The sequence below is a fragment of the Poecile atricapillus genome, chromosome 3 (genome assembly GCF_030490865.1).
Source record: "Poecile atricapillus isolate bPoeAtr1 chromosome 3, bPoeAtr1.hap1, whole genome shotgun sequence".
Lineage (NCBI taxonomy): Eukaryota > Metazoa > Chordata > Aves > Passeriformes > Paridae > Poecile > Poecile atricapillus.
In genome coordinates, this window is record NC_081251.1 from 111,507,144 (window position 1) to 111,649,966 (window position 142,823).

Consider the following 142,823-nt stretch of genomic DNA (forward strand, 5'->3'; position numbering starts at 1 on the left):
CATGCGGAATTAATTCTAATTTGTCCATATAGGGGAAAAAACCTGGGAAAATATGATAACGTTTTTCATTGGCAGCAAACCCTAGTTGTTGTTAGTCATTTGAGAAAATTATTGTTAACAGACTATCCAAATTCTGTAGGTCAAAGCCTTCCTTATAAAGAGGTGTACTAGCACATGACTAAATCCACTACAGGAATGGATTTTATCTACTAAGGAACTGTATCCTTCTGTACCATAATATTTATTTCATTTTTTCTTTCCCTGGAACACGAGAAAAATATTTTGATTCAGTGTTTGGCAATACGAGCCAGGTTATTTAAAATAACAGTCACTTGGAATGTACCAAGTGTAATTTTTAGTGCAGTTACTTTTCTATGGTATTGCAAACCAAAATCTTTAGTTTCCCACGAAATACAATAGAAAAGCAGCTTGTAAAGAGTCTTTAGACTTTCTTCTCCCAGGTAAGTGGCAAATATGAAGTTGTCACTGACACGTAGGGCAACAAATGGATAAAGCAAGCATGGATTCTGAGATCTATAATTTTTAATAATCTTTAAACTAGCTACAAAATGTCAATCACTTCACAAACTGACAGGAGACATAAGGAATTTTCATATTACATGCTGTAAATGATATTTATCTCACAGTTTATCTAGAGTTCATTCATTTAGGTTTTTTAATTATTTTTTAATTGTCAGCTACTAAACATCTCAGCGATTTGGTGTGCATAGCTCTAGGTAAGCAACAGAGAACTGTACCGATAACAAACCACATGGGGATAGCGACTAGTAAGAGAGAGCCTTATAAAAATTACATTTCTTTGCACCATTTCATATGGTGGTTGTTTCCTCCAAAAGATAGTCTTCAAAAGCAGCAGACAAACCCAATATATTACACTTATTTCTTTTTGTCTTTGACATATTTTCAGCCAAGCTTTTATTTTGCTGGCAATGGCTAAATGGTGAGTGCCAAATCCCTCTTTTTCATAATTAAAAAAATGATCATGATTAATAACTATATATATATCAACAAGAAAAAAGTGGCACAACTGCAAACTTGCTGGTATAACATAGTCCCAAAAGAGTCCGAATACTGAGCATGCTTTTGTTGTCATTGTTGGTGTGCTACTGCCATGGGAAAATTCTTGTTTAAGTAGGAGTCTAAAAGTCTATTTATTCCTCATGCATAAATGCATAAATCACATCACTTTTTAGTGCAATGCTTGTTATAGTAATATAATTCCACATTGTCTAATCATGAAATCATAACAACAGATAATGGCAATGAAGAACTGAAGACAGCAGGTTTAAGTGCTTAAACATCATGATACCCAAAGACAGGAGCATGGCAGTAGCTCTGTGGAATGTCACAGTTTTACAAGAACAATACTGTATATTTAAAGGTTAACAGCACGTTTAGCATTCCAACAGTGTTGTCATTCAGCAAACATCATTAAAAAAAAAAAGAAAAATGAAGAGGGGGAAAAAAAAGGAAAGGAATCCAAAACGGAAACAAGGAAAGGAAAGGAAGAACCCCAAAAAACATCATAGTGAGCTATAGCCATCAAATCAGCACTATGTACAACCTTTGGAAAGAAAGATATCTAGAAAAAAATAATTACAAGTATAATTTTTGGAAAGCTGACAAACTACACAGGACAACATTTACAATGGGGCTGATATGTGCATGTGTGCAAACCTAGTAGATAAATACCATGATAAAAGCATGAAGGTGCTGCCCTGCTGGACAGCATTAAAAGGAAATGCACTTCTCTGCATTTAACCGCTGCCCAGCATCTTTGTTGCACGCTGGTTGGCTTCATCAATCCTGGTTTTGTTGGAATCAGCCTGCGGAAACACAAATGAAAGAAAGGAATGAGTACAGGGAGAAAGAGAGTATGAGAAAAAAGAGTAGGGAAAAATAGGGAAGAAAGACAATGTTTTGTCGGTTCTTCCATAATTTTGGCTAGATCACGGAAAAATGTAGCTTGAAAATACTGGCGAGCTGGTTTTTATAGTGGTATTAGTGACCCAAAAGGAGATCACAGATTTTCTGGTTTTACTTCATGAAGACTTTGAGCAGAGCTTTTCTGTTTGTGGTCAGCTCCACTGAACTCTGTAAATGTGGTGGCAGATCTGTAGCTGGTGCTGTAAATAGCATTGGTGGTACCGAAGGTAACAGATGACAGCATGAAAACTGGTGGTGTGTATCTGTATTTTGCTGAGGTAAAGTTTCAGAGCCCTTGAAGATTCAGTGTACCCAGACTGTGGTCTAATTTAGATCATCAGGTTCTGGTCAAAGCTAAAATTTTAGTCGATGTAGACACTGCTGGAGCAGAGAAGCTGGATCATCTGATATAGGGAATGCTGACAAAGAGAAATCTCTTTGAACAGACCAGCCTGGATATCTTTGCTCTGCGTGTGAAAGGAACAGAACAGCTGTGAGGGATGCCAGTACTCCAAAGTTCACCAATGTAGTTGCAAGATAGAGTAGCCTCTCACTGGGCAGCAGCATAAACAGGAGTTAAGAAAAGGCAGGGATTCTACTGTGATTTGAAGCAATCAAACTGCAATTTTGTCCAGCATAGACTGAGCCATTAACTGCACTGTTTTCCCTGGGGTAACACCTGCCATGATTAATAAAATGGCACCACTTGGGAGGTTTGGGAGTTCTCTCTGAGTGAGAAGATAGACCATGACTTTCTGTAGCTCTGCAGAAGTTAGTTTTGGAGACTAAAGACACTGTTTTAGCTGACAAAATCTGGCAAAACTCCACTCAACCCCACGTTGCCATGCCTACTTATTCTAGCAGAGGGACTAGATAGAAAATGGTTTCAATTTTTAAAATCAGACCTGTGGGAAAGGTGAGAATTGTATTGCTGCTTTAAAAGCATGGGCTCTAATAGTAAACTCTTTTTGTGGTTTGATGGCTGCATTTTGTTAGTTTTGATGATTGTTCCCACATCTCTAGGGTGTATCCAAATTGTACAGATTTATTTTAAATCTCCAATTTGCAAAGACAGAATGGTGAAGCAACTTTCCCACGTGCATTTAAAAATCCTTTAAGAATGTTTATACTGATGTGCAATAAATCTTTCTGAAGTATCTTGGGCTTTTCTCCATAATTGTTTTGGAAAATGCTATGTAGATGTGTATTTTTAGTGCAGTAGCATGTGCTAACTCCTCAACAAGTGTAAATCAGCAAAACTACTTATTACAAGCCACACTCCATATATTTTAGCCGTGAGTTTGACCTTGTCTACCACAGTACAATTTTGTGTGCTTTTGCCAAAAGTGCTTTGAGCTCCCTCTACTTTCCCCCCAGCTTCTATTTCTGATAGATTTTAGGGCCAAGCTCTTCTGGTGATGGTGCCATTTGACCTACCCATCACACTGTCATTTTGGTTTTTGTTCCTTTCTCTCTGATCTAAGGAAAGGATAAATAAAGCCTTTTATTAATTGCTGTCATGATTACTGTGGATAGATCAGATTACATCGCTGCATTGAGATTGCTCTGGTTTGGGTGCATGCATCCAGTGTAACATAAATCCTTTAGGAGCATTTATGCTGCATCCCAGGGTACTTTGTGATACACCCCAACTTTTGCAAACTGTGCCAGCCAAGGATCTTTCTAATGGCTGTAATCGACCCAAAGCACAGTGCTCCAGCTGGTCAGGAAAACAACCCTGGCAGTGCTGCGAGGAAGACAAGGGTCTGTTGGCATATTTCATTGTAGACTGGATGTGTGTGCAATTGTGGTTTCGCTGTTATCCAGCTAACCATCATTTCTGTCTTTTATAGAGGGTTTTACTAATACATTGTGTTCCTTTTTCTAGTACCTCATTACTATGTGTCCTTACTCTGAGAAATTTGGCTTATTTTTCACTAAGACTGACTTATTTTTGTGCTGCTCTCATGACGACTCCTCTGTGTACGATGCAAATCCATCTTTCACAAATGTGTCACTGTTCCTCAGCCAAGGGCCCTGGGTGATTTTATGAATGCACTAGCTGCCAATGTTATTTTGCCATTGCTGTACAAAATGCCAAAGTCTGTAAGAAGACCACATAGCTGTGGAAGGCCGGTCCCTCAGCTCACTGCTCTCAGCATGCACTGTTCGAGGTTTGGCCCATGTGCTTTATGTGCACAGAGGGCCTGGTCAATGTTTCCAAAATCCAGATGATTGCAAGCCTGTGCTTGTAGGAGAACAGTGACTTGTTGGGCTTGCTGTGTTTTGGGATAGGATCCTGCAGGCATGGGTAGGATGCCACTGATTTCCATCCACAGGCATGTCTCCTGCCACTGTAACATGAGCAGGGGAAGTGGGAACACAACAGTGCATGTCCTCATTGCTTTGAGAAAATAGTGTATGTCCTAGGCTTCTTATTTAAAGGCACTCATGGTGGAGGCTGTATAAACTCCCTGTCCCTTCTCAAAGTATGGAGAGATGTACTGCTTTCTATTTCTCTGCATATGAATAACAGCAGTAAATCCCCAATGCTCCTTGTTTTCCCAAAAATATGAAATGGTGCATAATGGCATCCCAGTAATACTGTGCATTTTCCAATCCAGTCAAACAAACACATGCAGCTTTATAAAGCAAGACTTTTGACCAGCACAAAGCCATGTGCTCTACGGTGCCAGATGGCTGCCTCTCTGTCAGGGATGATCATCCCACCCTTCAGACAGCGTATACTTCACCCAGTTCTGTCTAGAATCTACCTCTAATAAAGGAAAGCTCTTGGAGTGAATCCCCCAGTGCAGTATTTTCCTTAATTTTTTATTACTGGGCTCTGATATTGTTAACTGACACAAAAAACAGGCATGGACATCCTGCTTGTGTGTAAGAAGGCTCAAAAGCGTCAGCTCTACCACTTGAGGTCAGAATTAACTCTAAGCACCACATGTAAGTCCTTGGTTAGATCCTTAGGTTGTGTAAATCTCTGCAGAAGTGGAGCATGGTGTTGATTTTACACCAGATCTAGCCTCTTATGTCACTTCAGCCTGCCTGTGCCTGTGCCTGGAGCTCTGCCAGTACCAATGCAGATGGCTTGCAGATCTTGGGATCTGAGGATGGCACTGAGCTCCCAGCCAGGCTTGGAAGGGGCTGTGCTCTGCTTCAGAAATCTGCAGTGCAGGTCTGGCACTGGAACAGTGCTCTCTGCCTTTTTAGATGGTGATTTTGCAAACTTGTGCTGAGCTTTTGTATTCCACTGGGGCCGTGTGGGGCCCAATTATGTATAAATATATAAATATATATACATACACACACACCCTCCCCCAAGAGAGCAGGTAGATCTCTGTCCTAATGTTGTTATAAGCAGCGCGACAAAACTGGCTGCACTGTTATCGTATGGAAAAGCTTTGCTTAATAAATCTCCATCCTTCTCTGGATGTTCCTCCAAGCAGGTGATCTAATCCTGAGCTGCTCATGGAGTTTCTGAGGAAGGAAAAGCCCAGGAGGATTAAAATCTTTCCAGGAAGTGCCAGGGCAGTCAGATCCAAGCCCTGCAGTTCAGCATAGCTCAGGGGATTTGTCCTTTTTCAGAGTTATTGCAGAAGGAGCCTTGATGTCTGCTAAAGGGTCCCCTTGCAGTTGTGTGGTAAACTCAACAGCAAGGGTTTGGCCCAGCCTGCACTGGAGGTGCAGATTCACAGCAGTGAGCTCTGCTTTGGCCCAAGGATTTGGAGGAAGAAGAGAGGAGCTATTTCTGTCCCTTGTCCTTTTCAGGCCCATGTTTGGAGAAGGGAAAACAGCCCCTTTTGGGATCCTCATGGAAATGGCAGCTCTTACCTTCTCCATGATCCTGTCAATCTGGCGGTTCTGTGTGTCGATCTCGTTGCCCATGTCCAAGGCCATGTGACGTAAGTTGCCAATGATCCCGCTGACCTGCTCGAGGTTTTCATCCATTTCATTTTCCCGGGCATCGTTTGTTACCCTGGGAGCAAAAAAACAATTCTTTAGGACATTCCCCCTGAAACTGTGATTCAGCTGAAACCTCCACTGCATCCTCTGTTGCTTGTCACCTGAGGAGCAGGCTGCTGTGCTCAGCTTTGAACAAAAGGGATTAATGAGTAGATAACCTGAAAAATGTTACATGCTTATTTTTTGGATGCTGGGCTCAATTGTCTGAGTTATCAGTGCTCTGTTTATATGCTCATGTCTGCTGTTAGTAGGAGTGTTGCTGTCTGAGCTTGCCTGTACCACATGCTGCACCTCTGTGTAGTGATCATCCTTCCCAAAGAATGAAAGGGTGCTCCATTTGGATCTGTGTTTGGTTGGTGTTCACGGAAAGCGCTGGAAGGTGGTGGAATTACAGTGGTAGCAGCTCCCCTCCTTGACCTGCAGATAGCTAATGAATACTGTCCAGTCCTGGTACGCTTGGGGCTCACAGAGATACTGGGGAAGAGATGCTTTAGCTGTGAAAATCCTGGCCTAACATCTTATTTAATTAACTGTATTTCTGGTGAAAGACAGAAGCAGCTTCTCTCAGATTTAGTGGCTTTAGTAAAGATCATTCATCTCTCATTCTTAACAGCCTCTTTTGCAGTTGCTTGCTTTTTGGAAGGAAAAACCTGTGTTTGAGACAAGGCCCAGTTCTACTCTCCAGTTACTGAAGAAGCAGCTGGTGACTGATGTTGGGAAAAGCAAGGTCTATGGGTCCCACTCAGAAATTTCTACTTTGAACCTATTATGCAATTTATGTTCCTGTAGGTACCCAGAGGGTGCTCCAGGCTATTTGCAGAACAATTATGGTGCAGCAGCAAAACTTCCTGCACTGCTATTCTATTATCATGCCCCAGCCTTCATTTCCATGGGGCTGCCATCCAGAAATAAAAAAAAAGTGAATGGCAGACCCATCAAATTTAAATGGCAACTCCATCCCACACTCCAGATTGCTTGACAGCATTGTTTCTATCACACTGATTTCCCTTTATCACAGCAGCCAAAAAAATAAGTGGATAATAGTTTTTGGAAAGATAATTACTTATTAATCTAGTGTCCTTAATCTTCAGAGATCAAAGCTTTGCCTACTGGTATGCCATTATCCATGCTGATAGCATTGTCATCTAAATACAGGACCCATAAGCTCTGTAATCAGAAGGTACTTTGTGCTGGACCCCTCGTGGGAAGTTTGCAGTGAGGTTGCCTTTTATATAGCAAACTACATCAAACTGGCTTTGATTTGGGAGCCCAGGGATTTCCACTTTGTTCCTCCATAGTGGTGGCTTCCCAGCAGCTGAGGAATGGGGCATCATTCCCCATGCAGTGAGGTTTTGAGGATACTCACAAGCAGTGGAGGGGTGCACCTGTAATTTAAAGTGTTGTCCAGGTTCTGTGCTTGGCTCGGTGCTTTGGCAGGAAGCCTGAGGCTTTTTTGTTGTTGAAAAGAAAGGGAGGGCTGCTGGATGCTTTGGTACATCTTCTGGCAAGGATGGATAATGGGCACTACATGCCTTGAGACATAATGGCAATAAACTAGTGTTTATCTGACACTTCATTTCTAAGGCGTTTGACAAGTGTCATTAGTGAGACCCATAATAAGGCCCCCAGGAAAAGTGTTCACACAGGGAGCTGGAGTGCCGAGGACAGTGCTGGCTGGCCATGGCTGTCTGCACCCTCACAGTGCTGCTGTGAAATAAATAAATAGACTTTATTTCTAGTTTATTATTGCCCAAATCTGGGCAGTCTCAAAAAGAAAGGTTTGAGCTTGTGTTTTCAAGCATCTTCTGGTTCTCATGGCCACGACCCTTACTTCCAGGATTTCTGGCAAGGTCACCATCCTTTACACTAGAGCTCAGGTGACCCTCAGGGTCAGGAGAAGTCCCTGGATGCAGTAAACCTTTAGAACGTGTCTTAATCACCATCAACCTGAATCCGAGCACCACTTGGTGGAAAACCCTGCCTCCATCACATTACCCAGCACCTCTGAAGGAGTTAATGAGCACCACAGAACTCATGACCATATGGAAGAAATCTAAATATATCAGTGACAAGGAGAACAGAGAGAAAACAGTGGATAAAAAGGCTCACCTGCGGATAAAGCCACCACTGATGGCCATCTGCTCCCGTTCATCTACGACACGTGCAGGCTGGCTGGCTACAACACCATCCTGATTATTGCCCCAGGCCTTTTTGTAAGCATCACTTGATTTAAGCCTATGCAAAAAAGATGATGAGTAACAAAGCACCAGGTGCACGAGGACAAATGCAAAACTCTTTACCTCTCCAAGCTAAAAGCTGAATCAAGCAAATGAGTTTTCAGATAGAGGGTCATTGGTTGTATACCGATATATCATAACCCTAAATAAAAGGAGGGGGTGGATTTTTTGCTTATTTTTGACTTTACTGCCACAACTGTGATGGTCAGAGGTTTAGTTTCCAATAGGGTGAATTGCAATTGTCAGGTCTACAACATTTCACACAGGTTTTTGGATGTTGACTTAGTTTCCAGAAAGAAGGAATAAAAAAAGAAAAAAAAAAAAAAAGAAAAAAAAAAAAAAAAAAAAAAAAAAAAAGAAGAGAAGAAATACAGATAAGTAGAAAACATTGTTTCATTTCAGTGACACATATGTTTTGACATCAAACACAGAGGACATACTGGCAGACAGACATAAAAACAGAACTGCCAAGTATAGTGTGTACATCACATCACAGCAACACACCCTCTTAGAGAAAAACAGATTTGGCTACAATTTAACATTTTACCATGAATAATATTTGGTTTCTGATGATATTTTTTCAAGATGTACGTGGCATAACAGGCATTTAAAGCCACTGACCTTTCCCAAGGTGATTTGGGGATGATTTTATCATAGGGTTCATTAGATTTTTCAAATAATATATCGGTACTTGAAAATAGTAATCATACATCGACAGTTGATGTACAAACCTTTGTCCACAGAGACAAAAAGTAAAATAGGCAGAAGTGAAATGAGTGCAGGAAAAAATAAAAGATACAAGCAATCTAGCATCAGAAAGGGAAATTTTTCTACATTTTTCTTCATGCACCAGCTACAGGCATGAATAAGTAAAGCATTCTCACTAAGCACAGTTGCCCCAATAGTTCATCATACCCTCAATGCATCAGCAGTAACAGCCTTCACAATAAGCAAGACACAGGCAAAAATGGATCATCACTTCCTTCAGGAGTTTTAAACCACAGGACTTCAAAAATAGTTGTTAGCAACTTGTTATATTTGTATTTTGCGGCAGTTACATTAACCTTCAGAGAGCCATTTTTGACTGAGCTGCCATGGATAGAAAATTAAAATCCAGGCACCCCCTAAAGTGGCAGATTGACATGTGCAGCATATATAAGGCTGTTGTCATTTGGGTCACCAAACAAGATTGAACATTTTAACAGGGGAATGTAAGGGTTTGGAGTCAACAGTTATAAGTTCTTGATTTTATTCCAGAAATGGGGCTTTTTCCAACAAAACCACTGGGAACTGCAAGTCTCTGTGGTTTCCCTGTTCCTTGGTCAGCTCCAATCAGTTCTATTAACAGCTCTGTGGCTTGGATTTTGTGGGAGGAACTGAACATGCTTCTGGGAGATTTGGGAAAGGACAAACCCATCTCTGGTGTTATGTTCTCTCCATGCTCCCTGAAGCAGGTCAGTTTTAAATGAGCCTGAAGATGTGTTGTATGATCCAGTATAGAATTAAAATATAGATTAAAAAAGGATCTTTCCTACTCTTCTGTTCTGTTGCTTATTTCCTATTACAGTTTTTGAAGACTTAAAAATATGATGGTTGGCTTGTTTAATTTTAGTTCTCTGAAACTATACATCAGCTTTGGCATTTCTAGAAATGCCTGAAAGTAATTCTCTTGCTGCAGATATATTTACAGGGTTTTGCCTGTTCTTTAGACCTGTGCAACTTTGTCAGTGAGACAGTTTCAGTATTTGAGGTAAATGATTTTATACACCCAGAATCTGATCTCTTGTTTTCTTGTGGACTTCCAGTTAAAGACAACAGGTGGAGCTTGGATACGCTCATGGTCAATAGTAGTTCTCCTTTTGAATGTGACCTGATCAAAGTTCCATGCTGTGGACATTTTGGGTCTCCCAAGAATGTAGGATCAAGCTTTACATATTATTAAGGCTCAGAGGACTGTAGTTTCACTGTATATCAGGGTAGAGTTATATGTGAAGTGGTTCATCTTTTTATAAATATATGCCATTAATCTCCCACCAGCCAGAAGAGCATTAGGGGATCATGGTGATTCTGATGCCTAGAACTGTACGGATTTCTCTCTCTCCCCCACTCCACTCCTCAGAACATCATGTTATCTGTACCAGTGGAGTCCTGGCTTAGTGACCCAGGGAACAGTCTCCAAAACCATTCTTCATCCATCCTCTGAGCACTGGTTAGCAATACTGCTCTCTGAAATACAGCTGCAGACTGATAGGGTCAGAATGCCTTAGAGAAGGGAAGAGGCACCTTTAAAAATTCATGCCCCCTGCATCACCTGCAGAATCATTCTGTTCTTGCAGCATGATGCTGCAGCCATGGCGAAGTGGCAAATGTTTAGTGCCATGTGCCAGGTGCTAATCCCATCGCTGTCACATGTCTGGCTGTCAGTTCTGAGCTTCTACAGCTTGTGTAGTGTGGGAGATGTAAAGTTTCTGCTGCATTTGTATCTGCAGCTCTTGTGCACCAGCTCCTCTGGTGTAGGGCAGCAAGGCCTACAGTCTGTCAGAGCTCACACCCCTTGCAAAAGGGGTGTATGCAGGTCTTCCCGTTCCTCATACCCCCTCTCCTGTTGCATATCAAGGCAATAATAATTCTGGGAAAAATGTTTACCCCAAAAAATGTATTCAGGGCTTGGTATATAGAAGCAAAATAGATTTAAAAAAAAAAACTGAGGCAGTATCTGTATTGTGTCCTAAGAGAATTAACTTCAAAATAAATGTGACTGGTAAGGCAAAATCCCAGACCTGCTCTTCTGATTTTTGGCAAAACACCCCATGAACTCTATGACAGCTCTCTTTCCTTTTGGTCTTGATAATCAGGGTAGGATCAGGCCTTGGCTGTGAACAAAGTTCACGTAGAAAGGGAATTTAATACTTCAGCAACACTACTCAGCTTTGTTTCTTGCACAATCTCTGGCCAACCATTTAGGAATGTTTTCACTGCAACCTGGTTTCATGCCTACTCACTGCATGCTGGATTTGCCATTCCTCAAGGACTTCGAGTTGGTCCCCGATTTCCTACACCCACATAACCGCACATCACATTTTCATTTGGCATTTAAAACAAGCTTGGCATTACTTGGAGGACGGTTTCGTTCAAGTGTGATGGCATGCAAGCGAATTCGATGTATTTCAACATTTCTGCTTAGTGTACGTGCTACCCAAACGAAAGAAATTTGGCATGTTGAGGTTTTCTCAATTTTTTTGCCTGTGGCAGGATGAAAACCATTTCAAGTTGGGTTCCAATTATGAAACGTCACATCTCTTTCAAGATCTCATCAAGGACTATTTCTGCTGAACAATGAAAAATGTTGTGATTTTCATCCACAATTTTGAGCAATGTTTAGTATGACCTCTTCTGCATTTTTTCAGCTCTTTTGTTTATGAAACTTGTTTGTGAAAATATGTTTCAAAATTTAGAGTGTCCAGGAATAAGGTAGCCCCAGTGTTTTTGTTTGCTGGAAAATGAAACCACTCAGTACACTTTGTGTAAAATGTTGAAACTTTTACCATTAAAAGGTGTCGACAGTGAAGCTTTCACTGCAGTATGCCTGATTTTAATGCATCTACAGTAACTCCCAGTCAGTTGTCTATGCTATGAAATGAATGCATTTGAACCAGAATCGTTCTTTCTGCATGCCACATGCTCATCCTGTCCATGTGCCTAGCAAGGATGAGCTTCACAAGGCCTTTGGGATCAGCCTTAAGTGCTCAAAGAGATGAGGCAGGCAGCACCTACTTGTTACATGGACAGACACAAAGACCACAGAATTTTCCTAGGTCCGTCAAATTCTTTTCTGCTTCTTTCATGTCCTTATTGATTTGGTCCATTCCCTCTTCGATGCGTTCCAGTTGTTCTGATTAAACACAAGTATTTTATCCCCACAGAATGAAGCAGATGGAAAAGGACAAAGAAAAAAAAGACAAAAACTTCAGACATTCACTGTGACAAAAAACTGGACACCACATAGCAGAGCCGGTACCCAGTACCTACTTGTTACAAGGACATATGAAAAGGCCACAGCATTTCCCTAAATCTTTTAAATTTTTCTCGGCCTCCTTCATGTCTTGGTTGATATGGTTCATGCCTTCTTCAACACGATCGAGTTGTTCTGGTCAGGACAAAGGGATGACAGTGTGGAATGAATTGTATTTTTGTTTGTTTGATTTTGTCTTCAACAGAACATGAAAAATGACCATGTAGAACTGAGTTAATAATGACATTACAATGCATTAATCTGAGCTGATGCATTGCTGAAAGGATGTATGCTGCATTGGATGCTGAAGATTTTTTTTATTAGTATGGGAAGTGTAAAACAAAGGAGAAATTTATTTGAAATATATTAATATAAACAAGATGTAATGATGTAGAAAGGAAGGGTTATAAAGTTCAAGGTCCAGAAACATAATACAATACATCAACTTACTAAGACACAGTGACATCCAGGAGAAAGAAAGATAGTGTTATTATTTTGCATTTATGTATGTTAAAATTAGAGAAAAGATGTCCTTCCATGGAAAACACTTCAGTTACTTACGCTTACAAATGCCTTGGAATTAGGCAGCACAATTGCTTTGGTTAGTGAGTGAGAGAGCTGGTAGTTAGTGGTAGCGGTAGTGGAGTGAGCTGTTAAGGGCTTGTGTTGAGGTCCCCTTTCTTCCAGAGGCTGAGGAAACTGAGACCTGCCACTTGGACTGGCGTTGGATATTGATCTCTAGTCTGAGTGTGGCCCCAGGGCTGGTTTTCTTCCCCATGTCGGTGCTGCAAATCAGGAGTAACCTCAGTGAACACGGAACAATTGAAACCACTCTGGGAGCCCGATGCTCTCTGGGAGAGGGTCACTGGCTGTGGCGTTCTTGTCTCTGGCCCCAAGGGACCTTATGGAAACAGGCATTGGGTAAAGACTCAAGTTTTCAGTGGGGTCACTTCTGCTTTGCTCCAGGGCAAGTTAAGAAGCACCAGACCCAAAAACCAGCCACATATAGACCCTGTCTCCCTGCTGGCATTAAACAGAGTTTGGCATATTTCCACCTAAGGGTGACAGGTTTTCTTAGTGACTTGGTTTTCTAAGTGACTCGATGGCTCAGAATAACTTAATGTGTTAATTTTTTTCATTCTTAAAGCTGGGGAAAATGTCCTAGAGGAATAAAATGCCACAACGTAAAAGTGTAGGAGCAGATTCTCCAGTGAGATAAACAGATATGGATCCAATGGGATCAAGGGTCATGTGTGGAATCTGCAGTGCAAACAGCATTTTACATGGGATTTACATTTGACTCCATTTGTTCGCAAAGGATAAACTCAGATACTACCCAGGATCAGAAAGTTACTTGGAGTGGCGTTTCAATCCATTAAAAATTGTAACTGTACCTAATGAGGAAAAGTCAAGCAATCCCAGTAAAACACAAATACATCCCTATTCCCCATATGAAACAGAAAAACACTGAATTAGACTGTAGAGGAAGGAACTAAGAGCACTGGCTATAGAAGGAATTTAATGTCATCCCTGACATTAACGGAGTCCTATTCAGAAAAAAAAAATAAAAAATAAAAAAGAAGAAAATTTTAGAAGAAAAATCATACGCATATTGATGTCAGTGAAAAACTCCTCTTAACTTCTTTGGGAACATGAAGAAGCATGATTTCTTACTTGGGTTTCTAATAACAATTGAGGTTTAGCTTTTCAGAGCTTTCTGGGGGGTTTAGATACCCAGTTCCCATTAAAATTATTTTAAATTAAAATTATTCCCATTATAAATTATTTTAATGCAAAACAGGAACCTCACCCCTCGAAGGCCTAGAAAATCCTAAATTATTCAAGCTGGACTAATTCAAGTATTGAACTTGTATACTTTGTTTAATTCTTGCATTGGGCAAGAATTAAACACTGGGCTTTGACAATGAGAAGTGCTATGTTGGTATGGTGAGATTCATCTGCTTTTCTGCAGCCAGTTCTCATTCTCCTCAACTGGATGGGCCTTTCTCCTGATACACAAGAGTTATTGATCCCAAACCCAAGGATATATTTAGAGGATCAGAGTTACCTGGCACTGTCCTCTAAAAGGGGCACATATTGTGTAAGCAAAGGGTTGGGAAACCAAGAAGGAAACCTGAGAGAAGGACTGCACAAGTTCTGCCTGGTAAACTGCTGAGCCACGAACCAGAAATGCAAGGTTGGATTATTTTAATGCAGGATGTAATTTAGGCTTCAGCAGAAGTTTTGGGTTGTGTCTGTAGGCACAGATTGTCATTCTCATCAGAAATGTGAGTCTGTGGTAGAAGGGAACACCCCTCCCTGTGCTCCTGCTCCTTGCTAACCCCAGGTCCTGCCTGCTTCTGCACAGTTGGACAGCACTTACTCTCACTCTGGGAAACAGCTGTGGGAGTGTGAGCTGGCTTTGATGCTGCTTCATGCAGCATGATGCCATTTGCTGCATTTCTATCACAGGCTCCCAGCTCCTGCTTCCAAGTGCTGTGCTTGCAGAGCCCCTTTGCAGTTAAAAGACAGCTGTGCCCACGTGTGCATTTAGACACTGGGGAGAATGAGAGATACTGACCTTTCTTCCATTGATTTTCCTGCCAGTGCTTCTCTAACCTCATCTGTCCAGTAGCAAAAGCCAGGTTAGCACTGCATGGATCAGTCCTAGTTCTGCTACCACCGGTGGCTTTCAGTGGAAGCAATTCTCCTTGCCCAGATGCACATTCTCTAAAGCCATATCCTTTTGCACTTTATTTACCTGTTTCCTATTCTGCCTGAATAAATGAGTGTGTATTGAAGAGTATATTTGACACAAGTCAAAGACTTTCCTTTAAATTACAGCCCTCTCTAGAATCCTGACTTTATTTATCCTCCTTCAGGATTTGTGTGTGATCTCTGTGCTTTTTCTGAATAGGAAAGGGAGCCACAACTAATTCATCTTCCATTAAAGGAAACCTCATCAGTGTAAAAAGCCCATGTCATATTTGTAGCCCAGAAGTCTAGACAGCTGGCTGCTGGTCCCAAAACCACTTGCTAGTTGTTAATGTCGTGAGCTGGATTGCTAACTGGTTTGAATCAGCATAGTTATGCTGGCTTTGTGGAGCAACACCAATTTATACCTGTCAAAGAACTGGTCCCACAGGCAAGGAAATAGATTCATGAGTCCAGCCACAATTATTGAAGCATAAATATTATAGTGGAATTAACTTAATGGGGTTATGCTGGATTTGTTTTGGTATAACTGCTATTAAAATGTGGCCTGGAATGAATCACTGCCGGTAGGAAATCAGATGGCTATCGAGAGGTTAATTTAATGTCTGTTTCCATGGATCTTCCCTATTCCAATGTTCTGTGCTGTACTAAAGGTTTTAGGGAAGACAGTTGGTTGGCATATACTGCCATGAACCTACGCAAATTCACGCCTACTAGAGATAATGTCTTTTGTCTTCCATTTAGAGAAGCCCTTCAAGGTCAGAGTTTGAACATCTTTTGACAGTTTGTTCCAATATTATTTGAATAAATTGCATCTATATATTTATGTATGATATATGATATATACCTAAGAGAATTGGTGCTGTCTGGAAGCAGAATACACATCAGAGATACGTTTCATTGTGATTTCCTTCATTTTTTTCCCTCTGGAAATCTCTGCGATGCTTTTTGTATATATTGATGTCTGAGAACATCACTTTCATTTCAAGGTAGTGACCATAAATCTTCTTCCATATCTTACAGCAAACTAATGGCTTATCTTAAGGCACAAACAAGAATAGTTCTTTACGTGTATCATCATACTTGTGAATTACTTCTGTAAGGTAACTGAGGGAACATAAGCTAGTCCTGTTAGTTTTATCATAGCATTGTAGCCATTTGCCAGTGGATCTTTGCCAGGATCTTCCATAATATCCTGGAAATTCCCCATCCTGTACCTGATCTGGGTAAATGGCTGGGGCAGGGAAGCTGTAGCAAGGACATCCTTGCTCCTGTGTTGTCTTGAGCAAAAACAGCTGCAAAAGCATCAAACAAGGCATTGGTAGCAAGATCAGCACAGAGCAAGTGTGGTGTTGCTTCACCTTTGCATCCCCATCTGTGATTTATAGCAAATATTCCTTCACTGATGTCCGGGAGCCAGAACCTGTGCTTGAATGTCAGTTAAATGCCTGTGGAGATCGGAACTTGTTCCTTTGCCTGGAGTATTGTGCAGTGAAGCAATTTCCCCCAAGGACAATTTTAATTAGAGAAAAAAGGAAAAAAAGAGAAAGGACATCTTAAGAACACATTGTAATCTTAATTGCATACAAGAGGGTTTAATTTGAGACTCAGCAGATTTACTATTTCCAATTCTATGCCATCATCCCATTTTCCATAAAGGAGACTCATATTGGAGTGTAGTGTGTTTCTGGGACAGTCTTTTCAGAAATCCTGAGCTCTGACCTAGCTGTGCTCTGAAAGGCACTGCTGGGCACAGGTACCAATGGAAGAAAGCTGGAGGGGAGAGCTGTGAGCCCACGTGTAGCTGTGCTAAAAATAACAGTAGACAAAGGCACAACCTGCTTTGTGTGGGTTCATTTGTCTTCTGTGCTACGATTTCAGCATAATTAATACCACCTTCTTCATGAAAACTGGAGTAGTTGTTAGTCCCCTTTTATTTTGCTAATTAGCTATAACATATAAAACTGCCAAACTCACAACTCCTGCAAAAGCAGTGGAGGTCAGCTCGCATATGGGCCATCAACTGGTGCCAGTGCTTTGTTTGTGGGATTGCCCAATTATTTCCAAGTTTCATCTCCTTTATAAGCTTGATCTAGAGTAAGATATGCTGGGTCGATTTATCTGCTCCCCATGTTCCCTGGCATTGCTGGTCGTGCACTCGTGGTGCAAGGAGAAAATTCCAATTGCACTGACAATTTCTTTGTCTCTTATCAAAGTTGTGGCTATTCCTCTATGTTGTCTTGGATGAAAAATGACTGTGATGCTACTGTTGATATTGGAAAAGTTTCTCCCCTCCACCTCATTTGGAATACAGGAACAAAATTCTTCTGTAATAAACTGCATGAGGAGATCATCACACAAAAAGTGTCCTTGAAGGTCCAAATCTTTAACCCTGCTAATACATCCAGCTGATAGGAGTTTCCTTTGGTGAACAGTTACCAGTGTGGGACCTTTTCTGTGTTAACACTTCAGGTTTACCTTCGTATCTTCACATTGTACTGTTAGTTTCATGTCTGCTCTCTGCTTTTAACCAAAATGCATCCAAATATTAACAATTTTCTAAGCATGTTTTGAAGAAGCAGAAGAGTTGCCACTGATTAATTATCCTTGGTAGCATTTATTTTTTCATGTAAAATACAAGTAATTAGGTTTAAAGAGTTATATACGTATTTATATTTAAATCACTAATTAGGGGAGCTTGACTCAAGGCCAGATTAAAAAAATGTAAGCATTATGGATGCACATGTGGTCTGGGAAAGACTTCCTTAGTGATGGGAAAAAACCCAACAAGGGAAGTCTAAACTCCTAACTCCTTCCTGTGGGCTCCCCAGGGGAAGAGCTGTGTTGAACTGGTTTGAGTTATAATACCTGACCCAAAAAATGATAACTCTTCATATTGCAGAGGGGCTACTCAGATTCCCATTCTTCAAAGCAGACTGGAGGAGGTCTCTGGTTTTTATGGGAGTGCCATTCCCTGTGAAACAGAGAGCTCTTGTGAAGCTCCAGATCTCTGTGGGTCATGACAGGCTCTGTAACCTGCTGTGCAGCCAGCTGTGCTAAACCTTTGGGCAACAGCAGCTATCCAGGCTGGCTTTGTTGTACAAATACCTGGCATTGTGAAATTACCTTGACTTACTGCCTTTTAGGATCCCAGAGACTTCTGCTTACTGATACCAGAAAATCAGTTCTGCTCTGCAGTATTTGGGTTGAATTGGCTCAGAAAGGCTTTTCCATGTAAGGTCTGTTTAACTTCAAAACAAGCAATTTTGTAAGGAAACCTAGAAATAGAGCTTCAAGCAAGTGCGGAGATTAGATCTTCTGCCTGCCGCCCACTGGAAAGATCAATGTCATGTTTTCTGTATATTTAACACCTAATAATCTTAAGTGACTTGTGCAGTCAGCTGCAAAGAGATCACATGGCAGTGTTAGCAAATTATTTCCTTAATCTGATAATCTGCTGAGACATCCGTGAGCTGCACACATTGCACTAATTACAGAGGGTTCAAAGTCATCATTAGCGTATTTTGCCCAGTAGTGTAAGTTCTTTATCGCTAAAATGAAATCAAAAAATTAGCAGTTATTGCACCTACATATGGTTAAAATGCAGAAAACTTAATTAAACATTTAGCATAGTACAAGGTTACAGTATTTTCAGGGTTGGTAACATTATTTGGCTGTTTTTCTTGAGAAACCCACACTGTATAGTCATAAAGCTAAATTTACTGAACCACTTAAGGCATGACCATAACCAATTTAAAGAGGCTTCGAAACCTTCTGATTCTTTCCTGCAGGTATTGACTAACTGCATCTCTGACTGTACAACAAGCATTTCAGGTTTCACTCTCAATAAGGGTTTAATTCTGGGCTCCCTGGGCTCCAGAGAGGTGAGTGTGTCCAGTCTCAGCTCCTTGGCTTACCCAGATTGTCATTCCTGTCATGGCTACAGAGTGAATCAGTCAGAAAACTTTTGAATACGGGGGTTTAAAAATAGTAGAATTCCAAAATAATAATTAAAAAACCCAACAAAATTCAAGATTAAAATCAAAATAAACCTCCCTAGCAATCTGTGGAAATACAGCAGTTAAAGAACAGAGACATACTTTCTCAGGAACCACTGAAGTTTCTGCTGCTCTGCCTGTGAATTACATTGCTGGGTATTAACATACTTTGACAATATTTGTGATTTATTACAATCGCATAATCCACTGCTGAAACGAAACACATTATTTAGACAGGTGCCATATCTGTTTCAACATAAGTAATTTTTGGTTTTCTGTATTTGGTGGTAGTTCTTCTACTGCTATTATTTTTTGAAGACAACAAAATGTTTTCTGTAATATTTTTCTTGTCAAGAAAAATCGATGTGACAAAATTTGGTTGAGTGAAATTCTTTTCCCTGAAGGGGGGGGGTGTGAGGGGAAAGCAATGAGACATACATAAAAAAAGCAAATAGAAGAAAGTACTTTCCATTTAGGTCCTGTTATTACTTTTCATTCATTAAAGTGTCAGAGAGGCAGGGACATTAAAACTGGAAAGGGCCTGTCAGGTTCTGCAGTCCATTTCCCAAGAATTCTGTACCCTTGTTTATTATCAGTGTCCAGGTTTGAAGAGTAATACAGCATTACCTCTGCAGAAAACATTTACTAATAATAATTTTGTGTCATGCCACATAGTAAATGATAACAAGGACCTTTGTGGGGCTGGTCTGGTAGAGAGTAGCAGAAATTTCTACTCTGTTGATTTACTGGACACACCATTTTGCTGGGCTGTGGGTCTATGGGTAATGAAGACTTATTAGTTTTATTAAGAGGGAGAGAAAGCTACCTTTTCTTTGTAATATTATGAAGGGCAAAAATGTAATTTCCTGGAATGTATTGAATATATCGGGCTCTGTCTTTGTCATTGTCATCCACAGACAGGTAGTCTAAGCCTGAAACCTCCTATATGGACAATTGTAATGAGCTGTTTGTGTTATATCTTTTAATGTTAAAATTCTGTCATTTTCACTGCCTTACTATTGTACAAAAAGAATAACTGAATCTTAGACAAACTAAACCCATTTTACCTTCTCTTGGGATGTATTTACTGCATGTCTTTCACTTGTGATTTAAGTGGGAAAATTACATAGCACCTGCATAAATAATGCTGGATTTTACACTTATAGAGGCAAATATTCTCTCATATAGCTGGATCTTGACCCAAATCTTGCTGAAATCAAATGGTGATTTGGATGAGTTCAGCCTGCAGCTCTCTTTGACATTAATGGGAAGCAGATCAAAAGAAGTACAGACTCTTAGGCAGCTGTTGTACGTTTTTCTCTGTTGGACAACAAAGCTAAAGGCAAAGAGGTTTTGGAATTCTCATACACAGCCACACGTATTTTCTGTCCCTCATTTCCAGGGTTGCACACAGTCAGTACAGCACTTTGAGAAGGGTTATACTTCCTTACTGAAGCAATCTGAACTTACCTCCTTGCTCATCCAACATAACCAAAGTCCTGATACCAGCATCTTTACTCTACATCCCAATAGTGGTAGCAAGGTAAGGAGAGAGAGGGGGAGAAGAGAGAGAGAGAAAGAGAGATCAGTGAGGGAACACTCAGCCCTTGCTATGGGACATAGGAAGACACAAGAAAAACAGTGAAAGGAGTGGCAAGGGGCTGATGGCACAGTCCAAAGGCCTTATATGCCTGGACACTGTGTAAATAACTAGGTACTCTCCATTGCACCATCAATCTTTTTGGATTCACTGAGATACCAAACTTCTACAGAAAGCACAAAGCCACGGACCTTGAGATTAAAATAATCACTTTACACAGGAGTATTTTCTAAAAAGAGAAGGTTCATCTCCAAGTTACATGAAGCAGGAGAAGGGAGGATGGGGGTGTTGATATTGTAGGTGGATGTTAATTTCAAAGGAGAAATTCCCAGGGAAAACAGGTATGATACAAACATGTTTGGGAAGGCAGCACAGGGGTTTGTGCACAGCTCTTGCTGCTGACAGAAGTCAGAAAGCTTACCTACTTAGGAAATCCAGTTTAAAGCAGACTAATATTTAATAGGATTAAGCCATATTTTTTGGCTCAGTGATCTAATAGATATGGGTTTGAGCCAAGTTTTAATACAGTCAACAGACACCTTTAACATTAATGGACTTTGAATTGAGCTTGAAGGTAGGATTTTCAAAACACCCACACACTAAATCTGCCTCTGCTCCCACAGCTTAGTGGGAATCTTACCACTGCCTTTGCTGGCTACAGGGCTGGAGCAAAGCTGAGCCAGTCACAGCTCCCACCTGCCTAAGCCAGTGGTAGGGCACCTTTCACAGGTACAATTTTTATTATGTGTTATCATCACTCTGGGTTGTGATCAGGTGTCTCTGGTTCCTGGGTGCTGTGGCACCGAGCTATATCACACATCAAATTATCTCCTTTTTAATTACAAAGGGAAAACCAGCTCCACTCCAGCAGTGATAACATCTGTGAATAATTAATGGCCTGAATGATCTCCTGACTGTTGCATGTCAGTAACAGATGAAGTAAGTCCTCTGTGGCCTGACAGCTTGACAGCAGAGCTACCTGGACATGTGCAGCAGTAATTTACTTGCTGCCATGAACATAAAGCTATCCATGCTCCTGTGAAATAGATAAAGGTGGTGCTGGTGTCGATTTTGCAGAGAGCAGGGAGATGCCCACAGTTGCACGGCCACATCAGGAACAGAAAACTAAAGTCCTGACCATGCCTCTTGCTTTTCAAGCCACCCTCCCACTCCTGGAGGCAAATCAAGGACTTCATGTTATTCTTCCTGCCAGCTGCCCTGCTCACTGCTCATCAGCTTTTGTGGGAGCAGAGGAGTATATCTGGCCATCAGTGGCCCTGTCCACACTCGCTGGGCATTCCCAGACTCCCACAGCCCATGCTGCTTCAGCCACAAGCCCAACCCTGCCATGCCCAGGGTTTGCCTGGTGGAGCTGGTGCTTCTCTGCTGCACTTCCAGAGGATCCTGGTCAGCTCAAGGGGGATGTGAGGCACCTCCTGTTGTGCTCTTCTCTGCCTCTCCCCGCACTCCCATTCTTGTCTGTAATATCTACACTGATGCAGAAACGGGGCAAAACATCAGATGTGTGCAGGCTGGTTTGCTTTGTCTTTTTAAAAAGTCCCTGTGTGAGTTGCCAGATGGACAGAAAATGCCTCCTGCCTCTCCCCATGGTCTGCTGCACCCCGCTGCCCTCAGGTCAGCCATCTACCAGGCACCCACTGCTGCTCTCTCTCCCTTCAAGTTCACACTGTATTTACTTGAATCCCAGCCAGCTTTTATTTTTGCAGCCTTTAGAAAGTTAGGGTCCAAGGGTTATCTTAGGTTTGCCAGTTTAGAATAAAGAAACCACCTTTAATTATCTTTTCTGTGGGGCAGCTCTGCTAAGCACCACTTGTGCAACAGTTTTCTACTGTCTCTTTCTGTACTCTTGGTACCCAGGGAGGTTTTACCCCACACCCCAGATTTTAACAAACATACTCATGCAAACACAAGAAGGCTGCTTGGGTCCTGAGTCACCTTGTGTTTCAGTAAATATGTTGCAGTATGACCTGGGACACTTCCAAATCTTGAACTCAGAAACCTTTAGTTGGTGCTGTGATAGTTGTTGGCCTTTGGTGAATCAAACATAATCGGGGTGAGAAATATTTACTGCTCTTTAACCCTCTGACCTTATTTTCCTGCTGTGTTTGACATCTAAGCAAATCACCTTTATACAAGACATGTGCTGAGAGATGAACTCATCAATTAGACCCTATGGTTTGTGTTTCATATCAAATCCTTACACAAAGAGAAAGAGGTGAATTTTTCTGTTATTTACCTGATTGTCAGTGCCATTTAATCAGACAATAGTGTATCTCTTACTAACAGCCTGCCACAGCATTAACACAAATGTTAAAATATTAAAGGGTGCGCAATGAATAAACTTGTCTGCATCTGTGGTCTAATCCAAAGCATATTGAAGCTAATAAAGAGGTGGTGACTGAAAAGGATGAGAAGTGATTCAGACATCAAGTGACAATCTCCTTCTGTTCCAAATTTCTATTAAACATTAATTTTCAGGTCTTCCACATAAAGAATTAAATGTGTAAAGTCAGTCAAAAAATAAATCATATTCATGCATTTAAAATAGGTCCAGACATTTAGAAAAACTCAGTATTTCCATTATAACTGATATTTTAGATAACTCAAACCCAAACCTGTCTGTAAGACAGAACTATTCTGAAAGTGTGTTCATCATCCAGATATCTGAGCAGGAGAGAAATACTCAGTAACTGACCCCCAGTGACAATAGACTGAGGCATCCCTGGAAAGATGATTAACAGAATAAAGAGGAAGAAATGTGCCCAACAAGTGTATTTGGGGGGCAAACACAGACACATTGGCATTTCCTGCTCTAGAAGTATCACAGAAACTCCCCTTGGTCTCAGTGGAGCAGGTGTTACTCGAGCTGGTTGCTGGGACAATGTGTAAGAGGAGGTGTTGAAAGCTCTCCTGTGAAGTGCCAGTCCAGAAGGAGAGGTTTTACAGCCTCTGCCCCTGAATCCTTGATGACAGACTCTCATCACCATGGGCCCAGTGACTGTGCTTGGCTTTGTCTGGTCCTGAGGGCTCAGGAAGGATTCCCACACGTATCCACCAACATCAGTGATATCCTGTGTGGGGAGCCATGAATGGGTAGAACTCATGGGGTCCATCATGGTGTGAAATTCTGTGCTAAAGTTCCACCTTGACAAGGATTAGAGTGTTTCTTCCTTCCTGTGCAATGGAGGAATTTCTTCAGACCCTCCAGTTCTTGTACAAGCAATATTGTTCCGTTTGCAGCAACATAAGGATTCTCAAAAAGGTGAAATGCTTAGGCTAGGTCAGGCCAGAGAGATGGAAAATGCTTCTTTCACAGCACCCTGCAGAGTTCATAGAGCACACGCCATTTTCATCCAACTCTTTAATCTGTAAGAGCCATCTCTTTTGAGAACAGCTTCTGACTCTCCTTGCCTTCTCATTGAACTTGAGAGGAGAATTTGGACTGCTGGATTTTGCCACGGCACAGCCAACCTGTCACATTCTTGTCCTTTAGAAGAAAATGCCACAGCATGAATTGCTTATGTTGAGGCATTAAACTGGCAGCCCTGGAGTTCCTGTTTATCCATAATGCAGGTATTCTGCAGATGGTGAAATATATAATATATATAATAATTTTGCACGTGAGATGACCCTTTAGTGCAGGAGGCCAACACTTCCAACTTAAAAATGTATCACATGAGGTGAAACAGACCTCGTACATTTTAGGAAAGTTTATGTCCTTCAGTCTTTCATCCAGGCTCTAATGCTTGAATAAATGCAAATGAACAAGCAGTACTGGTTTGGGTTCTGCATCGTTTATATGAAGCATATACCCAGGTTTTCCATTTGGCCACTGGGAAAGGTATTAATCAAAGAACCAGAACATATGATTTTAAACCTCTGGGCTTAATTCAACCTATAGATACTTTAGTTTGTCAGTGTTTCAGTGAAGCCAACTTAACAGCATAACTGGCAGCCCTTTTGGAGGCTTTAATACATATTATCCTTAGTTTTCTGTAATAGCTTTTTAGAACTGGTTGGTTTTGGTTTGGGTTGGTTGGTTGGTTGTTTTTTTATCAGGGTTTCACTCAAAGCAAGTCAGCAAGAAAACATTCACTAAAATTTGCCTAGCACTTTGGAGGGGAATTGCATTGCTGTATCATTTCTTGTTATTGCTGTTACAGAACTTAATTTCCCAAGAAGGAAATAAAAGTGAGAAGACAATTGGAATGACTTCTCAAAGGGCTCATCAGTCCCTCCAGGAACACAGTGTGTTGGGTTCCATCCTACCAAAGGCAGCTACTCAAATTTTGGTTTAGCCTGAGGGAAGGTTTTCCTAACACTGTAAGGGGATGATGCATCAGATAGAGAATCGAAATTCTGGAAATCACTTTCCCTGCATTTCAGGAGATATCCTGAAAAACATATATACACTCTTAGTTATGTGAAGAACACATAAACTTCCACTTCAATGAAGAATTTTGCTTTAATCAAAAATTATAGAGTTTGCTTTGAATAAATTAATACAGACAATTACATACTAGGACAGGCTGACATTGCTAGCAGTTCCCATAGACACTAAAGAGAGCTGTCAACACGCTAAAGACAAAAATGTAGTCAAAGAAACATTTTTTAGTCATCCGTAGTAATAAATTTGCTCAGCTCCTGCTCCAGGTTCCCTGTCACCCTCTTAGCACTCTGATGTCTCCCTGATTAAAGAGCCACACACTGCTGCTCTGCCTGGTAAATCAGATCCTCAGCCCACATGAATCTGCTACCCCCCAGGTTAACACACACAAAGGGGTCTAATCCTGCATTGGAAGAAGTGAGATCAGAATTATGGATCACATTCCCTTGTGCCAGATGTGTGGAATTACACTGGTTAAGACACTTTCCTGAGGAGAACTGTTCCAATAGTTCAATAGTTCCAATAGGTCGAATGAAACCAAAAGGGTTTTTCAAATCAGCTTTGACAAGGTTTGGGCCAAATTCTAAATCAACAGAGCACTTTTTCTTCTGTTTTTCAGACTATGAAGCATTTGGCTGTGATAATAAATGTCAGGGTAAACTCACAGATGGTAAAATGGCATTCTGTGTGTTCAGAGTACATTCCCTGCATAGGGCAGCATCAGTTATCAAACATTTATAGCTCAACATTTCACCTTTGATACTTCACTCTCACCTCACATAAGAGAAGATAGTCTTGCCTGGATTTAAATGTACAAAACAGCCCTTTTGTCTGTACATTCCTAAGTGCTTTCTTCTCAGCTTTTACCACTACGATCTTGTTATTTTTATCTCGCTGCTTCATAGCTACAAAACATCTTTTTTTCCCCATACTACCACAATTGATTTTCCTTAAAGGCCATGGTGGTGGCATTGAGAGATGGGAGCAAACTCCCAGCTTTTCTCCCTGCATGTGATATTCTGCATTGCATAATGTTGCCTCAGAGGTAAAAAGCTTCAACATGAAAGGAAGGTCAGCTACAAACTGTATTTAGCCTCACTTGTTCTGCCTCACTTCATTTTTATTTTATGTTTTGGCCCAAACATTGCATAGCATCATCATAAAATACAGGTATTTATAGCACTGAGTGGCTCAAAAGAGCACTGGTCTGTGCAGATTAACCACACTGCCTGGGCATGATGGGCACCATGGAGCAAACTGGGTTTTGGAATCTGCCATTCCAGTACGGAGACGCCTTGGGGCAAAGCCGTGGCTGCTTTTGTAACACTTCTTGCTTCCCTTGTTCTGCCAGGGCTGGAAAAATCAGCTACTTGCAAAGCTGAGTTACAAAATCAAGAAGCAATAACATCCTTGGATTTCTTTGCCCATAGCATCAGGGCTTCATCTCCGAACCCTGAACAGTCTGGGGCAAGCAGGGTGGGTCCTTTGGGCACATGTCCGCAGGCTATGGCCTGCAATTAGGCCTTACATGGCTGCAGGGCTTCTTTGGATGGACTCTTCTCTTCTTCTTTGGAAGCACTCTTCTATCTCTAGGATGGAGTCCAGTCAGTCTGTTTATGTTGTATTTCCCCAGTATCATGACAGCAATCCTTACAAATGTACACAGTAATAATGCTTAAACACGGAGGCATCCTTTTTCTTAAGAAAGGAATAACAGATTTGCTGTATGAAGAAAATAGAGTAAAAAGCATTCTCTCCCTGAGTATTTCCCCTCTCTATCCGCTAGACAGGTTCTGCTAAGTGAGGAAGTCTAATTGGATTTTTGGGGTTTATTAAATCAGAGCAGTGCCAGTTCAATTTCAAATACTCTCACCATTTGTCTTTTCAGTATAAAATCTCTCACTCCCTGAATGCTGCATTTTTTTAGAAATACCTAGGAAAGGGGATGGGAATAATCAACCAGCTGGTTAGGCCACAAAAGAATTTTAAAGGTCTCCTGCAGTCACATTAGTGAAAATAATATTCACCTCATTTTAGAAGAACTCCCTTGACTACTCAGTGCTAGTTTTAGCAACTTCTCTGTTTGGATAGGAAGATATTGTGGCATCTGAATAAATGCCAGATCCAGAGATGCTGAGCTCTTCCAAGAAGCACTACAGACCTACATAAATTCATTGGTAAATTCAGCAGTCCCAGTTCTCCTCCCACTTTGCCATTTGCTGTGATTTAATACTGAAATTCCAGTGGCATTCACAATATGCTGGTTCAATATGTTAGGAAGACTCAAGCAGTGCATAGGCCGCACAAATACGGCTCAGGAGAGGCAGGGCTGATATTTACTGATGGCTTGGCCCCGAGCAAATCACTTCCCTTTCCTGCGCCTCTCCTTCTTCCCACTCATCATCTGCCTTGTCTATTTAGATCCCAGGCATTTTGGGGCAGCAGGCTCTCCTGTCTTCTCTTGTGAGGGTATTCATATGAGACTCTCTTCCATGTTGTTGAATTGATTTCAGCAGGAGCTGCATCCAGCACAGAGTTGACGTAAAGTGGTGGTTAGAAATGGCGTGTCCAGGGAACTGAGCAGCAAAAAGGGACAGATTGCTCGTGAGACAAGAGCATGTTTTGCCTGCAACAGGCCCCAATCTAAAGTGTTTGTGGAGGAGAAGTGATGCTGGCTATGCTCAGTGACCCATCTGTCTGTCTGTACATGGAAATTTAATTTTGTCTCCACTGGACTCCATTGATCTTCACAGTGGTGATTGATTTCAAGGCCATAAAGCCTACGGCTGAGGTTGTGCTTGTTCCTGAACATGGGACCTGATGTAATTTTCTTCCCGTTGTCTCTGCTGGAAACTCTTGTTGTCAGGAGTACTGGGACTGTCAGTGCTGATGACCCTGATTAAAAATGTCACCAGCTCCAGCACCAGGGCTTGCATGGTGTCTGAAAATAATACGGCCTGTCAGGCGGCAGGAAAGTTTCCCACCACCTGATGGTTGAATATTCAAAACTAAACTGAGTTGAGATTTTCCAACTTTTAAACCCTTAATTGTGGAGAGGGTGAAATACAGCCTGACTGAATTGGTTTTTTTCCCTCCAGGCAGGTATTAGCTGTGAGGACCAAGCCGGGGTCCCCTTCCTTAGCACCATGGAAAATCTGAGAACTCTCTGTTCCAGTGTGGTCAATCTAGGACATCTCGTGAGCCTTGAAATCCTGATAAATATTTCAGAGATACATGAAGAAATAGCATTTAAATGCTGTGCTGACCGATGTTCTATAAATAGCTGCAAGTGTTTATGGAGAGGGAAGTATTTAAAGCAGACTGGGAAAATGGATCAAGGGCCCTTCTCACCTTCCCCTCTTGCAGTGTTATGCCAAGGACATGAAAGTGGTGCTGGCACGAGGCTCCCGGAGCTCTGCAGCAAACTTAGCCACTTGTCCCTGACTGCAGGTCACCTTCAGAGGCTGTTTTCTTCATTTATCTCCAGAATCCTGTCTCAGTGGATCCTCAGGTATGACCAAACCAGTGCCTTGGCAACCAGGGAACAATGTCTTGCATGGCCTTAGTGATGGGTAGGGATGAGCAGGACAACAGCACATAAAGCCATAGCCAGGCCCTAGCAATGTGAGTTTTAAAAAAACCACTTCCACTGTCAGGCTCTCCATCACTTTTGCTCACAACAGAAGCGCAAAATAAAATGCAAGTCCTTACCTCTTCAACAAGCTGCAGCATTCGACGGGTGCTCTCAAGGGACTGAAAAAACACAGGGAAAAACTCTTAAGATTTGGCAAGTTACGCTTTCCAACGCTAATGTGCAGGCTCATGTTGACAGGATATTTTTCCTGCACTCTTTCCCTCCCCTCCAAATCAGGCTATCAGCAGGGCATTGGTGATCTCTCTATCTCCAGCTCTACGGATGGCTAATGCAGCAGTTCCCAGCACACCTCGAGGCAGCTGCAATCTCCAAGGCTTGTGCTCCCCTTGCTCACACACTGCGGCGGTGCTGCTCAGAACCACAGGTGTTCCACTTTAAAAATAAAGCCTGTGGTTTTCAGCCAAGACTCTTCAGAAACATAACTGGTGACTTCTGAGATTTAATAGGTTTGACAGATTGAAGGAATCCTCAGAAAATATTAAATTGCTGCCTTTTGCTCTGAGGCCAGTCAAATTGATGCACAATCTAATACCTAAACCAAACTCACGATCAATAAATGTCCTAATCTAGACTAAACACGACATTAAATTTTACCCCAGCTCATTTAATTTCCAATTCCGCTTTCAGTGTAAAGCTGATGGAAAAGAGCTCTAGAAATCCTTTGCCGGATCAGCTCCTATTTCTGGCTGTGTGTTTCACACCAAACCCAGCCCCAAGTTCCCAGTTTAGCTACTGGTCTCACTTCATCAGCGAGCTGGTCGGCACGCCGCTGCATTTCTTCCAACTCATTGCGCATATCCGCGTCTTCCGCCATTTTAGCTGTGGGGGTGCTTGGGGACGCTGCAGATCAGGATTTGCACTCAGCTGCTTTGTGAGCCTGGAAGACAGCAAAAAGGAAACAGTGCAGTTAGGAGCCGTGCTTAAATGTCAGCCCCACAAAAGGGTTTTTATTACATCAGTGTCCTCAACCAAACTCTCATTCTGGATAGTAATTCCTGCATAGTTGAGAGCAAATCCTTCCTTTTTTCTTAACTTTTCAAATGAAATTCATACAGAAGCTGGACACTCAGGAGATATTATTTGCTGCCAGAAACAGTCTTGAAACACATTCATTCTTCTCTAGAATTAAAAAGCTTAATGTGAAGGAGGTCAAGGTCAAGCCTATGCCCCTCGTGTCCTGTGTTTCAGCTGCATTGCTTGGAGGGCTGGATGCTCAGCTAACACATTTGCAATTAAATTATAGACTATGAAACTTTGCAGATTTTCATTGGTTAATGACTTGTCTACCATACTATAGTTCAGACTATGAAATGATATTTGCAGCTAGACTGGGAGAAGTCTACCTGGGAGAATCCTTCATTTTGGGGGAAGTGAGGGTAGGACATAACTGTTATTTTCAACTTCTCCACAAAGTGGGTCAGATTCTGATCTTCGTTATCCCTCGTGATGCAGAAGGACACCCCTGAGCTGGTCCTAACCAGAGGTCAGGATGCAGCCCATTAATCCTTGTTTTGGTAGGGTTTCTTTTTTGTTACAAATTCAAGCTATCTCTGATTACTGAGCATGACTTGATTAAGAAAGGCGGGCCCTCCTACCATCTGTCAGGTCTTTATAACAACAACACCGGCTTATTTCTTCGCTTGATTCAAGCATGGCACATTGCAAATTACTGCTCACTGACTGTTAGATTTGTTCATTGCAGGAAAACCTAATTGCAGGTGCAGAGGAGGTGGGGAAGTTGAGGGGGACTGCAAGTAAACAGCCATAAAGCAGATGCCATCGTGCTCAATTACAGAAAGAGGACAAAAGCATCCTCTTTCAGCAAAACTGCTCTAAAGAAGGCAGGATCCCGGGGGCTGTTTTCTGTCCTGTCTTTGCGATATGTGCAGCCTTTATGAAACAAGATAAGTCAGGGCAGAGCTTGGCTCTAAAATTTTAGCAATAACAACTCTGTTTAAATGGAAGTTACTGTATATCAGAGATGAAATCATTCCTCTCTTTGATGGTGCTCTCCATCAGGACATCAGGAGTATGAGCTGAGCACGTACAGCTGGGTGGCAGCAGTATTTCCTGCATCACACCCTGTTTGCTTAGAAAGGTGTAAGGAAAGCAGCTCCTTGCATTTCCTCTGCAGCTTCAACAACAGATTTGCTGCTTTTCTTATCTAAGAGGGAATATGTGACCTTCATGCCTTCACATTAGCCGTGCCCTTTCTCATGGTTGCTTTTCCTCTTTGAAGCTACAGCAGGAAGAAATCCATCTCGAGGAGTCAGCCCTGGAGCTACTGGCACGACATTCTACTTTCATCACTGAGCACATTGCCACATCCTTGTCAGAGGGAGGCTGACATTTTGTGATGGGTCACACCATGTACAGGAGCCCAAATGTCTGCTGGAGAAGGAGGCCACCTGCTCCTGCCAGCTGTGTGGTCACAGCAGTGTGAAGGACCAAGCTTAGGCAACTCATCTGCAGCCCTGGCTGATGCCAAGGCAGAGCTTAATTTCGTGGCTAATACTCAGGCTGATATCGGACACTTCAAGGATGCTCACAAACAGCAGGAAATGAGCTTTACAAGAAAATGGTGCGCTTGGATATTTAGGAGGAAAAGATAAACCGGGAACTGCTCTCTTCTGGAAAGGCATGTGAAAGTGTGGGGATAGTCTCAAGGCCACCCCAGCCTTCCCACCCTGCTGCTGTGCTGGTGGCACCCTTTGTGGCACACAGCTCCAGGAAGACACTGCTCCTGGCCAGCAAACGGAGCATGCTCAGGTGGGATAAAAAGAAGCTATTTCAGTAAAGAACCGTGCTCCAAACTCCTGTCCCACTTGGCAGAGGCAGGCTCTAGCAGTGGTCACTGCTTCACAAATTGTGGGGTTTTTTTTTCCCAGATTGAGGCATAACCCAGACCTGAAATATTTCTGGCATAGTCTTTGTACCAGAACACCAAGATTAAGTCTGTGGACCTAGTTTTCGAGCATCTAGTTACAATATTCTCCTCTGCCTGTACACCTCACTACACTTGTGCTGGCAGAATAGTAGCAGCAAGCTTTAGCAAAAATCAGGACAATTTGTTTAGGGTTTTGGGACTGATCTAATTGGTAAATAGATGTAGATGTTGAGGGGCAGGAAAGTGGTTCTGTGCTGTGTCTGTTGGTATCATCTCACTAGCTGTAAAGTGGGAGGTGATGCATCAGTGAGAAGGTGGGATGCTAACAGGGAATTTTGGTTCATTTTTCTAAGCATATCCAGTGTGAGCTGAATAATTACAGACCTGTAAGTGAGTGGGGGTAACATGAGGGCTTCTATTGACAACAGCAATTTATTTATTTATTGACTGTTGGTCAATCTCTGTAGATAAATAAAACTTCACAGAAAATTCCATTCTCAGATAGATTCCAGCCTGACTTTTGATGTTTTCCTTACAATCTTTTTGATCATGAGCCAGTGCTGGTGATGGGTGGTGCAAAAATAAAAAAGAAACAACATGGAGAGACTTTCACAGAAGCACAGAATGGTTTGGGTTGGAAGGTTCCTTAAAGATCATCTCATTCCAACCCCCTGCCATGGACAGGGACGCCTTTCACTAGACCAGATTGGTCAGAGTTCCATCCAACCAGACCTTGAACACTTCCAGGGATGGGGCATCCACAGCTTCTCTGGACAACCTGTTCCAGTGACTCACCATCCTCATAGTCAAGAATTTCTTCCTAACACTTAATCTAAACCTACTGCCTATCAGTTTGAAGCCATTGTCCCTCGTCCCATCACTCCATGCTCGTGAGTTTTTTTTTAGTTACCCTTCTTGGTTTGTTAGAACCACCAGTTGGCATCTTAGTGACAGACGCATCTTATTTTGCATCAAGCTAAAAAAAGTGTCAGAGCTTGTAACCAGAGAGATGTTGTGCAGGAAGTGATCGAACTTGACAGGTTTATTGAGATTGTTTGGTATTTGTAAAGCACTTAGAATGGATTGAGAAATAGCAAAAAGCATTCTTCCAGACAAGTCATTTTACATCAAGTTTTAGTCATAAACAGAAGTACCCTGCAGCGGTGCTGATTCAACTTTATTTAATAGAAAACGTTGCCCAAGAATCAACAAAGGTTACTGATTTGCACACAGTGTGATAAACTACATATATTTTGTAGATGGCAGGGAATGAGTTTAAATGTTTTTTCAGATTTTGCGATTTATAATGTAGAATAGAACAGATTAGAGATAGGATTTTCCTTGAAAAGTCCTGTTTAGGCTGAAATGCCATTCCAGTGTCATGAATTTCCAACAACAAACCCTATTATCAATAAAAATCCTGTAGAGAGAGAATTACATTTTAAAGAGAATTATTGCTTTTAAGGTACAAATTAAAAGTTACCCCTCTATGGTTCTTAGGAATGCCTATAAAAAGCTTTTATTTAAAACTCCTGATGTTTTAAAACATTGAAAAATAATGACTACAGGAATGGTCAAGTTAAACCACAATGAATTTGCTCTTATTGATACTAGACAGACTTTCAAAAATATAAGGTCTGGCTCAGGCCCACGGAAACCTGCTCTTGTTTAAGTAGAACAGAAAAAGGCCTAAGACAGTACTGAGGACTTGGGGTAATAAATTCCTTGCATAATTTACATTTTTGGTACTAGTTGATATTTTGCATTCTGTTCTCATTCAAGTTAATTTGAACCACGTATCAAAATCCTACAACTGCCTTAGGAACCTCTAATATAACTGGAACAAACTCTCCAAAGTGTACTCTGTACTTTTAATTTAAACTACATTTTATTTTATCTACGGTCCCTGCAGAGATGACAGACCAGAAAACCAATGTAGGGGATGTAATATGTTAAGCTCTTGTGATCTAAAACTTTGATTTATTTTTTTTTAAAAAAGGGGATTGCTACAGAAGTTACAGACCCTATATTCACTCAGTTTGTGTTTATACTTTCAGTAATTTCTTATACAAATCAGCTTCAAAATTTCACGAGGACCTTGGTTTTTTCCAAATCCTCTGGGTTCACACACAAACATCCACGGTGCTCTTTGAAAAGGAGAAAAAAGCCCAAACATTGCTACAAAATACTGTGTACAGCATGTTCCAGGCTGTGCTCTGTGTCTCCTCCACAATGCAAGTAACTCCAGGCACTTGGGTCATTTACATCAAATTCCCTGCAGACAGTCTCGTACCTTGTGCCAGTGCTCGTACAGAAGCACAACAGACTGAACGTGAGAGAGAAACACAAAGAGAGACTGGCTAATGGAAAGGCATTGCCTTTCCTATTAAACTTTGAAGTCTGCATCTGCTATTTCAGTAGTGCCAAGATGCAGTAAGGAATCCTTTAGCAAGAACATTATACAATCCATATGGAGTAATACTGAAGGCTCAGAGAGATCTATGTCTATCCCCAGAGGAAGAGAGATACAGTGAGTGACCTTTGAAAGCAAATATTTGCTTTGCAGTGATATAAACACTTCAATGCAATAAATACAGGAAAATGAAAATGCTGCAATTTACTGGGGTGAAGGCAACACAGCAATAAAATGTTCTTTTTTAAGCACTTTCCCTGTTATTAAAGCTACTCTTCCCATGAATATTTGTAGCCAGAAGATGACTGCATTGGCGTATTTTACTAAAAAAGTCAGAGCTGGTTCAATCCCACTCTTTGTGCTTCTTTCTTGTAGGATTGAAAGCATTACTGTGGTGGTGAGGTGTTTGTAGAGCCACAAAAAACCTGAGGAGAGACTTTGAATCAAGTGTTTCAGGATGGATGTTGGGCCATTTAAAGGTGGAATTTGGGTTGCTGCTATTGTCTGGCTGTTGGTAGAAGAAGAAACACTGTCAAAGGGGGAGATGAAGTCCAGCCACAGATGAAGGGGGTCATCCTTGCTCCCCAGTGTTGCCCCTCATTTGGCTTCCCATGTGCCATCCGAGGGGTGTTCAGCCTCTATGGGATCAGGCACAAGGCAGCTCTAGGGCTATGTAGGATCTTCCTGTCACAGGACACATCCTTTATCCTGCTGGACCTCCTCAACAGCTACCACTGCCCTGTGGGGAGCTCTCTACAGCTCACCTGGCCAGCACATTGGCCATGTCTTTTACCACCTTCACAAGCCTTCCCTACAGGGGCTTCTGGCAGCTGGATCATAGGAAATGCACTGGCATTAACCCCAAAGCCCAATCTAGACCAGGAACTGCCTGATAAAACCAGCAGGGAATGAAATGACATGAAAAGTGTGAACCTGCTGGAAAAGGATGCTTAGAAACCATTACCTGTATGTGTTACTGACACCAGCATGTTCCCCCTGAAGCTGTGTTGAGGGTGAAGTGTTGGAAGGCAGATCCCAATGGAAAGCCAGGAAAGTCATGTGTGCGCTGCCCACAGTCGGTGTGACAGGCAACAGCTGGTGAGAAATTGATGGGAGCTGGGAACACAGTTTTTTTATAGATTGTGGGCTCTCAGCAACAGCCCTCACAAGCTCCAACTTTTCCGACTTCTGTCATCTCCATCTTCTTTGACACAGAGCTTACCACAGTTAATACTGTCTAGAACTAAACATGCCCTGTTTTCACTCTTACTGTATTTAAACTGATCTGAAAGCACTTGGAGAAGAAATCAAATAATTTTGTAATGAAAAATCCTATTTGAACATATTACACTGTGGCATAAAATGTAACAAGGGAAAATTAGTTGGAATTGTAATTTAATTTCTAAATATATTTGAAATATATATTTGATGCTGTTCACATCAATTCTCCAGCACATCCTATTGCATGGATCTAATTTATCCACAAGATTTTCAGCAGAGTTCTCATTTCCAAAGAAACACCTTTTTTAACATTTGTGTTACAGATTAAGCCAAAAATCTGGAGCTGTGTTTCTGTAGGGTCTGTCAGCCTTAACCCAAGGCACAGACACCTCATCTCTCCCCTGCTGCTGTCCCAGTGCTTTGCTTTAAGTGTTTGGGCCCACTTCCACAGCCCAGGCTGACAGAGTATAGTGATAATAACCAATTTCAACCTGAATTCTTGCTTGATATTCAGTAAAGAGTAATGCCTACTGGTGAGGGCTTGTCAGGGAGTGACTTTGGACAAGACAGGCACTGAGATCTTGCAAATGAATTCAGGAGAGGCAGGCAATTCCTAGTTTGTTCCTGTCTTCTTGCATCACCTTAGGCAACTTATTTTACTCTCAGGGCTTGCTTGCCTTGCCTGAAGACAGATCCCTAGAGCTGTGTGAGATACTGCAGATGTTTGGTTTCCTGCTGCTGGCTCTATCCGTCAGCACCGTGCAGGTGTCTTGGATACCCTCTGATGGGACTGCTTGTCCATGTGTAACAACTGAATCTGTTTCCCATCTACACAACACAGATAAAATCCTCCTCTTCCTTCCTATCTTGCCCTTGTTTTGTCCTACTTAAATTGCAGGTGTTTCAGGGCATGGACCAGCACCTTGCCTGGCGTCCAGGACACCTGGGACTTTGGGATGAATGCTGGTGAGCATCCTGTCACATGGTCCCACTGCACCTCTGCCACTCCACCCCAATACAAGGCAGCTCAGCGTTATCCTGTCAGCTGTCAGACAACATGGCTTCTCCTCCAACACACTCCTGCCCTGCCGCTGCACCAGGCTCCCACACCAAAAAAACATAAAAGCACAGACCAGCCATTTTGTAACAATGTCACCTCAGAGTAATAAAATCTTGACTTTCTATCCCTTTTACTGGAAGAGGAAAACAAACCTCTCAAAGTGTTATCTCTTTGCAGTCATTTTTACACCTATGTACCCACACATTTTTACATTTTTCCTTTTTTTTTTTTTTTTCTTTCCCACAGAAACAGAAAAACATTCAAGGCAAAAATGTTTGTTCTGTTTATCTGGGAGAGCAACCAGGCAGAGAGGTGGAGGGTGAAGAAAGAAACCTTCTTAGAGGGAGTGGGCACCACGTCTGTTGGCAGCACAGAGCAGAGACCTGGACAGAACAGGTTGCTGTGAATCAAATTCCCTGTTATTGCAGCTCCCTGTCTCATGTAGCTTCATTTATAATTTAACAAGCTATGTCCTAAGAATCACTAAACTTGTTGTGTTCCTCCTAGCTCTGAATCCAGACCCTCACTTCTCCAATACCTGGAAAACCTTTTACTTCTAGCCTGAATTGATTCCCAGCTAGGAAGCAGCAGCTTGTTCCTGTGCTGGCGCTGTCCTGTGGCTTAAATAGTTTCTCTTCTTTCCTTCTCTCTCCTTCTCTCTCTCTGAGGTACAGAAACAGGACTTGTAACCTTTCCCAGCATTTCTTATGATGTGAAAGATGAGATCTGTTAGTCCTTTCCTTGTAGGCAGACTGTTTGTCATCCTACCAGCCCTCGGTTATGCCAGTTCCATTTGAATTAGTCTTCTTTGGAAAAGGGTGGCTGGCATTTCACAGAGTATCTTAAATGAGGGGATGGGCTTTGCTCAAAGGGCTTAGTGCTTCCGCATCCTTCCAGGAGATACCTGCTCCAAAATATCCTACAACCTCACTTGCCATTCACATAGCTGGGTCTTGATGGCTCAGAACAAGAAATCCAGGTATTAGAGAGAGGATTAAAGGAAACATCTTGACTTGTGACAAAACTGTTTGCTTTCTGAAGCCAGAATCTTGGAGAAAAACCAAAGGCATCTGCCTAGCTGGAGAATGAGATTTCTAACTGTGTCATGATTTCCATACATATTCACTGCCCATCACTGCAGCAATGACAAGCAGTCAGCTTCTCTTCAATTTGATTCCAACCTGGGTTTCTTTACACTGCTCCTAAGCCACTAAATCTGATTAATGGCCAATTTTAGAAGCTAGTGGTGAAAGTCACGCCCCATTTCAAGTTGGAGGAAGTGTCACCACTGCCATAGTGGGGTCAGAATTGCAGGTGGAGATACAAGCTGGTGATGATGGTGCTGGGAGAGGCCAGCAGTGTGTGTGGAGGGGCAGGTGTGAGTGTGGAAACACCAAATAGAAGTGCTTGGCATCTTAAATAATTTTCTGCCAGATTTTTCTGGGGCTCTACCTTGCTCCCTTCTGCTTCTCTGAGATGGAATAGACATATAAAATGGGAGTATTGCAAAACATTTATTGAGGGTTTCAAGACACAGCAAGGAATAAGAAAACAGCATGGCTAATTTTCCTGGGGCATTCCCAACAGGCTCCACAAGGCCTGCTGCAAGGCCTGTTCCTAGGTTTGTAGAAAGAAACTGTTCCCTCTGCACAGTCTTCTCAAGAGTGCCAGAGCTCCTGGTCCAGCCCCCACTCCATATACACATCCAGACCTCTTCCAGATCTCCTGATTTAAGTTAATCATCACCCCTCAGCATTCCAAACCATAATGATCCGTGGATGAAGAGTCTCCTTTTATGCCTTCACAAATCAAGAGAAGCAGCCCCAGTGGCAGCAGAGAAAGGGAGTTGAGTTTCTGCAACAGAGCATTAAATGAGTTCAAAAGACCTCCTCACTCCACATTGCCTTTCCTACGTCTTCTCTGCCCCTGCAAAGTCAGTGCAAAACGTCAGAAGAGTTCCACACTCTTGTATTACACACAGATCAAATCAATGGCAGCAAAATGCAAACCAGTAGAGATCATCCTCAAATTTCTTATAATGATCCAAGAAGGCAGCCTGACAACTGAAGAAAGACATTTTTAGACTACATGCATGATGAAAAGGAAACCCGCAAATTGAAGAAGGATTTTTTTTTAGGCTAAATGGATGATAGAAAGGAAACTCTCAAACTGGAAAAAAAAATTTTTTAGGCTAAATGGATGATGAAAAGGAAACCCACAAACTGCAAAAGGTATTTTTAGGCTAAATGGATGATAGAAAGGAAACCCACGAGTATTACAGTAAGAAAAGGGAGCACATTTGCATTGGCCTGTCACAAAGCAGAGCTAATTTCTGCCGCAGTTTATGGAACTCTGCAAGTCAGGAGGAAATTTTCTAACTTTATTTAATTTGAAAGTGATTTTTTAAAAAAGTTAATTGAACATAACAATGAATAACTTCACAGTTGGAACAGATGTGAGGTTCTTTATTTGTATGTTAAAAATGGGTGCTATCCCATCTTTACTAGTTCTGATACTTCTAGGACTGAATGAAACAAGCTGAGAGTTTAAGTAGCACATTTAGCTTAAGTAGCACAAGCTTAGTGTGGAATGGCTTCTGATTTTGATAGAAGCGAAAAAATATGGAAAAATATTTTGTGGTGAAAGAACAATAACTGCATATTTTAATGTAAAAGATTGGCAGTGACACAGTTAACCCCGTCAGCATCAATGTTGTCAAAACTTTGATTTCAAAGTGATAGACAGGAATAAGGTGTTCCCCTGATGGTTTGTTTGTTACAGGCTGTCAGCACACTCAGCTGACATTTCACTTCTTTCTGCATGGTTTGCATTTGCAAGATTTCTCTGCAGCCCAGGACTCACACCTACCCCTAACCCTGAGCTGTGTAACACCAGTAAGGACCTTCAACAGAAATGAAAAAAAATCAATTAATGCTAAATATAAACATTTTAATAGGCGAGTAAAACACACTGCGATCGTGAGGGCATCAGGAATGTAAATAGATAACATTTCCCCTCTTGACGTGTATTTGCGGTAAACAAAGCTATTCATTATGTTTATAATACTCATCCTTTCCTTTCATTTCTGCCTGGTGGTAAAAGCATTTCAAGCAGTGGGCTGATATATTTTTAGCAGAAATCTTCTTTAACTAAGTCGTCAGAGTCAAATCAGCAGCTGACAAAATATAAGCATTATGAAACTGGGCTGATGATGTTATTTGTAGAATTGGATTTTTAACTGAAGGACGATTTTTTTCAGCTATGAGGGACAGCAAAAAGAGATATTTAAGAAATTAATAATTAAGATCATTGTCTTTGGGATTCTTGGTTATCACTGATTATTCATGTTCTGTCTACCCAGCCTTCTGTTGGTTATATCATACAGCATCTGAAGCAGGTAGCAAGAGAGAAGGGAACTTCCCAGCTTGGGCTTTTTGTCCTTGTGCATGCAGCCATCTGTGCTGAGGGCGCTGTCATGTCAAGATGCAACACCATCACTAAAATAGCAAAGGCACAAGAGGTTGCAAGCCTGAGTCAAAGCCCATCACCTCGAGGAACTGCTATCCAAAATGAGTCTTCCTTCACCTCCTCACTATGGCCAGTGGGTTTTCTCTGGGGCAAAGGAGCTTTAAAAATGAACAAGCAAAACAAAAAGAAAAAGGTTGACCTTTCTGAGGGTGCTCTGAGTGTCCCCCAAGGATGTCTCGTGCCTTGCCATGGTTTTGGCTCAGGGCTCACTTTCTGCCACTTCCTACCCCTGGCTCCTCTTTCCTCTACTTTGTGTCATGGTCTCTGCTAGGAACTTAAACTGTGGAAGTAGGATTTAAAGCTGAAGAAGAGTTCATGAACTTTGAAAAGCTTACCTCCTTTCAAGAAAAAAAGAAATAGCTACAGCCATGTTATAAAAAGAAGAGACCTTACTTAGTTTTTAACTCCCCTCCTCTGTTTATACACAGGTGACACACAGATAGACGTGTGAGTACAAAAAATGCAGCAGGCACAGTTTAAGGACACAGCAGAGTATCTTTTTTAAAGGCAGTTTATGTAACAAAAAAGGGCTGGGAGCCCAATTTTAATCCACTAAACCTTTTACAAGTTTAAATGTTATTATTTCAAGGCTTTTTTACAGAGTCACAATAACAAAAAATCCTGCTGTTACACAGCTCATCTCCCTGAAGGGAAGCTGTACCCTTGACCAGTCCAGACCTATTCCCAAAACCCTGCAGTGCTGTTCAGAGAAGGGAGAAGGTCTGTGCTTCCTTCACTGGGCACAACTGGAGGATTAAATGGGAAGATCCTTGGGTCATATCCACCATTGTCTACTGGTGAATACTTGTATCAAAATCAATAAATTGGGAACTACCATGTGAGGTGGATACAGCGAATGCTTACAGCACCCTTAGAGTTGTACAAGTCAAATATTGAAAGCATCTGACATTTCTAGGCTAAGTAACAAACTGTATTAGCCACAGGAATGCATAATAGCAGCCCACGGATATGGAAAACTTATTCACTTATTTTCAAAGGCCCCTGCTGCTTTCTGATTCACACCTACAACTAATTCCTGGCTGCTACTCATTTTCCAGGAATCAGTAATACAAATTCGAAGAAGGCTGATTTAGAAACCTCTCTTTCTTCAGAAGTCCATTTCAGCCTTTACAGGCTGATGAGAAAAACCCCAGCACACTCTTCCAGTGAAGATTACCCAGACTTGCAGGCAAGGATTTAGCTGTACTAATATAAGAGCACAACTTCTAGTCTTTTTTTTTCCTCCTTTCTTTTTTTATTGACCAATCAATTCAACAACAGGCTTGATAGTGCCTCAAGGGCATCGCTTTCAGCCACGTGATCAGCAGATTAACAGAGAGGCTGCAAAATCCTTTCCGCTCAAACTGTTTTAACAGAGGATCAAAATCTTTCTCTCTGCATGGGGATTTTTATTTAGCTAGTTCTTTGCATTGAGTTTGCACATGTTTGTGAAGGAATTAAGGCCTGCAAGGGCATGCAAGATGGTCTGGTTTGGCTTCTAACCTTTCCCTTTCAATTTGTGCTTGGGAGTAGAAAGTTTTCCAGCTCCTTATGGGAATGTTGTCCCTTCCCCAGGTCCTACATTTGCATTATTATTGGTTGAATCTCATCAACCCACAGGTGCTGGGCTTGAAAGGACAGAATTTAAAACACTTCGAAAGAGCTGCCCCTTTTCCCCTCCTGCAGTTCTTGTTCTCACTAAGGAGGACGGATATGTTGAAACAGGTTGTGTGATACAATCTGCAGGGGAAAGGTTTGGGAAATTCAGGAGCTGGATAAGTCCCGTGGGGTCACATGAGATTTATAGAGCTCTGCTGAACAGTAAAACAAGAGATTAAATTTGATCATGTAAATAAAATAAACAACAATTAACTGTTTCTTGGCTATAGTACTCTGGCTCCTGGGAAGCAACTGTTTGAAATATAGAGGTGCATGGGGGCTTCTGCTGAAATCCTTAATATTCAATGCCCAGATCCCTGAGCTGTGAAGGTACAACTACTGCTGGTGGCAAGAGGGTGCATTCAGTGCTGTAGAAATGAAGAAAACAGCACACAAAATACCCTGAAACTGAGCAGAAAGCCAGGCTGCCTTATATCCATCTAAGACATAAAAGCACACCTGGAGCTGCAGAGATTGAGGATCAAATGTGAAGGTTCACACATAAGATGGCTGAGAGGATTCTTTGGCTCTAGCACGTGTTGAAACAAAACCAACCCCCTCACTCAGCTGCTGGATGGTGAACCACAGCAGTGAGCTGGGACAAGAGCAATTCACACACTAACAACAGAAACAGCAAGAATAAACTCAGCAAAAAAAATTAATAGCTGACATTTGACAGCAATCACAGTCTGGTCACAAACAAGTGATGGAATTCAGCAAATAGACGATTTTCCCAGAACTGTGCCTGGATATTCCCACAGTTCTGCTGTCGATATCCTAGAGCTCCAGATTTCAAGCAGAGTATGCGCACACAGCTGAGGATTTTCCTCACTGCCTGGCAATGAAAGCTCCAATTCTAGTTTCATTTAAATCCCTAAAGCTTTTTCTGCCTTTGCGGGACCCACATGAGGTGACTTTGGGTCTTTAAGACCGGAGGCTTTGTAAAAAGCCAAGCCAAAAGGAAGGAATAAATTACTCCTTGCAGTGGATGAATAGTGACAGTCAATCTGGTTCTTCTAAACATTCCAACAGTGCTTGGTTTGTATCAGAAAAACAGGGTTCACCTTCCAACCTCTCCACCCTCATAAGACTCCTATTTATTTAGGTGCATCTGCATTCATTCACCTGAGCATAAATCCAGAGAGTTTCTGGATGTCAGCTGCTTTTCCAGTCCTCTGTAGGAGACCTCAGCTTGTCCCAAGGACAAGCGACCTTCTGCAGTGCTGCTCCCAGAGCATCACAGGGATGCCTCACCCAGGCTGGGAGCAAGAGGCACCACAGCTCCCAGAGCTGCAGTGTGACAAGGACCACAGGGCACAGCCCAGGGTGGCACCGAGCTGGTGCTGCACACTGAGCACAGCCTGTGACGTGGGGGAAATGGTGAACAACTGACATCTTCCCAAAAGGCACGTTCAGCAGTGGTAGATGGCTTCCAGAGATGTCCCCAGTGGGGAGTTAGGGCTGGAATGTTGTGAAGCTTGTCAGATCAAGCACTGAAAATACTCTGCCCCACAAGGTGCTTTTACACTCCTAAGTGGCCAAGCACCCAGTGTGCAAGGTGAAGTGTCTCAAGCACATGGTGCACCCAAGGGCTTTGCTGCAGCTCTTCAGGGAACAGTAAATGTGTCTCTCCTCTAGAACCCACCAGTAGAGAGCCATCTTTTCAGGTTTGGGTAGAGGAGCTCTGGTCTTTCAGTATCAGCCAAAATCCCTTTATTTTTTTCAGCTGGTTTTAGTTTTGGAAAGCTTTCCCATCACTTCTACCCCTCCTGCAAATGTATGAGGATTTTTAGAAATTGAAACATTCTGAAGACAAGAACAATACTTGCTAATGAAGTAATTTGTTAGTAAAATAAGATCCAATCAAGAATATTGACATGCTTTACTATGTATTTATAAATACTACTCCTGTAAGTAAAGACAGCAGGATGGAGCATGAACTTCATTTGAATGTAATCCAATTTAAATCTAAAGCAATCATTGTTTGCTTGTGTACTTTATGTAATTTAAATTCCTGAAGAACCCATGGTTCTTCATTCTTGACCTAAGAATAATGTGGTAACAATTCTGTGTCTAAAACAGAATTTGTTTTCTGTAAGCAACATTGCCCATTTCAGATATTTCAACTGCTTTTACCATTCTGACAATATTCTTTCAGTAAGTGAATAAACAGAGGGAGATGATGCCTTCCTTCCTGAAGCCCCAGTGGCACATACAGCAGAAAATCCATGTGGTGTAAGAGATCTTGGAGTGCAGCTGCTGTCTTCACACTTCACCCAAGGGTAGATTGAAGGCCACAGATTTAAATGAAGTTACCCTTGTAAGCTTTGAAAATTCATCTAAGGAGCAGGTCTCGAGGACATATAGCCTGGACCCATCTGGTAGACTAAAAGCTCCTTGTTCGAGCAAATAAATAAAACACCCATTGTTGAGGGAAAAGGGGAACATTTATGTCACTTACATCAGTTAGTGGCTTAAGAAAGCTTTGTAACTACTTCAGCTCTTGTAAGCTCGGAGCCCTGTGACTGACAGCCAAACTGTTGTCCAAAAACTTCCCAGGCTTAGCCCAGATGCAAAGTGCAATGGGCAAAGTCAGGAAGCACATCTGTGGCCACAGCCCTGGGGCTCACTGCTCTCCGCACTCGTGCTGAAACACCAGTGCTGTAGTGAAAGGGCTGTGTTTCCAGGTGACCTTGAGCTGAAGAGAACAGGGGCAAGAGATTTATTTAAGGAGCCCGTGGGGGGGCATGATCTATTTTTAAGCAAAAAGAATCCATTTTGTGGGTTTATTACACTTTGGGCCTGGGTGGCTGCCAGAGAGAAAGAAGCACTCCCCTCTTCAGAGTGATGCTGTGAGCCCTCATGTTTTCTGCAGCACCTTCCTGGCCTCACTGTGTTCCTCTGCTCCAGCAGCAGTGGGATGCCTTTCCCCCTCTCCCACCACTCATAACCAGACCCATAAATCCTCCTTTCCCAGAGCATCGCCTCCTTGCAACATCCCCAGTTCCTGCAAAGCACAGGGCACTGCAGTCTCTGCAGTGAGCCACTGCTGCGAGTGCTCCCTGCAAGGCTGCAGTGAAGATGCTGAGGAGGTGTGCTGGGTGTTACATTTCGGCAGCAGTGGAGCAGGGAGGGGATGCTGCAGTGTCCATTCTGCTGTTTGATGCACTGAAGCCTCTGCCTCGGGGATTTGCCATCAGCTGCTGCAGCGTGTGCAGTCTGCTGCAGGATCCAGCGCTGAGCCCTGCTGAGCCAGACTCTGGCGCAGCGCCCTGGGGTGCTGGGTGAGGAGAGGGGTCAGCTTTGGCAGCCTCGGGAGGAGAGAGAAGTGCAGTTTTTGGTGAGGTTTTGTGCCCTGCCTCGCGTTTGTTCAAACCCAGTGAAGGGAGACACGACAATAAAATGACAGATTATCTATTTCTGTCCCTTTCCCCTGCATTCCCCATTCTGCCCCATGAGGCTGCCTTGAATCCAGGTTAAGTAATTCAGGATAGCAGAGTCATAAAAAAGACTAATTAATTCCTCAGGTTTCATTAGACATTAAGGGTAATCACTGTCTGAAACTTCAGACAGGCCCTGGATGAACACGAACCATCATCAGTGCCCAGTAGACAGCTGCCAGCAGTCTGGGAAGTAAATTTAGCTCCCATCTGAATTTCAGGAACCCCAAAATACAGATCCTGATTTAAAACTTTGTCCTGGCATATGGAAATAACTGTAGCTGTAGCTGAAATTAATTTTAGATTAATTTTGTATTTAAAGAAAAAAAAAATCCCCCAGCCTGTGAGGGAGGGCTCTGAATTCCTCTTTTTCCTCACTGCTGAAAAGCAGTGAAGTGCCTTGGGCTGGGTGAACTAAACTAGTGCTGAGTTCATTGAGGAAAGGATATAAAATCTGTCTTTTCTGAGGACTTGGCCTAAGAGCCTGGAAAAGGCCACCCTCTTTAATGAACTATAAAAATCCTTCTTCCCATCAGGCAAAGGTGAGAAAGAAAATTCCTGCACGGTTTTTTTCAGGGGCATTAATCTCTCTCATACTGAAGCAATAGAATCTTCCTCATGAACCCAGGGGTAGCAAAGTTTAGCTCAGAAGGCTAATTTCAAAGTAGCTTATATTGATTAACTTGTCTGATTGCAGATATTTATTCATAATTAAAAATCAATATTTATTCATATTTAATCATTCTTTGAAAGCAGAACTTTCCCCTACTGGTCAACATCAAGTAGAAGAAATTTCTCTGCTACTGAAATGTGGCACTCATCCCAAAATGAGTCCACTCAGTCCAGGCACCTGTTTCCATAATAACCTGTGCCTTCTTCTTCTGAGGAATGTGACAAATTTCAAATTTTTGGGAAACAATAGACCAACCCATGCATCCTCTTAGAAGTCAGGAGTGATCATCCACTGGGAAATTTCTCCCAGTAGTTTTATGTGTCTGAGCCAGGTTAGTGAAACTTTTTGTAACATAGGAATCCTAGTTCTTTGGCAAGTCTTGCTGCTTCAACCACCTCTGACTTGAAAAATGAACAAGAATTTTAAAATCTACCCCAAAGCTTAATGAGGCTATTTCATTTCCAGGACATTTCAATAGGCCTTAAGCTAAGCACTAATACAAGCTCACAAATAATACAGGCAGCACAAATGCAACATTTTATGGCAGAGATATGGAAAATGGAATAGAACTAACATATCTTCACCTCGTTGTGTCTCAGTGCAACAATAAAATTCATCTGAAAGCTCATTCCTAGAATTAATAAACACGTTGAACTGCAGCGCTGGGAGCGTTAGGTCAGGAACAAATTAATGTCATCGAGGCAGTGAAGCCTGACTAGGTAAGGCATGTGCCACGTTTGTGCTGCTGAGAAGGCTCCTTCCTTCCACTGCTGATTAACTCTTGCCCGTGGTTAGTGGAGGCAGAAATGGTGAGATGTGAAGATGGCCTGTCAGGACAGTCTGGCTTCTGAAATTGTTAATAGAGCCTTTACGGGTCCCTGCCCATAAAGTTACCAAATTCAAAAATCCAAAACAAGCGTTGTGTTGCTTATCCCCATTTAAGAAGAGAAATGATGAGTTGTTAGGTGCACTCTCCCCTTCCCTTGCCTTCTCACTTCATGTCCTGCTCCTCTGGACATGAAGGCCATGAATAACCACTGAGGACAAGAAGGAGTCACACACTGAAGGTCTGTGGGCAAAGCACCAGAGGTTCATGGCATCAACAACTGCTCACAGAGGAGTAAGAGTGGACACCTGTCCTCTGCCCCTCAGTGATCATCCACCCCAGGGTAAGGGCAGCCTCTGAATATGACCAAATCACAGAATATGAGCCTTCCATGTGTCCCCAGAGTCACCTCCCAGCAGGTGCCTTGGCAATCTTCCCAGGATAACAGGTAGCCCCAGGCCCTTGGTGGCCCCATCCAAGGCCACTAAGGAACAGCAGCTCCTATCAGCTTGTTTTCTTTTAAGCCTCTCTGAAGCCCACAAGCAGAGAGGCACAGAATGTAGGCAAAGCCAGGAAAAGGAGAATTGTGTTCATCTTTTCCAGCTGTCCTGGTGAGCAATTTTGTACAGCCTGAGACTTGAAAAGGTGCCCATAGGGTACCATGAGGGATCCATCACATGTGTATGCTGAGGTAAAAATACAGAATTCAGTACGATACCAGTGTTAAAATATTATTTCTCCAGTCATTTGTTGATTTAAAAGAGATCCTCCTTTCTGACCCATGGCACAGCACCTGCTATTCCAAACAATATAAATTTCAAGGCCATTCATTTTGTTTAATGCTATTTCCACGAGAGACAGGAACCTGCATCACAGCTTCCATATTATCCCAGACATCTGATGCAACATCTCCTGAAATGGCTGGGCCATGAGAAGCCCAAACTGCTCTTCATCTGCTCCATCTCATGCAAAAATGAGACATAAACATTTCCCACTTCCATTATATTTCTGTTGCCGAAGTTACAAGGCTGGGAAAGCTTTTTTAGCATCTTCAAAGCACAAACAAAAAAACTTTGTCCCCTTCTCTCCCCAGTTCTGATTGAATGTCAGTATTTCTTGGCTCTGAAGTCTATAATCAGTGTAAGTGTGTTAGGGGGTTTGGGACTAAACAATAGAACAAATGTCATCCATCAGCAGAGACTCTTTGGCAGGAGCTGAACGAGGCTCATGCCAGACAGAGAGACTGACACAAGTAAGCAAAGAAACAGTAAAAAGTTTCCTATTTCATTGGAAATGTGCAATATATTGATTTTATAGACTAATCAAATAACAATCAAAATGCTTACTAATATTAAAACTCTTCATTTCTTACGTAAAAGGAACCTTTACAGAAAATTAAAAAAAAAAATTCAAAGTATTTATTTCTAAAAATTACTGTCATCTTTTTCAAAGCTTTGACAGAAATGAGTCCATTTCTTTCCTCCAGCAAATCAAAGTTCTGTTTTCACTGCCTGGGGATCTGACTACCTTGTCACACATTCTGCACACATACTTAGTCAGCCAGCTACTAAAACACAGGCAAGAGGTTATGTTACTTCTGGAGGGAAGGACTGTTCTCTCAGGAATTGGAATAGCTGCAAAATGCATAAGATTTCTAACTTAAAGTACTAAATTTCCCGCAATATTTTGCATTTTCAGCTTTCAGATTTTACCATATAATTGAAATGTCCTTATGTGAGAAATACTAATTAATTTAAGCAGTAATGGAGACATTTATCCAGAGTGAGGTGGTTGAATTCTGAAAAAAAAATTCATTTCAACAGCATTGATTAAATAGTATTTCCGTGTTGTTTGCTGGTCTGATTTATTAAACAAACAATCTCTCAGTGACCCATATTTCACAATGATACCAGGACATTATTCAACAGGACACTACAACAGAGTAGATGAATAAACTTTACTGGTAGTTTAGTCTAAAACCTAATTGTTCACAAAGAATAATATTTGTGTTTACCAGAACAAATATTTACATTTTTACATATGCAAAACTGGCAATATTGGCTTTCACAGTGACAACAAATATTTGCAGCTCTTTTGGTCAATGTATCTTTTTTTATTGAGTATTAAAGAACGCCATCCTTTAACAACTGTCTTCCTTAGTTCATTGTTAACCTTCATCAAGTTAATTCTTCACATGGCTTTACAATGTGCTTCCCATACAAATGGCACTTGTCCCTTGCTTTTTTATGGGTTCTAGGCAGAAAACTTCAAGAAAAGTCAGAGATGTTTGCAGTAATGGCCAACTAAGCTGTCATCTGACCTAGAAATGGAACTTCTTGAATCACAAGCACAAGTGAGCGGCTTAATTTCCTATGACATCTGCAGTTACATCTGGACATTTCCCTTTAGTCCATCTGTATCTGGCAGTCCTGCAGTGTGTATCATTTGCCCAAAGAATGCCAGATTGCTGCTGACCCTCACAAGTCCACACGCATTCATCTTCCTTTGAAGAGAGACAGGTCCTGGCAGTTCTGTTAAAAATTTTTAAATAATCACGTCTCTAACTCAACTCAGAATATCCACCCCTGTCCTGAGGTGGACACATTTTTTGATCCCCTGCATCTTGTTTGCCATGTCCCATCTCAGAGTGACCATGAGTTTGTGAAAATGAGGCTGTCACCCAGAACAAAACTTTTTTATACCACACTAGTTCAAAGCTAGTTTCATGGCTTCTCCCCATACTCCAACATATGGTAGCACAGAAAGGGATTTTCTGAAATTCAGGTTGAATGTTCTTGTTCCAGAATTCCCAGGAACTTGCTTAGAATTTTCCATGTATAATGCAGTGTTAGCCTTCCCACAATAACTATTTGTTCCTCTGTGTTCCTTGTGGCAGGCCTGAACAGACTGTCATCTTCCTTTAGGATGACTTTTAACAATGCTAAAGGATCTATGAGGAACATTTTAATCCAGACAAGCTAAATCACTGTCCTAGATATTTTTCTTTGCTCAGTGTGATTCTCTGAGGGCTGCATCTCTTGTGACTGTTGCTGTGACAGTTGCTATTTCTGCAGAGATGAACGTGATAGCTCAGCTGGGGAAATGGGACCAGCACACATCCAGCTGCAATTCTGCATTTTAATAACCTCAAAACAAAGTTATTTCACATGACTCTGTCAAGATTACTGTCAAAAATCTTGTGGATAAAGTTACAGGAAAAAATGCTTGCCAAAATAGCATTTTTTGAAATACTTAATTAGGAATATTCATAGAGAGCAAATTCTGGATTTGAAACACAAGCTTTTCACTGTTCCCACACCTTCCCACATCTGCATCCCTTGCACACGCAGTAAGGGGGCAGGAAGCCCCTGGGACAATATAGAAGGAAGGCAGTACAGGTCAAGCCTCAAGTGTGTGCAGTGAACAGTCTGAAGATCCAGAGATTTTTTCTGAAAAAGGACTCATCAAATCATTTCAGATGAAGAGGAAGTCAAGGAAAATCAAAATTTGTGGTGAGCATTCCCAGAACACAGAAAATGATTGGGGATTTCACTATATAATTAGTTTGCTGCAAATTGCTCTCTGATTTCTTCAAGTGCGTCATACCTTGAGTGTATCTCAGCCACGTGATTACTGAGGTGCTGATGAGCCACTTTTCTCAGCCTTGTCTCTGTTTTGGGCTTAAAGAACAGATCCAGCAGAGGTGAGTCAGTTCTACTCTGCAGTGCTGGAGAGAGGACCTGATCACATTCTCCTTTAGACAGATGGTGACTCATCAGCAAAATACCTATTATGCTCAACTGATTCAGGGTTTTATAGAATACAATACATTCCTGACTTGTACAAACCACAGTATGTTTATATATATGTGACTTTCTGCCCAGTTTCTAAGTCAGAATTAAGTCACTGTTAGTTCTGAGATTCAGGGGAGGGTGGTGATGTTGGTTTTTGTGTAGTGTAAAGGAGCACAGCTGCAGCCCTGTTTTCTTGGGACATGTAAAGAATGGTGTTCAAGGCTTTCTGAGCCTGTGTTGTGCACTGTGTGCTCCAGGTGCACACTGCATTTCCAGTGGAAAGGAGGAGCAGCTCCACAGCTTGTCCTCTGCATAATGCAGCTATGCATTATTGAAGTGTTTGAACTCCAGACATTTGCTTTGTAACTGTGGCTTCTTTGTTACAGTGTCCAGAGAGTTAAAAATGGCTTAGTTATCGCCAAACAGATCCTCCTCTTCCACTGAAATGTTCTGAGGAATACCTTTGTTAAAGAGCTGCTCTCTTAATGTAAGAGCTGCCACTCTTTTAGTAGCAGCACCCTTAAAGCTGGAGTATTCCTGACAAAGCTCCCTGTTGTTCTGGAGGCCGACCCAGTTAGTGCTGTCCCAGTTCAACAGCCTGTGATGGGCTGGCCATGGCTGGATGGAGCCACAAAGCCACAACCTCAAAAGGACAGGGAAGAGAAAATACGACTAAAGGCTTGTAGGTTGAGATCATGACAGGAAGGTGATGCAGCAATTTATCTCATAGGCAAAACAGACCCAACTTGGGGAAAGTTACTGAATTTATTACCAATCAAATCAGAGTAGGACAATGAGAAATAAACCCAAATCGTACAACACCTTTCCGTCACTCTTCCCTCCTTCCTCAGCACAACCTTACTCCCGATTCTCTACCTTCTCCCTCCAGCAGGGAATGGGGATCACAGTCAGTTCATCACACATTGACTCTGCTGCTCCTTCCTCCTCAGGGGGGGAATCCTCACACTCTTCCTGTGCTCCAGCATGGGGTTTCTCCCATGGGAGACAGTCCTCCATTAAATTCTGCAACTGGATCCTTTCCATGGGCTGCAGTCCTTCCTGAACTGCTCCAGCACGGGCCCCTTCCACAGGGTGCAGTCCTTCAGGAACAGGCTGCTCCAGCACAAGTTCCCAACAGGATCACAACTCCTGCCAGAAAACCTGCTCCACCATGGGATCCTCTCTCCCTGGGTCTACAGGTGCTGTCAGGAGCCTTCTCCAGTGTGAGCTTCCCATGAGGTCACAGCCTATAAGGGCATCCCCCTGCTCTGGCATGGGTCTCCTCCCCGGGCTGCAGATGGATCTGTGCTCCCCTGTAGATATCTATGGGCTGTAGGGGCACAGTTGGCTCACCACAGGCTGTGGGGAATCTGTTCCAGCACCTTCACTGGCCTTGGTGTCTGCAGAGCTGTTTCTCCTACATTTTCTCACTCCTCTCTCTAGCTACAGTTGCTCTTGTGCAGTTTTTTCCCCCACTTCTTAAATCAGTTATCCCAGAGGCACCACTACCATTGCTCACAGGCTCAGCCTTGGCCAGCAGCGGGTCCATCTTGGAGCCAGCTATGACTGTCTCCATTGAACCCAGGAGAAGTTTCTGGCAGCTTTTCACAGAATTTTCCCCTTACATCCCCCCCCAAAACTTTGCTACACACACCCAGTACACAGCCACATTTCTCTGATTGTTCTGGTGAGCTCCCTGGCTCCTGTGTGCCAGCTCATGAGACCAAGCTCCAAAATGCTCAATTGTAGCTTGCCCTGCTGAGCAGCTTTTCCCAAAAAAGCAGTAAAATCATTGCTATGAGACATGGTCTCCAAAATGACCATGACTTTGTTCCCTTCTCCCCCTCGCTCCAGCCCATAAAAACCATTCATCTGAGCAACTGCTTACAAGCACGACATTCACAAATCCCACTTCACAGTGGGATCTCATCACTTCTGATGATCCCCTTTTTATAGTCTACCACTTTCATTCACTCGCATGTCTTCAGCTGTGAGGCAGCAATTTAACCCCCCATCTGGTGCTATTAATTTGCACTGATAACTTCATGTCTCTTCTGAAACAGGCTTCTATTTCTAACACACTTGAAAAGAGGGCCTTTTTTAGGCTTTCTACTAAAAGGAAAAATGTCTGGGCTCTGCCTTATGATATTACAAACACTGGTTTGCTTTTATTTTCAATATAAGTGCCGCAGAGCAAGTGCACATCTCCAACACCGCAGTGAGTGGGTAGCAGTCATTATCCTTTAGCTCTGCTATTTCTCTCTGAGACACCAGCTACAGGGGACACTGCTCACAAATCCAGCCATCCTGCTGTCTGTATGTACCTATAAAACCGAGATAAGGACTAAGGATAAGGACTAAGGATAAGCTCTGCACCCCTTCTGCATTGTGAAATGCAAAGATGGAACAGAAAGTTGTGGCTGCTAAGGGGATGCAGACTGGGCATCAGGAGTGGGAGTGTTTTATAACCTAACATTTCAAGACACCTTTAAAATTACTCTATTAAAACTCGATGATTGGTGTTTACTTTTTAAGTCTAGGTAATTGTTAATGGTGTGCTTGTAGGGAAAGAACAGCAAGACAGGGAATTAAACAAAAAACCCATCTTGTCCTTTCTCTTGAGTCTACTGGTCTTTGTCTCTTTTTTTTTGTATTTGGGTTTGTGCTTTGTTGGGGTTTTTTTCATTCCCCATGTTATTCATTCTGATTTTTATCCTCTTGTTCTCTTCTTCATCCTTATTGGTACAGTGGATCATTTTTTGGTTAAAATGCAGTAAATCATCTAAGCTCAGGAACTGGCTTACTCTGTTTGGCAATACTGGAGAGCCTGGTTAAATTTTGAAAGGTGTCTGTCTTCCCTGCTGTAGAAAGTTGATTGTTTTGAGAAATATATTCTGACTGCAGGCATGAATGGAAGAACTCCGTCTGGAGAACAGCTGAGTGCACAACACATTTCTTGGAAATGTCACCACAAAAACAGAATACGAAAAGAAGGTAAAGAAATTGAAATCTTTAAACGGCTTTGGAGTCTCACATTCTGTGCTTGAACATCTAATTCCCAGAATCATGGAGTCTGTCCTGGCCTTTGGATCAGTGTCTTATCTCTTCACCTGCCAGACTGGGAAATCTTTTAAAAGTTTTGTGAGTAAACTTCTAGGTGCAAGCAAAGCCTTTCTGCAGGCAAGGGAAGGACAGAAATATGGGATCTTTACTGGTAAAGAATGGAGCTCTTAAGAATATGAACTCTAAAGAGGAAGGCAAGTGTTAGTCTATAAAGAAATAGGGGTAACCACAGGAAAATCACAGCAGCGGAGCTGCTCATCAATCTAAATAGCAGCTTAATAACTTCACAGGTAAATGCTTGCATCCACAATAAAGAATTTACTGGATTTCACTGTTCAGTTAAAAACAACATATTGTCACACTCTTCACTGCAAGCGATTTTTGAAAGCAAAGCTGGAATATTGTACTGCTGTAGAAACAGTTAAGTCAGAGGAGCCCTGCAACCTATGGGATGTCCTGTTTTATAGGGGTTCAGTTCACTGATGGGCAGCATCTTCTGGCCTCTTACTCAACGACCCATTCAAAGGAGAGGGAAGCCCTGAGGTCCTTGTAGCTCTGCGGGAGTAGCTCTTCATCTCCACCTGCACTGTGTTCCTGTCTTCCTACTCTTCCCTGTTGTCCCTCTGTGCTCTGGGTGGCCCATTGCCTGTAAAGCCTTGTCTGTCCATACCAAGCTCCCTGTCCTAAATGGGGCTGAAAGGGGTCTTTCTCTGCACCTCCTTCTCTTGAGGGGGTGATTTCCCTCAGGGCATTTGGGGAACATGATGAGAGCAGAGAGCTGAGGCTGCAGAATTTGAGGTAGGACTGGGAGGGAGACCCCAAACTCCAAGTGAAAAAAAAGGCAGCACAGCTATTGAGGCCTCCAGAGGATGAGAGATGCCGCTCGGCTCTTCAGTCACATGCTACCCTCTATCAGCCTGCTTAATACTGTAACCTTAAGTACCCTGAGCATTAATCTGGAAATTGGGGACCTTTTGTGTGACGTTGGAAGCTCTCTTGTGTTCTTATTTGTCAGCTTGTTAGAAGTGCACACCTGTTCTTGTTTACCAGGCTTAGAAAATGATCCTCAGAGCCTGCAAGTTGCTTCAGGAGCAGCCTGTTTTGTACTATTTAAAATAGTTAATTAAGAAAAAGGGAACAAGACAACACAATGATTTAAAAATGCCCTGCTAATATAGAAAATCTAAAGCCTGCAGATGGCCTACTGTTGCCTTACAAAGGCAGTCTAGAGCATTTTCAATTATACTTAGCGTATTCCTGGAGCCTCGAGGGGTTTTTCCACTGTCTCTTGACGTGCTCATCTCTAAAATGAACTAAACTGACAGCAAAGAACCATCCAGGCCTTTTTTTCCCTTCCTCTCTTTTCTTCTGTTAAATAAGAGAACCTCTTAGGAACATCAGACTTGAAGAGACTTGCTGCCTTATCAAGTCCAGTCTCTTGTGACCAGCACCAGCCACGCTACATAATCCCCTTCCTGCACTCATCCAGTGCCATCTTAAACCCCTTTGCTGCTCTTGGCCTTTCTGCCTCTTGCCTCTGCTGCTGGTATAATAAAAGACCTACATTTTCAGGAACTGCAAATTCTGTATCCCAAGAACATGTTTTTAATGGCAGAAAAGCTGCAGAAAATCCTTCACTAAGCTCTGCAACCAATACCTATCTCCATACAGCTGAGCAGATAAAAAAAACGCTTCTCTGGGGAGAACTGGCTGTTGGAAGTCCAGTGAATTCCAGTTTAATTTGGTTTGCATACCTTGGTTTCTTTCTTGAGGGCATTTCACATCCTTGAAATTACATTCACTTCGGTGAATGGTCCCTGGAAAAGCAAATGTTTGGCCAAAATACTCAAATATTCACAGAACATACCTGGGCTGTATGTTCAGCTCTCAGTTACTGGTTTGGAATCGGTGCTGCTGAAGGGAGAGGACTCAGTCCCACTCTCCCCTGCAGCTCATTGCAGCTCTGGAGGAACACAGAGCTCTGCCAAAGTCCTGGTCTTGTGTAATGCACGAGCAAATGCAGAAATGTTTAATCCACCTTCTGGTTTGAGATCGTGTTCTTCTCTTGCTATCATGAATTCAACAGTAATAATCTGGATTTATATGATCCTTCCAGCCAAGCCTTTTACTAACCTGAAGGAAACAGTCGTGGTAGGGCAACATCCTGTCAAATTCTAGGTAAATGACAACTACCTTTGTTGGGAGAATGTTGCATTTTACGGGTATCGAGTAGATCACCACCCCCAGGCACTGGAAACTGCTATGCCCTAATATTCATTAAAATATCTTTTCGAAGGTAGAGGGTACTTGTCCTACATCTGAAACTGGAAGTGTTTTAATCTCAGCTTTTTCTTTTATGGATAGAGGCAACTGAGACACTTGGCAAAGGTTACATTTATATAATGTGTGATACTTTCACCTGAATCCAGATATTCCATGTGCAGTCCTGGTTCTTTAATCCCTAACCCCCAATATCTGAAGTTCAGATGTTACCAAACATCTCCAGTCCAATTAATTGCCCGGCATCTTCCTACTGCTTTCTGCAGGAGCAAATTATCCCTGAGAGATGTCTGTGCCTAATAAACAGGGAACAGAAATTTCTCTCCTAACAATGTCAGTCGCTGGCAGGGTCAGCGCTGCAGGGCACAGGCAGCCCTGAGCCCGCAGAGCTTTGTGCCCACGAAGGTGCACAGGGTGCAGAGGCTCCAGGCAGCAGCAGCACTGAGCTGGACCAAACAGCAATTCCCTGATGCCTGCAGAAATGCAAGCTTGGCTAAATCCCTCTGAGGTGAATGGAGAGGTGCCTCAGGATGTGAATGGGACCAGACTGAACAAAAAAAATACTAGCACAGGGAAGAGAAAGAAAACTTTAATTTGCATCTAAAGCATAGTGAAGCTAATTTTAGTAGCTTTTATTTGAAAAAAAATGCTTAAATATGCATGGGAGACTTCTGTTCCTGTTTAAAAAAAGAATCAGTGAATGGTAACACTATTTTGACAGATGAGCTCTTCTGAAGAAGTATACTTTTGTTTCGTGAAATTTTTTAGAGTAGCTGGAGGAAATATATTTACCTCTGTAAGACAGATCAAGGAACTGGCATCTGCACAGTTCTGCTGGGAGCTATAATTTCCAGGAGTGGGAAAAGGAACCAAAGGAGAGGCTGGCTCATCTTCCAAATAACTGTTTTATACAAAAGGAAAAATACAATTACTACTTCCTCTACAACTTTGTTGCAATTCAGGAACAGAATTCCTCTCCTTTGAGTGGAGAGTAAGTATAACAAATAAATACAGCATGACGGACACCAAGCTGTGAAGTGATCAGAGCTTTAGTTTTCAATCTAAACTTGTAGTCTCTTTTACAGACTAGTGACAGTGAAAGCCTTTGGAGATTTGCTGCGATTTTTAGCAAGGGAATATTACCAAGAAAATGTGGGAGATGGAAGAGATCAATGCAAAATTACAAATGTGCCTTACCAAGGACTCTGCAGTGCCTTGTATGTGCAATTCCCTGATAATCTGTAGGTTCTGAGGAAAAAGTAGCAAATCTTGCATTAACTTTGGAAATCACCTACATCAGGCATCCTTTTGTAATGTCTAGGATACAAATTTTAGTTGTTAGCACTGCCATAGTCTATGATAACTCTAATTTTGCTCATGGATTCTACCAGTAAATGCTGGCACAAAAACTTGGTCATATCAAAAGCACAAGAAAAACTATAACTACAGTGAAAACACATAAGAACATGTTCAGTTTTAGACACTTGGACAGTGAGACTTGGATTTGCCTTTGCCTCTGTTCTTTCATATTTCAACTCTACAAATACAATGTCTCTGCCATTAAGAATGTTGCCTTAAAAAACTTGATGGAAGAAGCATAATTTTCCCATGCACTTACTGGAATGTAGGAAAACTTCACGCTACTTCTCAGCTTGAAGAGCAATTAAAGGCTACAGCAAGGAATTTCTGACTTTTTCTGCATATAACTGTGCCTTTAGGAAAAATTTAGCTGCGTCCTGGGTTTTAAGTCATATTCAAGTTCTGATGGTGTTATGTACCAGCAGAGTGCAGCAGAACCCAACCTGAAATAGAGGCATAACATGCAGGATTCCTCCTCTGCTGCTTCATCACTGCTCGCTGTCACCATTTCTCAGGCAGCCTGGCCGTGTGAGCCTCGGCCATGAGGGTCTGCGACAATGACACCAGGCCGGTAAAAAAATAGGGATGGGGTTTGGGTGGGCAGCATTCTAAATGAGTTCTTTTTTTAAAAGAGCTGCTCCTTTAGCAAATAGACCCATTTCTGGTTTAAAATACAAATAAGGAGTCCCAGCTTAGAAGATTATCGGCCTGTAGCACTCAGTTATGCTGCTTCACACCAATTGAGCCTAATAATAAATTATATCCCATTCAAAAAGTGAAATAGAGCACTGTTAGCACTAAAGAAAAAAAAGAAAAAAATAAAAAAATCTCTTAAATAGCCAGACAGATCACAGATTGGTCAGCACTAACATTCAGCTCTAAAAGGCCAGGAATAGCCATGATTAATTACTTAGTGTTTCCCTTTTCTCCTTCCTGTGCCTCTAGAAGAATTCAGCTTTCTCCAACAGATAAGATACCATGTCTCTTATTATTAAAGTAAATAAGGAAAGAAAGAAAGAAAGAAAGAAAGAAAGAAAGAAAGAAAGAAAGAAAGAAAGAAAGAAAGAAAGAAAGAAAGAAAGAAAGAAAGAAAGAAAGAAAGAAAGAAAGAAAGAAAGAAAGAAAGAAAGAAAGAAAGAAAGAAAGAAAGAAAGAGAAGAAAAGAGAAGAAAAAAAAAAGGAAAAGGTTCTGATACAATATTACATTCTCTTTAGAATCACAGCATGCCAGTATATTTCAGAGGGAATACGTACACAGCATTTGTTTCCCTTTGAAAAACCTAAACTGCTAAATATTCTTTTACAAGTCTCACAAAATTATGTACAGGGAAGTATTTTCCTTGATTCCAACTGACTTTGGATTAGACCTGCTGGAATAATCAAAATCAGAAGACAACACTCATCGCCTTTCACATCAGGGTCCTAATGCCTGTGATGTGTTTCTTTCATCCTGGTGATCTTTAGCAGGAATTAAGAGAGGATTGTAGGTGAGCATGAGGTGATGAGGAAATAGCAAGTGAACAAGATGAAAGATACAAGAGCAAAGCTAAATTTCCCTCTAAAATAGCAGGGCAAGTGGTTCAAACACTTCCTCTAGGCTATTCAGATCCACTTTCGGGTCTTGCAATGTCAGCCTTGGGGCCATCACAAAGCAGAAAGAACAATTTCAGACCGATGCAGTTGACTTGTCTTTGTGCTTGGTGGAAAGTCCTAGAAAACATAGTGGGATGTGGGACAGCATATTGAAAATCATGATCAAATAAGAGGCAGATTTTGGTGGTGGGAGTTTGTGTGTGTCTAAGCATTTGTGGAGGGAGTAACAAAGGGGTGACAGACAACAACTAGGAATATAACTTGTATGTTTTGGAGAAAGTGCTCATTGCAATACAACGCAGCGAGCTGAATCTGCAAGGAAAGAAAGCCAGAGTTTATTGAAACTAAGGAAAAAGACACCGTTAGAGGCTCAAAAATAATAAGCTAAAAAAAAATAAACTATTCCTTGACAACGTACAGCCCTGACAAACTATATCTCAGCACTCCCAGGAGTAGATAGACAAGCCCTATGCCCGCTCCAAAGTCCAACTTCCTAGAGGTAATCACGATCTGCCTGAGAAGTGCATCCTGTAGCAGCTCTCCAGCAATGCATTATTCTTGTCTGCTTAGACTCTAAAGCTCTGAAATGCTTGAATAAGTCTGTTGTTACAGATTGCCTGGCACTGGCCCAGCCCAAAGGTGACTGCATTGGTAGCAGGGCATGAAACTCCATAGACAGAAAAATGCATTCTGCCCAATGAATGCTGTGAAGTCAGCCTGCATCTGTTGTGGTTTTATCCAGCTTAGAAGCCTAGAAATCGCTGAAATGAGTGTGTGTGTGTGTGTATGTGTATAAATATGTACAGATGAAAGTACCCTCCCTATGTTATAAAACGTTATGACAGAGATTTGGGGGGGGAAAAATGCAAGAAAAAGAGTAATTGTGTGACAACAAGCCAAGGTAAAGGGAAAACAGTTTCTGCTGTTTGTTCCTTAGAGAAGAAATCATTAGCAAACTGAGCCCTGTTGCTTGCCATATACTTTCTAATTTTCCCCTGAGGGTTGCTTACAAATGCAGCAGCTGTAGCCTTGTGACACAGACATAAAAATCACTGAAGTTGTTCACACTGACAGGAAAAGTGTTTTGTTTCGTTACCTCACTCAGTTAAAGCAGTGCAAGCACTAGGTAGAGATCGTGCTTTATTTGCTTTAGCACCTTAATCTTGCTATTTGTTGCCATACCTAAAGCATAGGGAGAAAAATGAAAAGCTTTCCCTTGACCTGAAAAGCAGCTCCCACCTCCAGTGCAATAAATCTGGGAAGTGGAGCTGCATCTCATTAGATGTATTTTGAGGGTAGAATTCTGCTGTTCTTTCTTTCACTGCCCCTGTGAGTTCAATGGACACACAGCCTGGTCCCGAGAGCTCTTGGAAATGCCACTCTCATTTTCTAGTTAGCTGTGGAAAGAAAGTTAAGCTGCATTTATTTGGGGGTTGTTATCTAGCTGCATTTGGTTTTGTACCGTGTTGAGTTTCTGCAACTCCTCTTGACTTTAGAGGCAGCCACAAGCTTTTGCTTTTGCCAATCAGACCTGCCTGCATCTTTGGTTTGGTCACCTCTATTGTCTTTTGGCACCCATCCTAGGAACCAAACTCTTCAGTGGTCACCTCCTGGCTGACCTGTTCTGCGCGATGCAGCAGCAATGGAAAACCACTGCTGCTTTTTCCTAGACTAGCTTCTTTGCAGAGGTGTGCAGGTGGCTGGGGGCCTAGGAGAGAGTCGCTTCCCCATCCGTACCCACCGGAGCACTCGTCTCCCAGATGGCTCCATCCCTTCCCCTGCCACCCACAGGGGTGGCTGCCCCACGCCATCCTCGTGCTGATCAATGGGGGAGCTGCAACATGCCCAGGGCTAGGACGAGGTGGGGGTGTGGGACAGGCAAGTCCTTGAAGATGCAGCGGCCAGAGCTGGAAGCAGGCAGGTCTGGATTAAGGGGCTGTTCTGCCACCCCCGGGCAGCGCCGCAGACCAGCCCCCCCATTCCCACCCCCCACTCCCCCGTCCCCCCGTCCTCAGCTGGGAACGAAACCAGCAGCAATTATTTAATCCAAGCACGTAAATCTGGCAGATCCCGCGGCTCCGCTTTGACGCAGCTACGCAGCGCAGTGTCTGGACACGCAGCCCAATCCCCCTTTCTCCCCTTGTTTATTCGCCCCGCAGAAAAAAAAACAGAACAGCGAAGTTACCAACTTGAAACCGCACCGAGGGGTTTGGGGTGCCGGGAAGCGGAAAGGACGGGCGGAGGGAACACCGCCGGCGTCGGGAGAGCCGGAGCCAGGAGCCGTGACGGGGCAGCCCGCGTTACATAAGGCGTCGGCTCCGCACCGCTCCGCAGCGCGGAGAGCGGGGCGGGGGGGCCGGCACGGGCTGAGCCCCCGGTGGTCACGGCACAGCGGCGCCGGAGCCGCGGCACGCAGCGCCCGAAGCGCCCGGGGACAGCGGCGCCGGGGGACGGAGCGCGGCTGCGGGGAAGCCCCGGGAGGCTGCCGATGGTCCCTGCGGGCAGTGCCCAGCCCCGGGGGGACCCCGCGTTATGTAACTCCCGCCTTCCTTGCACGAACACCTCTCCAGGGAGAGGGGCCGAAGTGCCAAACGCCGATGAATTGCAGAAACTGATGTTATTTGCCTGTTTTTGTTGTTTGTTTGTTGTTTTTTAGATTTTATTTTTCCCTCTTCTCACTCCGAGCTGCACAAACCCAACTGCTCTTGCCCGCGGTCCTGTCCTGGAATGAGTGAGCACCGCCGCTTGCCAGTCGGGAATCGCTTCCCAGTCCCGTGTCCGGGGGGGCAGCCCCGGGGCGGGGGGCGCGGAGCCGCAGGGCGCTGCAGCACGGCCGCCTCCGCTGCCGCCGCGGAGGCACCGCGACGGCTCCCGCGGCCTCGGTGCTGAACGTACACAGAAACACAGACACACAGACAGACACACAGACACTCAGACACAGACACAGACGCCTCTCACTCCCCGGTCCCGGCGCGAGCCCCGGCGCTGTCCGCGGTGCTGAACACACACACGGACGCACAGACAGACGCAGACACCCGGTCTCTCCCCGTCCCGCTCGGGCCCGGCGCTGTCCGCGGTGCTGATGCTCCGCCGCAGCCCGGCGCGGCGCGGGCGCTGCAGTGCCCCGGGCGGCACAGCCCGCTCCGGCCCAGCAGCGCACAACGCCCGCAGACCCTTCTCCCCGCTCGGGGCTGGGAATGACGCTGGTTCCCCTTCTCCTCCGACCTTCCCTTCTCCGCCGGCCTGCAGCCGCCCGCACGGCCGAGAGGCACAGCCCGGCTGCCTCCCCCGGCTCCAGCCGGGGATGAGGCTGGCAGCGAAATCACCCCCTTCTCCCTGCCTTTCTCTGTCCCCTCAGCAGCCCAGAGGCTGGAGACAAAAAGCCGAACGGGTCCCACTTTAAATATATCCTTTTCCCCATTTCATTATCGTCAATACGGCCCCCTCCCCCTGCTGAGCCGGTGCCCGCGGTGGTCTCCCACCTTTACCTGGGCTGGCGAAGCGCGGCGCGGCGGGGTCGGTGGGTCGGTGCCGCAGCTGGATGGGAGGCAAGGACAGGAGGCTGCTGACCTCCGCGGGTCTCCTTCTTCAATGGATCGGGAGCCGTGCCCTCATCAAAGATGGCCGTCCGCTCCTACGTCAGCAGCTTTTAATAGCCCTCCCCGGCGGGGGGAGCGGGAGGGGGCAGAGCGGGCCGGGCGGGTTTGAGTCATCGCCGCCGCACCGCTCCCTCCGCCGGCCCCGCCGCCTCCCGCAGCCGCCCCGCCGCCGCCTCCCCGGGGCCGGGGTCGGGGTCGGGGGCTGAGGGCCGCTGCGGGCGAACCGCCCGAGAAGGGGGGCAGGGGCCCTCCCGCAGAAGCGATTTCCTCCGCCAAAGGGGTGGTCCGAAGAGGGTATCCCTCTGAAGTCCCCGGTACTCCATATATGGCCAATCTACGTGGGCTTCTATTTTTATGTGTGAATTCTTCCTTCTCTCCCCTCTTTTTATTTCTCATAACATCCTGCCAGGGGTCTGAGTGTGTTAATCTGTTTATTCTCCCTCTCCTCCCTCCCCTCTCCTAAGTCGGAGCAGCCAAACACGAGGAAATCCATGGTTAAGGACATGTGTTGTAACTGATCATTTGAGGGACAGGTTGAAAAAATGAGAGAGAGAAATCAAAAATAAAGCCTGGCCAAGTACATGAGCACACACATAGCACAGTGAGCACATCCCACTGCTGCCGAGGAAGGAAACGGTAACTCTGTTTGAGGAAAGCGCCTGTCTTATTTATCATGAATTAATTAAAATATTCATTCCGAGCGTACCTAATTTGGAGCAAATGGAGCTGTCTCCAGTGTGATTTCTAATGGGGAGGAAATCCTTCCATTTCATACAAAACAGTGTATGTTTGTAAAATTTATCTCTTAATGGGGATCTTAATGAAGGTTGGGGATTGCAGTCGAAGTGCGATGCTCTCTTTCGTAACCTCAGTCATCCTTTCTCTTTCACTCCACAAGCCTCAGCGCTTTCATTTATGGAACCATCCAGACCAGGAGATGAGCAGCAATGCCTCCCTCATCCCTGTCTGAGCCTCTCCTGCGAGCAATAAGCGAACCCTGGCTGGGTTTAACTCTGACACCGTGCGTGCAGGCTTTTCTCAACAGTCTGCGAACGGCAGAGTCAAAACATCAGTCCCACATTAGCCATAATTCCATCCTCATCCTCTCTTCTTGCCCCCCCTTTTGCCAAGGCGAAGAAAACCGGAAGAGAGGGAAGGCGATGCAGCTGTATTTTGGAGCGCGTTCATCTCGTGTTATGGTTGTATGGGCGTGGGGGAGGGACGGGGAGGGGAGGGGAGGGAGGCGCGGGGGAGAAGGAGAGAGAATTGCGGGTGATTCCTCCTCCCCTGCTCTGTAGTTCCCCACAGAAAAACGTGACTGTAGATCGTGCTTTGTGAGTCTCACCCTCTTCCTACGAAAATATGTCCTTCAGTCTCTTTTGAAAGGAAGCAGTCAAAAGTTTGCTAAATATACGAGAAGGAATTCTCAGTCGAGAGGGGCTTCCTGCTGCATTAGAGCATCTAATGAGCTGTGCACACAGAAACCGCAGGGAAGGAGAGAACCTGTCATGTTCCCGGGCTGTAAACACAGCCTGAGATTAACACTGTGCAGACACCCCCCTCCAGGTGAGGGATCTGGAACAGCAGCCTGATTGGGAAATGGATTTAGCGTCATAAACGGCGATTTGGGAAAACAAATCTTTCCAGGCCGGTTCCCGCAGGGGTTAATCGCGCCCAGCACTCGGGTTAGGTGTGCACTGCAGATGGCAAGAGGAATCCCAGGGTGAGCCCTGCTCTGGAATCCGGGCTGTCCGTGTGCATGCATCGTGCAACTTCCTAGCACACACAGAAAGTTAAAAAGGGAATTCTCAGTCAGACAGCTTGGCTGATAGGTGCTTCAAAAATAAGTATGATTTTCAAGAGAGCGATACTAGTACTTACTAATAATTCATATTAGTGATAGATAAGGGAAGGAAAAGAGAGATTATAAACTCATGTTTTGGCTAAGCCACCAGCACTGCAAAATGCTGGCTGGGTTTGGATTCAGTCCAATAACGCCTCAGAGAAGAATTTCAGTCCATTGGATACCAGCAAGGATGAATTTGGCTCCTTGCATCAAAAGTCGGGGAGGAAAATGCAGTGAAGGCAAAATAAAATGCAGCATAACTTGGGGAAAGAAATGTAAGGAATGGTAAAAGGAAGAGAAAGCAGAGAGGGAGTGGGAGGAGGATAAGAGGTAGTTTTCCAGTGAGAAAACTGGGTTCAATTTAAGATTCATTTTCCAGCTCTGCTGCAGCAGAAATCACGTAGTTTAATAAAACAACATAGGCAGAATCATTAAATAGATCACAAACATTGCCCATAAGCTTAGCAGGAACAACTACCTTTGTACAGTTATTCTGAAAATGCACAAGGGAAGGGATGGATCCTGTGTTGTTGAGGAATGTGGCTGCCTCTATCCTGGCAGATGCAGAGGGGGGCAGGCTTTTGCACGGCAGCACCGGGATTTCTGTCGCAATAAGTGCTACTAAGCAATTTTAACTGGTTCTTTAACATCTTTTAAGGATAATAAACAAAACAGAAGAAGAAGAAAAACACATGGGGAGTTTATTGACTCTATCTGGTAGTATTTGAACACTCATTTCACACTGTGAACAGGGCAAATGTGAGAAGTCTATAAAACAAGTAGGAGGAGAGAGAAAACCGGAATTTGGTCTAAGAATGATTCAGCTCCTTCTTAATTATTCAGGCAAATATTCAGCAGGCTTAACAAGCAGTACCTGTGGGCACAGCCCATGAATAATGAGGCAGGGAACATGCTCTCCTGCATGACAGCAGCACGATGTGTGTTCCCACATTACCAGCCAGGAGCTGGAGAAGGGCAGAAAAGGCAGAGCCTGCAGCAGGTTCAAAGGGGGAAAGAACAACCCCTGTTTTGTCCATGGTTTGAGATCTGCGGGCAGTGGAAGCTTCCTGGCTGCTCACAGCATCACCTTCAGCCTCCAGCTTGCACCCCTGTGTGCTGCAAAGCCGGGCTGTGAGGCAGCCAAGTGAGGGAAACACCAAAATGCTGACAGTGCCACCAGATCCTGGATGTTATTTCCTGGGCTCTCTTAGAGTCCCTTGTAACACAAAGACTGCCTTGATTCTCTTCACCTTCCTCAGACATTTCCTTTTTTTTTTTTTCCTTTTTCAGCAGAGAGGGAAATATCTTGTTTATCCAAATGCTGCTCATCCATGCCTCAAGTATGTGGCTGGGAAAGAAATTGAACTAAGCGTAAAACAAATTAGAGAGGAAAAATATACCTGCTTTGGCACTGAACAATTCCCAGCCCCTCTGATTTCTGCCTTTTCCCAGGCTGAGATGCCGAGGCATGCCCCAGTCTGATATGGGCTGTGCAGTAAGAACAGTTTGAGGATGGAGCCCTTTATGCAGAACTCCTAATTACCTTCTGTCATTCACTGCTCTTTATGTAACTCTGAATTTTGACCATCAACAGTACTTGCATCTATGTGCCCCAGGCTGCTTCCGATTAAATTTGAGGGAATGGCTGGGCCTAATTTTTCCCTGCATTTTCAGGATCTCTAGATACACAGTTTAGCTGTGGGCTTTTAAAGGACCTGTCTATGATCAGGTGCTCCAGTTTAGGCCAAGCCAAGATTTCTCTGAGGCTTATGTTCAAAAATGGAGAGATTTAAAATACAATTGTAACATAAACCCTTGGAGATGAGTCTTCATCTATTTCCCTATCACTCTTTTAGATGTGCACAGTCAGATCCCCAAAAGTGTTTTGGTACCTGATTCCTGATCAGTTAAAGAGCAACCAGGGCTTAGATACTTGGTGAGCCTGGGTTCCACTGCTACCCCCACCTCCCCCTGCTGTTTGGTGCTGCAATCTCCTGTTTCTTTTGCCTAACTTTTCCATGAGCACAAAACCACAGTGGGACACATCAATATATTAGCACACAATGTCATTTACTTGCACTTCCCATATGATTTTAGCCATATACTCTGACAACTAATCTTTAAGTGAGTCCAAATTAAAGTCCTGGTTTAATCCACACTTTTAACGAGGTTATGCTTTTGGGGGCTATTTCTTGTTTACAGGAAACACAGGCTATTTAAAACTGTGGCTTTTGGAACTGAGAAGCACAATTCTCTTTGTGTGCAGACTTTAAAATCAGTGGAGCTGTGATGAGTTCAACAATATGAATTGTGATTTTTAATAATCCACCTGGAGGTGAGGGTATAGCTGGTCCTTCCTTTATGGTTATAACTGCCAACTGCACAATACATGTGTTTGTCACAGTATTTATTGAATCAGTTTTGAATGCTGTGAAGTGGTGCACAAGTACTAACTTCATTCCACTTGTGCCTGATTATACTGAGTGAGGTAAACGGGATTTAAGAAGGGAAATAGAAACCTCACTAATCTTGAAGCACAAGACAAAAACATAAAGCAAACCAGAACGCCCCTTCTGCTCCCAGATAATGGTTTCTGTCCATGAGATGGACAGCTCTGAGGGTCCCCTGCAGAGGTATTGGTTCACCAGTTGGGCCACCAGCTGCTACAGCAAATGGTGAAAGTCACAGCACATGAGGATTTCCTGAAGATGCTGGCCCACACCAGAATGAAGGCTAGAGCTGCCATGTCAGACCATGCCATCATGGTGACTTCCTCTGACTTTAGCACATGTCATGCCGCTTCTTTGCTCTTTTACAAGGAGAAACATTGACCATTTCCCTGGCATCCTGATGTGTCCCACTCCCTCACCTGTGAGGCAGCCTCAGCTAATGCAAACTGGCTGAGCTCTTTTGACCTTAATTTTTGTACTTGGCTCTAATTTGTTCCGCCCCAACCAGGACATGGCTGTGGTTCCACCCCTCCCTTACACAGTTAAAAGGGCTGGTGAGAGACAGCTGCTCTTCTGGTATGAAACTTCCCTTGCACAAACTTTAACCTGGAGGAGTTTGTAGCTCAAAGAGGAGCTGTAAGCACCAACTTTTTCCTTTCCCTCGCTGTTTCCTCTCCTTATAGTGCGTGGGAAGGTGTTGACTGTTAGTAGGTCTAGTTCCTGCTCTTCCTTTAAACTGGGTCATCACAATTTACCCTCCTACCTACTGTAAGGATTTGGGGTTTTTTCCTTCTCTATCCTTTGATGTTATCCTTCTGCAACTCTTCCTCTCCTCCCCTTCTTTCCTTTCCCTCTGTTTCCTCCTTAATCTAAACAGGAGGAAAGTGGGTCACTTCATAATTGCTCTTCTCTATTTCAGAGAAACCCAGAGGCACAAAATGGAACAAACAGGTAAGTGTCACTAATTCAGGGGAGCTTTAAAGATATTTTCCTTTTGGATGTCTCCTGGGCTTGCTTCACTTGCTCCTTTCCCTTTTCTTCCAAAATTCTGATGTAACAACTAGTGCTGCTGTTTGGTTGTGTAGCTAAAATTTCAAGTTGAGACTAAGTGACTTGGGATGCTGAAAGTAAGCATATAAGGCTTTTACCTCTCCCTTTAATGATTTTTTTTTTTTTTTTTTTTTTTTTAGTTCAATGGAATGAAAAAATTTTATTAAGGGGATGAATTGTACTTAAATATACTAAGGAGGGAATGATTCAGTGTTGATGCAATCACTTGCAATAACTTTGGGCATCCTTAGGAGTGATTCAGAAAAAAGGAAAGGCTTCCTCACTCATTGAGTCTTTATCTGTGAGCTGCCTGCCACACATTAGGACTTTAGATCACCCTCAGTAAGATAAAACAAGAGATGTGCAGTCCATTCAAGCACGTAATTCTGATTTTTTAATGTAGGCACAATCCCAGGGATTCTTTTGCCGCCAAGGCCTCATTTTGTCAGGGCCATTATGTGCTGCTTTCAGTGAAAAACTTTATTTTAAAGAGTCCTTTTCTGAGGAGAGAGTTGGAGTGTGGAGTCAGGTGTGGTGTAAGAGGACTTCCAGGGTTAGAAGACTCAGTAGCTGAGGCCTTTTATGGACAGGCATAACATTTTGTCTTTGGTTTGGTTTGAGATCCAGGGTTTATAGATCCTAGGACTGTACTGCTCACTATTAGCTTTTCCACAACATGGGTAATTAATATGGAATACATCAGGCAAGCGAGCTTAGGTAGTTACAGAGCCTATGAGTGTTACTGTCCATCACAAGATTGCTGCTGTAGGGCTTCAGTTTTGAATTTTGGATAACACCTTTTCCTCCAATTTTCATTGTACTGAGAAAGAAAATGTTCTCTCACCTTGGCAAATTCTCTTATTTGTTGTGCAGAGTGGAGGAAGAGACCAAGAAGGGCAGTGACCTGGGTTTTGCTCCTAGCCTGGATATTGGACAACTACACCATTCTGGAAAAAGTCACTTCCACATTGAAAATTGGTGTTTTGGGCTGAACTACAAAAGTCCCCCTCTATGATCACTGCCTGGAACAGTCCTTGGTTTTTCACAGAACATGCTGCTCTTTCCCTGTAGAAACGTGTAGGGGTTGAATCTGTCTCTGCCTCTCATCCTGTTGCTTCATCCTCCCTGTTGAGGATGTAAATATTTCCATCTTCACATATTGTTCACTATACATTTGCCCAGTGGGACCTGGTGATGCCTCTGCAATTTACCTCTCCAAGGAGAGCCTGGAAATCCAATGGAGCAACTGCTTGGTGAGGAGGTTTCTGTTTGCAGGTAAAGGAAAGGCAGAAGCTTGCTGATCTTTTTGGAGACTCATTTCTGTCACTAAGGGCTCTTGGGAAAGCCTAAAGTGTCTGTTTAATCTCTGCCCAGACAGAGACTACATCTGACAGGAAACCCACTCCTGGGGAAGTGGCAAGTGTTCCTCTGGGCTGTGATGTCAACTTTGTCATACAGATGCACATCTGGAATAATTCAGGTGATTCTAAGGAGGCCAGGTCTGTGATATACAACAGGACTGAGTTTTAAGATAGACCAGACAAATACGTAACTTGTTAACCCTTTTTGTTCCTCAGATTCCATATACGTTGCAGTAGATTTAAAATTGCTCCTGGCAGTATACCTCAGCCTTTTTTGAGGCAAAAAAGGAGTCCAATGCATCCTTGGTCTAACAGGAATATTCTGTCTGAGGATTTATGGGTCAATGTCTTAATATATCTCTAAAATGGTAGTAAAAACCACCCTGGTAACTTCCTGAGAGTTATTTCAATTTCCCCTCCTAGTGTTCTGCAGATAATTTATATTTTTTTAAATTGATAAACTTGCTGAAAATTACAAGTGAGGGAAACAAATCTGTCAAGAACTCCCCAGCCTCTGAATGTGGAGTGTTGTTTTTTCTTCCTTAACTCACAAATGTTTAAAATAATTTGAGAAACCAATGCTTCTCTGAAGAAAAGTGTACTTCTCTCAGCCTAATTCTTTCCCTAGGTGTTTTAAGGAGTGTTATTTGACCTGTCTATTTCTAAAACATGTACAGTTATGGGTTCCTCTTGGTTAATTAGCGAGCCTTTCTCTCACATGAGGTATAAGCATAATACAAAGCTGAATCTGAGATGTCAGTTTACTGCTGAATCTACATTTTCATGCAAGTACCAAACACTGCAGTGTGATCACACTTGAGCACCTGCACCGCTGTGAAGCCCGCTCCTGGTGTGGCAGGGGGTGTTGTGGGTCAGGCCTGGGTGTGTTGCCATGCTGAGGAGCTGCTTTCATGTTGCCTGATCAAGGTGTGCTCTTGCAGTGTAAGAAGATGAGAGGGAAGGATTGGAGAATGTGGAGACCAGATCCAAAATTTCCTGTGGGCTTTAACACAGGTCTGCAGACAGCTTTGGACTGAGGGATGATATGGATTCCTCTTGGATTGCTTATAAATAGTTCCCTAGAGATTCTTTCTTATGCAGCAAAAATACTCATTACTTGAAGACTGTCTGAGCAACCCACCCACCAGTCAGACTGCAGCTCTTACACTTGCCAAAAAAAGAGACCCTATATTAAGAGGAGTCCCTCAGAGCCAGCCCAGACCACAACTGAGCAGCCCCAGGTGAGGATGGAGCCTACTCTGGGACCTCTTTTTAGCCCATTACAGCCCTTCTCGGCTCAGCTGCCTTTCCAGATCCTGACAGTGCCTACAGCAGTGCTTCCTTTCTTGCTGGGCCTCAGAGTGGGCCTGTGGCATTTTTGTCTGACTCGTCAAAAATGCTTTTGAAAGATATCCAGAGACTTGGTCATACTCATGATCTCCCAGCACCTTTCCAAGGTGAAGGGATGGAGTTAAAAGATGACTAGATAAATAACAATCTATTTTAATTGTTTATTATCTTGTTATTTTAGTGTGGCTGCTACAGCTGAAACACTGTAATGTTCCTCATGACCAGGATGATCCAGATAACAGAAAGACTAAAATAGGCCTTTGCCTCTGGCATTCTTTTTGCTGTTATGGTCTCAAGGGATGCTGGGGATTGCTCTGCTGGGAGCTGGGCTGTTGGTTTGGCTGAGCAGAGGAGATGAGGGCTCTTTATGTCCTCTGCAGACAATGTGAGGCAAAGGCACTAGGTAAATGGAGCTGATGTCCCCTCTGTGGTAGCTTCTGTCCCACCCCAATCTGGATTCATGGTTTGCTATTTGACTTTTCTGCACCTGGAGGATGGAGGTTAAGCCTTTGCAGTATGACTGATGACCAATTATTTTTTTCCATAGCTCAAGGAAGGCCAAAACTAAGCTTTAATATCTAGACTGACTCTTGGCTTCTGGATGACAGACTGCTGGGACTTGGCTGCTCATATCAGGCTGAGGTTTGTGCAGGGGAGTGTTTGAGGAGAGGCAGGAAGAGGTGAAGAATTGAGGATGGAGCAGAGCCCTGTATGAGCAGCTGAGTTGAAGCTGTGAGGTCTGTCTGATTGTAAAAGGACAGCTAGTCAGGCAAATTCTTATGGTCTTTGCCATGACGCTGTGGTTGGGCAGGGAATTGTGTGTTACCTGCTCAGGGGCTTCACCTGGGGTGCTAATGCTGCCTCACTTGACGTGCTCCAGTGTTGGCTTTTGCCTTGTCCTTGCCTCAGACTTTGTGAGCACTTAGCTGTCGGGGGAACCCAAGCAACCACCCAAGTGTTTTATGGGAGTAAATTATTCCTGGGGTGTTTTCAACCACACAGCACACATGCAAACAGGATTGAGATGTGCTGAAATTTATACCTGACTCTTGTTTTCAGTAGTTCAAGGAACAAAAGAGGCTTCTGCCTGCCCCAGAAGCAGGGGAGAAAAGTCCAGAGCCATATGCAAGATGAGTCTGGACATGAAAACAGCTTTGTTGCAGCTTGTCTTTTGTGCCTGTTATGCCGGTGTTGAGGAGGCATAGGCACCTTGATTCAAGGCAGGTAGCTCAGGGTGAAGCTGCAGATTGAGCTTTGGATGGGTCAGGGCCAGTTCAGGGCCTCTTGCCTCAGTCCCCTGCCTTCCTCAGCTCAGTCTGCAGCTCCACCCTGAGCTACCTGCCCTGTATTATCCTCAATAATCAGGATTCTCTTCCTGCCTCCCCAGCCTTGCCCAGTGTGGTGCAGAGCCTCTGGCAGGCAGAACAGCAGGGAGCAGAGCTGCTCCTGTTCCCAGCAGGCAGGACCCTTGGAAGGCAATGAGCTTTCATGGAGTAGGAAAGGTCTGCAGGGAAGGCTCACAGAGGCTAGTTAAGCTCTTCACACTCAATCCTCTTCACCCAGAGGGTGATTGGTCACTGAACAGACTCCCCAAGGAAGTGGTCACAGCACTGGGGCTGCCAGAGTTGAAGGAGCATTTGGACAACACCCTCAGGCACAGGGTAGGTCTTATGGGGAGCCAGGAGTTGGGCTTTGATCTTTGTGGGTCCCTCCCAACCCAGAATACCCCATAGTTCTGTGATTTGATTTGGTTTCTGAATGTCCCCTTGCTCCTGTGAGTCACCTGGCATATGGCCCTGATGCCTCACCAGCTCTCTGTGTCAGCACTGGAGCCTCTCTGCAGAAGGAACCCTTTAGCTGATCTGAGCTCTCCTGCACAAAAAGCCTGGAATTGATCATGGTGAGGCAGAAATAGCTTTGTGCTGGAGCCAAGGTCCTTTCAAGGTAGGAGTTTTTCATTTGGGTGTTTTTAGCAGCACCAGGCTCGTTGGTAACTTCAGCTACTTGAATTCATTGGGAGTCCAGCCCCAAATACATGGTACTCAAGGAAATTAAAAATAATCCATTTGGAGCACATATTTGCTTTCTAGCTTTCAGCTACTTCAAAGCTGTGCTTCCAGCACTTACACCTCCAGCCACAGCTGGTAGAAAATGGACCAAAGATTGTCACAGTACAGAGCTTGGCAGAGTAGGAGCTGCCCTGCTGGTGTCGGGGGAGTTGGATCATATGTTGCCTCCTAAGCTTTGGAGGCTCCTCCCAGGAGTTTTCCATTTTTTCCCTGCTCCTCACACATGTGCTTCTGATAGGAGCCAGAATGTGGCCCTGCATGGATAGGGCAGCATTGCTGTGCCCTCTTGTGTTGCCACAGGACCTATCCAAAACTTCCAGCTGTTACCACTGTATTACATAGATGACTATCCACAACACAGCCTTATTCACATTGAAAGCTGGAGAAACTTCTGGGTGTGATAAAGGTACTGGAACCTTTCTCTTTCAATTGATCTGCTTAGTGACATGGATTGGTTTTGCTGAGGGGAGGGTCAAGGCTCTGTACAATTTGTTGGTTTTACTTTCCCCCATAAACAGATAATAATACAGCACAGGCTGAAGGGGGGAGCAACCTGCATGAATTAATAGCTGGCATGACATTTCCTTGTGGAAATGTAGCTTACCTGTATGAAGAGTCAGCCCTGGCACTGTTTTCTTTGAGCTTGGGATGCTGCCATCCTATGCACCAGTCCCAGTGCTTATTTGGCAATAAGCAAGTGAGGCCATGCCTGATACTGGGTATGAATCCACAGCAGGGAGGAATTCTCCCACACACTGCCAGGGAACAGATTTATTGCCACATATCCACACACAGTGCCGAATTCACCTAAGTCTCTTTTAATGTTCTATTTTAATTGCTTGTCTCAGCCAGCTGATGATAAATCAGTCTTAAATTTGCCGTGAGGATTTGGGGGGGTAGGGATTGAATGAGATTTTATTGATATTATTGCAAAAGGTCTTTTCTATCTTTTCTGGGTAAATGAATTCTGTCCTTTTGGTTGTATTAAAGACCTTTCAGAACCAATCTGCCAGCATTCCTCTCTGCACACTGAGCAATCACTGTGCAGACTGCTGCATCCCCAGCCAGCAGAATACTGCGTACTGGCTGGAGCCCTCAGCTCCACCTGCCTGCACTGGAAATCAGACTGCAGGGAAGAACTTGTGCTAGAAGCCTCTTGTTTTCTCTTTGGTTTTGGTGGTGGTTTTGTTTCTTCTCTTTAAACCCATTCTGTACAGCTAAACTGTAGTTTTGCAGTGCTTGTGGGACAGCATCTGAAGAGTAACAAAAACCAGTGTGTTAATCCGTTCTCCCTCTCTTTCAATGCAGGAGCAATTTGCAGGCCATAATCTGAATCTTAGCATTACAGTTCAGCTGCTGAGTTTTGAAAGTTCCTTTTTTTAAAACATGCTATAGAAATCCTATAATTTTTTTTTTCCTGGTGTATAGCCTTTTCCAAGAAGGGCTTTTGGGAGTGGTGGGCACATCATAATTTGAATATAACCCTGTCAATCATAAATCAACATGACAGTTGTGCCTAAAGCAAGGCTAATCCCATCTTCTCTTGTGCTGTATAGCATATATAACGATGAAGATACCCATGCCCCAATGAGTTTGTGGTCTAAAATAGGCAAGAATGGCAAAAGGCAGTACAAAATTGCCATTTCTAGTCTCTGCTCTTCTGCTTTCAGTAAATTTTCCCTGTATGCTGACAACTCCAAGATTGTGCAAGGTAATGGTTATGATTAATCCAAGAAACCTGGGAGGTATTTAAATTTAAAGTGATATACTTCAGATCATAATTCAGACTCTCTCTGAGGAAGGAATTATTGATTTTGATCTTGATTTTTTTTCTTTTTTTTTGCTTGAGACAGTCTTGTAGCTGCCTAATTGGGAAGATGATGGGAAGATAAAGTAGTGCATGTCTCCTCATTCCAGATCCTGCTTGGCATCTGGGGCAGGGCTGCCACCAGTGTGATGTGGATGGGTGTCCTGTGATGGGCTCACATGGCAGGACAGTGCAGCCACTGCTTTGCTAAATGACCTTGCAGAACCAGCCAGGACTCAGGCAGCCCCTTGGGTAAAGATACAGCAGCACATCAGAACAGGGCTCAATACAGCAATTAGAAGCAGTTTTGTGATGGGAAATAGTTCAGATCACACAATAAACACTGTGGATTTTGGGCAGTGGACAGAAACACTGGGGAATCTCCTAATGGCCCTTGCACTTAAAACGTCAGATTTAACAAAAACTGACCTGTGGGCTTCAGAACCCAAACCTGTGGAGTGACAGTACTTTGCTGGGGCAGCTCTGAGCCAGTGTGCAGACTGGGACACCTGTTCCCAGAGCCATTATCAATTTTGCTACGAACTTAGGTGCTCCAAAAGGCTGCTTACGTGGATTGCTGGGGTTTACCTCTGCACAGACACATGCAAGTATCAATAGCTTAATGCAGGTGAGGGAAAGGAAGACTATATCCAAACTAGGCCAGATTCTTTGTAGGAAAAGGCCATGCTAGCAAAGGCATGAGCTTCATTCACAGTTTTCAAAGCAATTTGCAAGAACCTGGTTTGGCAGGACAAACTATGATTCAATTATATAACAGTTTTTCCTTAATCTTATAATATTTTCCATTGTTAGGTCTGGCAGTTTTCACGTGGGCCTGTTTAGGTGTAGTCAAACAATGTAAATGAACCACTGAATTCTCAGTGGTTACTGAGACCAACAAAGTACAAACCCTTTCTGCTGGCTCCCTCCCTGGGGCAGTGAAACAGGTCAGGATTGAGCTCCAAGCTGCCTTCATTCTCTGTGGAAACTGCCAGGCAATGGGAGGAATGAGGTAATGAGATTCCAGTGTTGCTGCAATAAGCTTTGCAGGTAAATCTCTCTACATGTGGATTACTTTTTGTCATCTGAGAAATGGTGATTAGATTTCTCTCTTGAGATCTAAAGCCTTTGTTTTCATCATTCTGCACATCTTGACTGGAAGATGAAATATCTGATCATTGTGTGCAGTTGAAATTCAGAGCTCTGGTTTGGGGAATCCACCTGTGTACTGCAAAGTTCCCAATTTTGTTCTCCCAGGACTCCCGGTTATGATTCAGTGGACACAGCAATTATTTTGTCTTCACTTTTTGAAAAAGTTTGAGCTGGGATCTCAGTTCAATTTCTATTTTGTGCAGCAAAAATGAGAGCTCTTGACATACCCCAAGATACAAGGAAATGTAAAAAAGGTGGAGAACAGAAGTGTTATCATAAAAAGTGAAATGTGAAAATTTTGTGTGGGGATGTGGCAGTATCCTCTAGTCTTTCTGAGTAGGAAGCTGGATGTTCAAGTCTGGTTGTTTTTCTACAGAAAATACTGGGGTCTGGGAGAGAGCAGGCAAAGCAGGAAGATGCTCAGTTTTGTCTGAATAGCCTTCATTAGAGGTCAGGCAAAAAAATGTATCTCGATACCGTGGAATTCTCAGATCTAAAGAAAAAACAGCAATGGTGAATTCATGGGGGGGCAGTTTGGGTGCCTCAAAGGTGGAGGCAGATATTGGTCAGACCAAATAGCTCAACTTAGCTTGATTATACAATGGTATATTAAAATATAGGTAAAAATCACTGCTTTGTTCTCTAGAGGAAGGCAGTAACTCATGAGGGAACTTTTTTTTCCGTCTGGACTCGCTACTTTTCTTTGATGGCAACCTGAGATTAAGTCCTCATCTTCCACCAGTTGAACAAATTTTTGAGACAGAAAAATCAGTAAGAGGAATTCTCTGAGCTGCCTTATCAGACAGCACAATGGCAGGGACTGTCCTGCTTGGGCAGAGGTTGCCATTTCCTCCATGAAAAGGAGAATTTGTACAGAAATGGTCTCATCTTGCCTCAGCAGGAGGCTGGAGAGATTCAAAGGATGTATCTGTGGTGAGTTATTGCAGCTGTTCCTCTCCTGTGAAACACAGTATGGTTAAAAGGCAAAACACTGCATAGCCTGGTACTTGTGGGTACTGCTGTTGTCTTTCTGTGTCATTTTCATCCAGGCTTTGAAGCCTGGTGTTTGATAGGGACTGTGGCACATTTCCTACAGTGCTCCAGGGAAAAGTGTGAGACACAGCAGTGATGGCTACGAGAGCAGAGGTTGCTTGGTGGCAGGTTTATCATTTTCAGGTGATATATTTTGTTCCTCCATGACTCAAAACCAACGAGGAATACTATATTGAATATACCTTGAAGCCTGCCTCAGGGGACATGCTGACTTCTTCAAAAGACACAAGGGTACTCTAATGAGAAATGATATAAACAGTAGATAATGGGATAAAAAATCCCAGGTGGAAGTGAGCTAAAAATTGTAACTTGCCCCATTATCTTCACTTCCAAGGCATAATTTATGTGATGGAAGAAGTCCAAGCATGTTATCTTTGCCATTCTTGGAGCACATGGGCCAAGACTGATTCGTTGACTTGTGTTAAGGGAAGGGATTGACTTTAGTGTAGCTTGTGCTGTAGCAGCATGGCCTAACCAGCATCAAAACTCAGGTCAGAAGAAATAATATGTGCAATAAGGCTCTGCTGTCCGCATTGTTTTCAGAAAAATGAGTACTTCTCAGAAGCCTAGTGAAAATAATGAAAGAGGTACTGGGATCAAGAAAAAATAATCTGTCCTGACATTTCATCTACGGATACTTGAAATATCGCAAGAATCTGAAATCCACTGGGGGAAATGAGTCTGAAATGACAGGGCTGTGCAGGAGTTGTTCTGAGAACTGGAGGAAGACAGAGAGTTAAAAATAAAACAAAGCAAGGGAAGATGCTGCAGTAACTTAGCCCACTCTGTATTGCTTTTGTATAGGTGTGGGGGAGAAGGCAGGCAGCAGCTGGCTGCTTCAGAAAGCCTGTTTTTATTAAGTCAAATTTCAAAAAGCCAATCCAGTCAATATGGGTTGTAAAACCCTTAAGATCTCTTCTTCTGATGGTGGAGCATGTCTTTCTCCTCCTTCTCTTCCCCTGCACCTCCTGCCACAACAGGAAACAACCCAAGCGACTCTTCCTCCAGCATAATTTTTCTGGAGTCCTCTATGGTTCCCAGGGTACACAACATGGGAGAAACTAATTAGAGATCTGACCCTGAGTGAATTCTTAATTGCAGCTTTCAACCCAGTATGAAGGAGACTTATATTATTATTGAGACAGAATCACCCTTAAGTTTATTTTCTGGGGGAAATCCATCACAACAGCACCTATTTCTGTGTCCTCTATTCTTGGCAATTTTCTGTTTGTTCATGTTTGTCTCTGAAGTGCTCTTGGTGTACCTAGCAGAGGTGTGTCTGTGTTCCCTGGGGTCCAGTAGAGCAGCCCACATGGATTATTCCAGTCGCAGAGTCCCTGGAAGCAGCATGGTCTGAATAAACCCATTGCTTTGTTCCCTCTTAGAGCAAGAGAAACTCTTTAATCCTTCAAATGTTTCAAAGCACAGAGTACTGATGAGTGGTGGGATATAGACAGACTGACAAAAAGATGCCTAGGAAAGGAATGACAGCCTTCCTGAGGGAGGGGTGTGGTGTCAGATTCTTTGTCATTGTTCTCTGCCAACATGTTTTGTCCTAGTCCTTCTCAATCCAGAAAGCCAGGAGAGTTCCCTTTAGCACCAAGCCTCTCCCAGAGCCAGCCAAGGCTGGTGATGAATCTTTCTGTGGTGTGAATATCTTTCAATTACCTTCAGATAATTTCATCAGTCACTGAATGGACACCAGTGACCCCTTGGACAGCTGGAAGTGTTGTCATGGTTGAATGACCCCACTCCTGTTACCAGCTCCTTTCAACACCTGTTTCCTTTACAGAACACCCCCACACTGACTGCAAAGAACATATGGAATATTGGTGTCCTACTGAAAAGAGGAATGAAAATGCTGGGATAGTTTCTCTGCTGGCTTAAGAGAAGCTGCACAGATGGCAATGAAGGTGGCTTATATTGTGTCTCTGGGGAAAGGAACTTGGTGGATTGGCTCCTCATCTGTGTCAGATGTTGAAAGCCCCTGTGCTATGTAGGGTACCTGGGCTTTGTGTTTGTTTACACACAGGTTAGCTGAACTCCAGTCTCCTCTTGCTGAACCAGATCTTAACCTCTAGGCCAGACCAAACCAGTCTTGAGAATCAGCAGTGACAGAACTGATGTTTGACATCTGTCTCTTTCAGAGGACACAACTGATAAATCTGCATCTTCATCTGGGCCCGAGGCAACCAAATCCCCAGGCATGGTGGGCCAGTGAGGCTGAACTTTCCAACCAGCCTGGAGCCTTAAATCTTCAAGATATCTGCATCTGTTCCTGGATCTCAAAATGCTGGTATATGTATGTGGATGTAACTGCTGTCTCCTGAAGTTACCCACATTCTGAGGATCTGACTCTCCTACAGGGAGCAGAGTGCCAAAGGCTACTCTCATAGTAAATTCCTTAAGTGTTTACAAGATGCTTTACCAAAAGCAACCTCATGCTGCTCTGAGTGATGGTTTGAGGGTGAAGCTCAGCAGTGCCCATATTGCTCACCTTGGCACAGGTAAATGGTGTGTGGCAGGTGAAAACACAACTGTCTACAACTGCACTTATTAAAGAGTCTCCTTTTTGCCTTTTTAATAGTTGTATTTGCCCTGTTAATGGGATAGGAGTGGATTTAACAATGCTTTCCCTTCTTTTGCACCCTTACTCATCTCTGCTCCATGTGTTGGAGCAGCTGTCCTGTAGGGTGGTGAGAAAGTTTGCAGGCAAATATTGATTAACTTTGTAGTAATTCAGCAAAAAGACAGAACTTTACTTTTCACCTACACTGCATCCCTTCTCTCAAGTGGATTAGTTCCTGAGTAGTATCCTTAGGAGAGAAATCCTTACATATGTGAATGAAACAGGCCTTTAAAATAAGTACAGAACTCCTGATAAAGGATCCCCAGAGTCCTATAACCATTTTGCTGCCTTCATTAATGCCTTAAAAAACAGAAGATGTTGAGTGGGGGAAGGAAATGAGGTGGGAGGCAGCTGATGAGAGGAGCAATGTACCCTGCTAACAAAACTCATCTGAACAAATACATCCAGGACCTCTGTGTCTCCTTTCACCTGCCTCATTCTGAGCAACCACATCAAGAAGGAAAAAAAGTATTTAAAGCTCTACTAACCAGAGCCCCATGGGAAGACAAGATAAATATCAGCAGAGCTGGTGCTGCTATGGGTGAGAAATGCAAACGGCACTGGGATCAACACATCCCTGCCATGTGGCAGCATCTGCTGCTGCCCTGGCTTGGCACAGGTTCCAGTGCTCCTTTGTGCTCTTCTTTGATCCTGTGCTGTGTTCAGCAGTGGGCACTTGATAAATTCTATTTTCCTAGTGCTGAGGGGGAGGTATGTGCAGCTGGAGAGGGAGAGGAAGAGCTCACTTTAGGTACCATGTGTTGGGAGATGCTACCTGTCCTTAGGGATTTTCTCTCCACAGTGCAGCACTTTCTCAGGAAGGAGCTAATCCTGTGAGACACTGAGGGCCACCAAGGCACTGACATGTGAGAGTGTTTTTAGGCCAGTTCACTGCAGCCTCAGTCCTCTCCTTCCCCTTCCACCCTCTCAAAGTCAAGGCTGCTTTTTCTGCAGCACTGCCCTTCTGGAAACTATGAGTCTCTACTGCTTGCCATAACCTCAGTCTATCATCTGAGGATGCAGTAGTTAAATAACAGTCTGAGCTTCTGCAAAACAACTGTGGGAGTCCCTGAGGCCACCGATACTGCTTATTCCTCCCCCAGAGCCCCAGGGAGCAGATGCAGTGACTATGTAAAGGCTTCTGAGGACAGCAGTATAAAAGCAGCTTGCAGAGTGGCCAGCAGGCTCCAGCTTGGTTGGGAACTGCCTGGTCCTGCATCAAATGCCAGTAAGGGAGGGGGATGTAATTCTCTTGGACTTTCCAGGTTTGCAAAATTTATCTATCTTATGACAGAAATGGGCATGAGGAGAAGAGCAGCCCCTTTCTGACTGAAAATCAGTCAAGACAGGGATAATCTTTTAGGTTAAAACTCTGACAATTTCCAATAGCAGTGGTTCTTCCTCACCAGGATTTCTGCATCAATCAGTTCTGTGCTGCTTTCAGGAAGACACCTGCCTGGTGCTTGGGATGGATGTTGTACTCTTTTTCTCTCTGGGGATGGTTTTCCCTGGGTGGAATACTGGTTCTGCCTTCCCTAAGGATAGCCTTTGCCTGCTGTTGTTTTCCTCCTTGAATGCCTGTTTCCAAGTGAAATTGCTGGTTTATGGCTTATGCTCCACTCTTGTCAGAGCCCTGGTGAGGGCTGTCAGAGCCCTTCCCAAACTGGGTGATGTGCCCAGGTGATGTGGACTGCAGGCAGTGACTGCTGTTTACCCAGGGTGTGCTTTGGGGCTTCCAGGAGCAGCAAAGCTCTTCTGTAAACTCCAGCAGAACGCAGGCTGTATGTTGAGGTAATCAGCATCCTTGATCTTTTCCTCTGAGACCCAGCAGTTAGCTTATTTGCACTCTGTTGTGGCAAAAATACAAAGAAAACAAATATGAAAGATTATTTAATGAACTCTGGAAATGAATAATGAATACACCATTCTTAAGTGGTTCTTCAGGCTGCTACTGAGTGCTATCCTGAGATGTGAGAGCAGGAATCTTGGCTAATACAAAGGGGGCAGTCATTTGGTTCCTGAATGAACAGCTCACAGGATGAATGGGCCAGTTAATTGTTTCTTGAAGCAAACTTCTCAGACATCAGTGTGTCTGAGGAGACTTGGCAGTGTTCTGAGCCTTAATTTTTAAACAGTATGAAAGATGGGCCTGACTTACCTTTGCTTGGAGTTGGTGTAATGCCACTGACTTCAGTGGAGAATTTGTAGCCCTCACATATCACCTGCCTGGCTATTTGTTGGCACTGCAATAAGAAATGAAACATCAAGCAAGGTTTTCCAGCAAGACTACAGTTTTCTGGAAGATCCCATGCTGACAGAAGAGTAGAATATATGACTGACTTAAACTGATATGCTACATGTCTTGTGTTGAACATGTTATCTTTGTAGTGATATCCTGGCTTAGTCTTTATCTAAAAACCAAGAAAGCTGTTTGGGACCTTCATCTGTTGGGAGATTGGCTCACATTTCAAATAAGTTATACAGCATTTTTTCCTAGACTGAAAAAAATCAGGTTGGCCTTCAATTATTGCTTATAACTTAAAAGGGTTTTAGAATAGCTGTACGTTTTGGGTTTGGTGTCCCTTGGAGTCCTTGGTGGATAGACTCATGATAGTGAAAACATTTTAGAGATGGATGACTCAAGAAATTTCCTTTTTTGAGTCTCTTTAAAATAACTTCATTTGAATGAGAAAATCAGCAAGATTCTTAAAAAAAGCAAATGTGTATTTCAGTATGGTATGAGTGTATGGATAAAAAAAGCCAATTTAAGAATTAATTTGCAACCTAAGACACAATCCAGGAAAAATATTAGCAAAGGTGCAAAGTTTTCAAGTTCCCAACAAGGAGAAAATGTGCAAGCAGCTCAGGCTTATCAAGGGAACTCATTTATTCTGAAGGCATGTTTCTTGTCTGTGGCTTGCAGATGTGTCAGGGGGCTGAAGTGGAGGTGATGATGGTTGGTGGAGGTGTAGGAGCCATGCTGAGGATCAGAGTGGTGCCTCTCACAGTCTGCTGAGCCCATTGTGCCCTGCCTCATGGCGCTGTGCCTGACCCCCACGGTGTGATGGCTGCATCCCTGAAGCTTGGACAGGCACTTCCCTACAGGAACAAAATTCCTTAGCAAGGCTCTTTTCCATTTCCACTGCATGAAACGGGCCTTGGTTAGATGGTGTGGAAGTAGGCACCTCATGCAGGGCTCCCTGCCAAGCTCCCTGGGAGCCAGATCTTAGTGGCAAGTGAGTGTCAAGTGAGCCCTTTACTGAAGTGTGTGTGATATGAAGAATGTTTAACTTTTATTTTCACACTTGAGAGACTATTACAAACCACTCAACTCTTTGTTGTAGCACATGGCTGGTTTTCTTGTGTGTGAGACACAGATGTGGTCCACAACCTTCCTTTCACATCAAAGTTTGCATCTTGCTTCAAGGTCAAGTTTGGTTTTCTTAATTCACTCTTCTCTTACAATTCATTTCCCCCAGCTTAAAATTTAAGGGTTACACTTGTGTGTTGTTGCATGTAAAGATAGAAATTTGATTTTTAAAACATGTCAGACATCTCTTTGAAATTGGGAGCTAGATCCCTAAATATCTTTCAAAATCTGGAGCTGTGCACCAGATGGAGAATCAGCACTTAAAGAGTAATTTCATGAAGGAAGTGGAGTGAAATTATTTCCTTTAGCAAATAGTTTCACAGCATGAAGAAAGAAAGCAGAGCCAGCATCTTGCATAGGGAGATCATGCTTATTCTCCCCCTCTTCATGTCTCCTTCCTAGGGTTTTGGGGAGGTTTTAGTTTTGTCTTTTTTTCCTATGGATGCATCCAGGCCACATCATGTCACAATGGAATGTGCCAAACTAGGTATTGGTTGCTCTCTAATTGGCATCAGTAGCAGGTCAGAGTGAACACTTTGTGTCCCATGAAAGGCTGAACACTTTTTATGTCCTGAAGTGATTTGAGAGTAGATATAAATGTCACAGATACACTGAAAAAGAATTACTGGCCTGTGGAATTAATCCAAGAGAATGTCAGAGGCTCTTCAAGGCAGGCTGATTGTGATGTGTCAGCCTTATGTAACTGGATACATGTACCTGAGGTTATGTGCAAATGTAGGGGCTGCAGCTGGGCTCAACACCCCAGCAAATGGACAGGAAAATCCCATCAGCTGCCAGTGTCAGAGTATCAAAGACTGGCATTGTCCCTGGTGGGGAAAATCCAGTCCCTGATTATCTCTGAAGACAGTAGTGACACCACAGATTTTCGGGAATTAGTCCTAATCTAGATTGTCTAGAAGAGATCTCCAAAGTTTTCTTATCCTAGATGCTGGGGACATGTACAGTGTGCAAATAAGTTTTTTGCAGTATCTGGGAGGGAAATGCAACTTTCTAAACAGGTGGAGCTCATCAGTTTTCAAAAACACAGCTTCTGCTTAGAGATCAAACAACTGCCATATGGTGTTGTTTTTTCCTATAGCACAAACATATTTAGCCCTGCCAGGAGAAGTCTGGGGAACTGATTGTCAGTGGCCACACAGGATATGGCTAATCTTGCATTAAAACACTCCCAATGTTTTGGAGCAGCTTTGGAGAAAGGAGCTGAATGGCAAATGGGGGAGGAAGTGATGCAGTGGGTCACTTAGGGAAAGAGGTACTGCTCAATTTAACCTCAGTTTTATTTTATGAAAGCCTGGCTGCTGCAAAGATACAGGTGTAAAAAAATAAATTAAAAATTCTAGAACCCTTTATATAACTAGACTCCTTCACCAAGCTCTGAAGTAACATTATTTCAGTTAAAAAAATAACAAACCCAAACAAATAATTGCATGTTACCGCTCTCATTCTTGGCTATAAGATGAAATCTCATTAGGAGCTGCAATAACAGCACATCTAAGAGCGATATTTGGCTTCAAATGCTTTCACTTTCACAACACCCACTTTTCATTTGAATGCTCAAAGTTGCTGCAAAACATTTTTGAAAATTAGCTATTAGCTACATACTGTAGTAATTTTTCTAGTGACAGCCATTGCATAGACCATCTACATTGTAATAAAATTTTTGCAGTACCTTAAATTTGTCTTGTTATTGTCTATCAAGTGTTGTTATTGCTAAACTTGTTGCAGTGCTGACTCAGTTGATGAGCATAATTTTACTATGTAGGCAGCCCTAATTCGTGATGATCTGGGGCTTCACATAGCATCTAGAACCTTCCTCAAAAGCCATTTTGCAAGTGACTAAGACATTCATGAAAGATCTTTGAGCTTGAGGTTTGTGCTATAAATGCAAAGCAGCATTTATTATTTGGGCTTTACAAATGCAGTTTTAATTTTGCCTTAATCAATACTTCATTAAAGTGGGCCATGTAGGAAACATTTGTTTCTCTGGTCTCCCAAGCAGCTTTCTGTGTCACATTAGGGAAAGAAAAAAAAAAAAAAAAAAAGCAAGGCTTATAGCATTCAAGACAGCCTGAAAAAATATTTTTCTTTTCCTTGGCTTCCCTTCCCCCTTCCAGGCTTTCTGCTCCAGTAGCTTGTATTGTAGTCATACTATGCTTGGAGTGACTTGAGAGCATCCCTAATGCTGCATCCCTGACACTGTAAGCAAATAAACTATTTTTGTGCAGCAATCTGTAAGTTGCACTTCAAGAAAACCTTCCTTGTCTGCTAACAGACACCCAGGAAAGCTCCGTGAGGTTTGAGCAGAGAGGCAGAATGAGGAAAGTTGGCTTGTTTTCCTTGGTGCAATAAATTCAAAGCAGCTGGAGGAGGGGTCAGATGGCAGTGGGATTTCCCTCTCTGTCCATCAGCATTTTGAGAGTGAGGGGTTCTGCTGCAGCCACTGGATTTGGGTGTGGGCCACAGACAGTGCAAGAGGAGCAGGGAAAGGCCTTGCAGGATGGCTGGGGGCTGTGGCAGACAGGTGCCAACATGACTGAAGTGCATGAACAGTCAGGGCATGGTACCTTGAGGTACAGCTCGGTTTTATGCCAGTTGTGTTCCAAATTTGATCATTTCACAAGAGGAAATAGCACCTTAACACACTCGAGTTGTGATCTGAAGAGGAAGTTGCCTCTTCCCTCAGTCTCTTTTATCATCTCTGGGGATGAACAGGGTGTGTAGAGACTTTCCCATCTTTGGTCTGGCAGGAACAGACTCATCCCCATAGAGTGACTGGCACCAAGGTTAACTGCAGAGAGGCTGTTGGACACCTGCAGGGTGGAACTGATGGCAGGGTGAAATATCACAAAAAGTTGGATTGCTTTGTCCTTAGGTCTGTCCTATCAAGGCAAATTCTTTTCCTCCTTGGAAAATCACAAATCTACCTGCCATGAAGTCCCATCTGGGATCCAGGAAAGCTGCTTTTTCTTTTACTTTCATTTCTAGAATTTCCTGGAACTCTCTTTGGATTTTAAGCTGAGTTTGTTGAAGTCTTATGTTCTTTCCCTCCCTCTCCAGTATTCCACAGGAATCTTTGTTTTTCCCCCCTGCCTTTTGTAAGCGAGCAAATTGCTTCTGCACCATTGGAGCTGTAGTTTGCTGTGCTCTTTGTACAAGATGGTTTCAGAGAGTGGAGGATTGGCTCAGACCTCTTGACTACTCTCCCCATACACCACTTCTGAGGCTTCGAGGCTCACCTGCTTTTTAGCAAATCAGAGTTGACACTGGCTGACTTCAATGCTGGTGGAAGCTTTTCCCTTGCTTCATGGGGTTTGTGGATGGGCTGTTGGCAAGTGTTCCTGACTGCAGCTGCTAAAGCCTTATCTCTCTCTGTATGGAGGTGCAGAAGTTTCCTTCAGTGAGTCCCTGGGGTCTCTTGCTGCAGTGCCAAAAGCTTGTTTCATTGCAGGGATGGGACAAAGTCTGCAGAAGGCCAGTTCAGTGCACTGAGGTTAGAGCTGGCTTTGCTGGGGGGACTGATACCTGCAGTATAATGTGTGAGTTGTAACCAGAGGTCTGGTGCTCCAGTTAATATGTGAGAATAGCACTACTATTATTCAAAATAAACTTGCCCTGCATTCTATAAAAAAAAACCCAGCAAGATTCCCTCAAATCTTATAAACACTACTGTTACACTGCTGACTGCTGGTTCTTGGGGCTGGCTTGAACTGCAGCCTAGGGAGGAGCCAAGAGGTGGAGGAGAGCCACTCTCCCTCCCAGAGTGGTCTGGCCTGGGGTGGAATTAACCTTTGTTCAGTGCAGAGGAAAAAAAAAAAATAGAAAAATCAAAGCAGGCCAGGGTTGACCTATATTTGATCCTTGCAATGTGCAAGTTCTGCTTCCTGCACTTTTTCTTGTGGTGACCTTTTGTTCCTAGGAGGTAAAAACTGCTTTGAGGCATTGCTGTATGTTTTGTACAGCAAAAGTTTCCTTCCAACAGGAAAGGATAATTTGAAGATCGTTATTTCTGTTACAGGAAATCCCAAAGTCGAATTAAAAAAAGGAAACTTGTTCTTGTGAAGTCTTCAAATATCATAGGATTAAATCTCTCTTTAGATTCTGACATTATGGATGGGATGATTGCCACTGATCTTTCATATGTGCCGTGTGCTTTGGAATAGGATGTTTTGCCAAAGTCTCTCGTCACCACCAACCAAATCTCAGTGGGGAAGAGAAATGTGGTCTGTGCCAGTGGGGTGAGGGAAGGGCCAGGGGGCTGGGTTTTCAAATGTCAGGTGATGTGGCTGAGGAAAGTATGGATATTTTCATCTGCTTCTGAGAGTGGAGAGAGCAGAAACTGGTTGTTCAGAGGACAAGAGGCAATGCAGAGGAGCATATGGTAGTCCAAGGCAGAACTGTGCCAATGCTTTTTTTTCCCTGCTCCCTTCTGTCTGTTTTCTGGAGGAATGAAGGCACGGGTGAGGAAGGATGTGAGGAAAGCTGTTTGGGGTTGAACAAGGCTTTTGACCTTGAACAAAATATCTACATTTACAGAATTGGGACCTGAGGCTTAAAGAAATTGGGAGAGCCACTCCCAAGCCCTAAGTGATGGATGGCTCCCTTGCACCCTTCTTACATTTTCCTTTCACTACCTCCAAGCTGCTTTGAGCCTTTAGTTGATGGAAATAAGTCTGAAAAGACCCTTCTGAAAAGACTCTTCTCTAAGGGGAGCACAGGCAGCTGCCTGAGGCCATGGGCCTCTCCCAGCATCACTACTGGAGCACTGGTGGTGCTGTGTTAGATTTACTCCAAGAGATATTCAGTGCCTCCTTCATGGCCCACACAAGAGGAGGTACTGGCAGACTTTAAAGAATACAGACTTGAAGGGATTTCTCAATGATGTTTTCCACCAGTGACAAGGCCTCTTGGTTCTCATCTTCTGGGAGTCATTGGTGAAGAAGGACATTGCTGTTGCTGCCTAATTACGTACCAAAGCATGTGTTTTGTTTTACTTTCTCAGTGAGGAAGGAGCTGGAGAATGTGCAGGTGAGCATGGACCAAGAAGTGGCCATTTCCAGCAACCTCTGTGCTGCAAGATCAGCTATCCCCATGGTGGCACAGTGTGTGTGTGCACTGACTGGTGCATTGTGGTGTTTGCAGGCATGACTTGTCCCAGCTGACACACTGCAGAGGGAAACAAAACCACCACGTGCAGAGCCTGAGATGTCTGCAGGCAGCAGCATCCTCACAAGGTCCCATCTGTAGCAGGACTCGTCCACAATACCCATCTGACCTATTTTGCCTTGCTGGCTCCTGACACAGGCAAAATGCTATCCAGTCACAAATCATTTCCATGCGGGCACTTGGTGCCTTCTGACTGGGTTTTGTCAGCCAGCACCTTTTCCCTCCTGTGCAGCTACCCAGGTGAACTCAGCTGAGCAGTGGTGAATACCTCCAGGGCAGAGAGCAGCCTGACCTTATCAGTGGATGTGCCCCTTTGATTTGAAGGATGCTGAGGTTATGGAGTCAAAGGTAGGAGATGTTTGCTGGAAAACCGTGTTTGCTGGAGCAGAACATCAGTTCCTGCTACATTTTTCCTCCTGCAACATGAAACTGAGACCAAGACCACTGTGCAACTGGACAGCTCCAGGTTTTGTTATGATGTTGAGTTCAGGTTATCTGCTGCATCCCAGCTTCTGAAATGAAAGCTTAACTGCTTCCATGTTTTCTGTTAAAAAATTAAAAAAAGGAAAGAGCTAGAAATCTATTTGTCCTGTTTTGTGGCATTGCATTGAACACCCACATGTGGCTGAGACCTTTTGATTAGCTTTGCTTTATGAACTAGTAGAGCAGTGAACTGTAGGACACCTGGGTCAGGCACTTATGTGCTGGCCCTGTTTAGTTTTCTCTTGTCTCCATAATCCCTCATACTGTGCAAGATCCAGCTTTGCTTGGATCCTGCTCAGTGCCCTTCCTGTGTCCAACTCCTGCTCAGCTATGAGCAGTCAGCACAATTTATTTGCTGTGGAATATAACCTGTCAGCAGATTTTTCTCCTTCCTTGTGGAAAGGCTGAATCCAATGTAGACAGTGCTGCCACTGTACTCTGTATTATAAACTCTTCCAAGCAGGGATTTGTACTTGCAAAGCATCTTCCTCTGTCCCTCTCTAGTGGCCACCACATAAGCAGAGATTTATTAATTTCCACCACCAAAACAGTTTGCAGAGCAGTTGGGCTTGTTGTCAAATGCTGTGATTGTCCCTTGATGATAATCATCCAGTGTGGAATATCAAGTTATGGCTCCAAAGGAACAGCAAGTCAGAGCCTTCGTTGATATCAGCCTCTGCAATCCCTCTGAAGGCAACACAGCTCCACCACTTCACACCACACATGGTGTGTGCCAGCCTTTATCTGGCATCTCCAGCTCTAATAGGAACATACGCTTGGCTAAATTAAGAAGGAATATTTTTGTGCTTTAGTACAAGCATACTAACAATTCCAGTTTATTTTAAGGATATGTCTTAAAAGCATTGAAAGTGGCATAAAATAATAATATATGTAATTTACCACTGTGGAGACTGTCAAGTGTTGTCATGCTACTGGCATTGTGTTTAATACCCAGGCTGCCAAGAGGCATCGCTAATAGAATTTGCATTAATATACACAGCTTCTTTAAAAATTAATTACCCAAAGTAGAGCATCATGTACTGAGACTCTCAAACAGGAGAGAAACATTGAAGCAACATTGAAATAAGCAATCTCAGAGCTCCTCAGGAAGGCAAGGGCAGCTGGAAATATTGCCCCAGCCGTTCTCTCCTGCCCAGCGCATCATGATGGGGATGCAGACACAAACTGACAGCGGGAAGCATTGCTGCGGAAAATTCTGAAGGAAATCATAGATTTGAACTGGGCCTGGAGGCTGCTGTGCTGCTGCTGAGGGCTGCTGCCATTGCAGCTGCAAACTGGAGAAGCTGCAAAGAAATACAGGGAACCTGTTATGACACAAAAAGGAAATGTGATCCTTCCCAATATTTCCCCAGAGGCAGAGAGGTGCCAGCACTTTGTAACACGTGTGGGTCACACATTTGTGCTGAGGAAGGTTTGCATGGGTCAGAATGTCTGACAGCAGCAGTGAGGCAGCACAGAGCTCACCAAGGAAATGTCTGATATCCCTTGTCAGCCCCTTTATTTTCCTTTTCTTCCATCAGCCTGCAAATGCAATGGCAGATTGGGATGTTGTTCACTTGACTGTAATAAATTAGCAGCAGCCATTCAGTCTCCAGCCCCTCCAGCTTCTTCATGTGCTGGAAATGGCTGGAGATGTATTTTTGCTGCTCTGCATGGAGGAGAAAAAACAAACTTTTACTGGTCACATGTATTGATACCTTTAGTCACATGCTGAACAAAGTTCATGATATTTATGAAAACACTTGGGCAGCTTGTGGCCTCCTCTTCTTTTGTACTTTAGCTTTGCTGGGTTGCAAGCCTGAGCTCTGGTGGAGCCACAAGGGATTTGACCTCATTGCCCTCCTTTATATCAGCTGAGTGAGGGGAAACAGGAATGTGGATTGTGCCTGAGCCAGAGTTTCTTTCTGTTCAATGAGTTTTTCACATTGCTGAGCTCTTTACAGCTTTCTGCCAAGAACTTCCCACAAGTGTAGGTATTTTCCTTCATTACTACCTGTAAGTGAATGTTCTGTCTTCAACTCTGCTAAAATTATGAATAATTTCCAGCCTTCTCATGTACTGTCACCTTGAAGGTATTTATGAGTTCTGGTCCTGTTCCCTGTGAGTCGAGGCAGCGCCATTGTTTCTGTTGCAGTCACAAGTTTCGCTGTCCAATTTCAGGGTTCATTACTCAGCAGTGGAAGTTCTCTCCAGGCTGGAATTTGGGAAGTGGGCTTTCAGGCTGGGAGCAACTACACAACATCAAATGCAGCCACTCACTGTTATACTTGCGGAAGAGCAAGGGAGATGAAAGGTTTCAGTGGCAGTCTGGCTGCTTTTGGTGAGTTATTGGAAGTTAAATGATTTTCAAACAGTGCAACATTTCTGCTTTTGCTATAGCCTCTGTCCCCTCAGCACCTCCATCTGCCTGAGGCACGTGTTCAGTCTGGGGAAGGGAGCTCAGGTTCAGAGACTGCTGCAAATCTTGGTGGTCAGACAGCTCTGAGCTAAAATACAACTGAAGACCATAAAAGGGGCAGCTTTTAAGAAAAATTCTTCAGTTTCTCTGAATCCAGCCCTGGTCAGTACTTGTAGGCTCCTTAGCTCTCTATGGAAGGGGAGGAAGGCCAGGTATAGCCTCCAAGAGCTGTTTTTCAGATTTAAGGGAGGCTGTTGCAGTGAGAAGTGAGATGTTTAATGATTGCCTGTTTTTCTGATTCACCATTTCAGAGCTGTGTTTATTCATATGGTGGTCTGGGCTACCTTCCCTCTCCAATCCCCAGGAAATGATGTTGTTAATGACAATTGCTCAGGCTGCCGTTGGTGTCTGAGGGTTCACTGCACAGAGCAGGCTCAGGGGACAGGAATATCCCCTGGGGAAGGCTGAGGGGGTGGTTGGCAATGAGAAAGCACCTACGCTCAGTTCTGCAGCAAAATGAGACACAAATGAAATGCTTCCACACCAAGCAGGGAAACACAGAGGGCTCCTCTGCTGACCAGATGTGCTGAGTAGCAGAAGGGGAAAGCAGAGCTGGGGGTGGGGGTGTGTATGTGTATGTCAAGGGATCCATTGCTTTCCAACCAGTGTAGGATGAACTGGTAGCTGGGGCATGATTAGAAGCCATCAAAAATGAGGGATATTGGAGATGGGTTGAGCTGGAGTCCAGCTCTCAAAGACAGGCTGAAAGCTCTGGAATGGGTCCAAGAAGTGAAATGGGTCAAGAAGCTCTAAATCTAGGAAAGCTTTGTTTGTACATCAGAGTGAAAATGGGTATTTTCCCTTTCATTTTCTGCCTTCATTGCTCGGAATGCCATTCTGGTGACTGCCCTGAGAACCTCCCCTGCCATGCTAATTCACCACCACCCTTGCAGCCCTACTCCTGCAGCCAGAATTCCAGTGCAAAAGAGGATGGAGAAGGGATTGCTCTCTGCTCCAGCGCTGGGAACTGGGGGTACAAACAGAGTCTGAGGCTGTTGCTCTCACTTTTTGGTGGGAGAGCTCCCCTGGGTTCAGACTGTCCTGTTCTTTTGTCAAGGCTGAAATCCAGAAAGTGCAGATACGGTGCTGGCAGCAGCAGACAGTCCCTACCCTAGAGGAGGATGGAGCTGTCGAGATCTGCAGATGGAAGATTTTGGAGAACTGCAGTGAAACAGCTGAAAACATTCAGCTACATTGTAAGGGGTGAAAGAGACTGCTGAGGTACTGGAGAGGATGCTTTGTGTATCTCAGGAGCTGTCTGTGTCTCAGGACAGGCTGCACAGCCTCAGCTGCTCCCGCGAGTCACCGGGGATGAGCTGTGCTGTGGGAAGGGCTCTGCGTGCGGAGCAGGATTCCGTGCTGACATGAAGGGGATTTGTCTTGTTGGTGCCTTGTTGCCTTTAATTTCCCCAGAAACAAAGTGAATCCCACAAGGCATTTCTTTCTCGCTTTCCTCCTGAAGTTTGATTATTTGAAGAGATTCAGGAATTGCATTGTTCAGGAAAAGGCTCCCAGGGAAGGCAGCTTGCAGGGCTGGGTAAAGCAGCTTCTGTCTGCCTGGTGCTGCATCCTGAGACTGAGTCAGGAGCATCCTGGGAAAACTGATCTGATGCTCAGTGCCTGCAGCTCCATGGTAGCCTATAGGGGTTTCAACTATCACAGGGCCTGGAGCAACAGCAAAACAGGGTAGCAGAGGACTGGGGATGTAGCTAGTGAGGGCAGAATTGTTGCTTTCCTCTCTGACCAGCAGCATCATTTCAGCCTCAGATTATTCCTGCTTCCAGGTCCAGTGTTCAGCCAAGCCGTGGGACAGACCTGGCTTCCTGACAGCAAGGAAGTGTGAATCCAAACCAGGCATCACCCTGTTTCTGGAGCAAAGCTGATGTTCCCAAGGAAATCCCTGTTCTGGGGTGGCAAGGCCCTGTGCCTTGGGGCTATTCCAGTATGTCAGGGATTTGGCAGAGTGGTGGGGTTGATGGAGCAGGGGTGCACCCCCAAATTATAACCTGGGCCTGTTGTACTAAGGACAAAATGGTGGTTGAGTATTTTTTTTTTTTTTATATTAATGATAAGATGGAGTTTGACTATTTTTATTTTTATCCTTCTCTTTTATTTCCCCCTCCAGTTCTTACTAATGCTCTGCTGCTCCTCAGCCAGGCAGCTGGGGGGCTGTGTGACCCTGGCTGTCCCAGTCCCTCCTGTCCTCAGGACATGGCTTTGCAACTGGGACTAAATTTATGTCCTAGCCAAAACCCTGGCAACACTTTCCTTTGAATCAGAGTCTCTGTGGGAGAGCTCTCTAATATAACTTTGGTACTGTAAATACTAGAGATATTTACCTTCTGTTTCAGGGGAGTGAGCGCTTTGGTCTTCCAGCATGATATTTAATTCTTTGGCTGGGCTTAGCCTTTATTGGCTCTGGGTTGTCAGCCAGGGGGGCAGGGGAGCTGTGGTAGATTTCTGCTTGTTTCCTCCAAGGTGTGTGAGGTATCACCTCACAAGCAGATGGCTTTGGAGGAGTCTGTCTCCAAGGAGCTCTGCTGGCTCTGCGCGTGGCAGAAGTCAGTGCAGAAATCTCAGCAGCAGCATCACTTTGCAGATGTTATCCTTCACTCACCACCAGTTTCCTTCCTCCAGAAAGGCCTCTCTGATTATTGCTCATAGCATAGGAAAGGGTCACCATAACACATGGGTCTTATAAGCAGAGAATTGGTCAGATACAAACACTGCCACTGAGACACACATTGACCCAGAGGCTCTTGTGGCTGTCTGTAGGGCAATACTTCACAACTCTTGTGGGGTCCCAGGCAGTCAGGGATTGTCCCAGCTGAGGGCAGGACCAGAGGAAAAGCATCTCTAGATTTCTCATGGTCTCTCAAAAATGGTTATCAAAATGTTTCCATTTTCAATAGCAACACATTTTCAGAGGTTACTAAACAACTCCTGGATGTCTGAAAATTAAACACAACCTTTTTATCAAAGCCCAGGTATGTCTATATACTCTCCCCTTTTCTAGTTTACCATTAGAAATGTAGAATGCTTAGAGCAGAAACTGAAAATAACCCCCGGGTTTTAATTGTGGTTGAAAGGCTATTTGCCTGCTTTGAAGGGTTAGTTTTCACTGTTATTTAGAACTGGTTGCCTAAAGCAAAGCACAAAGTTTAGGTTTGGCCTGCCCACACAACATTGTCACACTGATCTTTTGTCAGCCTGGCCACCCATAGGCTGACAGAAAGATCCCACTTGCTTGTGTGGTGATGGAAGGTGGGTGAGGACACACTGCAGCAGGTGACAAAGACATTCATGGATGCTACCCGCTTTCTCATCCTCACCTGCTCCCTGGAAATGTCTCCTGAAGCTCATGGCTGAGGGGAGAAGGGCTCCTGGGCGAGGTGCTGCACAGACACCCCGGGTGATTTACCCACTCCTGCAGGGAGCCAGTGCCAGCAGTGAGTCAGGTTTCCTGCTCCTTAAATTTAGACTCGTCAGCCCTTACCTCTCCCTGCAGCTTTGTGAAGCATATTGGGATGCAAGGTAGTTACAAAACAATGTCAAAGGTGTTAAAACGATTACCATAAAAATACATCTGTTTTCTGCAGTAATGCCTTGGAATGCTTCAGAGCTCTTGGAAACCAGAAGGGTGGCACACGGCTGCCAGAGTGTGTCTTGTGTGGACTTGGAGAAGTCTGCTAAAATGGTAGGATTTTCTTTCCTTTTAAAATCATTATTGTAGGCAGTTAGAAAGAAGCCAATTCTATATTCCATGTGATGAGATATTGATCTAACTTCTAAATCCCTCTAACCTGATTAAGGCCTTAAGAATTTCAGCTATTGAAAAATATGATTTTTTTTTTTTCATATAAATACCTTAAGCTTAGCATCCCTGGTGCAGCCTAAGTCTTTCCCTGAGAAATTCAAATAGCACAGCCTGTAGGGATCATTCAACCCTACCAAAGGCTTCAACATATGTTTGTATGTAAATATAGTTTACATATATAAATAAGCTTTTATACGTATATGTAAATGTAGATTATGTATATGGCAGTTTGCAGCCAATCTCGAGAAGGGATTTTCTTGGTACCTTTTCATGGTATGTAGTTGGGCAAACACAGCCTGATCTAACCTAGGTAGTTTTGAGATGTCAGTTATCCTTGTCGTCCTTGGGATCACACCTTCCCTAAAAGGAGGTGAAGCTCAGGCATATGGGGGTGATTGCAAAGATGCACCTTCCTCTGTGGTAACTTTCACTCTACTGCACATGCTGGAGCAGGTGTTAGTGCAGAAGAGTAGAGATCCAGGGCTCTGGTAAATGCTCATGGCAAATATCCTTCCACTGGAAAGGGAATGCTGCAATTTCCAGCTAAAGTTACTGTGCTCTCATGCCTTGCCAAGTCCTTGTGTGTGGTTTGCCACACTGCCACCCACTCCAGCCTCTCACCTGCACCGTGCTGGCCATGGGGGTGACTTCAGCTCCCAGAGCTGCATGTCCTCATCCTCTTGTGCTGGGCACAAAGTGGAGACAGGTCTGGACAACTGTAACAAGTGACAGCAGGAAGGGCCAAATCTAACCAGCTTTGAGCCCTGTAATGGAGCTGGTCTGGTCCCGCAGATCACTGACCTTTGGGAGCTATCACCACTGCAAAGGTGGGAGTCTCGAGGTTCCTTGGAAGCAGGAAGCCATGATCATTTCACTCCGTGCTGATTTTTTGGCCTTGGAGCATTGTGCTTCCTCATGTCTGCAGAGCATGGTCAAACCCAGAGCTGGGAAAGAAGAGCTGCAGGTCCAGCTGGATGGAGCACTTCACACAAGCAGTGATGGGTGGTTTTGCTGCTCTCCGTGCTTTCCCTCCCCCATCTCCCAGTGCTTTGTGGAGCTGTAAGGATCAGAGCTCTTAAACTCCCTGAAGGAAATGCAGAATGTGGTGTTTGACTTCTCAGAAATACCGCATGGTGGCAACTGTCAAACCCGCTTCCTTCTGTGTGCCAGCAGCCCTTGCTAAACATGTGCAGGTTGGCGTTGACACAAGCTCCAGGTACATCCTGCTGGTCTGACCTGCAGGTGTGAACCCAACATACAAAGTGAGCAATGCCAATCAGTCACACATCTGGATTATTTAAAGGGTTGGAACTAGCAGTGTGCTCTCAGCTGGCTCACAGTGGCATTTGCATTTTGGCAGCACAAGTGCAGATTTTAATCCTGCCAACAAGAAATCTTTGCGTGTGCCCTGGCTGCATTCAGAAGTACAAGTTTCCTCAAGGCATTCCTGGTTGCAACTGTGAGATGATCAGAGATTGCTTTTTGAAAGTCACTAAGTTCTGGCTGACTTGTCTTTTCCCATGGAAAAATATTAGGATATATGATCTGGGTATGTGGTGGTAGCAATGGAGAAGCTCTTGACAGAAATAGAGAATCCTCCTGAGGACTTTTGCTCTCTGGCAGCTGAAAACTTATCTGCTGAGCTCTCTTTTGGGTAACTGAAGGAGACTCTGGGAGCAATGGGAATTCAAAACCATGCCCAAGGACTGCGCTGAGTGCTTCCTCCAGTGGGGGAATATTGCCTGTTTTAGTAAAAGGAGAGCCAAAAAATGAAGATAGCCATGGGGAGGAAGAGGTAGATGCAAGAGGGAGAAGCATACGGAGCTGGAAGTGATGTAGCAGAAACACCACTTAGAGCAGAGGAGAAATCCAGCATGGTGCCTGTCCGGGAAGGGGAAGCCCAGATGAGGTGCAGGCTTGCAGAAGAGAAAGAGAAAAGAGGTGAAACAAGGCAGGCCAAATAGATTTTAGTTGTTGTGATGAGGCAGAGGGCATGAGGGATAAAGCAAAGCCAAAAGAAGGATGACAGCAGGTAGCAGAAACTGAAAGACTGTTTTCCAGTAAAAACAACAGCAGGTGAGAAGCCACTGTGCTTTTGCCATCCAGCTACATTAGAAATTCAGGAAATGGACATAATTTAACAACTTTTGGTTGACCTGAAATCTCTTGATTATTCACAAGAATCTTGAAATGCTGGGGCTGAGTGTGGCAGGTTGGTTTTGTTAAGACACTCTCACTTCTTGTTCTGTCTTCACATCTGTGGTATCTATGGGTAAAAATAATTCAGTACAACTATCGTTTGTGTCTCTCTTTAAGAAATCAAAGTTGTTGTGATGCCTGGGGCTGTGACAGAGAGCGTTAGAGAAGCGCAGGCAGAAAGCTGCTGCTGTAGGGAGGCAAAAAGATCTGGAGTTAAATAAAGAAACCAGCTCCAGCATCACATATCCCCCCAGCCCCTCTCCAGGTTAATCAGCATGTGCTCCTGACAGCCCCCTGTGATATATTAATTAGTGCAGCACCCTAACGAGGAGCGCAGAGCGCTGTGTTTCAGCGGCGATAAGCCAAGCCTTTCTGTGTGTTTCCAGGCAGGCTGGCTCACACTGAGCTCTCAGCCACTGTCGCAGTAAGGGATGGAAGCGGAAGGAGGAAAGCTGGAGAAGCTCTGATCTCTCACTGGAGAGATGGGAGGCTGTGAAGGCGCTCTCCAAATGCCAGCAGAGCGGAGTGAGCCAAAATGTGGAGCCAGCCCCCAGCAGCACAGCAGCAGTGAGCTCTCCAGAGGATTCCTGCAGCAGCTTGCTGCTTTTAAAATCTGGTCAATAAACATTAGGTAAAATGGATGTTTCTTTGTCAGTGTGTTTATCTGAACTTCAGTTACCTTGGGCACTAGCTGGGAGACATAAAATGTCTTGTGCTGGTTTATTAAAGAGGACCTTTAATTATCTTATTAAGAACTGGCCATTCTCTCCAAGTAAATGAAAATCCAAATCTGTCAGTGGAGCTCAGTGATGATTATTTGCATCCTGAACAGCAAAGGGTCCAGTGGTGCTGAAGAGAGACTCCAATGTCCACAAACTCCCCACGTGGCAAAGGCATTTTCTTGTCTCCTGTCTGCAGACACTGTCTGTCCAGCGTGGCTTTTTGAATGGGATTTGGAGTAAAACGAAAGTGTTTGAATGGAAACCTGGCATTTGGGTCTAGAAGTGGAGTACTGACCTCCTGCTTGGGTTTTGATTTAAGTTTAAAAGCAGCTGTAGGGTAGGATGATGTGTTTGGGGGGTGGCTTGCTGTCTGTTAGGGTTACGAAATGGAAAATCCTGCAGAATCGCCTCCCAGCCTACCTAGTTCAATTCAGATATGGGGGACCAGGGAGGCAAAGCACAGGCAGCACTGACCCTGAGTTTGTGCTGTTTCATAATGGACCACAAACTGGCAGCTCAGCTACTTGAAGGGAGACTTCATTTTTTGACTGAGGCCAAATGACAACTGCATAAACAAAGCAGAAGTGCTGCTGAATTATCCAATGTTGACGTGGGCTTCCTGAGACCTTCCCCTTCAGTTACTCAGGCCCCTGGTCCCTCATGTGCTCAGACACATCCACACACAAAGGATGTTCAGGCAATCTGCTTCTGCCACATTGGCTCGCTTTTTAATTTTTTTTCATTATTAAGTGATAATCCCACTGAGCCAAATGGTATAGATTTTACTGAAGGGGAAAATTGCTTGTTGCTATCCAAATAAAGCAACCCACAACAGTCTTGGAGGCAGAAGGTGCATTTACCTGCTATTAACTCACCTCCTCACCTAAACCCAAACACCATAACCTGGATGAGGTGCTTCCCTTTGCCCTGCAGCACAGTCATTTAAAATGACTCATTATGGATCAAAATATGCATCAGCTCAGAGAAACCCTGTACCCATCACATCCCTGGGACTGCAGAGCAGGGCAGCACAGGGCAGAAGAGCTTACAAGGGGTGTTGAACTGGCCACAAGTCATAGAAGCAACATGACTGATGAGGAATAACCTACTTTAGGATCTACATTCACCACTTTCTTTTCACAGGGCTTATCAGAGAAAGCTGTTTCATCCTCTTAAGTATCACATGAGTTAAATATGACACTGGTGGTTGTGGTTTGTGCTTGTTGCAAGCACATGGTCCAAGGGGATAATACAAAAAGAAAGAAACAAGGTTATATTCAAGCTCTAATTTAGACTGTAAATCCCCTGGTGATCATGGCTGTCTGTGCAGCTCTGAGTGCCAGAATCCTCCTCCAGAAACACCACGGCCAGAAGGTACCAGAGGGCCGGTGTGAGTTAACCAGTAATAGAGGCAGGAGCCACAGAGTCTGTGAAGCAAAATCAATGGAGCAGGATCTAAAAGCTGTACTAAGTAACTCCTTAATGATCATAAATCTTGTTACCGACAGCTCTCACACTGCTTTACAGTGGAAATGATGCAGAGGTGGAAATTCAAGCATCGAGGAATGGAGCGATCGTTCCTAGAGATGCAGCAGAGAAACAAGGGTCTGGATTTCTGGCTCGGTGTGTTATCCACAGGGCTGCATTGCCTCCCTACCGTGACCAAGTGAAGTGGCAGAGGAATAGCCTGCTGGCAATTTTCAGCTCTCTGGCAGGTGCTTTAGGGAAGCATTTCCCTCTGGGCCCTGCAGAGCAGTGCTGAGCCATGGAGATTGTCCAGGAGGATGCCGAGGAGGCACTGGAGGAGCAGGCTTGAAGCAGGTCTGCCTCTTCAGCCAGGAGTCTGCCTAATGGGTTTTTTTCTCTCCTCTCAACTGGTCTCAGCACATGCAGGAGAGGCAGAGCAGTCTGTGTGTGGTTTAAAAATCTGTTTTGCAGCAGGTGACGGGAACAGCGGAGCTCGGGAGAAAATGAAGCCTGCTGGAACATGCAGCAGCCTGAGTCCATCCCTACTCCCTTGTCACAGCATTTATAATTAAAAAGGCAGCTTTTTTCTTAACTTATTTGGAAAGCACATCAGGAAGGGATTAGAGAATATCCTCCCCTGTGTTTTTCCCCAGAGCTCTGCACAGGGTCTGGGCAAGACCCTCTGAGAGGTAGCTCCTTCCCTGAGTTGCTGATGGAAAATAGATGCCTGATCTAAATATGGGGTTGTAAGCAGCAGCTGATGGGGCAGGGTTAAGTTTCTCAGAATGACTCCTGATGCAGAGAGAAATTCAAGTATCTTTAATCGTCATCCTACCTTTTTTTTTTTTTTAATTAATATTGAAGTCTGTAAATTGATTAAACCAGTATTTACCTGATGTGAGATAATAAAGATGAATTAACTTGTCAATGAATTCCCCGTGGTGCTATTAGAAAATAAATCCTTCACCGAATGACCTTAGGTTTTGTGTTGGGGACAAAGAAGAATCAAACCAGCTGTGCCTATGCTGGGGTTTTGAGGGTGAGAGTGAGATTTTGCTGCAAAAACCGAGGCTTTGGTTCCTCAGAAGGGCTCTCCTCTCTGCCTTCGGCTGCGCATCACCAGAGGGCAGCAGAGATCGGAAGAAAACTGCTGCGAAAACCCTGCAGCAGTGGCCAGAAACGGGGAGAAAAATCTTCCTCCCCTGTGTTATGGTGAGCGGCTGCGGCTGGTGGGTGGGGACAGAGGCTCCCCCGGGTCCTCTCCAGCCGGGAAAGTGCCGAGGGCTCGGCTCTGCACCACTGCTTCACTTAGGGGAATGCAAAGAGTTCTGTCCTTCTGGCCTGTGCCCTGCACCAGAACCTCTCTCCTGTCAGCTGCCTGGCAGGAGGAAAATGTAGCGGGTAAATATTCGCACGGAAAGCAAAAAGCAGCTCAGATTGACATCTGTGCCCCAAGTCCTGCTCTGGGCTGGGAAGAAAATAGAGCGTGCAAAATGCTGGGTCCCTCCTGCTCAGCCAAGGCCAAAGCCTTGTGCAGGGATCTTTCCCCTGACAGTGACTTTTATTCATGGCACTTGGGCAAACTGTCCCTTTCCCCCCCCCTGTGCCATCACCTCCATCGTGCCCCAGCCCCCAGGAGCAGACCTCAAACAGGTCTGTGATTTCCTCACAAAGTAATTCAGCTTTAGGGGTGGGGGAGCTACTTGCCGTTCCAGCCTCCCCAGAACAGGACTGTTAGGGATCCAATTATTTGTGTTGTATTGCAATTATTAGTATTAAATAATTATTTAACTTGATGTTATTAGAAGCTCCAGTGGAAGGAAGGCGCCAACATTTACCTTTCTTTGGAGTGAACCCTTCACTGAAGAAAAGCTTCCTATTGAGGACTTGCAGGTAGATATTTGGCATATGTTTGAAGGATTAAATAGCCTAAAATATCCACCAGGCTGCTGACTGCCTTGGCACTGTGTCTTGCCCGTTTGGATGTGACTTTCAATTGTGCCTTTCACTTGTGCTGTAATTTTTTTTGGCTTAGTTTATTGCTTCCAGGCAAATCTCTGAATGTTGTCAGGACCCTGGGCAGAGAAGCCAATGAAACAGTTCTGATGTCTCAGCTGCTGTAGTGTAAGCCTTTCCGAATTACAAAGCATTTTTTTACTACTAAAGAAAGGAGAATGGTCTTTATATATTGCTGGGCCATGATGGGGTTTGCCAGTGTGCCATCCCTCCTTCTTCCATGCTTTTAGGAGGCCTTTGCAGTGCTCCTGATTAGGAGGAAGGGAGGTGCAGAGAGGGAATGGGCAGCTCTTCAAAGCACAAAGGAGAGGCAGATGATGAGATGTGGTACTGAAGCTTGACCTGCATAGTTGATTTTTTTTCTAGTGCCTCTTTAACACAAGATTCCTGGGCAGACATTGGATCAGGACCTCTTTACTGCAGTTTTTTGCTGCAGCCGAGTTTCAGACTGGAAGTGTCAGTGGCTTACGACAAACTAAAGACAGGGTTGTGGAGAGTCTCTCAGGTGTGTTGTACATGGTACCAAGCCAGGCCCCAAGGCACAGAGTGTTTATGTTATCTCAGAAAACTCTTCTGAAGGTTCAGGCAGGATTTTCAATCTCGGAGTCTAGCAAGGATCTTGCTTTACCCTGCCCCCAGCACATGTGTAATGGCATCCCAAGGCTCCCCAGTTAGCAACAGGACCAAAGCAAAAAGAGCTCCTCAGTGGGGATTTACACCAAACCCACTCTTATGCCGAGGGCTCTGTCACCCTTTGGAGAGATCCAGCCTCTCCCAAGCTCCTGAGACTGCTGCAAGCATTCCCTGTAAACACGCAGTAGTTAATGTTCAGCCTTGCAACTGAATGGTGATGGGTCAGACCTGTCGTGAGCAATTGTTTGTCTTTCCTGACTGGATAAGTATGCAAATAGTCAAGGAAACAGAACTGCCCAAAACCTACAGATTTGCTGTTATTCATTTTCGTGAAAACTATTGATGCTAAGTCTCAAAGTTCTGTTAAAACAGAGATATTTAGATGAAGTTTCTTTTTTTTTCCTTTTTTTTTTTTTTTTTGGTTTGGTTTTGGTTTTTTTATTTATAATCCTATCTTGAGCCTGAAAGAAAATGGTCAGCTTTAAAGTTTTGATTACATACCTCATGAAAATTTTATTTAAAAGGACCATATTTCAGCATTTTTCAAATCCTGCTGTGACTGCTGAAGTCACATTAAAACTGGTTTCTGTAAGCAGAGCAACATGCATCTCTGAAATTCATTTTCACTGAATGTTTTTATATTCAGGTAAAGCTTCCTCCCACACTGAAAGCACGCTGCACAAGCCTGGCCTCAGCAAACTCATTTACAAAAAGATGCAAATCAGTGTTTCAAATACGGATGGAGCCTGTCAGTACATAGACGTTTGACTGTCAGAAGGTGGATATTCCTTGTTTACCAGTAAATTAAAATCTGTTCACCCAGGAAAGCTTTCAAGCTTTCAGTGACACAGTGACAAGGAGGAAGCATTGAATGTTGAGGCTGGGAGAGGATACCCCCAGCTGCTGGCAATTCACAGGCAGCTCAAGCCAGCTGGGAGGGGAGCCCTGAACCTTTACCAGTGTGACCCCCTCAGCTGGGACAGGGTAAATGATGGGGGAAGAACAGGGCCAAGCAGCTCCAGCAAGCTGAGAGGGGAGTCCTGCCAGGAGGAACCAGCTATTGTGAAGGGGAACTAAAAGGCAAAAGGGGATGGAAGTCATGATGAAATGATTCCTTAGCTATTTCTTTTAAATAATGGTTATATTTGATTTCTTTTTTTCCTCTGTAGAAGATGCCAGCTCACTCTGGCTCATCAGACAATTGCTGACAGGCATCCAGAATTAATAGGCAATTTGAAGCTACTTTTGGCTCTTGTGTCCTGTGTAATGGTTGCACAGTTCAGCAGCAATTCCCTACGATGTGCCAGGCTTCTTCTGGCATCTTTAGTCACCGGGTAGGAGCTGCATTGCACAGAACTAACAGATTCCTGTTTGTAGACTGATTTCTGTGTTTCTACAGCTGTCCTGCCTTTGGGGGTCCCTGGGCTCTGTTTCTCCCGTAAGCAGCAACTCACAGGCTGTAGCAGTTGTAGCAGCTCCAGAGTGTTTGATTTCCCTGTAAAACCTGTGCCACAGGAGAAGAGTTGTTGGGTTGTACAGGCATTGCTGGTAGTAGAAGAGGATTTATTGACCCCATCCTTCTGTAAGATCACACTCAGCAAAATACTCTGCTACTTTAACTTTTTTTTTCCCCCCTGCCTTCTTCCAGGAGGTCTCCATGGCTTATAATGCCAACACATCATGATTTAGCCTTGCCCCAGTCAAGTTCATTTTGGGGGCAAGAAGTGAAGCCCTTACTTAGGGATGAGGAAATCCTCCTTCCCTCCAGCCCATTAAAGTCAATACAATTCCTCCTACTGAAAGTCTTCCCTGATTTGATATTATACATGAAGTGTTCCTTGGAGCTATGGCAAGAGATTTGTGGCAGTAGTAATGCTAAATTTAATTTCCTGGGATTCAGTTTCAAACAATTGATAAAACTGGGTTATTCAGGAGCCATTCAAAAGTCCTAAGCTGTAAATGTATTTATTATCTCCACTGTACTTACAGCAGCCCAAGAATTCCACTTTGTGGAATTTTTGTCTGTTTTGCATTAGCATATGAGCACAGATTACTGGGACTAGAACAATATTTGTGTTGCAAGTTGCCTTTCAGAAACACCCAACTGAGTAGTAAATGTATTTAAAATGGGGAGGAAAAAGCAGGTTCTTGTATTTCAGTCATACATACATACTTAGTGAAATATATGATAAATTGGGAAAAATACATGTACTGGATGTAGGATGCCTGTAAGATTAATCTGAGGAGTGAAAGGAATTTTTATCATATATATGCTATTTTGTGCCTTTTATTGAAGCTGTTGTGGTATCAAAGCAATGACTTGATGCCCTGTTTGCTTAGCACAAGGTAATTGTGATTACAACTTCCTCCTTGAACATCCATAGCAGAGGCAAGCTGGGAAAATTCCAGGGAGGTTTAGGGAAGCCTTGGGAACAAGGAACTGCACAAAGGGACTCATTGTGCATGTTTCCATTTTGGGTAGATACATGAGGGCTGCCTGGGTGGGGGTATGGATGAAATAGGGAATTAGGTGTGCATGAATCCAGCAGGACATGAAGCACTCTGAGGGAGCAAGGGCAGCCAGCCCAAGGTACTTGTGTTAGTTTGAAACAATCCATGAAGGCTTCACAAGTGTTTGAACTTCAAAGTCACATCACAAAGTGTGACTAAGGTTAGATGACAGCCTGATTGTGAAGCAGCACTGCCATACAACTCCTCTGGCCTTAGGTTGTGTACATGTGCAGAGTTCATCTTTCCTTTTTTTGTTACTGCTCTCTGCTTAACTTTTCTGCACTGGTTTCCCCCTTTGATTTATTTTTTTACTTGTGTTACCCATCTCAAGAGACTGAGTCACAGTAGTAATCTGTTTGAACTCCTACCTGCAAATTTCCTTGTTCTCCATACAGTTTCTGACACACAACTGATTCAGCTTCCCAGAAGGATCTGTCACTTGGGAGAGCAGAGATTTCCTCTCTATTACCAAGGTCTCTCTCTCTCTCTGACTATCCCTTGGCCCCCTTTGAATCCATCCACCAAATGATCACTCAGCTCTTCCATAACCAGTCCATTACCACGTTCTTCCCCTCGCTCAGTTTACTTCCAGCACTTTGTTCAACACCCTTATTTCTGCTGACATCATTCAAGCTGCGCATCTTCATCCTTGGACTGTGCTTGTGACACCTGCTCTCACATCCCTAGAATCTTCCTATGCTGCTGTCATTGCTTCATACAAGAGACTCTCCTACTCCACTGCTGATGTACAAGGGGGAGTCTCCAAATACATCCTCGCTGCCACCCCTGAGAACAGTCTTAAAAGATTCTTCCTGACTCCAGCCAAGCCCCTCCATTTGCTCCAACTTCTGCCTCTGGGCCACTGGCATCTGAATGAGTTGACCAGTCATGAAAAATGTTTCCTGAGCACTGGGTTTTCTGACTGAGTTGTGAATATCAAACATCAATTAAGTCAGCTCCTCTCCCTTTCTTTCTGTGGAACTACATGTGAAGACTGTTGAGAGTGCAGCCCATTCTGGCTGGGATGAGAAGGCACAAGGATGATGCCTATAAGGATTTCCTAGGGGAACAGAAGATGCTCCCCTCTCAGTACTTGCTCTGACAAACAACTTTTTCAGGGGCTACTCACCAACATAGGTACATGATCCAAACTGATGCAGGAGATGGCCCCTGCTGCTGGCCAGGTTTGATTTTCTCCTTGCATCTAAGGTTCTCTTCCACTTGCTCCCAGTGGCCCTGATGAATGCAGCCAGAAGAAAATGGTCTGTCTGTACCTTAACACAGCAGGAGTTCCCCAGTGAGGAAGAACTTTGTGGCTCTTGCAGAGAGGAGGCCTGAGGACCTGGCTCTAACAGCAGAGAACTCCCCCAGCTAATCTCCACGTCAGAACTCTGCCAGAAGCAGCAGACTTTTTCTGCAGCTGATGTGTCATGCACTGGTCATGTCTGCCCAGCCCAGAGAGGGGCAGGAGGGGCCTGGCCCAGCCATTGTCAGAGAACAGCAGCAGGCACAGCAGGCACAGCAGGAACAGCAGCCTGTTGGGCACAAGCACTGGGGAGCCATGAGATCCTGTGAGCTCTCTGCCAGCAGAGGAGCTGCCCTGGCAGTGCCAGTTCCACCTGCCAGGAAGAACTCGCTCCACCCACTGGAACAGATCCCCCACAGCGACTAAGGAATGTCCCTCCCTGGAGATATCCAAGAACCTCCTGGACGCAATCCTGTGCCATGTGCTCTGGGTTCATCCTGCTTGAGCAGAGGGGTGGGACAAGATGATACACTGTGGTCCCTTCCAACCAGACCGATTCTGTGATTCTATAACAACTTGTGTTACCTTGTCACAAAAGGAAGCTGCAGGAGCTGGTGCTGCCCCAGGGCCCCCTCTGCACTCCCCCCACCTCCTTTCCTGTGTATCCGAGGAGCCCTCATGCCCACAGGGGAGCTCTGGGGACACCTGACTTGCCTTTGCCAGCCCATTAATTCCCACCTGCTGCCAGGCTCAAGCACCCACTTTTCTTGGCACATACACAGGATGGGATTCTCCTGGCATCCCCCTGGCATTGCAGGGCCACCAGCCCTGCGCCCTGCCAGTAATCTGTGCCTAACCAGCTCCCAGTGCCAGGATGCAGCAATGTCATCACTGTCACAGCTCTGTCTGGCAGGGGTCACTGCAGGCAGGCAAGAGTGGAGGCAGCTTTTCCTGCCTCCTCTGTTTGTATCCCAGCAGAGGAGCTGCCCTGGCAGCCCCAGTTCCTGCCTGCAGCATCATCCCCAGCTGTGTCCACATCTCCCACACACAGAAGGTCCAAGCCAGGCTCCTCCTCACAAAAGTCTATTAAAGCAGTGGTGTGGGTTGAGGTGGCTACCATGGCACAGCAATGGGGTCTCATCCGTGTGGGAGGCAGCCGGGTGCTGCTGTGTTACCCCATCCAGGACGGGCAGGGCTCTGTCCCCTCGTGGGGGTGTATCTGTGTCCCAGGTCTTCTGCATCCTGTTGGAGCTGGCATGTGCTTCTACTGTCCCAGATGGGGACCGGGGTCCTGGAGCTCTGTTACGGCGCCGACAGGCGCGCTGGCCTGGCAGGAAATCCTGCAGGAGTCGGTACACAGCCCGAGGGTCGCCAGGGCTGTGGCACAGGCCCCCTCGGCGGGCGACGGGCATTGACTGGGGGCAGAACTGGGTGGCGCCGAGTGGCCTGGGGCTGCCCACCCGGCTGACTGAGCTGTGGCAATCCCTGGCTCCCTGCAGAGGAGCCCGGGGGTCGCCAGGGCCTACTGTGCATTTCCTGGGGCGGCAGTGACCTATCCTGAGGACAGCTATCAGTCGCGGGGGGAGTTGCCGTGGGCTGAGGTTCCCGAGGCTGAGCATCCTCGGCTTGCCCAACCAGGTGAAGGAGCCACGGCAGCTCCTGGCTCCCAGCAGAGCCACCCGGAGCTTGCGAGGGACTCCTGGTCGCTCCGCAGGGCGGCGGCACAGGCCCCCTATCCAGAGCACAGCTGGTGATCGGGGGTGAAGCTGTCTGGGCTTGAGCTTCCTGGGGCTGAGCTTCCTCGGGCTGCTTGATCACATGAAGGAGCCACGGCAACCCCTGGTCTCCAGCAGAACAGCCTGAGGGTTGCGAGGGGCTCCTGGGGGGCCCCTGGGTTGGTGATCCAGGCACGCTATCCATGGGACAGCTACTGATCTGGGGCTTAGCTTCCTCGGGCTGCCTAACCAGGTGAAGAAGCCATGGCAGCTCCTGGCTCCCAGCAGAGGCGTCTGGGGGCTCTGGCAGTGCTGGAGGTTCAGGCTTGGGTGGGCAGCAGCTGCTCTGCGGCCTCAGAGGAGGCAGCTTTTCCTGTGCTGCTCTGGAGCAGGGGACCTTGGTGGCTCTGTCCTGAGAGGATGCAGGGAGCTGGGGAGCACTGGGTACAGTGGTGCGGGGCTTGTCCTGGGATCGAAGCTTTGCCGGCCGGGGCTTCTTCAGGGAACAGCCTGTGACCATCAGCTTCAGCCCCACGTTCAGGCATGAGGACACGGCTGCCTGCAGGGAGACACAAGGGGCAGTGGGGGCTCGGGGTGCCTGAGGTGGGGCTGTCCCCAGCCCCCAGCCTACCTCCCTGTAGAGGAGCTCAAAGGCACCAATGGAACAGGTGGGATTGTCCTTGCGGTCCAGCACGAGGCGCAGCGTGTCCCGCTGGACGTTGGCGCAGAGCCGGCGGGTCACCGCCGAGGAGGGGCTCATGGTGGGGCAGGAGTTGATCTCCAGCAGCCAGGGCTGGAAGTCCTCCCCGATGAGAAAGTCGGCCCCGAAGAGCTCAAAGCTGCCCTTGCGGGAGCTCACCTGATCCCGGGTGCAGCGCAGGGCGTTCAGGATCGCCGCCTTCATGCCGGGAACCACCACCCGCTGCCAAGCATCTGCCCGCCCCAGTCGTGCCAGGTGTGCCTGGAACTGCTTGTTGGACCAGATCTTGTCGGGGGGCACGCGGGGGTCCGGCTGTGATGCTTTGTAGCGTTTCTGGATGGACACGTTGCAGAGGTGCCTGGCGCTGGAGAGCGGGGCTGGGTCAGGGGGTGCCGGGGGGCTGGGCACTGCGAGCCGGGGGTGAGGGGGAGGACACTCACGGCTCCAGGTGACACAGGGAGAAGGGCTGGGAGCAGAAGCGCAGGTAGCAGTCTCGGTAGAACCAGGCAGTCAGTGGCTTCCAGTCAGTCACCAGGAACCACTGCCGGATGTCGAATTTGGTGTCGAAGATGGTCAGCGGCCGCTCCACGTACTTCTGCACCACCCACTCGCACACCCGCGCCGCGGGGTCCGTGCAGCTCCGCGCCAGCTCCAGCACCTCCTCCAGCCGCGTCGCACAGACGATGCCTGGGCAACACAGTGATGGTGGGATCCCTTCTCCGTGGGGATGTGCGTGCCCCATGCTTCCCTCAGCCTTACCCCTGCCGCGGGATTTGGCGCTGGGCTTGAGGATCCAGACGTTGAGGTTGCCCTCCATGCCGAGCTGCGGCAGCTGCTCCTCCAGGCGCTGCAGCACGTCCTGGCACTGCTCCTGCTGCTCCGTGCTCAGCACCAGCCTGGTCCCCTCACTGTGGGGGGACACGGGAGGCTCAGCACCGCCCCGCCACCGTCCCCCTGCCCCCGCCTCGCTCAGCACTCACTGTGCCACGTGGTAATATTCCTGCAGGAAGCGGTCCCAGGCGATGCATGTCCGGCAGGGCGACGGGGTGTTCCTGTCGATGTCCCGGTGCCCCAGGACGCCCAGGTGCTGCTCACAGACCTCCAGGGCCTCCTGCACCAGCTGGGGATACAGGGGGGAGTGCGGCCCTGCTGTGGACGGCATGGGTTGAGAAAGGATTCCTATGCCAGGCTAGCCGAAGCCTTGAGCCTCCCTGTGGGACGGGTGCCTTTGGAGCTACGGCAGGGGAGGGAATAAGTGGTCTCAAGCCATAGACATAAGCAGAGGCTTAGTCTCCAAGCTCAGCCCTCAGACATGCCCCTAACCCTGAACTCCTTGTTTCATCCCCCGCCTCCATCCCGCTCAGCCAGCTCCATGCACTCACCTGGCACCTTTGGGGACTGCTCTGTCCCCACCGGCCTGTCCTCGACCTTCTGCAGGGCCAGTTTGAGCAGGCTGCGAGCTGCCGTCAGGCGGAAATCCTCTGCAAGAAGGAAGCATCATCCCTAGCCAGTCCTGCACAGAACGTGGGAAGACTGGAGCACGAGGGATGACATGAGGGCAACAGCCCCGGGCTCACCAATGAAAGCTTTCTGCTCATCCATGAGCCCCAGCCGGTAGCACCGGGGAAAAAAGGTGTTCAGGTCGACTTGCTCGAACCAGGACAAGTTTTGCAGGCTTTGGCACAGCCCCTCCTGTTTAAAGAAGCTTGTCATTCCCTTCTGGACACCCCCACCCCTTGTGACCCCATCCCTGAGGTCTCCGTGCTCCCACCTTGGTGCAAAGCGCGTACAGCCGGGGAAAGCGGTTCACCATCTCAATCTTTGGCAGCAGCTCCTGGTCAATGTTGCTAAGGCGAATGGTCCACAGGAAGTTTGGCACCTGGTCCTGCGCCAGGAAGGACTGCAGGAGGGAGTGGGCTGGGGTGAGCCAGGGAGCCCTAATCCTGCCTGAGTCCCTTGCCTCAGGCTGTGCCCTGCCCCTGAGGGTCCATGGGGAAGGACGTGGGGAGCTGTGGCAAAGCTCAGCCCTAGCCCTCTTAGCTAACCATGAGGTCATGGATGTCATCAGAGTCCTCATGGCAGTGCTCTTTGTCTTCCTTCTTGTCTGCATCTTCCCTTTCCCCCTTGCTCTTCTTATCGCGTGGCCATGGGTGGTGCAGGGGCTCTGTGGTGCCCAGGGAAGGCTGTGCCCCACCACGTGGGTTCAGCACTGCCTCCCCCTGCTCATCACCGCCACCACTTGCCCTCTTCTCCAGCTCCTGTTTCTTTTGGTCGCCAGGATGCTGCTTCAGCTGTCTGCCATTGCGGGGCAGCTTCCTCTCCACCCAGCCCCGGGCCCGCAGCAGGCGGCGGATGACGGGATAAGGGCCCTGCACTGCAAAGATCTTCTTCTCCTGTGGGGGGAACAGCGAACTCAGCCTGCCCCACCCCAGTCCTCTCCTGAGCCACAGGTGCACAAATGAAAGAATGTGGCATCTCAGAGCCATGTGAAATCAAACTCCTCACCTTAATGGCCCTCTCCACATGCAGCCTGGCCTTCTTGAGCCGCTCAGACTCAACCGCGTGCTGGCGGCTATTGGGGTAGTCGATGTTGACAGCTGCCACCTGCCCTGTGAGGACAGCCCCACCTGAGCCCATTGTCCCCATGTGGGGGCCGTGGGGTGGGCAGGGAGGGGGAGAACATGCTGACCTGTCTGCCCCTGGCTCACCAAGTCTGGGGCTCCTGACATGGTGTTCCCTGACCTGCCAAGCCTTCTGCCGGCATCCCGGCTGCACTCCACAGCCTCGGGATGCTCCGCTGCTCCCTTGTCCTGGCCCTGCTGGGCCAGGGGCAGCTGGGATGTCACCTGCTCAAGTATTGCCCCTGGCTAAGGGACTGTGTGCCTGCAGTGCTGCTCTGTGTCACACTGTCCCAGGCTAGTCTGATGGTGAGGGAAGCTGTGAGGTAGCTCTACTACCTCTGGGCCAAGCAGGTTTTCCTATTCCCCCATCCCTTAGGGACTGCAGTGGGTGTCCTGCACAGGACACAGCCTCTTAATTCTGACACCACTGTGATGCCACAATGCAGCATGCTCAAAGCAGTCTCAGTATCACAGGTCCTGTTTCTCCCCTCTTGTGAAGGACTTCACCCTGACAGCTGCTGGATAAGCAATACAGCAAAGTACAGATAGTCCAGGAGATTCCTGGAAAGCTTTGATGTTCCCTTCCTGACACAAGTAGTGGAGGATCCCACAAGGAATGGTATGCTGCTCAGCCTAACACTAAGAACAAGGAAAAGCCTCGTTGGACATGTGAAGGCTGTGAACTGTCCTAGGTAATCTCCATGACACAGCTCTGCCAGAAACAGTTTTACCTTACAGTATAATTTTTGACTGCTGCTTGATTTTATTTTGATGGCTACTGTTCAGAAAATTGCCCCTTTGCTTTTCCTTCCTTCAGAGATGCAGTTTCATTTACAATTGTTCATGGGCTCCTTTCCCATGCTGCCTTCTATGACTTAACTGAAGCACTACTATTTTTGTTATTTACAATCATTTGCAGCCAGCAGAAGTTTTATGCTGACAGATAAAAATCACACACTGGTCATTCAGTGTTGTTTCACTCTGATTCCCCCTGAGGGGATTTATTATTCCCTAATATTAACAAGAACCTCAGTTACCTGGCCTCAGAAATAGGTCATAATGTTAAAATGGCATCAGAGGCAGGATCCCTTGGCTGTGATGGAGTGATCCAGATCTGTTGGAATGTCTTTCTCCAGGAGAAAAGTCAGGACAACCCTCAGAGGGTCATTATTGATGAAAGCTTTGCAGCTCTCAGGAATGCTTACAGGGAGTTGCTTCATTTGGTCGTTCAGGAAGTGATGGAGCAAAACAAATCTCTTAGAAAGAAGCTAAAAGCAAAAAAATTGGAAAAAGGAATGTGATATCAATTTTGGATGCCCCAGAACAGTGTTAATAACCCCCTCGGGCAAATTGGAAGAGCTTAGGAAAAATTACCAGGAGGATGAAGAGATACATATTCAAGTTAGACATTAGGAGCAATTTCTTCATGGAAAGGGTTAACATTGGAATGGGCTGTCCAGGGAGGTGGTGGAGTCACTGTCCCTGGAGGTATTTAAGGAATGACTGGATGTGGCACTCAGTGCCATGGTGGCCAAAGGTTGGACTCGATGATCTCAGTGGCTTGGGACTCTGCAATGCAGGTCTCCATCAGCACCACCTACGAGACCCCTCCTACATCTGGGAGATAACAAGGGTCTGTGGGAGACATGGCAAATGGATTACAGATTATTATGTAGAGATTATGATCCTTTCAAGAAACCAGAAGGAGAACAGTATGTGCCTGTTGGGGTGGAAGCAGTTTCAGGTCTCGCGTGCACTTTGACAAATGAATGGGAGAACATGAAAGAAATACACTGGGCAGTGATAGTTCTGGTTTTAAATTCTGAGCTCTCTGTTGCCTCTACAGACAAATCAGAACATTGCTGTCGTAGCTAATTACAGAATGCCATCTTCATAGCTATATATTTAGAGTAGAAGGGTAATGTATCTTCCAGGAAGAAGCTTTGTGTTGGGGTAAAGAAAGCCTTATAAAGCTACACCTTTATAAAGGACATGTGTGTGTCAAAACACTGACTATCCATGAGGTATACTGAGTCAGTTTCAAGACTTAGAATCACATGAGGATAAATCTTTTTCCAGACTAAGCCCTCAACAAAAGATTGTGTGTAAGCAACATAATCTAGAGAGGAAAAACTTGATAGGACTTTCTTTTATGGTAACTGAGATACATTTACTGAGCACTGCACGATTCCTTCCTTGAAAAGGAGTAGCCCTTTACATCTTTGTCTCCTCAAAATATATGTTGAAGTGGCTTCTTCCAGATGCTGTTCTTACTCAAATTTTCTATTGAAGAGGGTTGTAAAATCTTCCATGTGACCAACAAGAGTAGCACGTTCCTGAAGTAATTCTCGCTTCTCTGCAAGCTGTATTGCTGTGGCATCAGGGCTCCATATCTACAAAATAAAGGCATTTGTAGTTAATTTGAATGGACTTTTGCAACAGAAGCACTAAGAAGATACTGTTAGCCAAAGAGAGCTGTGTTCTAGCACTCCTTTCCATTATTAGTCATAGAAAAGAAGCAGTGTGGCCTCCTGGCAGAAGACAGGTCAGCAATTCATGTGTGTATAAACAGAGCATTCTCTTGTTGTCACTTCCAATCTACAACATGCCATGGACTCTGATAATATGGGAAAGATGGTCTTAAGGTAATTATTTAAAATTACTGACTTGGGTTCATGATCCTCAGAGTGGAAAATAGTAATTAGCTGTAAAGTCATCAGCTATGTAGCCTCAGTCCTCTGAGACCATTGTGGAAACTAGCACAAATCAGGGTTAGAGAAATGATAAATAAACTCCAAACACAACTGCTCAGCCAGGAGTGGTATTCTTTTCCTTTTTAAGGAGAAAAAAAAATACAGCAAAAATTACCTCACTGTGATTATCTTGTTCTGTTTCTCAGTTATTTCTAAATGTGAATTAACAAGACCCTGACAGAAAAGTTATATTTCTACTATTCCAACTCTAGGAAGCAAATATTTAGCATGCTGTGATCCATCTAGTTCACTAAATGTCACTGACAAAAGTCATCATGTGATAACTAATCAAGAGGGCAAGATAGAAGCTGGTGCTCATGTTAGGCAAATAGACTCCCCTCTTTTAAAAGCAGGAGTATAAAAATATATACTATAAATGTAGTTGCATTTTTCTTTTACCGTGGCTCCATTTTAATCCTTTTTTAAAACCTGATAAGAGTTTGATTTCCACAAATATCTGTTTTATATTAATATATGTGTTATTATTTAATATACATCCACTAACTCTTTAATGTACTGTTGTTTGGTGGCAACCTCTCCAGGCTGCATCACATCATCTCTAAGCTAGTTGCATAGCAAAAATTTCATTGGATTGTTCTGGGTTTTGATCTCAGCAAGGTCTACCTTTAAGTTACCATGAAACTGCACTCATGTTTTGCTGCTGTACGTACTTTTCTGGGTCTGAAGGAGATGTCATTCTTGTTTTCTCTCGGTGCCAAAGATTTCCAATAAGCAGCACTGCCCTTACGGGAACGCTTTTTCTTTTCAGGAACAGGCTCTTCCTCGGGTGGCTGAGATTCCTCAGGAGACTGAAGGGGAAGAAGGTACCAATTATACCAATAAGTCATGTTCAGAAGGAAGGCATGCATCCTGCATCTTCTGATACTCTGCTACAATGTTTAATCTGTTCAGAATCTGTTTTTCTCAAAGCTTATTTTTAAAAATCAAAAATTGCAAGGGCCATCCTTTTGAAAGGTAAAAGGCACCTCTCCTCCTTGGGCACTAAAACATTAACTGCTCTTTATGACTCCCAAGACAGTCACCTTGTACCACTGGTGATCCCATCCTCTTCCAAGTGAGGAATAAACAAGCACCTAAGGTTGTCATCCTTCTGCCTCTGAAAGTCCTGTGCTGTCCCTGACATTCAAAACCTTTGTGAAAGGGAGGTGCCAGCATTTAGCTACTGGGACATATTTATTGCACTGTCCAGGGCAGCTGAAGGACACTTCCAGCCATGCAGATACAATTGCATCTTCTCCCTAAACAGCATCCTGGATGTGACCAACAAGTACCACTGGTGAATCAGGAAGGACTCACCCACAATAAGAGACCCTGCATGTGGTCACAGGGGCTGATGTCAGCTTGGGAATAGGGCAACACTGAGGTGCTCAAGGCTCAAGGCAGGCAGAGCATTCAGGAATAAAACAGGCAAACATTAGTGTGGGATTTGAGAAATGGGACTCAGATAAATAGTGAAAGAGGAAGGATATGGGACAAAATGGAAAATAGGAAGTTAGCAAGCCTGGTATTGTCTCAGTGAGTTCAACTAGGAGAATAAAAAATCTTTTTACCAGTTCGAAGGGTATTGTTCTTATCTTGTGAAAAAATGAGGTTCTCCCTTTAAGACATTATGCTTACCAGTTGTTCAGTGTTTACCACAACAGAGCTGGATGAGTATATACTTCAGGAGGAAGGAAAAAGAAAAGGAAATCTTTTTCTGTGTCCTGTCAGTGACACAGGACATCATTCTTACGTGTTTCTGGGGAAGACATGATGTTTTTATAATTAGCAAGACAAATTTCAACCAGTGAACAAGTTCTAATACTCACAAGAAGAAGCACTGGCATCTGAAAATACTTTAACAAAGCTGCCTGACTTACAGCATTAGAGAGAATTGGGTGGTAAAGAAAGGAAAGAAAGAAGTTTCCTGCTAGCTATTAGCAAATCAGTTCTTTGTTACCATCTCTCATACCTCTTTTTTCACAGGGCTCGGTGGCTGTGCTGGTTTTGGCTTTCCACCTTTTGCTGGCTTTGCTTCTTCTTTTTCCTGTTCTTGTTCTGCCAAAATCTGCAGTTGATTTTTGAGCAGTTCAATTATTGTGGCATCTTCAAATAATTGAGCAAGATCAAGGGCAGTCTTTCCTGTATTTAAAAAATAAATAGCTGTGTAAACCATGAAAATTAACTTTGGCATTGGTTTATTGCAACTGGACAATCAACTGAATTTAATATGGCCAGTATTTTATTACCCATCCCATGTGCCAGCAGCGTGCCTGACATTGGTGTGAGGACTAGCGGTCATCAGCACTGCTTGCAGAAATAAGACCTGGCAGAAACAAGCCTTGAAACTCATTTTGCAGGAACGTTGCAGGAATATTGCAGGAATTCTTGTATTGCTTGCTTTGTTCTTAATGTTCTGACATTTGCAGCTTAATACACTGGTCCTGCAGGTTGTCATTTTGTTCTCTGAGAGCTGAGAGCATTTAGCACTAGGAGATGGTTTGCATTCCTAACCTTGTACTATGCTAGCCATCTCCCTCTGCCTGTACTTGCTCTGTGGCTGGCAAGGGAAAGCCCTATGGTGTAAATGAACAGCTTCAGTGCTTAATGAAGGAAAAAATCTGTCCAGGTTCTTATGAGACTCTGTCTGTAAAGTACATGTGAGCTGCAGTGTGAACCAGAACTCCACATGATACAATAAACAAGGAATACACATCCCTTCTACAAGCAGGGTTTCACTACTAGGCATTTTGGCAAGGAAAGTCTCGTTGCATAGCAATGTTGCTTCCTATGTTAGAGCAAGAGCTTGAAAGGTGATGCATGTTAACTTTTAAGTTACTCTGGAGACAATGGAAATAACACTGAATGAGGGATCAGCTGGGAGGAGATAACACTTCAGTACCAGCTCAGATTTGGTTCTGTGTTAAGTATTTTTTTCTCTGGAGTTATAGTTACATGTAGAGCAGCAAGGAAGTTTTTTAACCATGGCTGCCTGTGCCTAAAAATAAATAACTTAAATGAGTGGCAGACTACACTCTGGGCCACAACTGAAATCCAATTTTCCCTCAAATAATAATAACTGGAAAGAATGTTTTCATTAAAGCCACTTATAACTCTGTATGTATCTTGTGAGGAGTAACAGTCTCCTGAATTGAGTAATTAATCATGTTACCTCATTTTCTAGATATGTAAAGCCCAAGAAAGCTGACTTTTTTTTTAATAATCATTCCAGACTGGAGAAAACTAACTGAACCTGTTACCTTCATCCCAATCCTGACCACAACCCTAAATGCAGAACAATTCTCAAAGTGTTCCAGGCATTCTTAATGAAGAAACAGCCTATTTTGGAGACATTGCTATTTACCATTGCTGTTTGTAGCTTGGACATCAGCACCTGCAGTGATTAAAAAATAGACCATGTCCAGCCTGCAGGCCTCAATGGCTCTCATCAGCGGGGTGGCACTGCCTATTGCAGGGGCATTCACAGATGCTCCAGCCTTCACGAGCACCTCAGCAATATCCAGGTGTCCATTATAGCAAGCATGATGCAGAGGAGTCCACAGGAAGTTGTCTGTTGCATTTACATCAGCCCTGCACAGGAGTAAGAGCAGTTGTGGTAGCTGAAGCTGTCAAGTATCTACAGTGACAGCCCCAGCTCAAAGTGCAATCAACTGAAACTGCCCACTGCAATGGCATATTCAATGTAAATAGCTATTTTCAAATTGCTAGTGCTCCTCTGACACACTTTGAGTCTCTGAACTTGTCACAGAATAGCAATTGTAAATGTGCCTGAGTGCTGCTCATGTCCCCCCTCCCAGGCCATCAGTGTCCTTCACATGGAACTTTTCATGGGTACAGGAAGAAACCCAGGCATTCAAACTTAGTCCTGTGAAAGGCTGTTAGTGTTCATGCTCCAGCTTCACTGAGAATGGCAGAAAACAGAATAAGGAATTTAAAAAGTACACTTCTGGGCCAAGAACAGGTGCTACAGGACATGTGGCAACATGGCAGGGCTTGCCTGCACAAGAGGGAAGTGCTCACCTTTCCTTTCAGTGTTGCTGCCCTCTGCCTGCTTCATTCCTCTGCATTGGCTTCTCCCTTCGACAGAGGAGTTACAGAAGGTCTGCCCTTGGGAATCTGAGCATTGAAAAACTATTCAGCTACTGTTCTGCTCGACTAGGATCTGTTTCTGCTCCCAAATTAAAACTGGGATGTTCTGCAGAAAGCAAGGGCTAGTTCAGGGGAGATCCTTGCAATATGATGCTTTTGGATGAAGCTGAGAGGAAAAGCATTATGAGCCCTGAAGGTCCTGAAGGGAGTTAAGGTCACTGTCCCACTTGGTGGACAAAAAGCTGCTGTCTTCCCAAAAGACAAGGAGGAAGGGAGAAAGAAAAATTATGAAAGAAGCTGCTTCCAGGGATAGCTGTTTGCTCTTCAGGTCATGTAATTGTCTAGATAAAAGCACAGATTCATCTGTTCTTCTTTCCTTGTTTAAATTTTTAGTCTTTTTCAGAATTCTACCTTTGAGGAGATCTTAGTACATTCCCCTGACCTACCATGCTTATCTATCTTTCAGTCACTAAGCTGTTATGGTTTATTCATATGCAGTTTTAATTTGTTTTAATTCTCATTAAAATAAGCTACTTCAGTTATTTCACTTTCTCTTTCAACCCAACCTCTTTGCCTGCACTCAGGCTCTGTCTGCCCCTGAATCCTTTTTCCTAACTTCATTCTATCAGAAAGAAACCAATCAATGGGAACAGGGACAATGCAGCACTGATTTAAAAATTCCTCTGCATTTCTGCCCATCAAGCACAGAAGAGACCATTTGCCCATGAGACCAAATTTCATTTATTTCTAATTCTTTCTGGAGGAAAATAGAAAGTAGATACCACCAATTTAATTTTAAACATAATCAATGTTAAACATTTGTCTGGATAAATGTTTTGTTTCGTATTCAATATGGATTTGTCATTCTGTACTGAAAAGGTTGTATTGTAAAAGGTATTTGAATGCCCGTGCCAAACTGCAAGCCCATGATGCTGAGAGATACAAACCTAAATGCTACTGATAACTTTCCTCTCCATTTTCATTTCTGTCAATTGAAAAAACCTTAAAACTGGTACTATTTTTTAAGCTAAGTTACTGCCTTTCTAGGTCTTACTGTTAAATATGATGTGACTCCAGTGCTGTCTACTGAGGCTTGGTGAAAGGAGTAGAGATTAATCTGTTGGATTCATTTGGTAGCTCCTACATCTTTATCTTTGGAAAACCTGAATATACACATTACACAATTTTCCATATGCTCTAGGAATGTCAGTGTAATTACCAGGGTGTGTAAAGATCCATGTGCTCTTAGCCTTTGCAGGAAGCAGAGCAATGACTACAGCCACTTTCCCTGAGGTATTAATATTAACATGAATTCTATCTTTGGGTAGAGAGAACAAAGTCAACGTAAATATCTTCAGAAAATGTTCATTTAAGCATTTATGTGAAGGATTCTAGGACCACAGCAGTCTGACAATAAAAGATTATGCTATTACACAAATATATTGAATCTTTCTGAAATTGCTTTCATTTTTAAGCTGTCATTGAAATTGTTCACAAGTGTGTCTGCAGGCTACAGAATTGCTGAAGCACTTCTAAAATGAGGAGCAGGCTAATTAGTAGCAGGGGTTTCTGATGTAAATCCTGCTGTTTCAGCGTACCTCAGCTGCAGAGGAAAGTGAAAGTTTAAACCAGGCATCTGGAACAGGAAAATCCAGGATCACCTCAATGATTTAAGGCAAGTCCTTTGAGTCAGATTTCCCCAAAATCACTCACCAGTTTTGAGAATTCGCTTGTGAGGATGCACTACTTGAGACATGGCTATGAACTCTGCAGCTGACCAAATGTCAGCAGTCCAGACACCAAAAAATTTCAGTCCTGGGGAACTTATCTCTTGGCTGCTTTCATTTCCATTCTACTAAAACGTGAAAAATAATAAACTTACCTCCTGTGACTTGAGATCTTAGGGAACTAATTTTAATAATAAATGTTATGTAAGCAAAAAGCAAACCATAGCCTTTTGCACTTAGATATTTACTGGATATTTACACTTTTGAAAGTCTTCCCAAAATAGCAATTAAATTGAAATTATCTTACCCCTTTTCCAGAAGAAACTCCACGAGAACTATGTTGCCACTTGCACATGCAACCATCAAAGGTGTTTTGTAATATTTATCTTTTATGTCTACTGGCACATCCTCGTCGAATGCTTTCTGCAGAGACACAAAGTCTCCTTCTCTGACAAGGTAGTTGATATCTATGAGGGTTTTTCTTGGCTCATCTACGTACCAGGCACGGTCATCGAGCAGAGGATGGGCAGATTGGTGTTCCTGTTTGAAACGCTGCTTTTCAGGAATGTGTGGGACAGCCTCAACCATGTAGGTAGGGAGGCCATCTTCCCTAAGTGGACATTCACTCTTTGGTATTACACAAATCGGCACAGGGAGGCCTTTTTTGCCTTTTTTGCCTTTTTTTTTTGGCGGTTTCTTCTTTTTCTTTGCTTTGGGCCCAAAGGATGATAGCAGAAAGGCTTTCTGCAAGTATTTGGAGCCTTTAAAAAAATCATCAAGGCTGATCCTGTCAGTAGATACTTCATGCTTTTTAGCAAGAACTTCTATTTGTTCCTCATCCACACCCACAGTGCCACAGTTCTTCCGAATAAGTGATATAAAATCATTTCTGGATACCATCCCATCTCCTTCTTCATCAGTCTCAAGCTCCTTGCAGATGGCATCCTTGTGCTGCTGGGACCAGTCATACACCTTCAGGTACCAGGCAAGGGTCTTATCTGGTTTTTTAAAGGCTTTTTCAGCTTTGCGCAATACTTTTGCTGCTGCTTTAAACCCAGCGCTCTTGGCAGTATCCCTTGGGCTCAGATTTGCCAAATTTGTCCATGTAGGATCACAGCCTAGAAATATGGACACAGTTTGGCTAATAGTGCAGTGGAACTCCTAATTATGTAATATAAGAAACTTGTAATACACAGGCAATTCATTGCCACAGGCCTACAATTTTATACTGTTTCAGCTATAAATAGCAATTGTATGTGGAACCACGTCATTGATCCCAGACTGGAAGGTCAGCCACATGTCCCTATTTTTTTCCCAAAGGGAGAAGAATTGAGCAACCCATGCTCTATTTATTCATCCTCTCATGAATATTTATAAAAAGAGAGAAGTTCAGTGGAAACTTTACATTTTTACTTGAAGTGGTGAGCAAGGTAAAGAAGCAAACTAAGATTAAAGTGTCACTTATTTCTATACCCTAACATTAAAATTTGGCAATGGATCACTTGTTTGATCACAAGAACAGAATGTGGGATTTTGTGTGGTCCTCTTGGATCGAAGCTTGAAGTGCCATGATCATCTGATCAAGTCAGGAAAGGATCACACCTGCTTTAGGGCATGTTTCAATACCCATGGGCATCAAGTTTTCCTCATGACTGCACAGAGATTTTTTTTTAATTATCATCAAATCAAAAATTTTCTATAGGAAGTTTTAATAAGATACATCTAAACCAAACTAAACCCAAAACCACTTAATATTGTCCAACACCAAGTAATACAAACCCCTGGTGTTTCTGCTGCTTTCTTTGAGAAATGTTTTCTCATCTACATGAGATAAGAGCCCTTGTTAGGCCCTTCTGAATGAGAATTTTGCCACAGGGTATCCAAGAATCAAATCATTCAGAGATACCCAAACAAAATCTTCCTTTTAGCACAGAAATAGAATATAGGTAATAGTTGCAAAGTAACTTAGTTTTAATGTACCTCTTTGTCCTATATACCTGCAGCAATCTGCAAATCCTCCCTCCGCAGCATAATGAAGTGGTGTGTTACCATTCATAGCAACCAGTTTCAAGTCTGCATTATAACCTGAAATAATCGTCAGAATCTAGAAAAGCAAACAGAGTCCCACCAACAATCTTGTCTGTTTCTAAACATGTGAAAATGTGAGATTGATTTACAAATAAATGCAGTATCTTACATTCCCATTCTAATAATGAAGTTCTCTCCCATGTCCAGCTGGTCAATGCACATATACCATTAATGTTTTCTATAGTATTATGCTTATTTAACTGATGAAACAGAAACCTTGTCTAGTTGTAGACACCAAGGACAATCTTCTTGCCAGCTCATTTTAAGCCCCTTTCTGGGCTATCTATCACTGCTGGAATCCCTTTGATACTTAAAAGAATCTGCTTTTGGTTACTGATTATTATGCTTTGATCAGCTGAGATAATGGACTCAAAAAACCCCAACAAAAATACGTTCCAAAACCCCAAAGCAAAACCCTATAACAACAAAAAAAACCACCCAGGTTTGGCTTTGCAGCAATGCTTTAACACCACAAACGTTAATACCTCCAAAAAGCCTCCTTTGGCTGCGAAATGTGCAGCGCTGTGTCTTTCAAAGTCAAAGAGGTTCACATCGGCTCCCCTCCGCAGCAGATCCAGCACCACCTCGGCAGCGCCTTCCCTTGCAGCCTCCATCACGGCTGTGCGCCCCGTGGCCTGCAGGGGAGCGAGACAACATCGCACGGTTTGTTCCGTGTGCTGAGGCTGCGGCAGAGGGATCTGACTGTTCCGAGCTGGCATAAAACTGGAGGTCTCCTTCTAGCAGTTACTGGGAAAAGGAGACGAGTCTAATTGTTTCAAAGACACTTGCAGGTAAACTTTCAGAATCTAGTCATAGTGCTGCTAAGGTAGTCAGATCCCATTGAAGGCTTGAGTCCAAAATCCATCCCTTAGTTAAGGAATCCTTTATTCTCTGAGTATCTCATGCATATTTACAACATCTAACACAAAATACCACCTCAGCTTATGAAAGCAGGAGAATAAGGAGCTATGGCTGGAGGAGTGCTATGGGGAAGGCAAAGCAAAGAGGGAATTTCACTATGGTTCTGTGGGGAAAAGTTCAAACTAATACATTAATGCTGTCTTTTCCTAGATAATGATGTTTGCTTTGGATAACTCTAAGGGAAAACTTGAGCTTCTTGACTTATCAACAGCACAGAGCTTCAGTCTTTCAGGTCTTTGTTAAATTAAGGAAGCAAACAAATAAATCATTGAGACATACAAAAGAGAAAAAAGTTTCTTATGCCTCATTCCTGCCTTGATTACTCATCAGATTTTCCCTAATGGACTTACCTTTTAGTGAATATTATTTCAACTCTGAAAATCTAATGACACATCAAGGCAAGTACAAATCAGCACTGCTCCACTGAAGCACAGTGAACTGGAGTTCCTTAGAGCTGGCCCAGTTACATTTAAGTTAGGGAAATATTTGTGCTCTAAACCTACAAAAATCTAAAAGAAGACTTAAATCCTCTCCTCCAAAGAAAGGGTGATATAGAAGAGAAGAGGTATGGCTGCAGAGTTAAGCAGTTGTCACTGCTTTATTATTTTAATGGGAGGATTTAAGGTCATGTAATCTGCTGTATACTCCTCTATCTGCTCTTAGCTATAGAAATGCTCATACCGGGTCTTTTGCATGGGGATCTGCTCCTTTCTCCAAGAAAATCAGGCATATTTTTTTAACCTCATGAGCTTGCTCACAGGCTTGTAGAAGCACAGACCTCCCAGTAGTAGTACAGTTGTTGACATCTGCACCATATTCCAAGGCAATTTGCAGGCAGTGGGAGTGGCGTGCTGTAGGTAAAAGGCAGTAAAACAAAATACCTGCAAAGGAAACCAGTGGAGATTAGGGTGCAAAAGGAAGTTACCAGAAGGGTTATGAGGCTGTGAGCTTCACATCTGACCAGTCTGCAGTAGAGATCCCTTCACTGAGGGTGTATCCATGCAAAAGAAATTTCTACTTCAGAGTCTTTACTTGGGGAGTACACCAGAGTTTACTATGTCACAGGTCATAGGAGGAATGCAGTTCTCAATCATAAATTAACTCTCAGCTCTCTACTGGAAGACTCATGATTTAAAAGCCTAGACTCTTCAGGGAGAATTATTTTCATCAAAGCTGTATGGCCAACAGTTTCTGTTGGGCTGTAAGGATAATCCTCAACCACAGTTCCTCTCCACAGGTAGGACACATCACATGTAGTAAGTGCATGACACAGTTAAGGGATTGCTTTATGGTATTTCCTTCTCACTCACCTTTCCCTTCATTATCCACGGCAGTCATGTCTGCATTAGCTTTTGCTAATAATTCCAAAATCACCTCATGGCCTAGCTCAGCTGCTTTCATGGCTGGAGTGCATCCCATGTTGTCGTGGATGTCTGGACGAGCTCCGTGTTCCAGCAGGAAGCGGCACATTTCAATGTCATTTTTCATGGAGGCCAAGTGTAAGGCGCTGTATCCTTCCTTAGGCTCTGTGTAATTAATGAGATCTGGGAATCCTTTCTGGATCAGATTTTCTATTTGCTTCTTGTCTTTCTCGTGAACACACTGAAGAAGTTTGTAGATCTGTAAGTTTAGAAGCCTTTTATCTACTGGTAGCATCTCAGGATAGGAAAGATTGTCTTCTTTCAAGGAAATACTTTCTGCACGGACAAAAAAGAAAACATGTAATCTCACAGATGAGATTATAATGGCATGCCAGTAAAATCAGGAATCAGATGATATTCACAGCATGAAAATATCCACTTTACCTTGACAGAACACTAGGCTTTGAACTAATTCATCTTTTATTATGGGCAGCACATATAAAGACTACATAAACCCAAACAGCACCTTGCAAAATTTTTCTTTATAGTCATCCAACTGTTCTGAAGAGGTCTCATTCAAGGAGAAAATTAAGTTAAGAAGCTGTAGGGTAACTGCTCTCCATTCAAGGAACTGTTATTATCTACAATTACTTGGAAGCCTAAGGGGAGGCTGTTCATCTGTCATTTTCAATGGGAAAAAAAATGGCAAGACACCGTGTCCTCTGCACTTGCTGAAACATAAAATTGATACTAAAATTGATACTAACACCACCTCATCAGTGCCTGAGCACTTTCCTTATTTTTTTCTTTTTTTGGTAGCTGATGCATGATTTTCCTGCTAGGCTATGTACATAAAAGAGTAAGTTGAATTTCTCTGCAACAAAAACCTTGGGGGGGAAAAAAGATGCAGATAGCAAGGCACTGGTCAGGGAAAAGGTTCTTCCAGGTCATGCATCACATGCTTCGTGACAAAACTTCAACTCAGTACTTTGCACTTGCCTCAATTCTGAATGCTTTTTGGGTTTTTTTCTTTTACGTTTTTTAGCCTCTTCTAGTTAGTCTCAGCACTTGTGGCTGGAGGCTCAGGAAGGGTCAGATATTGTAGGGAGCATTTCTGAAGCTTTCCTAAGTGGATTGGAAGCTTCCTATCAGCTTCAGCAAGTCTTGGGTCAGCCCATCCTCCAGAACTCTTACAGGACATACAACACAAAAAGGTGAAGGAACATCTGTTAGAGAATACTTGGGGTTTGGTTTGTTTGGGATTTTTATTTATTGCAGTGTAGTCTGTACATGGGACCAGCATCTGCCTGGCTATTGCTGGGTGCTTTGTGGATGTCTGTGAGAAGGTGAGATTGCAGAGAGATGCAGAAGGATGCACAATTCCAACAGTCTTTGTGAGGCAAAACCTCCCATTCTGGAAAGGAAGCCTGAGAGAAAACTGCAGGAAAAGTAGAAAAAGATGACTGAAGGTGAATTGGGTTGGGAATGGATAGAGAGGTCATTTCTGTACCATAGGTACAACATGCCAGTTGTAGTTTCTGTAGCTATTGCCCTTCATTTCTTTGGAAGTTCTGTGTCCAGCCCAGTTTTGGAGGTCGGGTCAACTGTTGGCAGATTTCTGAGAACTGTCCCTCTTGTTTTCCCTGCCAGAGAAGGCCCTCAGCTCCCTCCCTGTGCATCCAGCCATGCTGGGTGAAGGTGTTGTTAGAAGCTGCTCCATTGCAGAAGTGTTTAAGTGGGTAGTTAAACAATGCAAAGTCTTCCTCTTTGCAGTGAAATCTGAATAGGTCAGCTGCTCTCAGATGTTCTCCATTCAAACATGGCATTATTTAAATCCCTTTCTGTTTAGGTCTTACATAACCCTCACTCTGATCATAAACCAAGTATATTCTTACATAAAACAATTAAATCTTTAAATAGCAATAACTTAAATCTGTCACATGTGGCTTGTTCATTCTCATCCCTACCATGTTGTGCTTCCTGTGGCATTTTGTCCAGTGAAAGGGAATAAATGCAGAGATTTTTATCCCACTGTCAGGAGTTACACCTATAGCAACCCTGTAGTCTTAAAACTTAGAGCTGAGAAATAAGGGTACTTCAGAGTAATGCCCTGCTAGAAGTGAACACAGGAGTCCCCACAGAGCCTGGCTTTTAGAGCCTGAAGCCTCAGGAAGCAATTTCGGAGCAAACCCTCAATACAGGAATTTTTTTTCTGACTCCTGAGTACAGGGAAAAGTTGTGATGCAAACTCTGCAGGGGCTGTGAGGAGCAGCAGCAGGAAGGTTCTGCAGGGAAGGCTCTTACAGTACTTACACCACTGAAATTCAGCAAAAGAAATGTTTTTTAAGATACTTAGATGGAACTGACAAGCTTAAATGTTCTCTTAAGCTTTTGTTCCACTTCCCATCGTCCTGCAGCAGTAAGGAACTTGGGTTTACTTCAAAAAACTTTCTTCCCTCTGTTATTCATGATTTGCACCTGGATTTTGCATAGCATTTTTTCAGGAACTTGTTTAAGATGAGAGCTTGCTTTCTCTTCCTTTCTTTCTCCCCCTGAAGCAGCAAACACTGAAGAAGTGACATTCTGCTTGGACATAGGTTAGTAATGCCACAGAACATGAGCAGAATGCAGTTGGTAAAAACCTGCTAGTAACTAACCTTTATGTAGGCACAAATGGATATAATATTCGATACATATGGATTTGGATTTACTTCATGGATTATCTTGGATATTCCTTCAGATACTTGCTCCCTATAACCTCTGTCCCATGCAGAACATGGGATTGATGGCACAACTTACTGCACACTTTCATTTCTGCTTACAGTGTAATGCATAATTCAGTACAATTTTATTCCTGATCCGATTTTTTTCTGGTGCTTTTGCGATGCTTATCCCAGTATTCTTTTAATATTTCACACACAGCAATAAAATTATTTCCATGAGCATAAGTGAAATTATTTTTATTGCAATAGTGAAGTCTATTGTTATCACCATTCAGCCACCACTGAGTCCTTACCCAGTTTGAAGTCTTTGCTTCAAAGCATTAAGAGCCAACAATTTATATGAAACCAACCATAACATTTTAACTGTTAAAATTAATATTTCTTTGCAGCATTTGTTGAAAGTGACTGAATCAAATTTTATTAGAAGTTTCTAAAGTAGCAGCATCAAAGAAAGACAGGTGGGATAAAAAAACTCTATCCAGGGTCATGTAAAGTTATAAGCAAGGGAAAAAAGCTTCTAAAATGAAAACATAACTGCAGCATCTTGTCAATTTTCATTAGGTAAATACTATCAACCCTGTGTGCTTCATAGATTTTTTTTATCACTTCACCTGTAACAGATGGTTTAATGGAAAATGAGGATTGTTAGTGTGACTTTGAGGCAGTCATGCTCTGGGGAGGGCTTCGTGAAACCCTAACCACACATCCCCAGCTTGTAACATTTGCTTAGCAACAATTTTATCTGTTGACAAACAGCAACAGACTCACTACCTTCATTCTGCCAGCTTGTGTCATTGTTTTGATAGAGAGCATGAACTCATTTCAAATCCAGATTAATCCTTTTCTCGGTACACCTGGTATTAAGAAAATCATTTTAGTTGGTCTCCCACAACATTTTCCAAGCTGTGATGGAGGTAGATTGATAGAGAGGGAAGTTCTGGTGGCCAGTGATCTCATTCCCTGTCTCCCAGTCAAAGCCCAGTGCCTGACTGCTGCTGGAAGCACTTGTGACTCCTCCTTAAAAGTTTGCAATGTTTTCCAGTTTCAACATTTCCAGTTGAAAACATCCCTTTATCACTATTCACAAACCAGTAAACAAAATTTTCATGTGTTTTATCTTTAGTGGGAGAAAATAGCTGAGCACTTTCTAAATGTAATCCCTTTGCATGCTGGGCACAGAGATAAGCATGAGCCCTATATGTCAGTATAAAAGGAACCAATATGGTAACAGTGCCATGCTGGATTTACAGCTTTATGTGAATAATTGCACTGGATTTTTGGCTGTGACTAATGTTTAATAGGAGTGATGCAACACTCTGATGCAACAAAATCTTCCTAAAACTGAATTCCAGTATCGTGAATTGCCTATAATGCTGTGGTTTTTTGGTGTTAATTTTCCAGTAATGCCTTGCCTTGGGCTGAGGCACAGCTGAGCACAGTGATGGGCACTTAGGTCTGAACTGAGCAGGTTTCAATGTCCTGTGGAGACCTCAGCCCAGATCCAGTCCTGGGAAACGGGACCCAGTCCTGAGTGTTGTAAAGGCAGTCCCGAGGCTATGGCTGGGTTGGATCAAAAGATGTGCATCCTTGTGTCTTCATCTTGCCTTGCAACTTCCAGTCATCTCAGTATCCATCCAAACTGGGATGTCATGGAGCCCAAATTGCCAGCGGCAGGCAGCCCTGGGGGCCAGCCAGCACCTGGCAGTGGGGTTTGTGAGCAACACCTGCGGGGACAGAGGGGCTCAGGGGAGGTGGCTCCTCAGCCAGGAGCACAGCTGGGCTCCGGGAAAGCCTCTGGAGTGCTCTGTAATGGGGAATGAAGTTCTGCTGCGGCCAGGAAAAAAGGAACAGGGGGAGCAGCCGCTCCTGCCCACGGCCCTGGGGAAGCCAGGTAAGGGATAAATCCGGGCTTGGTTTATTCTCCCTGGGACTGCGACTCAGAGGAAGGGGAGGCCTGTAGAGGAGATTGGTTTAAACGGGAGAGAAACTGCTGGAAGGGGAGGATGCTGGAGAGCTGGTGATAACCCAAACAGTGTTCCCTGCCAAGGACGCGCTGGTCTGGCCGTGCAAACACCCAAACTGAGGTAACTGCCCGCGGCGAGAGGTGCGGGCCGTGAGGGGGGCGATGTCCAGCGCGTCCGTGTCCTGCCAGGCTGCGCTCGGCCCCCACAGCCCGCCGGCTCTGCCCCAACCCCTCCGCAGCGCCGGCCAGGCGGCGTCCCGAGCCCCGCCGCCCTCTCGCCACCACGCCCGGCAGCGGCGGCGGCTGCGACCCTCGGCAGCCCCGGGCACTCACCTGAGGAGCAGGGAGACGCCGAGGGTTCGGGGGCCGCAGCCGGACCCTCGCCCTCTTCAGCGGCCGCCATTGCCGCCATAGCCGTCTCCTTGGCAACGGCGTCGGGCGGGCGGGAGCCGTGAGGCGGCACCGCTTCCCCTCAGCCGGCGGGGCCCTTCAGTCAGCACCACCGCGTTCTCTCGGTCCCCTCAGCACCACCGCGTTCTCTCGGTCCCCTCAGCGCCACCGCTTCCCCTCAGCCGGCGGGGCCCTTCAGCACCACCGCGTTCTCTCGGTCCCCTCAGCGCCACCGCGTCCTCTCGGTCCCCTCAGCGCCACCGCGTCCCCCAGCTCGGTACAGACCAGCGCCCCTTCGCTCTCCGAGCCGCCGGGGGTGAGGCGGGCACACGGGAAGGACTTGGGTATCGTGGGCTCTCTTTTCTTGTAGCTGACTTAGCAACGCTGTGTGGTTGTGCCACCTCCAGGGTTTACTGGAGTTGCCACAGAAATGGAGTGGCAAGGTCTGTGTATTAGCCAACTGCAAACGCTCACAGCCTGTCAAGTGAAGCCTAAATCATTCTAAAAGGCTACAGCACTAACACTGTGACTGTCCAAGCTCTCTGTATCTCCTTTCTGTCTATTTCCTTTAGTGCCAAATTTCCAAATGCCACAACCCAACCCTCAGTGCTCCTGCCAGGCTTAGTAGTCATGTCTGGGACACTGCCTGTCTTGTTCCTGGCCCAGCTGGCTGTTGAATTATTTGCAAATCACTTCTAGCATTAGGAAATTAAAAAAAAAATAAAATAGTTTTTTGATGTGAAATCTCTTCTCGCAGGAAAGTGGTGACACAGCTGGATGCATGTCCAACAGCATGGAAAGGCGTTTGATGAAAGCCGTGGGACTATGTGGTGAGTCACAACAAGAGAAAACACTATTTTAGCATAAAGTTTTATTATTTACCCTGCAAGGAGTGCCATTAGTGCAGCAGTTATTTCATGTCAGCACTCTGTGGTGCAAATTGGCTGGATTGGTAATGATGCACTCTTGTGCCTTGGTGGATTGCTTTCCTCTTTGGAAAACATAGCATCCAGGCCCTTCTCTTTCTCCTTGGTTGCACTAAATGGTTGATGAAGACATGGCACAGTAGAAGATATTCCTCAGCCTGTTCTGTGTAAGATTTTTGTTTTTACTGTTGCCACAAATAAGGAGACACATGTCTTGGCCAAAGGCCCGGGGTAAATTCCTCTTTTTCACTTTGTTGAGCAGCACACATTAAATTCCCACTAGAAAAGTTAGCACATGTATTTAGAAATTTAGTCCAATATGAAAATAACTGAAGATCCTGTCTGAAACATCTGCATGCCTTTTCTCTGGAAGCTGTGGAAACACCCTAAACAGACTATAACCAGTCTGGGTATTTGGCATTTTACCCCAAATGTGAATATGCATGTAACTGAATATGTATATGTTTCGATTTTTATGCTTGATTTATTTTCTCATGGTGATCAGCTTTCCATGAGCTTTTTGAGAGTGATAATGAGGATTCATGATGCAAGAAGCAAAACATCCTTTTTCAGCAGCTCAGCATCATATTGGATGGTTCAAAGCAATGTGGCTTCAAGAGCAGAGGTGCTGCTCTGGTATTAGGGTACTGCAACATCTCCAAAATAAATTGGATTAAAATCCTCTTAGAGAAATTCAGAGTATTCCCTGCCTGTAGAGATAAATAAAGTTCACCAGAGAAAATTATTCCAAGGTCTGAAGCCTCAAGCTGCTGGGCTCTTTTTGGCTGACAGCTCAGTTTTGGAGGAGTGCCAGGCTACTGCAGGAATGCAAGTCGGATGGTGCTGGTAAAAATGTAACTGACTGCACTAAGGAAGGAAAGGTGTAAACTGTCCGAGCTTTGAGCTTTGAACATACCCTGGAGCTCCCAGAGCCAAACCTGGGAGACAGCGCAGCACAGATTTGGGCACAGTGTGCTCTGGTATGGCCCCAGGTGTCACTGCCAGAGTCCTCACCTGAGGGCAGTGCTGCCCGCAGCTCCGATGTGCTGTGAGTTAGGACAGCCTGGAGGCTGCTTTCTCCTGGGTGCTGCAAGCAGCTCCCCTCCCTTTCCACATGGGACATCTCTCACAGCCAGGAAGGAGCTTCTGGGACAATCCAAGAAGTGCTCCACTGGCTTCGTGGTTCCCTGGATGAATGCAACCTGTGGAACCCACAGCAGATAGGTTTACCCACTGTGTCTGACAATGAGATCACCACTAAATCATTTCCAAATCAAGATTATTCAAAAAACATTAATTACTGAGGAGCATATGTTTCTCCTTTGTTTTATATATTCTTAAACATTAACCTCAATTGTTCCTGCAACATACATTCTTCCCCATGATAGATAAAGCCCCCATGACTGACATGTTCATTTTGCAGCTCCAAAATAATCTAATTACACATGAAAACGTTTCAGTGCTGAACAGGTGCTTCCAAATATTCAAAACACAAAGGCTGTGAAGTTTTGTTTGGTGCTAGCAGAAGGTGCCAGGCTGACAGCACTACACAGTTCCTCCTGGAACATGTGGAACAATGCAGCTGCCATCCTCTGTTCCACTTGCTGTCTCTGGATTGTGCCGGGTTTTCTCAGTGGATGTCAAAGCACAAGGATGCTGCAGCTGTCCCACAGCTCACCTCTGGAGGGAGGCCGTGCACAACAAGGACTCAGGCTGGATGGCACTGGAGTCCTGCCGACATCACAGGGAGCTGGGCTGGTGGCAGCCTGACTTCTGCTGCGAGGTTAGCTTGAGAATTGCCTGGTTTTCACTTACGCCTTTCTACCTCGGAAGTAATTATCACTGCTATTCATCTCTCTGGATTCTGATGCTACTGCAAGAAAAATCTGCTGTGTGGTGTATTCCACCCAAAATCTCCCTATTCAGACCTGCCAGCTTGGGAGAATGACACAGATTTACACATTGGCTAATTCTGAAGGTCATCTTGGGAGCTGCTGTGGGGGCATTGCTCCAGCTGTGCCCTCTCAAGGGAGGGAAATCATCTCCTTGAGACAGTCTTTGTTTCATGCAGCAGCACAGCCTCCTGAGAACTGTGCTGGCAGGTACCACCCAGCTCCTCCTCCTGTATTTCCTGGGATCTGCTCTGTTTCTGATGCCACTGTACAGAGCTGTTGGTATCACTCAGATCAATGTACAACTTACTAAACTGGTATAGCTTTTTTTACTCTACTTTATACTCTTTCTGTAACTGCTTAATGTCAAAACCAACACTGATTCTTTCTACCAGTTAATATGCACTCAGGAATAGCCCTTTTCATCAAGGAGAAAATCCATGAAATAACTGTTAAGTCCCTGATACTGCGTCCTTGGAGAAGAGACTTGGGAAGAAAGCTGAGTCTCTTTTGGCGTGGCTGTTTTCAAGGGGAAAAAAGTCCCCAATTGTCACCAAGGCTTATAAAGACAAATAGTGATAAAAGCTGAAGCGTTTTTCCAAGAAGTGCTGTGTTGAATGCAGCTGAGATGAATGCTACATAGAAAAACAGTCTCAGGAAAGGGTCTGCAGCAGCTTAGCTGGGTTTTGGAAGAGGGGTATTTCAGGTGTAAGAGAAATGTCATTAGAGGTTTGGTTGTGGGCTTTTGGGGGGGAGTTTGTTTGGTTTTTTTATCTTTGTCACCTGAATTTTTCCTAAAACGGTTTCTTTTTTGGATGTTGCAAATATAGACTTGTATGCCCCTGCACTTCAACTTGATTTGAGGTAAAGGTGAGTTCAGAGCTACTGAGGAAGAGAGAGGCATTCCTCAGCCAGGGATGTGGCAAAGTAAAAAGGGATGGTGGGGCAGTCCAACAACTGTGCACTCCCAGCATGTGCTTCCCCGGTACTGCATGGCCAGGATGAAGGCTAGAAACCCTAGAGTCAGGGGAGCTTTCCAGGGCCACAGAGCAGGGCAGGAGTTCACTGAAGAGCTGACAGCTCTGGGAGTCCTCAGAATTCATCACTGACTTGGTTAGCAAGGTTTGTTCACTAAAACCTTCTGTTACTGATCCTGCAGTTTCTGTACCCTATGGCACTTGTGGAGGAGAGAATGCTGCACCCCTTCCATCACCATTTCCTATGAGGGTCTCTTTTCTACCAAGCCCAGGGATTCTGAAATTATTTCTACTACTTATTTTCATGTTTATTTGTCTAATACTGTGCCTTGGAACACATAGAACTCAGTGGGAGGATTCCAATGACTTCAGTGGGCTGTTCTGTTAGTAACAAGCTCTGACTCTCTTTATTAGTTCTTTATCTGCAGATCATAATGTTAAAAAGCTGAGGGGAAGGAATAAAGATGATAATTTTGTAGCTGGTTTTCAGTTAGCTGCCATGCCAATGGTTAGATGGCAATGAAAATACAAACTGTCTTATTTGTCCCATCAGTTCTCATCCTGTCACTGTATCCTGTTTAAAATCCTATGCACTGCAAGTTCTCAGTTTTCAAGGTGAAGGAATAAATGTTCTGGAGCCTTTCTCATCTTATGTTACATGAGGGTATTGAAATATTGATCACATGCTTCACCCCATACCCAGCAAATAAAGAATTTCCAGCTGGAAGTTATTTTGTGTCTGTGAGCCAGATCTGGTGGTGCTGGCTCTCAGCAACTTAGTGCAGTAGCTTTTAGAAATGTAAATAGAAGGGAGACAGTGTAATGGAAAGTGATGTTGGTTTGGGGGCAGAGATCAGCACACATACCATGGCCTGATGGAGAAACATCTGGGCTTCAAAGCTGCTTGTGGAGTCCTGTGCTGCTTACTGTGAGGAAGGGTAATCTGCACAAAGAACAGCTAAGAGCATGAAAGCAATGCTTCCAAAGCAATGCAGGGCTGCTGAAATCCCTGAGGTCAAGCAGGGGGAATTCCTATAGAAGAAATTGATTGGTTCAGTTGGAATAAGCCTCATTCCTGTTCCCTTGGTTGGCCTTGCTCAGTTGTGGTTAAATGAGGAGAGGGATAATAATCATCTGATTATCCTGCTAGTGACAGTCTGTGGAACAGTTGGGAGCCCAGGCTTGTCCTCTTGCCAATGCCAGCTCCAGGGATGGGTTCAGCCTTTGGAAAGAGAAATAACATGTTCCATAATCTCCAACAGGTGCAGTGGCTGTTCCACTGCTGAGTATACCAGAAGAGAGCCTGGAATTGTCACTCTGTGGGCTCATCTCACCTATGTTCCTGACTCACACTGCCCAAACTACCCACCATGAGAGAGCATAAATTTTCTCAGTAGTTAATTAATGATGTTAGGAAGGACTTCCCAGGTATAGAGTGCAATTTTTGCTTCAGATAAAAAAGTTAACTATGTCAACTTATAGCAGAGTCTTTGATTTGATATGGGAGACCTGGCATGGGGGAACTAATGCTCAGCACTGCTGCCCTGTATCTATCACTGCCACCACAGCTGATCCCAGCTTTCTGGGATCTTTTGGCCCCAGAGCAAATACCATAACCAAGTCAAATTTAAAATTGTATGTGTAAATCTTTTGCATGACAACTAGGAGAGTGTTAATGGGGCTAACATGATCAATTACTCTCATCGACAAATGTTACTAATGTTTCCCTTTCCTGTTATTTCCTGTATTCTTCTCTTTAGACCTTATTCCTTACAATAGCAGCCAAATCTGAATGTTCTTTCTGAGCTCCAAGTATACTGATATGTCTCAGTATACTTGGTATAATATTAATAATATTAAATTAATATTATTAATAATATTGTATTAATAACTTGGTATAGTAATAATACTCCGTATTGGTGTTTAGCTCTTTCACTACACTTCAGGTGAACACATTGATTAGTCATTAGATAAAAAATAGAGTTCATTTAGGATTAAATACTCATTTCTAAATGGGATATGTAACCTGTTTTCCAGAGTCTGTGATTTATTTGCTTTGTTAAGATTTATCCAGAGCACCTGAAAAAGGACTGAACTTTAGTTAGCGAAGACAATGTATTTATATTACAAGTTTATTATTCATGGAATCACAGAATGGTTTGGGCTGGAAAGGACCTCAAAGACCATCAATTTCCAGCCCCTCTGTTGTGGGCAGGGACACCTTTCACTAAACCACGTTGCTCGGAGCTTCAAGACTTCCTAACTTGCTACAGTCATTTAACTCCATTCAAAGTATTTCAAGGTCCAGTGCTCCTTTCTATGACTTTTCCATTAACCTCTTCCTATCTCCCTTAAATAAATGGCTACTCAGGTTTCTACAAGTAAGGGCTTTTCATCTCTGCTGTAATGACTTCAGGTGTACAGCTGCCCTGTAGGCTGCGCTCCATTTTGTCTGCATCATGTCTATAACACAATAACCTGCTATTGCTTCAGGAAAAGATGTATTAAATTTTCCAGGCAATAACTAAAGCAGCTTAAGTGGATGGGATTTTTCCACAGAGGAGAGATAAAGTTACTTAAACAAATGATTTAATTTTACACAAAGTCCTGTATGTTTTTCCCTAGCAATCAGTGACAGTTCTGACTAGGGAGATGCCCCAAAGTTTTTATTGGTTAATTGGTGTCACTGTATTGACACATGGGGGCATTAAATTCAGCTTTGACTTTCACATTGTATAAATGGCCTCACCTGAGTCAGTGAATAGCACCACTGTAGGCTATGCAAGTTTTACTTTGCTCAGAGCATAAGACAGAACAGAATCCATCACAGCAGTGGGGAACAAAGCACACACAAACACCAGGACCTTCTCCTTCAGCTTTGCCACCATGTAACGTGCCTTGGGTGCAGGAGATGTTAGAGCATCCACCATAGCATCCACAACCTCATTGCCATTAGTGCTTCCCTCACTGAGGATACTGTTGAAAAAGTTTGCCCGCTCTTGAACGTACTCCTTGTTGTAAACAGCCTTTTCCTCTTCACTGAGTTCACTCCAGATCTCTTCGGCACTGAGTGGTGGCTGAATTTTTGTAGAGGGTGCATAGTTTCCTGGCTGGATAATACAGACCTGAAAGGAAGATGTAAAACTTATCAAGGTGCAATCAGTCATCGTGAATTCAATTAAACACTACAGTCAGTAACACAAAAGCTCTCTACAGACAGCCAGAAAATGCTGATTTGTTGAAATTTTAACCCTGGAAACTTGACTGAAACCAAATATATTCCTGTGAAATATTTAAGATTGCAGAGGTGCTTTATTCTGACTTCCTCATTTTGCTCTGATGTTAATGTTCTTGTTTTGACTACTCAGCACACCCTCAGAATGCAATAGAGCATCTTTGATTGCTGTAGAATGCTTAACAGTATAAATGTTTTGACAATACTGAGACAAAGCATTTCAGTATGACTTTGATGTCTCCAAAGTGGAATACTTTGGATTTTTCACTCAGTGGAGAACCTTGCAATTGGTAATTTTCTGACCCGATTTGGGACAAAAGGAGATATCAAAGAAAATTATTGGGTCTTGGGGAAAGAAGTGCTGTTTTCCCCAAGTAGATGTAATTAAAAGTAAACCAGGTCTTGTCAGCAAAGAACAGAAGGATCTCATGTCCTGCTCTGCCTCACATTGAAGCCACTAGCAAATTTCTGTAGATTTGTGTGCATAGATTTAAATGAAAAGCACACAAGTCCTTTTCTGCTCCACATGTTTTCTTTGTGTGTCGCTGCTGTTCTGCTCCCTTCTGAGTATTCCAAGGAGTTTTGGAGCAGGCTGAGCACTCACAGCACACATGCTGTTCCTCAGTTAGCAGCAGCCTTGTTCAAACTATTTGTAGATATGCAACATTAAAAGCTTCGTGGCATTTAACTGACCTGATTTCTAAAGACTGCAACACAAGGTGAGGAAAACCCATGCTGAGCTGTGTCAGAGATTTGGGGATCTGACAGGCATTCTCTGGGAAGTATGTGATGATATAAAACCCTGATGTTTTCACTCAGCCATCCAGCCCACCCAGCAGAGGCTCCCACCTGTGTCAGTCCCTGCCTGCTGGCCTGCGTGGTGATGGATTTGCTGCTCTCTGGAGGACTGGGGTGCAGGTCCTATGCACAGGGAAAAGGGAGGGATGCAGATAAACTCCAGCAGAGGGATGGTGTGCACAGCTGGGACACCATGTGCTGCCTCAAGCAGGTTTGTCACACAGCATCCTCGGGAGCCCTCCCTTCTGGTGCTATTTAGAAAAGTCTTTGGTATCAGCCAAACTAATGCCACTAGTAAACTTCCCAGATTTATTGTTAACAAAAGGGTTTTGAAAGCTTCTTTTTTTTGGAGCTGGCTTGGACAGAAGGATAGATGGTTTATTTTTTGTCCTTCCCACATTTTTTGTAGCCTTTCCACTGGAAGACACACACTTTATTTCCTGTAGGCTGTCAGCTTGCCTGGCCAGAGTTCAGTGGGACAGAGCCATAGCTCTATCTGCTTCTTGCCACCTCTGAGCAGCTTTTTCCTGAAAGGACAGAGAGGAGCACAGAACAGTGCAAGGGAGCACTGGAAACAAGGACCATGTATTTTGTAGACTCTCCACAGTGTAGGCTCTCAGGCAAATGCCAGCCAGCATTTTGCATACAGTGAGAAACAGAAAAATACCTCTCAAAGATACTCCAAAAATGTTTGTCATCCCGATTCACTCAGTTATGGGCTGGGACTACTGCAGAGGTGGAACAGGAAAAATTTCAAGACTACCAAAGTAGCTAACCTGTTAAACTAAGCCTTTCCATGCATTTGAGATTATCCTCTGCTAATCAGCAGAAATCCTCATCATGCTGTGTGGTATTAGGATGTGTAAAGTCACTTGCATTTTACAGCCCTTCATATTTATATGACAGGGGTAGCTAATAGATGCATAGCTGTAATATTTTCCAAAATAAAGCTTATGAACAATGCTGTAAATCTGAGTACATAAACACAATACACCAATGCAAACCTGCCAGGGAAGACTTTGAGTGTTTGAGAAAAATGTTTCAGCAATAGAGTGACTCCAAGGAAAAAGCCCAGTGAAGCTACTTAGTGATCTAAGCTTCAGGTTTGACTATTAGAGTTGCTTAGGGCTCTAAGAGCACTCTTAGAGCCTCTTAGGTTAAGAGAATAAAAACATAATTACTCTGCACAATGCTGCCTCTTGCAGCATAGCTGTTCTCACAGAAAGCAAGGAGTTGGTCTTGTAAGAGGAGAGAAGGAACCCCTCAGGCAAGTAACAAGCCTCCTTGTGGCTGCACAGCACTCAGTGTCTGGGCTCTCTGCAGCCACCCAGGGAACATTTGGGTTCCTCACTGCTTTTGGGAGCTCAGGCAGCCTGTGTCAGGAAGCTTCACTGCAGAGGATGTGGAGAAAGGGTGGAAGTTTCAGTGCTGACACACAGACCTGTTACCCACCAGCTTCTCAGAACCAAAAACATCACCCAGGACTGCTGTTCCCAGTGATTTCCAGCTGACTGATTAGCCACAGAGAAAACACCTCTTTCCAAAAGGAAGCTGCATCCATTAATGAAGTTCTGATCTTTTACCTTTGTTACTTTGTTTCACATAACTCGTTACATCACTTACCTGGTTTCCAGGTTCTTGTTACATCACTTACCTGGACACCAAACTTCTTCATTTCCAGTCTTAAAGCATCACAAAATTTTTCAATAGCTGCCTTGGTCATAGAATAAATGCCATTTCCCAAAGTAAAATAGGCAATGATGCTGGACATGAAAACAATACGTCCTGGAAAGAAAACAGTACAAATAATATAACTTCACTCTCAGTCTTTAACATGGAATCAATTCATCTCAGTCTTCTGAGCTGCTAAGAATGTGGTGTTTAGCAGGAGACTGTTCTACTGTACACTGTGCCAAAACTGGGCAGTGTCAGTGTGCAATCCAGCACAGAAGGGCATTCATTAAGCCGAAAACTTCACACAAAAATCTTCCACCTAGTGACAGACGTTGGACTATACAAAGTGTAACACATTCCCAGTGTGCTGCTTATTCCTTCTGAGCCTGAGATATGATGAAAAAGATGGAAACAAAGCAGAGCCCTAATGACTGAAAAATAGTACTAAGAGACTGTGCTAGTAAGAGGAGAAGGACTGCAGAGGAGAGGGGAGGTGATTTTCCCTGAGCTGGATATATGGTTACTAATATCAGTTTTCTCTGTGCTAATGATATCTCTGCACTGAGACCTGGTTTTATAACTGTGCATATAAAGTCCAAGCCAGACTGTACAGTGATAAGCTTCACTGAGGAAACGTGACTTGCCAAATGTGTGCAGGTTTATAATACCTTACAATGATTTCCCTGATCTGTGCTGCTTTTCCCTCCTTTCTAACTCCTGCTGAGTGCAGGCATGCCTTAAGTAGCAGATTCCTCATTTGAGGCACTGGACTGTGGTTCATTTCCATTGTTTCCTTGTAAACTTCTGTCACCTAGTCCTACCATGGGGTAAGGAATGTCTGAGTGTGGATATACAAATATCAGAGGTGAGGAAGAAGATGGCCTTCAATACAGAGAACACAGCTGCACTCCTGTTGCTGCCACAGATGCAGATAACATCTGGGCCCCAGATCTCACCAAACTGAACAGTGTTGGGGGATATCAAAAGGTATCATGGGAATGCAGTGAAATCTGTCATTCTGAATTAGTTTTCCTGCCTTCCTACAACATCCCAAATAAATCTTATATACAGTAAAAGGAAAAAAACTACCAGCTTGCTGATCAAGATGCTCTATCAGCTGGCCTGGCCAGCTGGAAAAGATATGGGGAAATGTTGCTCCTCTCAGGGTAGAATGTTTAAGTCCTAGGCTAGAGAGCATTACCTCCCTTTAAAAGTAATAATAATTGTATTAATAATTTTGTAGTGTTTCTTGGAATAGGTGCACATCCATGGCAGTAAGCCATGGGTAGGATGACCTCTGCCTCCTTTGTCCAGCAGCTGAGTGGTCTGGGGCACACACCCAGGATGTGGGATACCTCATTTAACTTCTCTTTGTGCCTAAGGGAATTGAAACCCAGCTACCTCAAAAGGATGCTCTAATGTCTGTAATTCAAGTTTTTCATTTGGAGAGGTCACTTGCTCTCCCCAATCACATAAGCTTTAGCTGTCCTGGTTGTTCCTTCAAGGAAGGTGACAGGAAATCTAGGATTCTTCTTTTGGATTCTTCCTGGAGTGCCTTGACCTCCTCTCCTACACTGATGGTACTCGAAAATGGAGTGCAGGACTTAATCAAGGAAACACTGACAGCCTTGAGAGAGATATAAAATGTTCCTTTGAGCTAAGGTCTGTGTCCAACCATCCAGACCCAAACCTTCTAAAGGTTTATGCATGTGCTTAATGTTGCACACACAATTAGTCACTTTTGCTTCCAAGTAACCCTGTGCAATTCATGGGGTCAGAGAAATGCCTCAGGTGGATCAGCATCACACAGTTTCACCAGTAAGTAGGACATGACAGGGAAAAGAGATGTCTCCCTGCGTAATGGCCACATAACACATTCCCTGGATACACACAATAGCACATTCTTCTATAAAAACACATCCAGCTTGCAGTATTTAAAGGCTTCTTTCTTCTCATGTCAGAATATCATCAACCAAAGGCAGCCAAACAGAAAGAAGCAGAATAGCCCAAGAAAGGGATGTTTGTATCTTACCAACAGTTTGTGTAGCAGTGACACCTGGGGTTTCCAGGTGAAATCTACCCCTTCCTCTGCTTGATGCTGCACACAGAGCACAAATCCTCACTCTAAAGAGCCTACAGCCAGAACAGACAAGGAAGAGGGGATCTTCTTCCCCAGACACAGATGGAGACAGGTAGGGAACAAACTGCAGAGCACCCAAGACATGCTGCCAATGCTGCAGAGGGTTATTGAACCATTCCTTCTCAGAAAGAAGGAGAAAACCCACATGTAGGGAGATTCATGCATTTATCTCACTGGATACCCATGCACCTCTACATACTTGGTTTCCTGCCCAAGGTCACAGAGGCTTCACAGAGCTGGAACTGGAAGCTGGATGTCTCTAGTTCACCTCTGCAGGGTCATTCCTCCTCTCCTAGTTGCCAAACAATAAAATTGTAAAGCCTAAGTAATAAAATTAAGCAGTTTAATGGATCTTTGTGTTTTCGAATTGTCAGCGCTTAAAAAGCTTTGCCTGGACTTAATGATTTATGGTAAACCTTCTTCCTCTCTTTTTTGAGTCAAACACTGAGAGAAATCCTTATTTTTAAATACTTTTTTTGTGGATTGCAAAGACAGAATCTTTAAGGATATTTTTTCCCCTTATGACTTTACCCTCTTTTCAGGATCAAGTTGTTCTTTCAGGCCACACAGAAGGAAGCTGTCATTTCAGTTCAATGAGAGACAATTAAAGCCTCTTTTATAGATGCTACATTACCCTGATTATAGTAAGCTAATTATTCTACAACTCTAAATAACAGTGGATTAGCATTACCCTTGTATTTCCTTAGAAGGGGGAGAAACGCCAGAGTTGTCCTGATGCTCCCAAGGAGATTCACATCTGCAAATTTTTCATATGTCTCCATAGGCAGCCAGCCTGTCTCACCAAATGTTGATATTCCTGCATTGTTGACAAGCCCCCAGAAACCTATGGAAGAGAAATAAGTCAGGAACAATCTTCAACTGCAAAGCAAACACTGTTAGATAACAAAGCAACACCTCTGATTCGGACCCTTGGGGGAAAATGTACAGTTACATAACATTTCTATCTTTTCCACTTAGAAGTGCAGGCATGTTTTGTTTAATGAAGGAATGCCATTGTAGCCATAATCTGGACTAAATGGAACCATAGAATAGTTTGGGTTGGAAAAGTCCTTAAAGATCATCCAGTTCTATCCCCCTCCTCCCATGGTCAGGGACACCTTTCCCATAAGTCTCAGTGCTATTTAATAATCCCTCACTCTACAGTTGTCTTAAGATATTTATGAATAACATGATCTGGGAGGCTTCATTGAGACTACATCTTACTGCCAGTGTGGTCTACCATGATATTTTAATTACTTTAATCCCACTGTGTGCTATGAGCAGCTTTGTGAAAATTATATTAAGCAGTCTAAAGGCTAAGGGGCACTATTTTCAAAGTGCCTGACTAATTTAAGAGCTTAAGTCTTGCATCTTTTTCCAAGATTTGAGCTCTGATTTCTTCTGAAGTCAGCCACAATCAGGTACATGGCCGCAACACGAGGTGAAGTAATCAAGCAGGGTCAGTGGCTACCAATCAGGGTCAGTATTTTTTCAGTTTTGTACTTTTGAATAATTTTATTCCCCATGTAATGACAGATTTTGGTGCTAAGGAGCCCGCCCCCTGACAAACAGAAAGATTTCAGCAGAAACATTTTGGCAGCAAAACTTTTTCTAGCAGAGCTCAGTGATGGGAAGCTGAAGCCTTTAGCCCAAAGGCACAGCAGGTCTCCTGTGAGCCCTGTGCAGTGCTAACAGGGCTGTGGGAACGCTGTGTTGGAGTGGGAGCACTCCAGGCTGGAGCTGACACGCTGCCTAAGCGCTGATTAAACCGTGCTGACTGTTCTTGCCTGCACAGCCCGTAACTGTGCATGTACAGCAAAGCATGGAGTGATGCAGTGCATTTCTGTTCCTGTCCTCCAGTAATGACTGACAGCATTTCCAGGGTGACCAGCAGTGTAACTGAGGAGTACCAGGGCAGCCTGACTGGTGCTGAAACAGCTGAATTTGCAGCTTAGTTCTGCCAGCCTTGACAATTCTGCTCATGCATTTCTTTTAAAGAACCCTTGTAGGTGTCCAAGGCAAATAATTGTTTTGTCATGCCTTCTACAGGACCCCCAATCCTGGGTTTCTGGAGAGGCAGAGCAGGTTTTAGTGCCTCTCTTACTCCCTCTAGACACAAGAGTTTGGGGAAAAAGTGACACTGACCCAGCTGTAGCCTCCTGTACCTGTGGCAGCACAGGTTCTCAAGGGACTTTTGATCACCTTAGTGAAGGCACTGCAGAAACCTTTGGGTTGAACCCTTTTCTTTCTGATCTTCTCCAACAAACCTACTGAAATAATTTCATGGTATCTTGGTCCTTCCAGAGCCCTGACAAGAACTGCCAATATTAGATTTCATTCACAAAAGTAGTGAAAGATGAAACTTTAAAATTTTGGAATTAGTTTGTAAAGCAGACCTCTGTAAGCTTTTCTAACATATATGTAGACTACTAATTGTATTACCTAATAAAATCGGCCTTTAAACAGAGAAAGAAACTGTTTTCTTTTAGTGAATGTCTCATTTGCAGGTCAAAACACTCAAAATCAGAAATTTACCCCCCAGAACTTGGATAACTCTATCCTCCAAAGAGAATCAATCACTATTCAGCAGCCTGTCACACAGCAATACCTGACAGTGGACCTCTCTTACAACTTCAGTTACAGACAGATTACTTCCCAGTAATGCCACAGTTTCCTCTGGACTCACTTCTGTTCCATGGCCCCAAATGTTAGTAGATAGAGGAGAGGAAATGGCCTTAAAAATTGGCCATGGAATCAGGCATCCTGGACTTCCTTTGCCCCCTGCCACTGCTGTATTTTCCATGTCTTTCCATCATTCTCTGGCTTTATTTCTCCATCTCAAAATGGAACCCAGCCCCATGGGACTTACCTCCCCATAAAATGCTTCCAGATCAATGGCTTAGAGAGCCCTCTGTAGAAGCTAATTATCAGTATTTTTGTACTTGCATGTGATCTGATCTGCAGATGGGCTGAGTGGCTGCACACCCCATCTGCTTCTGCTCAAAGCTGGAGGTTTCTGTACTCAGGGTTATTTTTACATAACCTAGCTAACACAACCCAAAGTAAAGCCTGACATCGTGACAAAAGCTGTTTTCTGATCTTTTCAGCTTTACCTTTTCTAATTAAAAAAAGTCATTTTGCTTCTGCCACTGGACTCTGTGCAGCACAGCGAGGACACTTGCTCCACATAACCCTGATTTCATCAGGCCTTCAGAAATATAGCCATTAATCTTTAGACAATTGATTTTCTTCCTATTTCTCTAAACTGTG

General features: G+C 44.3%; 4 protein-coding genes across 4 annotated transcripts in view; all 4 read right to left on the bottom strand.

Moving 5' to 3' along the window:
• Window positions 1-525: 525 nt before the first annotated feature.
• Window positions 526-61,956, bottom strand: SNAP25 (synaptosome associated protein 25). Its single transcript, XM_058836511.1, has 8 exons — window positions 61,835-61,956; window positions 29,293-29,427; window positions 28,607-28,648; window positions 20,358-20,406; window positions 11,937-12,054; window positions 8,035-8,160; window positions 5,794-5,938; window positions 526-1,847 (listed from the first exon to the last, which is right to left on the bottom strand). Exons 2-8 carry the CDS (start codon window positions 29,362-29,364, stop codon window positions 1,779-1,781), a joined length of 621 nt encoding a protein of 206 aa, XP_058692494.1. The 5' UTR covers window positions 29,365-29,427; window positions 61,835-61,956; the 3' UTR covers window positions 526-1,778.
• A 44,185-nt stretch (window positions 61,957-106,141) lies between these two features.
• LOC131577714 (tubulin tyrosine ligase 3-like) lies at window positions 106,142-109,891 on the bottom strand. The gene is made up of 11 exons (XM_058835759.1): window positions 109,760-109,891; window positions 109,300-109,647; window positions 109,026-109,154; window positions 108,832-108,946; window positions 108,637-108,735; window positions 108,235-108,403; window positions 108,014-108,162; window positions 107,695-107,941; window positions 107,186-107,618; window positions 107,003-107,113; window positions 106,142-106,729 (listed from the first exon to the last, which is right to left on the bottom strand). Exons 1-11 carry the CDS (start codon window positions 109,889-109,891, stop codon window positions 106,142-106,144), a joined length of 2,520 nt encoding a protein of 839 aa, XP_058691742.1.
• A 2,254-nt stretch (window positions 109,892-112,145) lies between these two features.
• Window positions 112,146-123,130, bottom strand: ANKEF1 (ankyrin repeat and EF-hand domain containing 1). Its single transcript, XM_058835760.1, has 9 exons — window positions 122,785-123,130; window positions 122,156-122,355; window positions 121,039-121,188; window positions 120,446-120,569; window positions 118,773-119,583; window positions 115,993-116,219; window positions 114,601-114,770; window positions 113,300-113,437; window positions 112,146-112,268 (listed from the first exon to the last, which is right to left on the bottom strand). The coding sequence occupies exons 1-9, from the start codon at window positions 123,128-123,130 to the stop codon at window positions 112,146-112,148; spliced, it is 2,289 nt and encodes a 762-aa protein (XP_058691743.1).
• A 10,809-nt stretch (window positions 123,131-133,939) lies between these two features.
• LOC131577886 (D-beta-hydroxybutyrate dehydrogenase, mitochondrial-like) overlaps window positions 133,940-142,823 on the bottom strand; it is a 13,625-nt gene continuing 4,741 nt past the window's right edge. The window contains exons 2-4 of the mRNA XM_058836075.1: window positions 140,245-140,397; window positions 137,394-137,524; window positions 133,940-134,831 (exon numbers count right to left, since the gene is read on the bottom strand). Of these exons, the coding sequence (XP_058692058.1) occupies window positions 134,484-134,831; window positions 137,394-137,524; window positions 140,245-140,397 (632 nt within the window). The 3' untranslated portion in view covers window positions 133,940-134,483. The remainder of the gene's footprint in view (window positions 134,832-137,393; window positions 137,525-140,244; window positions 140,398-142,823) is intronic.

What these genes read in the sequence shown, in the direction of transcription:
- SNAP25 (XM_058836511.1), bottom strand. Translation starts at nt 29,364, where the DNA reads ATGGCGGAAGACGCGGATATGCGCAATGAGTTGGAAGAAATGCAGCGG. An exon ending in CCGACCAGCTCGCTGATGAA is followed by an intron (nt 28,649 to 29,292) that starts GTGAGACCAGTA and finishes GTGTTTTTTCAG; the next exon opens with TCCCTTGAGAGCACCCGTCG. An exon ending in AGTGGTGGCTTTATCCGCAG is followed by an intron (nt 5,939 to 8,034) that starts GTGAGCCTTTTT and finishes TTTTGCTCCCAG; the next exon opens with GGTAACAAACGATGCCCGGG.
- LOC131577714 (XM_058835759.1), bottom strand. Translation starts at nt 109,891, where the DNA reads ATGGGCTCAGGTGGGGCTGTCCTCACAGGGCAGGTGGCAGCTGTCAAC. An exon ending in ATGACATCCATGACCTCATG is followed by an intron (nt 109,155 to 109,299) that starts GTTAGCTAAGAG and finishes TCCCTCCTGCAG; the next exon opens with TCCTTCCTGGCGCAGGACCA. An exon ending in AGGACAAGCCCCGCACCACT is followed by an intron (nt 106,730 to 107,002) that starts GTACCCAGTGCT and finishes TCACCAACCCAG; the next exon opens with GGGCCCCCCAGGAGCCCCTC.
- ANKEF1 (XM_058835760.1), bottom strand. Translation starts at nt 123,130, where the DNA reads ATGCTACCAGTAGATAAAAGGCTTCTAAACTTACAGATCTACAAACTT. An exon ending in CAGGTATATAGGACAAAGAG is followed by an intron (nt 119,584 to 120,445) that starts GTACATTAAAAC and finishes CCATATTTCTAG; the next exon opens with GCTGTGATCCTACATGGACA. An exon ending in GAGTTTCTTCTGGAAAAGGG is followed by an intron (nt 116,220 to 118,772) that starts GTAAGATAATTT and finishes ACTCCTGTGCAG; the next exon opens with GGCTGATGTAAATGCAACAG.